At 38.0% G+C, this 119,263-nt stretch overlaps 2 protein-coding genes across 11 annotated transcripts; both read left to right on the top strand.

Annotated features, from left to right (window-relative positions):
* Positions 1-3,520: 3,520 nt before the first annotated feature.
* CFAP300 (cilia and flagella associated protein 300) lies at positions 3,521-25,166 on the top strand. Of its 3 annotated transcripts, none has more exons than XM_064409446.1 (7): positions 3,521-3,544; positions 4,875-4,956; positions 6,577-6,649; positions 11,927-12,093; positions 14,293-14,465; positions 19,763-19,829; positions 24,779-25,166. In XM_064409446.1, the coding sequence occupies exons 2-7, from the start codon at positions 4,879-4,881 to the stop codon at positions 24,908-24,910; spliced, it is 690 nt and encodes a 229-aa protein (XP_064265516.1). In that variant the 5' UTR covers positions 3,521-3,544; positions 4,875-4,878; the 3' UTR covers positions 24,911-25,166. The 3 variants fall into 3 exon arrangements, with proteins under 3 accessions (XP_064265516.1, XP_064265515.1, XP_064265517.1); XM_064409445.1 differs by lacking the exon at positions 3,521-3,544 and adding an exon at positions 4,260-4,415; XM_064409447.1 differs by lacking the exons at positions 3,521-3,544; positions 4,875-4,956; positions 6,577-6,649 and adding an exon at positions 4,407-4,533.
* Positions 25,167-25,582: 416 nt separating this feature from the next.
* On the top strand, positions 25,583-113,583 carry YAP1 (Yes1 associated transcriptional regulator). 8 transcript variants are annotated; one of them, XM_064409429.1, is made up of 9 exons: positions 25,587-26,199; positions 29,112-29,359; positions 75,207-75,322; positions 83,065-83,178; positions 95,361-95,554; positions 97,078-97,125; positions 104,197-104,327; positions 108,195-108,307; positions 108,779-113,583. In XM_064409429.1, exons 1-9 carry the CDS (start codon positions 25,876-25,878, stop codon positions 109,015-109,017), a joined length of 1,527 nt encoding a protein of 508 aa, XP_064265499.1. In that variant the 5' UTR covers positions 25,587-25,875; the 3' UTR covers positions 109,018-113,583. The 8 variants fall into 8 exon arrangements, with proteins under 8 accessions (XP_064265503.1, XP_064265505.1, XP_064265504.1 ...); XM_064409430.1 differs by having other exon boundaries at positions 25,589-26,199; positions 95,361-95,542; XM_064409433.1 differs by lacking the exon at positions 83,065-83,178 and having other exon boundaries at positions 25,583-26,199.
* Positions 113,584-119,263: the final 5,680 nt, after the last annotated feature.

The following is a 119,263-nucleotide window of genomic DNA, read 5'->3' as shown; positions in this document are numbered from 1 at the left end:
AGACACAACTACCCAGACACCTTTAAGCTTTTGTATGCAAACTGTGCAGGAAAACTCTGTACACAAGTATATGTTTGGCTTGTGGGCCTTGAAGAAATGGGGTATACTGCTGAGCTTTCAAAGCATAAGGTGAATTTGAAACTGGGCATCTCAGTTGTTGTGTATATGATCAACTCATGTATTGCTTGAATAGAGGATTAGCAGCTCTGAAACCCTTTCTTTCTTCTGCTTGTTTTAAAAGCAGCAGCAGCCCATATCTGATTCAGAGAAAGTGTTTAGACACCAACCTTCAAAGAAGGCAGTGAATCTCCAAGGGAGTATAAAAATTGCAATTGAGAGATGAGACTTAAGTGTGTGAATCCTCTTCCTTTCCCTCTTGGAGAGGGAGGACTAGTTTCACACACTGTGTTGAGTTTCCTGGGCCTCGCTGTAAATCTAACTGTGCATCTTCAGCATCTCATGTCTCTTTCTTGAGGACCAAAGAAAATCAGACCTTGCAATGCTTGTTGCTTTGACACCTAAACTCACATTACTATATTCTATTATTATACCTATTACTGTAGGAATTAAACCTCGCATATTTTCTTTACTACTTATTTCTAAATACATTTTAAGATACAAATTGTAAAATATCCATATTTTAGATATATCCATTACATGTTAAATATATACATTACTTTTTTTTTAAATTAAGCCCCATAATAGTCTGTAGTGCATGTAGACAGCAATGTACCACACACCCTTGGGAAGCAAGGGTTATTAATGGAGCAGCAACTCACATATATGAAGCTGATTAAACTAAGACAGACCATATGGACAAATCTGCCATAAATATAACAACCTTTTAACCACACACTGAGTGTCAGGCAGCTGCAAGAGTAAAATCAGCCAAGGGTGACCGAGAAGTTGGTAGGGCAGTGCCCTCCCTGACACAGCCCCATCCCACAGCACCCTAACCAGCAAAGCAGGTCTGGTGACAGTGACCATGTTCAACCATGACTCCAGATCATCAGACCAGTCTAAAGGGATGAGACAGGTTGAATCTGAGGTGAGGCCCAGGACTGGTGGGTTTATGGCCAGGCACACGCATGCTGTCCATGCAGCTCCAACAAGAAGCTGGGGCAACAGCTGGGGCTGAAATGCAGCTCCCAAGCCAAGAGGATTAGGGTGCCATTGAGATGCCTTATACTTCTGTTCCACCCAGCTGTATGATCCAAGGTCACAGCAGAGTTACCCTTGAGTGCAGCAGGCCTACCACTAGGAAAAGGTGGCTGCTGGGTCTCTGTAGGGTCCTGAAACTGATCCAGAAATACACTTGCTAGGACAGCGGCAGGTTAACTCAGGATGTAACAACAGCCCTAGTAGTTGAGGCACTTCAGATATAAAAGCTTTGAGCTTGGACTTCCTCAGGCTGAAAGACAGTAAAATCCTGATCTTCCCCTTCCTGGGTGATGCCTCCAGTTGGCTGTCTTTTAAAAGAAAAAAGCAGAGCAAGCAGAGGTGCTAATTCCTGCCCTCACTGAGGATCCAGACTCTGACTCTGGAGAAGACAATGACTCCTGCCTTGCAGTCTTGAATTACTGAGGAGTAATCCTTGAGGTGGTGGTGGAGAAAGGGAGAAATTCAGATATACCACAGACTTCTATTCATTGTTTTAGATATATTTTTATTTGGCTTCTAATTTGCCTCTGTGTCTCACAGACCTGTACCTGTAATCTTTTATCAGTGCAGGTGCCTAGAATTGGACATTGATACCCCACCAATCTTCTGCAGGAGCTGAACTTCACTGTAATGTACAGTATCTAATATGTCAGGTGTTTCTAGTCCTCATTACAGACTGGATGCAGGATGTGAACTTTAATTCACTCTCCATCAGACTTATCCCACAGTATTTTAACACTGGAAAGACTAATTTATTTCACAGATTAATATATAGACTGATAATTACCCCTTTCCTCCTCCATTTGGCTAATTCACTTGGCTTAACTATCCCTCAGCAATGCTGAAGACTTCTGCAGGAGGGAGGGAGGTGCTGCCATTCAGGTTCTTCACTACCACCCCAACTGGAACAGGCTGCTCCTCTGTCACCAGCTGACCTTTGCCTTAAAGACTGATGCACTTTGCAGAGGTACAACAGGGCTGGTCCTCTGTAATTTGATTTTTGTTTGCCATGGAAAGGCTGGTTTGTTTGCTTTGCACTTAAGGCCTGCGGTTTATTCAGCAGTGTAAAACTCTTCACGATCACACATAAGAAAATAAGTGAAAAACAAACAGTGCTGAAAATTCGTCTGCTTAAAAGGGAGTGACTACTATTGCTTAACAGTACATACTAACCAGACTTCATGTTACAGCACAAAGATACATTTTCCACCCTCCAAATGTCTTCTGTGAGATGATAAAATCCTCAACATTTTCAAAAAACAATTTCAATGTCTGGCTTAAAAGAGTACTGTGCCTGACTTTCTTCAACAGCCATGAACACGGCTGTTGTTCATGACATCAGAGGATACTGAGGTCAGTGTTTAAACTGGAAGTCCCAATTTAACTTTTATTATTGTGTACTGCTTAAACTGGAACTACTGAATCATAATCTATGATAGGTAAATGGCACAACATTAAAGAAATTAATTCCATAGTTTAGAGTTTCCTGTCCTGATCCCTCTGGGCCAGTCATGAAGTCCTTGCTCATTTCCTTACTCCTGATTCATCGGAGTGTTTAAACACTCTAGATTTGTGTGGGGTTTTCAGCATATGCTAGTTGATTCAACACTTTAATCAGATAAAACCCTCACTAAAGTCAGTAGGATTTTTTTTTTCCATAAAGACCTAAAGTTTCAGTCTTTTGTTTGTTTGGTTTTTAAATCCTGCATTTGAGTCCACACAACTTGAAATTAAGAATTTATGCGTTTGGTAGTTGTTGCTACACATCACTCCCTGCCCAAACCAGTTCTTTCACTTTGGCTATTTAATCACCGGCTAATAATATTAGTGGCAAGAGGAATTTAACAGAGGGGTAGTGCTGGAGTAGGTGGAGACTTGTTGAGAAGGTTATAATAATTTGTATCACATGCTATCACTTTACATTGTATTTAAACACGGAGAAGAAAGGCACACTTTTTCTGATCCCCTCTTGAGCTACCATTAAAAAAATCTTTAACTATTTAAACATCTTGAAGTATACTATAGCTTTATTTTCCCTCATTGCTTAGGTGTGAGCAAAATTTATTGAGGAAAAATACCATGGAAGTGTGTTGCAAAATGCTTGGAGAAAACAGAATGAATAAAATATAGGGGAATGTCTCCTTAAATCTCACATACATTGCTGCTATGCAGCAACTTGGTCTGCTGAACTGCAGCCCACTGCACAGTTAGAGAATCTAGTGAGTATGCAGTGAGCAATTAATGCTACTGAAACTGAGTTAACACAGGGCTTCTTAACAGGCTTATGATATCAATTTCTTCTGAATTCCTTTGGTACAGGCCTGTTTGATGAATGTTGCAAAAGTTAAATCTTTGGAAGCCTTTTAGAGGCCGACGAGACCAGGTGATATGTGGTGGCAGTCTTGACTTCTAATCAAAGATGTGGGCCAGCTTTTTTATTTTTTAATTTTTTTTTTTTTTTCAACAAAAGCACTGCCAAACTTCTTACACATGGGAATGCTGCTTAGCCTGAGCAATAGATTAATGGGAAAATCATAGTTTTGGAAATTTGTGGCTAAGCAAGCACAGGCTTTGGAGGGGGTAGGCTGCCAAAGGATATGGCATGAGATGTGCAGCAGCCTTAAATTCTCACTGCTTTCCCTGCAAACGACAGGAAATCCCCCAACCTGTGCAAGGTGTCCCTTGCTTTACTAGACTTGAGGAAATAATTTCCTGAAGTAACAATGGTCTTTCCTTTAATTTCGACTGGGGAAGAGTTTGAAAGCACGGCTTTGCTATTCCCAAATGGCTTTGCATCCTGGGAAGCAAGCAGCAGCCCTGATTCGCTCGAAGCTCATAATTCATAACTTTGGCCTTTTCCTAGTTAGTTTTAGTGTTTCGGCACTGGGGTGGCCTCGGCGAAGGCAGCAATGGCAGCCCCTGCCTCGGCCTGCTGGGCAAGCCTGAGTTTTCCCGGCGCAGAGACAGGAAGAGGGGGAGAGGGGAGAAGGCTGGTGTTGAATTAAGGGATTTTGTAGGGAAACAACGAAGAGAAAGGGGACAGCCGAGTCCGCGGCCCTCACGGGCGGCGGAACGCTGGGGAGCGGGCCCGGGCTCCGCGCCGGAGCGGCGCCGTCTCCACGGCAACCGCCGGGCCGCGGGAAGATGTCCGCCGAGGGCGGGCGGGACGCGGCGCGGGTCGTGTTCCGAGCGCTGCCGCAGAAACCCTTCTCCTGCCTGCAGGACAGGGACATCGCGGACCGACTCCTCAAATGGTGGGGGGAACGCCCGCTGCGGGCTGCCTCTGTCTCGGGGCGGCGGGGGAACAGGCGGGCCGTGCTGAGGGCTGGAGCCATTGCCGCGCCCACAGGACGCCCGCTCCGGTGGCGGCGGGTCCGCGTCTCTCTCTTTTTTTTTTTTTTTTTTTAATTTTTATTTTTATTTTTATTTTTTTATTTTATTTATTCCCCCCAACCACTTAATTTGAAGTCCCCTTGATATTTTCCAGGCAGGCAAACTGCTCCTTCTGAGGTGTGAGGCGTGTGTCCTGGCCTCCCACAGTGAGCCCAGATCTATTTCAGCTTCCCAGCGGGGCTCCAGCGCAGCTCCAGCCCTCCAGCGAAGGCTTGGAGCCGCTTATAACTGAGAATGGGGGTGAATTACCCAAGTATAATTGGTCAGAATAGGGCTTTATGTATGTCTTCAGAATATTTAATCTCATTTTTCCATTTCAGGTCCATGCAAGGCAGGATCACAGCACAAGCGTTCAGTTTTGACCAGCAGTTTAAGCCTTATCAAAAGGATGAGTTTCTTATGGTAGTTCTAAATCCTTAGTATTTTAAGTTGATTTTTTTGCCTCCCCGCACCCCCCCCACCATGAAATTATATTCAGCATTAGCAGTGTTGAATGCTATTGGCCTGCTCACTGTCTCCTTGGGAGGAGGTGATTTAGGTGTGGTGCTCAAGTCTCTGACTTTGTGGGTTAACTGTATTGTCCAGTAAAAATATTTTAGTCTGTACTAATGTTACTCTGCTTTAAGAGGAACAATTTAGCCTTTCAGGATTCCCAAGAATGGAAATCTGAACTGGATGCTGATCTTGGCCGCAAGGTTTCGTGTTGGGAAGTCCACTTAGTGTGAGACTTCAAACAGTGTACACGCTCACAGCTATCAGTAAATTTCTCACAGTAAATTCACAGTGCAATTAGATGTGCATGTGCACCACATATCTGGAAATATAACTTTTGAAATTTATTAGACGCTGTTGCTTTATACCAGCATTTTGAACTCCCAGCTTTTTGAGACTCAAATCTCTTGCTGATTTTGTGTCCTCCATTTCTGCTGTCTGCAAAGTCAAATCTTTGTCTGTTTGCAGACAGAAAAAAACCCAAACCTGTGGTTTTAAGAGCTATGTGATTTTTACATCTTTGTTTTAAAAACAACTCTGATATTTTATATGTCTACTTTATATTGTTATCCTAGATAAAGAATTTAGCCTCCTTTTATCTTAAAGAAATTACACAGAGATGCACCAATATTTATTTCATCTGCCAGATAAACATTTCAAATTATTGAAGTTTACAGAATACCCATTTACCCTCTCAATGCTTGTCTCTTTTGAATTAAAAATGTAAAGATATCGCTGTGAAGTTATGAAATCTGAAGAGCTGTGAAGTAATTGGGGAAAAAAGGACCATTACATGTAATATCTCATCTCTCTGTATCCCAGAAGGGTGATAAAGAAATTTAGTGATACAGAAATTGAAAGATCCATCATTTCATTTTCTTAGCAGTTTCTTCAGTGATTGTTCACTCTGTACATCTGGGTTTTCTTAGTTGGCTTATCTATCATAGAAACTTGTCAGCTATCAAAATTACTATGGATGTCTCCTTCTTTTAATTGATACATCAATAAGATTGAATTCTTCAAATCTTACTGTGGAATATATCCTCCGTCCCTTCAATAACTTATGAATCTCCTCTGTATCTGTTTAGTAATTCTTGTGTCTCTACACTTCTCCAAGCTTCAAATTTATTTTAAAATACTAAATTTTAAAATCATACTTGGCATTTCATTTTTACCTTCAATGGCATTGTATGCAGAGACAGAGCTTTCATCCTCTTTTTTTTTGTACCTCCATGAATTTCGTACATTTTTGTGTGTTCTTGGACTAAAACTGTTTTATTATAAAAAATTAATACTACATATATAAATATGCACCTGAAGAGATCTTCTGTGTATAAAAGACACTGGCTACACTGAGTTACAAACTGATGGATTTGGTGATGTGATATTTACTACACAAACTAGGAGATTATGCAGAATCTACTTATTAATTGGAGCCTTACAATTTTGATTGTAAGTATCTAAGGCACTATAATTGATGATTTTCTGTTTCATTTCATTAACTTGTATTCTCTTATTTGAATATTATAGGCATTTTTTAATGATCAAAGTGTGAACTCCAGTTTAAAGTTGCTGTCAGATTCAGGACAATGGACCACATTGGGTAAATTTAGAATAAATTAATCTTAAATAAAAAAGTCTGTGTTTTAACTATTTTGCTCTAATTTACCATAATGACAGTTCATATATGTGTGCTTCCAGCTAGGTGAAATATCTTAATATTACTTTTTTAGTAAAGTAATAGGAAGAGATTCTACTTCTAGAATAAAATAACTAAATTGTCACCTTTTATGCCCTTTTGAACCCTGCATTGTTCCATAATCAAGCACCTGAAGCTGTTCATAAATGGTTTGTAGCATCCAGCTGACCAGATCACATATCCAGACATAAACAACTGCATTATTTGTGGGATTACAGTAGTACCATATGCAGATAACATTTGGAGAAGGGCATTGTTCTGTAGAGGTAATGCCCAGACTTGGGGCAGGTCTGAGGTGATTGCTCTGTTCCAATTAAAGGTGAGAGCAGAGGATTGGTAGAGCGCACCCCGAGCTCGTGTAAATCTGCTGCCTGTACAGCCGTGGTGATGGGGGCACAGCAGAGCCCCATGGGACAGGTTGCTCTGCTTGCAGCCATGTTGTGATGGTCACTTCAACTTTGTTGCCATATCAGAAACTTCTGAACACACTCCATTAGGTCTGGAGGTGCAGATGAGGCACTGAAGCAGGAAGGCCAAAAGGAAACAGCGAATTTATGGCTCCACTTTGAAATTGCGTTTTTCATTGCATAAATGGCACACATAAATTCATGGCTATTGCATGTGATAATGTAATGGTGTTTTATGCATAATGTGATCTCTGATATTGCCAAAGTGATTTTCCATAATAGGGATGTCTTAAAACAGGGTAGTGGGAAGCCCTCGTTTCTTTTGGTTTGTCTGCAAATATTACTGTGTGCAAATGGAGCTTTGGGAATTTTCTAACTTTTCCATTTCAGCTCTCTGGAATTGGCATAAGTTTTTCCCACTATATACAATGACACTAGACATTGCCACTTTTTTGTCAGCAAAAATCCATTTTCCAAACACTTCACCCAACTGTTAAAACAATTGAAATATATATAAAATGCAAAAAATCTGTCAAGTATCCCTTCAGGTACCTCTTTCTCTGACAAGCAGAAAGAAAATAGATGTATTTTAAGCCAGTAGTAAACCTTTTCTTGCTTTAGACAGGATTTGTTTTAGGCTATCTGTCTAGTCTACAACTTGACAGTCCCTGTAGTGGAGGTCAGCAGGTTACATACCTTGTGTTAAGAGTGGAGGGTCTCTTGCCAAGTAGTAACCCAGTTTAACTCTTGGTTCTGCTCAATCTTCCTCCGCACAGAAGTGAAGCATTTTGTCCCAAGGACTGGAAGGGTTTCCTTTCTAAATCCTGAACAGCTGGTATGCCCTATTTGCTCTTAAAATTTCATCTTCCCATTCTTTGCCTATTTTTGGTGAGGAATGTTGGCACATTTTTCTATACTTAGTCTTCATGTGCATTTTTTGAAAATATAGTAAGAATTAGCTGTGAGTGGGAGGAGGTAAAAATCATCTTCTAGTATTTTCTTCTTCAGGCATGTTGATACATTAATCCACATACACCATTTGCTTATCACTGTGGAGTAACTTTAAAAGAATGTTCCTGTTGTTAAAAAATACTGGAAACATGCTTATTTTGCCTTTTAGAAAATCTGAAGAAAATACATAGTCTATGTTGATTCAAATACCGCATTTATTCTGTTGCAAACAAAAATGTTAGTTTTGTTGGGTTTTTTTTTAATGTGGAAGATGGTTTGAATGCATAAGATAGGTGGGCTTTAGATAGAGCCATAGAAAACTCCCTTCCCCTGTCTTCCATGAGCTTGGGCAGAAAGTATTTATGGACCCACAGAAAGATGTCAGCATTATAAGGAAATTAATAAAACATTACAGTAGTGTTTGTTTTCATAATAATTGTTTTCTTTTTTAAGGCTGTGGTCCCCAGTCACCTTTTTACTTCTGTTTTTTTGTCCTGGTAGAATTCCGCAATAATACATTGTTTCAAGGACTTTAGCTTCAACATTGCTTGAAATAAAACATTTTAGGTAAATGATACACATGGATATTCTCTAGTCTGCTTCCTCTGATCAGAAAGATGCTTAATTAATGACCTAATCTCACACCAAACTTTTTGCCTGTAGGGCAATATCCCTAATAGGGATATTTTTTCACTTTTTTCTGGCTGCATGGCAGAGTATCTGTTATTTCTGATGTGCTTTAAGCCACCTATCCATCTGTTACTCTAATATTTCAAAAATAGAAGCAGTAAAAGCAGCAAATTTATTTGATGCATACCCATTTATGTATTGAGTCTTGTGTTTTTTAAATAGCTGCAATGAGAACTAAATAGTCATTTTTCCCTGGATACATTGCTGGCCTTGCACCTGTCAGCAGTCTTAGGGAGGCAGGACTGTATCTGCTTAAGCTCAATTAACACTTGAAAATTTATCTTCAAAGGGTTAAATTTACCATCTATCTGTGTAAATAAAAAATTATGATTTGCCTAAAAAAGGATTCTTGGGTTCCTATATATGCTTAAATCTTCAACAATTTCTGCCTTTAGAATGGGGTTTTAAAATCTGAAAGGTAATCTTAAATCAGCAATTTTTAAGCTACTGTTACAGGTTATAATTTGCAAAGAATTTTAGATGTCATGTGAACCCATAAATCATCAATCTGCACCTTTTACTTTTTAAATATCCTGATTTTTTAATGCTGAGCACTGAACTTTCATTACATATAAACTGTTTTGTAAATAGTAAGTACAAGATATTTTTCTGACATAAAAAACTTAGATTTTGGAGGAATTCTAAACATACCTAATCCAGGGTTTATCCACCCCACACTAGATATGCAATGTGTTAATTTAAAAGTATGCTGGCAGCACATTATAGATATTCCAGAGTTGGCTTTTATAATAAGGTTAAACTGTTTCAGGATTTCTCAGCTCTTTGTTTTCCACTTGTAGAGTTGTCAAGGCACTTCTTTTTTCGCTGCTTACTTTTATAGTGTTATTAAAACCTATCATTCTTGTCCAGGAAATTTTGAATTTCAAATCTCACTTCACAAATAGAGAGTAGAACCTTCCAATGTATTTAAACTTTTCCATGTGTAATTTGGTTTTCTGAAGTACTGAATAAATTACAAAGCTCTTGATTTTTTTCATTATTAAAGTTTTCATAAAACCTTTTTTCAGAGCAGAAGTCTCCTTCCCTTCCACCAATAAAATCCCTATAATTGAAAGCCTATAAATAGCTCAATTTCCTATACTTTTAGCTCAGTAACTGGATCTTTCACTTTTCTCAAGTCATTTAGCATCTGATGTTTGTTAGTTGACTCAGGTTTTAATGTTACTTTTAAAATAATTTATGTGATAAAAACTGATTTGTCGTGTAATAAATCCCTTATAAAATAAAAATTAAATCCCTGTGAAAGGGAGCTGGAGAATTAGAAGTTAGAAAAAACTGGAAGTGAGGGGGTGGGAGGAAGTACAAATAAATAAATATAAATCAATTTGGGTTTTTTTCATAGGCTGTAAGGCTGTAGTTCATGATTTTTCTGACTTGTTCTTGATTATGTAATATGATTATTTTTATAGTCACTGTGTGTACAGGTAGGAGAATGCACTAAACCTTTTATTTTTTAATAAAATGTCTCCTTTTTCATAACCATTGTCAATTTCATAACCAAGCAGTTAAATGCTGTGCTTTTGTCTTTAACAGATTTTCTTGACATCACAATGGTCCAATAAAATAAGTTTTAAATTTTCTGTCAGTATTTTACCTTAAGTAGGCATATTTTCAAGCTATCAATTTATAATTTCTCTTTATTTTTTTCCTGGTATTGATAGGTTGGGTGGTACAGTTTACCCAGGTTTAGGTATTAAAATGCCAGCCCTACTTAACCTGTGAGTAAGTAGTCTCTAGGTAATAGTATATGGCAGAAATCCCAAGGTTTTCTGCAGGTGTGGGCAAGAGAAAATTTAGTTTATGCTGTGCTTACAAATAGTAGGATTGGAGTGAAAATAGTAGGATTGGAGTGAAATGATAGGTGCTCTTGGAAGCATCATGGTTCATGCATCCCTTTTTGGCATGTTTCTGGTCCTGAAATACTGTCATGTAAAGGGAAATTTGTACATTTCCTGAAGAGTACTGCTTAGTGATCCTTTAGGTCAGTTTGGCAGGACAGCACTGAATTTTATCTTTAATTGTATGGTAAAAAGCCTTTAGATGCTGTGATGTTGCTGGCCAGTCTCCCATCAAGGGAACCTACAGAGGGGAAGAGATAAGAATAAACTCATGGACAGCAGGAATGTTGTGAATATTGTCTCTGCTGAGACACACTGCCCTTGGGCTGAATGCTCACTCGTGCTCTCCTCCCCTCTCCTGTTCAGGACTTTGAAGGTTGTTCAGGCAGACCTGGAGATGGGTAGAGAACATGTTCTAACATTTGGGCTGAACATTTGGACTGCAGAGAGAGACACAACTGGGCTGAGTCCAAAGCTTCTTAAACATGGGGCCTAATGCTATTTGAGATGCCATAAGTTATCCAACACCAAGCAGACAGATTTGTAGATGTAACACTGTATATAGAGAAGACATGTGCCCTTATGGACTGATACCTCTTTAAGGAAAATACTGTAAGGCAGGCATCTCAAATGGCACTAGATGTCTGTGAGCAACAGGATCCAGCCTTGGATGATCTGCAAGCAGAGGGAAAAAAATTATAGAAAAATATATTCTGCATTTAATGATTACAGAGGTAATACTCCAGATTCATGCAGGAAGTGCTGATGGTACCTTTTTTATCTTCTGAAATAGCTGGTTAATAAAGCTTACAGTGGCTATGAAAGAACTTTTTTAAAAGTTCAATATAATGCTTAACAAATCAAAAATTCTTTCAGGCCGTGTTCATTTTGGTTTTTACTTTGTGGGGTGCTGTTAGCAGCTGTTGACTTCTGTACTTCATCATGCCAAATTTGGCAAATGTCCTGAGATGCTTTAAGGCTTAAGCTGTGGAATAGGATTTTCTAAGGGTGTGATCTAATGTGGTGCTGGGTTCACACGGTGTTCCATCTATCCCTAGTTTCGGTTGATGGTATTTACCAACAGGGGGAGCAGACACATGAGCCTTAATGGAAAGTAGTATTCAAATTAATTTAATGTTTTCTTTACACTTGTTTCCTTCTTAGATTTCTTTGGCTTTTTTTTTTTGAGGGACTCTGTGGTTGAGTCATACTTACGTGATGTGTGTTTTTTTTAAAAAACATGAGACATGCAACCAGCTTCCTGTATCTTCCAGGTTCCAAAGTGACAAAAATTGAAGCTACAGTGGTACCCTGTACACAGATTTCCATGTCATTTTTTGATCGGCTGTACTCTGAAGGAATTGTTAGAGAAACTGGAACTATTGTGAAATGTTATGATGACTATTATGATGATATTCTTATCTCTGATGAATTAAGGAAGGTCAGTATAGTAATGAATAATTTATTATAATTTTTCCTACTCTATTAGGTGCTATAAGGACACATTTTTCAGGTTGGCTTTTTTCTGGCAGTGGTAAAAACAGGCATCAGTAGCCGTGGTTTACAAACAACTGAGGCACTACAGTGCCTGAATATGTAAAAGCAATTACTTGTTTCCAGGTGAGCCCTCTTTTATTTTTAGGTGGGATAAAAAGGTAAAGCTTTCTTCTCCCCACCTATGTCTCAGGCAGTCAGTGCTGGGGGATGCGTGGGGAAATGCACTTGTGTGCTTAGGAGGGGGAAACAAAAGGTCCAAAGAGAAAGTGCTGTGATACTCAGAGCTGTAGGTTCACCCAGCCTTCCAGGCAGTGGATGAAATTGAATGTATTTGGTAGCTACATCCTGAAATGTTCCTGGACAGGAATGCTGATCATAGCATATCTGAAGGCATTTAAAGAAAACCATCTTAATATATTTTCTCTAAAGCAAGAGGAACTATGGAAGAGGAAATTGTTTTTCAGTGTAATACTGGAAAATTACTAAATACAACTCCTGAACAGGCCTGCAATGTAAAACTGTTTGTTAATACTCTAGTGGAAGTGTCAGACAGCAGATTATCTGAAAAAGAATCTCTAACAGTGGCACCCTTTTAATCAATGTATGTCTTTACTGTGTTTCTTTTGACTTCATAAGCTAAAACCATTTTTTAAACTTATGTTTGTGTAGCATTAGCAAAGCATAGTGTGGGAGAACTGGATTTTGCTCTTCCTTGTATATATAATCAACATAAGTACTAAATAATTATAGAGTTGCACTCATTTGCACTTGGCAAATCCTTTGAAGGCTATGTATTTGAACCAGTGACACTGGTTACAGGATGTGGCCTGAAATACTGGTCTGTCTTGTGAAGTTCTGGGAAAAGGTGAGAACTCAAGCTCATGTTTGAATTTCAGATGTAGTTTGTAGCCTAGCAGTTCAAAATACTATGTATTTATTTATAAGTCAGGTACATGTGAAATGTTTTCTGAAAATTAAATATATTGTCTGTAGGAAGGTTAGAGGCAACATTTAAATTTAGAGATTGTTGGGGTTTCAGTGTCTTCCCATTTTCCTTCCCATGGAAGTGATGTGTGTGTCAGCATTTGCAAGTTGAGGGTTTAACATTGGTTTGAAACAAAGGGGATTCCTACTCCTAAGACCTAAGAGAGCAGAAAGAATAAGTCAAAATCCAGGAATGACATCAACATTTCAAATTAATCAGTCAGGGCTCTAGGACAGAAGACTGTAGGGGGCACCAAACTGTCTTGCAGCCCTTGTCTGCAAGACTCCACTTTTCTTTCCTACCTGCCATGTTTTCTCTTCTTTCAGCCAAGGAGGTTGGGATATGCATGAGGTGGCCACCCAGAACAGTTGTTACCCTGAGCCCTTTTTACTCAGGTTGTTATAAAGAGGGCCAGAGAGCAGTGGGCTCATGTCTAACTTTCACCAGTTTGCCTGGGCTGGCATCTGCAGCTTGGCTGACATGACTCAAATGTCTTATGGCCATTGTGAGTTACAATTCCTGTCCACATTTACATGAACCAGTGTTGACACTAATCTAGCAAGTCCTCTGTGTTCACATATCTCAGCAAAAGGCAGGTGACACGCATGGAGGCAGCTGGGTGCATGTCTGGCTAATCCAGGCTACAGATCAGGGCTCACTGGAGTCTGCAATAAAGAATGATGGGAGTTTGAGTGATATCCTCTTAGAGATCGTACAATTCCTTTACAAATGTGAAATTACTCTGTCGATTTAAAAATTAAAAAAGCAAATGTTACCAAAAACAGTTACCCCATTGATTAACAGCAATTGACATATCGAATATAAGTAAATTATTTTCAGATTGCTTGTTTCACTAGCATGACGGATGAAATTACAATGAAATAACCAATGAAATAACGAGACTTGAAAAATATTCCTTTATGTCTTTTGGGCATAAATCTGACCGTGATTCTGCTTTATATTATATGTAAGAATTTTGAACCTAATTGCATCATTGGAAGAAGGATTTAGAAATACGTATTTCCATCCCTCATCCATATATTTTACATGGACATAATTTCTGTGTACCATACAGCATGCTAGCTGCATTATTTATAAACTGAATCTTAAATAAATTTTTATCAATTTAACTTCCATGTTTTTTCCTTGGTCCACAAGGTCTTGCTTCTGGAGGATTCGGACCATTACGACTTATTCACTCAATTGGATCGTGAGGAATTTCTGTTCTGTCTTTTTAAGCATTTTTGCATTGGAGGAACTCTTTGCCAATTTGAAGATGTAGTTGACCCATACTTAGAAACTACAAAAGCTTTTTATAAAGACTTGGTGAGGTATGTGTTACTCACTTTTTTTACAAATGTGTACATGTACTATCCATAGAGATTTTGTGTTGATTTGTGTAAATTTATTGTACATTACTGATTCAAAAATGGGGCTGTTATTAAATCCACCTGCAAGCTTATTTGTGTCCAACTATCAAAATACCATGGAACAATGGCAGTAGTTCAGTGGCAAAATATATGCAATTTTAATTGCATCAGTCCTACATCAGAACATTTTTTATATTACAGTTATGGATTGATATATTATAATTCATTCCCAATTTAAAGATACTTTTTTCCATAATCATCTGCTGAAAACATGGAATAGTACTGGAAATAGACTGTGTTCCCACTGTCGTTGATAAAATATCAACAATTAAGTCTTGCCTGCATGATCTTGAGCTACTTTCAATTGGACTGCTTTTAATTTAGTATTTAAAATTTGAAATAATTAAGTTGAAACTTTCAGTTCCATATATTTTTTATCCCTGCTGGTTTTTTTTTAATACGGTTGGATTTTGGTCTTCCTAGTTCTGCAAATACACTTCTCACAGTGTAAAGCTAAGGTTGGTAGAATCCTGCTGTTATAACACGGTGAACTAACACACATTTATTTTACCAGGTTTGGTATATGGAATTGTTTGGAACTTTATGTGAGGGGTTTTTTCCCACTGATATTAGAGGTAATTGATCAGAGGTTTAGAATCAGACTAAAAACACAACTTTCACCCTGGTTTCATGTATCCATATGCTGACTTCTCTGATTGACAAAATTTCTGATGTTCTGGATGCTGGGAAATGGAATGCAGTTATTGGTTATACAGACTCATTCTTAGTTAAGCTAGTGGGAATATAAAGATTGTAAAAGATATTATTAAAATTTTTGTTGGTATGAGTAGTTTTGGTATTTTCATCTGATACATAGATGGGAATCAAGTGGGTTCTTCAGAAACACAGCATCTGACATAAAAGGATCCATCAATGTTTAACTCTACCCTCCCTTTTCTTTTATATTGTTCATTCTGCACTTGAATCAAGCTGCTTGTTCCTTCAGTCCTGGGCCATAGGTGACTCTGCATTGACTGCAGCTGTTTCTGCTCTTCTGTTGTTGAATTAATCTAGGACAAAGTGCAAATCCTATCAGTTCTTTCACTTTACTGCTCCCCTTTGCTGTTGAGTTGTTTTATCTTAAACATGTTCAAGTTCTGTTCTAAGCCACTCATTTTCTTTACCTTCCTATCTCCTTAAACCTCTTTCCATTCTTTTTCCTTTTCATGTTGTAAAATTTGGTAGGGATGTGAAATAGTTCTTATTACTTAAAACAGAAAAAAACCCCTCTGCCAATATCCTCCCCCAATTTCATCCTGTTTTCAAAGTTTACCTTTTCTGTATCCTCAACCTGTTCCCTATTAGCCCTTTGTATTTTCCTCTTGTGTGCTGCTTCTTTCCTTTATAAAATATTTAGGAGAAAATATTTCAAGTGTGTATTCCTGTGCTGTTTGGGGATTTTGTTGGGTTTTTTTGCCAGTTGGCAGATTGCTTTCTATCCTCCGAAGTTTTCAAGTGATGTAACTGATCTTCAGAATTTGTCTACCATGTGTCTCTCTGTTGCCTGTAAATGTCTGCTGGTTTCTCACTGCCAGAGGAGCTGGTGTTAGCACTGGTTACCAGTTGAAAACAAAACTTACCATTTCACTGAATCTTTTATCTTTTTCCTTTGGTATTGAGTTCTTTGTCAGTCCCATGAGAAAAGCTTTTGATCTTGACATTTCAGACCTTTCCTCCCCCTTCCGAATCACGGTTGTCTTTTTCTTGGTCTCATTTCCCCCTGCTTCCAGTTGATCCAAAATGATGCTTCTGTTTTATTTCCAATGTGTTAAGAAAGAAAAAGACAGTGACAGGCTCTGAATAAGGACACTAATGACAGTCTTGACTTAATTTCTAATTTATGGGCACTGTGTTGCTTCATTCTTGCACAAATTACACCAGAAAATAAAGCAATTAAAATTACTTTCTTATAGCCTCTTATTTTCAGTAACAGTTTACTGATTATAGTAGTAATCTCTTAATTCTGTTTACCAAAAAGTTCACCCTCAAATACCTATTGAATACCAAGTTTTGTTGAAATTCTTTTTTTAGACTGCTATCCTGTGTGTTTTCATTGTATCTTGGATTACATTTGCATTGGACACTTTCTACCCTTTGTAAAGTTATATCAAAAGCTTTTCATGGTATTAAAAATTCTGTAAACTGTACTGTCATTAAGGTTTAATTTTTATGTTTGAGTATCAGAAGGCTTGGTAGAAAAACAAATGTATACTTCAATAATTATTAGCTGCTGTCTGATGATATGCATTGAAAAATTAGCTCCCACAGATGAATTCAGTCTAATAACAGTGAGGTTATGGATGTATAAACTGCTGATGTTTAGTCCTTTTACAGTATTCCTTGTGGGCAAGAGCCTCGCCATGAAGAGTTCCACGGAAGTGTCTTTACTGCTGGGAGCAGCAGACCCGTTAATGAGCTTTTCCCTACTTACCTTTATTACAGCTTTTCTTTTTCTGGCCATACCTGAGTTCTAACTCCAAGGCACTAGCATTCAAAATAGTGTCAAAAGTTTTGAGGTTTCATTTTATTAAAGCATTTCTATGTGCATTGCTTTATTATGACAGAATGAAATAATTTTTTTTAATTAACAACTCTCGATATTTTACAAGCTAGGGACTCCCAAATACAGCTACTAAATAGCAGACATTTTTTTCCTGTGCAAAAAGAGTGATATATTCTTACTAAAAGTGTAATGCACAACTTGTAGTCTGTTACTAACCCATCGGTAATTAGTCTGTGATGAGTTGAATCCATCCAAAATTCTAGTGTTTAGTGTTGTATCCTGCATAACCTAAATAATTTCAAATCCCTATCCCTTGTTGTAGTATTTTGATTTAAAGGATACATTTACATAACAAAAACTTGCTAATTAAAATATAATCTATGAATCTCTGTTGATAAATCTTGTCCTCTGTACTTCACCCCTGATTTTTCTGGCAGTGTCTCTCCATGGTGACAGCTGCTGTAGCATCTTGTAGTGATTGTTTTCTTCTCCTTTCTTAATCTCCATCTCCATGCCCTTTTCTCCATAATGAATGAATGTATGTGAAAGCATTAAGTTGTTCTTTTATTGTTTGGAAAGCCTAGTAAAATATTGCCAGTAAGGTTAGGATATAAATAAAGCCCAAAGAGAATAGAGAGACCATGAGGATGTTTGCTTTTCATAAAAAGAGAATGGATGCACATTAAAATGATGAACTACCATATCCAATGAATAGTTTAGAAGTTAACAATTTGAAAGAACATGTGGCTATTAACATTATTTTTAAGGAAATAACTATCCTCTTCAAAAGGACAAGATAGTTTTTTTCTAAAACCTTTCAGGGGGAAAAAAGAGATAGAGCAAATGAGTTTGTCAAAGGCAACCTCTTGGTTTTCTTTCAAGTCAGCAAAGGAAGAATCTCATCTGATTTTAACAGACACAATTTTTTGCCTTAAAAAATAACCAAAGTACTGAAAATAAGCATGACTTATTCTTTGTCAACTCTTACTTTGGTATCCTAAATATATATATATATATATATATATATAACAAGAAAATTAAGAAACCAGAAATTGATAGCACAGTTTTCTGACAGAAGAATCTGAAGCCAGAGTAACTTAAATACAACTGTTGCTTTTGGGGGTGGTAATATATGGTAGAAGGCAGTAATGCCACTAATCCTCTATGTCTTGTTCTGAAAGTTGCCACTCTTTCCACAGAGATGGTTGAAGAGTTTCTGAACTGCTGCAGTTACAGCCTGGTTTGTCAGCATAAAGTGACATCTGGGTTAGTTTGGCTTAATGCACTGGTCTGTAAACTGCAGTGGTTCAGAAGCTGAGTCATGAGGTAGCTGAGCTGTCCTGCTGGGAAGGCAATCTTCTCTGGAGGAGTGGGAAGGCACACAACTGGGGTCAGTACTGATTTCAGCAGTGCTCTCTTCATCCACCGTTGAGTATGTCAACATGTCAGATGCAACAAAAAGTTCTGAGGAAGCCTCATTACTGACTGACCACAGGGAAGATCAGCCTCACAGTATAGGTTCAAACATGACTGTGTCATTACTTTACAGATGAAATCAGTTAATTGGAGAGTCAATTTCTTTTATTGGCTGCAGAGATTGAATCAGCAAAGGTGCTGTTGGTTGATTTGGGGTTCCTTTGTTCTTACCAAAAGAAGCTTTGCCCCAAAGCACTAGTAAGAGGGGGCTGCTGTCACAGCTTGGACCTGGTGTGGTGTTCAGCTGGGCTGTGTTTCACACATCCTCTTGTAACTTGTCTATACTGGGACCTTTCTTTGGAAAGATCTGGGACCTTTCTTTGGAGTGGAACCTATTTGTGACAAGGCAGGTTTTGAGATACGCATTTCTTGGAAGCGTGTAAGTATGGATGTTTTAAGCTTCAGCTGTTCCACAGTGAGTTACTGTAAGTGGGAATCTGCAAAATTAGATAAATGAATAGCAGCTGCATGATCTAGTTTCTGAATAAATGTAAGCATCACTTAAAGCAGACTTGAGGAAAAGTGATATATTAAAATACTTTAAATAGGTTGAGATGCTTGGATTCTTTGCAATAATATTCAGTGTTATTAGCAAATATGATCAAAGAAATGGCAATCTTTACAACAAACAGTCTAGAAATATAAAAGCTCAGAACTAATCTCATCCCAAGTTGCATAGCTGACTACATATTCAAAATTCCAAAGGAGAAAAAGTAAACCTAAACTATAATTATATACTAATTAAAAATTAGCTAAATAATGTATTTCTTCACCAGTACTGCTGCTGGTTTTTGTAGTCTGTATTAAGATGCATTTCACTTTGCAGGTTTCTTTATCAAAGAATATATGAAAAGATTTCTATGAAATGTTTATCTGGATAATTTTTCCTATCTATCAAAATGAAAACTCTATATTTGGGATAATCTAGGTCTGGGTAATATTGCTGTGATTTAGTAGCTGAAAACAGTGAAACCAAGTGAGATTACTAGCTATATTCAATATATTTTAGTAAAATGTCATAATAACCATGTTACCTAACAATGGCCACATAACTTTTCATGCTCAATATGACATAAGTTGAATTTTAGCTATAAATTTGACCTTCATAAAATTTGAGCAAGGATCCAGTGCATATGTTTAAAATGTATTTCATAAATTAAAGTCTAATTATCAGTACTTATGATATATAACAAGTATGTATTTTATCCTTGTATTTCAGTGTTCAAAAGAACCCTGAAACAAAAGAGATACATATTATTTCTACAGTCTTCAGAGTGTCTGCATATGTAAGTATTGATAATTTTTATATGGGATTTTACAGTAATATACATAACATAAAAATAATGAATTTACTTTCACACAAAGAAAATATAATATTCCACTGTAATGGGTTATTTTTCCATAGTTGTCACTTTTTTATTTGTGAACTCTTTCTCTGATCTCATCCTGTTTACTAACTCTTCATTAGTAACCACCAGCTAAAGTTTTATTTGGTAGCTCACTAAAAATAGGTTTACTGAATTACAGTGGAAGTCATAATAGTCATCCAGAAACTAGTGAATGAAAAAAAAAAAAAAAAGGAAAGTTTGGATAATAATAAAACTTGAGTTAACAGTAAGGATCAAGGATGCACTCTAGACTTCCTATAGTTGTGTTTCTTGAAATGATGCTAGAGCTTTGTGAATAGCTTGTATTGTGTCTGTTTCTGTAAAGACTGCAAGGAAGTTTAGTACACAAAAAGTCTGGGGTGGTGAGATGACTGCTAACCTCTTTTCCCCTCCCTTGTCAAGTCTCATTCCTATCTGTTTTCCTTGCAAAATCATACATTTGCCATCAAGATAAGTTTGAGAACTGGCATGTTTACTAGATTCAGCATATCTGTCATTTAAGTTGTTACAGTAGGATGAACTACTTCAAATTCTTGAGTAACCAGAATATGTGATAATTAAATGTCAGATAATGTACCAACTTTCAACAGCAGTAGCTGATGTCATTTCAGACTTCACAAACTTCCCTGTAGGTTGCCAATAGCCCAGTTGTTCATTTGTTGGTCATCATCTTTTAAGTACTATGTATGATTCATAAAAGGCTTTTGAAAATAAACACTTTATGGGTGTACCAAAATTTATCTTTCTGCTGGGTTTCAAACTGTAATAAAAATAAAAAGGCAAAACCCTGGTAACTGGATGTTCTCTTGTTATTACTGTTCCTTTCACACCTCTAAATCAAACGCATTGATGGGAACTTCGCAGATTTCTATGTTTAGGCAGATGGACAATAAAGAGCTCCCCTAACTGTGTTGGCCATACATTAAATATCATCAGTACTACAAAGAAAAAAACAATAAACAAAACCCCAATCAAACTTTAGCAGGTTTTGTAAACAAAATAGATGAACAAAAGAAGATCCAGTGTTAATGCAGAGCTGGCTATTCTCCTTGTAGCCTTGGAGGAAAATTGGGCATTACTGCACTTTCTGAAAATTTGTAGGGTGGAGAAGAATTCTGAAATTACAGTTTCTATTAACATGCTGAAGAATTTTCTCTCAGAAAACATTAAGGCTTAAACAGTGTGTCTAGACCGTTTGATGATTATGTGGATCAAAACTACTCCACATGGTACTTACAGGAATGACATTTGCTGGAGCACTAATGTCTTATGTTTGTGATTAAAAGTTTCTTTCAAGGAGATAACTACATTTCTGCAGTGGATTTAGTTTCTGAGTTCATTTGATAAATAACTGTAGAGTGTTATTATAATCCTTATGTTGAGCTGACAGTTTTTAAGCCAAATTTTCTTGGTTTGTATCTGGAAGAAGAGGACATATCCTCCTAGCCTGATGTAAATAGATAAATAATTTTTACAATAAATAAATTTTAAAAGCTGATATTGTAAAAGTGACTTGTACAGCTGAGCACAATTTTAAAACAGTATCTAAAAAAGCACACTATTAGAAATGTAAATATTTCAAAGTTCTAAGTTATAGCTCACACAATCACAGAATATGCTGAGTTAGACTAGACCCACGAGATTGCTCAAGTCCAACTCCTGACCCTGCACAACACCATCCCCAGGAGTCACACCATGTGCCTGAGTGTGTTTTCCAAACACTTCTTGACCTCTGTCAGGGCTGGTGCTTTGAACACTTCCCTGGGGAGCCTGTTCCAGTGCCCAACAACCCTCTGGGTGAAGAGCCTTTTCCTACTGTCTAACCTAAACCTCCCCTGACTCAGCTTCATGCTGTTGCCTCAGATCCTCTCACTGGTCACCTCAGAGCAGAGATCAGTGCCTGCCCCTCCTCTTCTCCTCACAAGGAAGCTGCAGAATGCAGTGAGGTCTCCCCTCAGTCTCTCCAGGCTGAACAGACCAAGTGACCTCAGCCATTCTTCATATGATTTCCCCCCAAGGCCCTTCATCATCATCATTGCCCTCCTCTGGACACTCTCCCACAGTTTAATGTCTTTTTAATATGGTGGCACCCAGCACTGCCCCAGCACTGGAGGTGAGGCTGCCCCAGAGCAGAGCAGAGCAGAGCAGAGCAGAGCAGAGCAGGACAATCCCCTCCCTTGCCCAGCTGGCCATGCTGTGCCTGATGCCCCCAGGACAGGGTTGGCACTCCCGGCTGCCAGGGCACTGCTGGCTCATGTTCCACGTGTCACAGACCAGGACCTCCAGGTCCCTTTGTGTGGCACTGCTCTCCAGCATCTCATTCCCCAGTCTGTCTGTACATCCAGGGCTGCCCCATCCCAGGTGCAGAATCCAGCACTTTCTCTTGTTGAACTCCGTATGGTGATTGTCCAGCCCTGTAATTTGTTGAGGTTTCTCTTACAAATGTCTATAGAGCTCTTGAGCGTCAAAACCTGATAGACCTGGGCATCACAAGAGAAATAATTTTGGATCTTGTGACAAAGTACTCTGTTGAACTCTACCCTTAAGAACTTTGGAGCTTTGCATATAATGAAGATACTTTTACAGCTTAAGTATTGGAGTGCTCACTGATATTTCAGAACTTTCTTTACCTGAACCCAAACTGTGGCAGTGTTAGAAATCCAAATAATGTAAAGTTTATTCAATAAGTATTTTTTTAAATTGTCAATTACATTTTGCAGTTTTGAGAATGTTCAGCAATATTTTTATGCTATGCATATGTATTCTTAAATCATCAGCTGTGTTGCTACAAAGAAAAAAATAAAATTATCCTATTCTAACATCAGTAAATCAATCATTACACCCCCTGCATGTGTGAACCAAAGTCCACACTGCAGATGGAATTGGCATGATTCTTAACTTGTGTGCATGCATGAATGTAAATATCAGAGCCTTTATGCTCAAGCATTTTAGGGGTTTTATGACCTCTTTTGCTAATTAAAATTAAGAACCTTTTCATTTAATTAGGTTATATTGATTATTTTCCTGATAGCGAGTTTGGTATATTGCTTGAAATGCCTCATTGCCATAACTTACATTGTTTTTGTTCTTGAGCTGTTGAACAAATTTTTAGTGGGCTCACACTGCCTCTAAACAGTCAAAACCTCAACTGCCATCCATCAATTCCACACAGACTGCAGGAGTGGGATCCTTGGTAGCAATGGGAAAAGAGTTTAACTAGCAATCAGATCTTGATGTTGATGTTGTCGCACTTTTTTTTCTTCGGTTACATGCATGAGTTTAAGTTAATTTTGGATCAAATTCCAAAGTCCTTTTGATGCTGAGCACTATAAAATCTTAAAATTTGCTCTCTTTACTGCAGTTGAGAATCCAGAGTTTGTTACACATGTATCCTTAGAAAACACCTGAAGAAAGCTAGGTATCCTACAATTGGAGATACAGAGCTTGTATGCTGTGCTGCTTAAAAATAGAATGCTATTTCTAGCTTGTGGCATTTGACTACCATTGGAAAATTCTGGGAATAAACATTATCAAATCTCTACCTGTCTAAAACAGTGCTTTTATGAGGTGCTTAGTTTAATTTAAGATTTAGGGGTTTGAATAATCCCTCAAAGGTAGACATCAGAACATCTAATAATGAATTCATTCCCTTTGAAACAGCAGGAGAAAATGGGGTGCCAGTAAAAGCTAAAGGATAAAATTAACAAATGGTCCTTGGTGCAGAAATGGGGACCCGGCTCTTTTCCTTCTCAGCTGACTGACTTAACCACTGAGAAAGGTTACAGTTTTCATGTTTCCTTGGTCCAAAAAAACACAGATTATTTTATGCAAAGGAAGACAGCTTCAACAGAAGAATGCGAGAGATATGAAATCTGGAATAGTCTGTAGTCTGTGAGTTTAAAATTTTCCTGGAGAAAATTAAGGATATATGCAATGTAGCAATTTCTCTAAAAATTGTAACAGAACCCACATCACTTCAATTGTTGTACAAAGGTGTTGGGGAGCAGGAGGAAACTGTTACAAGTTTTAAAAGAAAGGAAGTGCTAGCTACATATTTACTGGTCTTTCACATGTTCAGTTACCACACTGACTAAATAAAAAAACCCAACACTTTAAAAATCCCTCCATCTATTTTCTGGATCCCTTCTGGATTTGAAGTATGTCCAGCTGTGCTGCTCTGTCAACACCGAAGCTTTTATTGACATGTGCAGACATAGGATGTTAATGTGAAGAGCCCAGTTCCCCTGCTGATAGTCAGCTGAATGTATTTTTTTCAGAACCAGGATTTTGCAGCGAGGTGTCTAGAATCCCTTCAAACCTTTTCTGAGAACTGGCACATAAAATGTTTCCAATAATAGTCCAGAGTTGTTAATGTGATCTATAATAAGCGTTTTGTTTAAATGCAAATATTGGAACCTGAACAGATGCATTAACAAATGTTAAGTGAAATAAAAAAAGTACTGATGGAACAGCTTTATGTATTAATATAGAGTAAGTAATTATTTTTCTCTTTCAAATGAAACATGATGGGCTGTTATATATTTAATCATTTGTATTTTAGGCTCTAATTGTGTAAACACATGATTACATGTTTAATTTTACATTTTTATTAATATTACATTTACCTCAAGGTTATTTGATACATCTGGCCAGAATTACTGAGCATTTTATATTGTTAGGATCCTGATGGGGACATATACCATTTAAATAACTGCGGTGTATTTGTTCTATTTTGCTGTGCAATGAACAGTTACAACTGGAACAAAATTATTAACTTGGGATTTTATTAATTCTCTTGCAGATATCCCTATTATCCCTAACTCTTCTGGTTTTTTTCTTCCTCTCAGGATGCTAATGGCCTGTGTTACCCTTCAAGCAAAAGCCACCAACAGACTTTTGCCTACTTGATTGTGGATCCTTGCAAGCGGCATGTGAATGTCCTGTATCACTGTTTTGGTGGAAGCCTATTTACAAACTAGTTATAAACCTGTCTGATCCCCAGTTTTATAATGGAGGTTGCCTTCTTTCTGTTGGGTTCAGGTAGACATTGTATAGTTTTCTGACGAGGAAATCTCTGCTCCTTGATGACGTGCTCGGAAGTGCTTCCCCTTCGCTCAGATGTTACTATGTGGTTAGTGACAAAAGTTTTCCGGTATTTATAGTTCTTGAAGCTGTTTTCTTGGCCGTTTCCTCCCTTCCCTCACCCGTTTTATCTAATAAAAAGTATTTCTCTAAGGGTCTCGTCATTTGTACGAGGCAGCTTTACAGACCCGCGACGCGGGGGAGGCTCTGCAGTCGGTGAAAGCTCTGCGGAACCGGGAGAAAGCGCGGGCGGGGGCGGGCGGGAGGGGTCCTGGGCCGATTCCCCCCCCCGGGCCAGGGGCAGGGAAGCGCGGCCGCCCCTCCCCACCCCTCGCGGAGCGGCCTCCTGGAAACTGGGATAGAAGTTAGGGAGGAAAAAAGTTCTGGTTGGCGGCAGCGGGCGGGCGGGCGCGGAGCGAGGGGCGGCCGGGCCGGGCCGGGGGGGCCGCGCTGCGCCCCGGGCGGGAGGCGGTGCGGGCGGGCGGGCGCGCGCAGGAGCGCTGCGAGCACGGGCTCCCTCGGTCGGATACGGTGCGGGCGGGCTCAGGAGGGGCGGAGCCGGCGGCGGAGAGTGATTCGGGCGGGCGTAACTGCGAACTTTTGTTTGGTGTGTTGTGTGAGTTAGTTTCCGCCGCCGGGACAGAGGCGCCGGCCGGGCTGGGCCGGGCTCGGAGAAACGCCGCACGGCCAGAGTTGTTTTGCCAGTTGCCGCGGGCGGGTCGGCTTCCCGACCGAAGGGTGAGAAGCACCGGCGACAGCAGGACGAGCCCGCGGCCCGGGGAGCGGGGCATGCGGGACTGGGAATCCGGGCTCTGAGCCGCCGAGCCCCGCCAGGGAAGCGCCGGGGGGTCCCGACGGAGCCATGGATCCCGGGCAGCCTCAAACGCAGCAGCCGCCGCAGGCAGCGCAGCCCCCGGCCTCGCAGCAGCAGCAGCCGCCGCCGCAGCCCCCTGGCCCGGTGTCGGGGGCCCCGGCCGGCGCGGCGCAGCCCCCGGGTGCGGGGCCCCCTCCGGCGGGGCACCAGATCGTCCATGTGCGGGGCGACTCGGAGACCGACTTGGAGGCGCTGTTCAACGCGGTGATGAACCCCAAGGGCGCCAACGTGCCACACACGCTGCCCATGCGACTGCGGAAACTGCCCGACTCCTTCTTCAAGCCGCCCGAGCCCAAGGCCCACTCCCGCCAGGTGAGGGGGAGGGAAGGAAGGGGCCCGCGCCGCGGGCGGGCGGGGGGCGGCCCGGCCGGGCCGTGTTCCCCCTCCCCGCCGCCGAGCTCCTCCCGGGGGAGGCGTGTGGGGGAGGGGGCCGGGGCGGGAATCCACGGGGCCCAGCGGGCGGGGGGCGCCCGGCCGGGGCTGTCGGGGCGCTCTCTGCCGCCCCCACACCCCTTTATTTGTTCTTCCCCTGGGGCAGGGCCGCCTCCCGCGCCCCGAGACGCCGACGGGGCCGGGACCGCGGCGGGAGGGCGGGCGAGCGCTGGCCCCGTCCCGGTCTCCAGCGGGGCCTCGAACTCCACATCCGCTCCTTGGCTCTCTCGGCCTCACCGGGAGGGCGACAGTGGGGGTGAGCCCCTAAAACCTGGGTGAAAGCGCTTCGCTCGGAATGTCGCTTTGCGGTCCAATTCCCTGCCCTCTGTAGAAGGGGTCGACGAAGTGGTGCCAAACCTACACCCCCTCGCCCCGTCAGACAGTAAATATGGATGTGACTTTTCCACCATTTCAGCACGGCGCTGGGTTGAGTAGGATTAACCCCCCCACATCCACACGCACGCACATCCGAAGTTAATTCCCGAGCCAGACGCCAGGTCCGACGGCGTCCAGGCTCCGCCGGGCGCAGCGCCGCATCCAGGGCAGCGCCTGGGAGCGGGGCTCGGAGCCGTGGGGCCGCGGCCGTGCCGGCCCGGGGGAGGCGGCGATGCGGGGCAGGGCGGCGCAGGGAGCGGGGGAGGGATGCGGGCAGGGCTGGGAAGGGGGCGGGACGGGGCCGGGGGGGAAGGGGCGATGCGGGGGCAGGGCCGAGGAGGAACGGGGTGGGGTGTGCGGGGCAGGGTCGTGGCTCGGCCTCCAGGAGCGTTCGGTGTTTAAGCAGAGGGACTTTTTTACCAAGACCCAAGTGCTGGTGTGAATACGAGCGAAAGCTAATTCTGTTAACCAACGTTTTGGATGGAGACTGTGCATGTCTAGTCAAGTGTTATTAAGTAATGAACTTAGTTGCTAAGCTATAAAATAAGTTTTATTATTGGCTATTGTCACTTTATCTATGTAGCCAGTAAGGGTGAAACTCGCTGTGTACTGGTGCCTGGTACCCGTGTTGTTAAGGGTCTGTCAACATTTCCATTATTAAACTTCTGTTTTGAACGATTTATAACTTGACTTCAGAAGTTCATTCCAGGCTGAACCTTGGCACATACTCTCCCAGCCTAGGAGTTAATTCATTTTCCAAATACTCAAAAAAGCAGTCTGGCCTTCATATAGCAAGACTGAAAAGAAAATTGGAAGGAGTGGAGCTGATCTGCTTCTGTCGTTTTGCTAACTTCTGAGTTGCAGACCTTTAATAACATAATAGCAAGGAATAAGGGGTTTATGTATAGTGTTCTCCCAGCTTGTGTGTATCTCATCGCGGTTCCATTGTGTACAAATCTGAATGGGTAGACATTAGTCTAACACTTGGTGCTGTGTCTTGTTAAACACAGTATCTGCAGTTAAATAGCTATCGTGTTTGAAATGCACTAAAAGTTTGTGATGATCATACAACTTTTGGTTGTACTTTTAGGCTTAGCCTTTATATTCCTTGTGTATGTTAATCTTTGTCTGTAAAGCATATTTAGTTGGATCACTGTTCCTTGTACCACTCAGTGGTTTCTAAAACATAAACTTGAAATCCAGCTAAGGCAAGAGAGAATCAATCATTTACTTCATTGTGGACTGTTTTCATTTTTCCTTTCTGTTCAGTTGTGCCATATAAACATTCTGCTTAAAGAAAAGGTCTCTCTTTTTTATAGTTCTGTGATTCTCATGAATTTAAATATTGCAAATCCACTTGATTTACTACTTGCTTCTTTTGTCTGGATGTAAGTGCAAACTGATTTGTTTCCGGTTGAACACATAGAACTTCATGTGTGCTTGCATACAGATGGAGTGAAGCAGAACTGTAAGAGTGTGTAAGTGGGGCCTCCTACGGTGTAATACCTTGTGTAGAGAGGTGTGACAGGGACACATACATGCACCTCATTGTAGGTGTCAGTGTTGTTCTGGTCTGTCTATAAAACCAGTTAATTGGTAAATATATTTTTTAAAGCCAATTTTACTTTAACCAGGTTTTCAGAGCTGCCTTTTCTGTTCCGTGTTGGACGTGTATTTAGTACTGGCAAGGACTTTCTGTGTACTTATGAGTGGTGACTCCAGTGAATGGGTTTGTGAGTCATTTCTGATTGACTGGTTCAGCCGTTTGCTGAAGCTTTGCTTTGGATAAAACATGGACAGACTCTTTATACCCTTAAAAATTTGAGTTATTAGGAAATGTTATGTTCAGTCTTCTTGTTTAGATTATTTTAATTGTTGAATTCATGAGTCTTCCTCCATTGGAGCTCACTGCTGCCACTTGGCATTTCACTATTGCTTTTCTCTTTGTGTGATCTTTTTAATCCCTACGGGCTGGGGGGTGGCAGGGGGATGGTGTGTGTGTCTACTTGGATCCCCACACCCCCTCTTGAAAAGGAGAGTGGGAAGTTAACTCCTCCAGCAGAAAGTGGGTGTGATGGTAGGGAGTGGGTGCAGTCCAGTTACAAACCACTCAATGCACGGGATGAGATCTGCTGACTGCAGGCAAGTTTGTTCTTAACCTTGTGCTGAGGAGTAAGAAGTTTAGTTTTCAAAATAAAACTAAGGGCATACAGTTAATATTTCTTGACTTGCACAGGGGCTTTTAACCAAACTACATGGAGGCTTGCTTGAACAGTAACAACTGGAAAATAAGCAGAACTTTAACAACTGAGCTATGAATTTCTCCTGAAACGTTCATTTAAAGTGAAATGTCTTCTGACAGCTGCATTTCTACTGAAATATAGGAATCTTAATGAAAATAATTTCACTCCTGGCAGGCCAGCACTGATGCCGGGACAGCAGGAGCCCTGACCCCACAGCATGTCCGAGCTCATTCCTCTCCAGCATCACTGCAGCTGGGAGCTGTTTCTCCAGGGACACTTACACCCTCTGGAGTAGTGACTGGACCTGGAGCTCCATCTTCTCAACACCTCCGCCAGTCTTCTTTTGAGATCCCTGATGATGTACCTTTGCCACCAGGCTGGGAGATGGCTAAGACACCATCTGGACAGAGATACTTTCTTAAGTAAGTAAAATTTCTTTTCAAATAGCTGTATCTCTGGCTTTTTTTTTTCTTTTGGGGATATATATGTTTTTCCCATCTTAGAATTTCAGTAAATTTCATTGTGTTTAAAATATGTATTTTTAAAAACACGCTTGTGATTTTAAGTAGAAGATTCTACCACTTCTGTATTTCTCACATATCAACTCTGCTGTTTCTGAAAACTGTGTGGTACTCTGAATATTTGTCCTATCTTAATCTTAGCTAACGAATGTTATCCATTATATTGTGTACAAAAAAAAACATCAGTGAAATTAGCATAGTCATTCTTGAACCATAAGACTTCTGGATTTGCTGATTATTGTCAGAGTTGTCATGGCGGTCAGGATACATTTTACCTTATTTTAATAATACAGATGTAAAAATACAGAGTTAACTTTAGAAAGTATTGTAGTGATAATAGGTCAGGACTTCTTATGCTTTGATTAAAAACAATTGTTTAAATATACAACCAAAATATTTTTTGCCTACTCTCTCTTCCCGAGGCAATTAACATGTGTGTTTGATTACAGTATTTGTGTTTGTAAATTAACTCATCTACATTCCTGGCAATGAAAAGGAAATTTCAGAATTTCTAACATTGTTTCATGTTCCTAGAGCTGTAACTTTTCCACGCAGTGAAATTAGTATCACCTTTTCTATAACTGAAGAAAGTTAGGCATGCCATCCATTTGACACCCAATCCATCAGGAAGCACTGTGCAGTTTTCTAAAAGAGCAGGGACTTGTTCTTCTTTCTGAAAATGTGCCCACCAAGACCATAACTTGCCCTCAAATACTTTGACTATAATTTTAACTTTATTTAGCAGCAAGTCTCTAAATTACCCATTATATGTCATTTGCAGGGTGGGGAGAGGTAACACAGTGTTACTTATGGAAAACTTGTTTCACCCAAGAAAAACTATTTATTACTACCTTTCTCACTCAAATATTATGGTTAATACCTGCATCGGATTGAAGTAGTTGAGCTTGTAGCTTCAAAAACAATAACAAATTTACATTGTCTGCAATGAAAACTGAACTTGCAGAACTTCTTAAAAATGTTTCTTGCTTCTGTAGCTCTGGTATTTCCATACGGAAAAATTAGCCTTTTTCAACTGAAAAGAGGTTGCAGTAGTTGTCTGAAATTATTTGAGCCTGAAGGTTCCCTTTTGAGAACAATCATTCTCTACTAGAAATGTGAAAATAAGCATTAGCTGTAGATCTTGAAGATGTGATATTTTCTTTGGTGAAGTTTAACAGATCAGTGTGTTCTAGAATATGAGCTCTCCAGCAGGCACAAGTAGAAGGTTTTTTTGAACTGTGTAATTTATGCCGTTTGAGAACTGTAGCTCATTGAACCTTGAGGAAAGAACAGAATGAGTTTTGAAATGAAAAGCAAACTTTTGTTTTGACTTGTTAGTGAGAGCTCTTAAAGAGCCCCTTATGAAGCATGAAAAATAGATATTTGATTTTAAAGTTTTACTGCCACAAGTGTTTGTTCTTGATAGCACTGTCAATTTTACAGAAGATGAAAGAGTTTAAGAGACGAAAAATGTCTTCCTGCTCTTCGAATGAATTTTTTTAATTGTGCTCATTCAGGTGAAATCAGAGTGAAAGATTTATTCTTGGAAAGCTTTTTTCTGCAGTTTGATTATTACCACAAAAATCCTTCCCTTTTCTTTTGCAAGTTTTTTTGTCCTTTCTTGGTGTCCTGGTATCCATTTCAAAGGGTCAGGTTTCAGCAAGAACAATAAAGAGCCTGAGACTGGAAAGTACACACAAGTCTGGCAAACTCATCTGCATGAGCAAGATCGTTTGTTCTCTAGCAGACATCCAAAGTAAATGATTGAAAGAGCTGCTAGCTGTGAAGGATATGTCTTGAAGGGGAAAGGAGTGGAAACAAACCAGGTTGTTAGGAAAAAAAATAAAGGCTCTGCTTTTTAAACCTCTCCCTGCTGGGTCACATGCTGACCTTGGGAGATTTTAAACAGTGTAATGGGCTGTTTCCTTATGGCTTTCCTTGGGTGATGCTCTGGTATGGGAGAGTCTAATGAGGACAGCTCTGTTCACACTTGAAGAGCATTTGTTCAAAAAAGGTTGCTTAATACTATATACAGGTGAGATCCACCAACTTCATTAGAGTTTAAGATTTGTAAAAAGCATTTAAAATACTAGCACAATGTTTGCTCTGTATGTGTAGGAAGCCCAAAGAAATTTAAGACTAGTTTTGAGTAGCAAGTTTGTATACTAAAGGTTTTTTTCAGTGGTGAGTGATAAGTTCTAGCTCACACCTACAAGTCTGCTAAAGCTCACATCTTGCCCGGTTATACCTTAAACATTTGCTTGAAGTCTGAGTACTAAGATTTCTGATTCTAAATCACCTTTAATGTGGTTCCTTCTACCATATGCAGATTTTTACTGTCTCTTCAAGTATTCAGCTTTTTTTCTTCATTGGCTGCATCGCTCCTTGTTTCCACTTGCTCTGTTCTGTAGCTACTCCATGAGCAGTCTGGTAATCAGACTCTAGAAAGATCTTTGCAGAATAGGTAACAATATTAGATTCTTTCCAGATGTCAGTAAGCCTTATGGTTATAGTTATCACAATATGCTACAGTGCAAAGAGAATAATACAAAATTGAGTACCATACTTAATACTCTCTGGAATTACAGTTGCTTCCACTAATCAATGGGTCAAGCACTGCAAACACAGTAATTTGTGCAAAGAAATAAAAATAGGGAGAGAAAATACTTAATCATCTGTGTGTGTATTTATAGAGAGAGATGCAGAGTTGTTTAGCCAGATATTTTATATGCACACCCCCTATAGCCATACACATTAAAAGAAGGTGAGAGCAGTACTATAGGGTTTGAACCAGAACTACTCTTGTAAATTAGTCTATCATCTGGATAAATAGACCCCCTTATGTATGAATGCCCAACATATGATTTGCCAGAATTCCACTTATTAGCATTCATCTCACTGTTATGAGTAGTAATGCTGAGTTTCATTTTCCCTTAGCGATGATTTTGAGCAGTGGGTTAAGGCCTGCTTACTGTACAGCTGGTAAAACTACTTTTTATTGATACTGCTCCTTCAGTGGAACTCATGAGTTAAGACTTGCTGGTTAGTAAGTGGTCACATCTGAGTCATCTCTCTCTGGTGTAGCCCATTCTTAAACATACAGTAAAAAAGCCGAGCTTGGTTTGTGTGGTGATGTCAATTGCATTGCTTTTTAACCGCTTCCTGTTAGCCAGCTGCTGCTTGACATTTCGGTGAACTGTGCAGAAAGATAGGGAATCACTCTCGAGGCAAAAGATAATGTGCAATGGGAGTAGCAGACAACAGCTTGCAGAAAGAATAAACAAATTTTGCTCAGTTTTAGAATTACTCTTATATAATTCTAAATTAGAGTTATGCTTTTAATTCTTACAGAGCTTTTGTAATACTGCTTCTCTTGTTGTAGTGTGAGGAAAAGTTAACTGATTGTCAAACAAGTCTTGTAATTATTTTTCCTACAGGAAGTAGTTCTTACAAGCAGTTTATCAACAACTTCCTATTTTTTCTGTCAAGTGTTGAATGACTTCCTGAAGGAGGCCAAGGTGGTTTTCATTAGTATTTGTGGGTGTGTTTGAGGTGTTTATCCATCTGGGAGAAAAAAAGATTGCTGTTCCATATTTCTCATGTGCTCCGTACGGAGGTATGGTTTTGGGTGTTACAAAACCAACTAGTGTTAAGGCAACAGGGAAGTTTGTTGCTATGATTTTTCGTTTTGGATTTTTTTAATTTCCTTATGTCACACGTGAAAAATATCCAGTGATGATGTTAAATTTCTCTTGCATCCCATTTTTACCCCTGAGTGGTACTACTCACTACGCCAATATCCTCTGCTCTTCTCAGTCTCCCCACCCCACCAAAGTAGTCTTAGTTTTCAAGGATAAAAGATGTTAACTGGAAAAGCCACAGCCACATATTTTATTGAATACCTTAATTTAGTCAAGTGTGTATTCGGAGTCATCAATATCACTTCTTATGTTTATAGTTCTATAGTTCAAGCAAGCTGGTCAGTAAAATCGCAGTATTGTTGAAAGCCAAAACTGTGGCCACTGCTTTTGATGGGCGTCTCCACCTCTGAAGATCTTTGGTTGCTAAATTGTATTTGTAATATGTCAAGTTAGTTACATTTTTACATTAATGATTTGACTGTTTAAGAAAATACTCAAAAGATCAAAGATCTCCCTAGAAAAAGTCATGAAAAAATGGTACTGTGGACACTGTCAGTTTCAGAACATAGCTGAAGGAAAAACATTAGTTAAAACACTTTCAAAGGAAAGCTTGCTGTGGTATGTTTTTGACAATCTAAGGGAAGACAGTCACAGTACTACTAAGTGTGTATTTTTCCTTCTGCCTCTTACTTTGAAGAGTCCTAAGAAATGACAATAACACACATTTTTTTGAATTCACAGTTCTACTGAACGTTTCAGTATCTTTGAAAGGGCCAAGGAAGAATAAGGGCAAATATGCCCCATTTGTGCCCCACTGAGACTGGGCATCAGTGAAAGCAGTGGCACAATTTCCTTGTGTTTGGTGAAATAACATTATCCATGCATTCAGTACCCTGCTGTACTGAGGTGATTTTATAAGACTATTCCAAAAAGCAGTTGAGATATGATTTCAGGTAAACCAAGAACATATCTCATGGTTTTCACAAATGTTTTTTTTTTTTTTTTTTTTTAATTTATAAGCATATTGACATTTATTATCTTCAGAAGAAGCTAGAACTGGGAAAAATACAGCATATGTGGCACATAGTTGGAAGTTAATAATTAAATTCTCTCTGAGGATTTTTTTTAATTGGTTGTTGATCTGAACATTTCTTCTTCCCATGGGTTTTTGTCTTTCACATATCTCATAAAAATATTCTTTGTGCATTGTAGTATCTGATTTTGGGTCTATATGCTTTAGGTATCTCGTACTGCTTTGTAGCACTGCTTTCCTATCTCCTGGATCAAATTTGAGAACAGTTTTATCTTACTGGTGATCTGAAAATTTTTTATTGTGTTGAAAGCTGTAACTGTGACTAAGTCTTAACCAGTCTTTTATAATTAAAATACTGAAGTATCTCTGATTAATAATAATAATAAGAGTATTTAAATACAGGTTTAATCATAATTTCATGTTTAAAAAAAGATGCTTCTGCAATTCTACTTATTAAATATTTAATCTGGTTATATTTGAGTTGGAGTTCTAGCATTAAGCTCTATGGGTGTAACTGCACTGCTGTGGAACTACTTCTGTTTTCTGAGGTCTTCTAAATACAAACAAGAACTTGATACAAATCAAGATGATTGTCTTCTGGATTTTCATCCTTTTGCTTTTTGTTTTCTCTATGTGGAAGATGGCAAAGAATTACAGTAGTGGAGTTTTTAGTAGTCATCTGTATTGTAGCACAGGATAGTCTTAACCCCTTAGTCACATGATGGAAATTCCTGCTTGATAGAAAGCAGTAAAATAATACAAGCATATTAATTGGAGAATTCCCATGAACATGAGCCTGAGCACTACTACATCACATTTTTGCAAGAAGCTTCTAATAGGTAAATGATGTTGAACTCATCAGTGACATGTTTGGGTAAAATCATACCAACTTTTACAAGATTCATCTCTTAGTCTCTTATCTTTCTTCTTCTGGAAACGAAAAAATAACAGTAGCTTTAAAATTCAAAATGTAAAGCCACCATTTATACTTTGCTCAGTTTCTCCCTGCAATTGTGGCACAACAGCTGCAAGTTTTTAAAAGCTGACACAGCAAGCAAATTGGATTTTTCACTCTGTCTGGTTTTAGACTAAACCCTCAGAGAAAGTAACTTATTAGCAATGGGAGTGCTGAAATATTTAACATCAGGACCTAAGTTAAGTCATATGTAAAAGTAAAGCAGAGTTCCTGTTGCTTTCAAAGACACATTTTCCCATATGGGATGTAAGCACTGGACACAAGCACTTAGTGGGGTGATGCCCATGAGAGCAAGAGGTGTTGCTCAGGGCTGAGGTACAAGATTAATTATTAAAACTAGTCTCAGTTACAGGCAATATTGATTAAGACTAGACATCTTTCTTCTGCAACCAGCTAAAGAAAAGATAAACAAAAATGAGGTAGACAGCAAGAGATCTGTCATCCAAAACCAGGGATGTTCGTCTTCTTTTTATATGTGGCCAGAGCACTGCATGTGTTTATCTTCATAGCTGGGAACAAGTTCAGATGATGTAATTAGATTTAGTTTAACCTTTTAAAACTGATAGCTGCTCAGTTCTCATATTAATTTTGTCCTTGTGTTTTTATACATTCCAACATACTTCCATTTATTGTTTGTACACTTCTCATATACCTGTGCAGTAAAAGTCAATAATGGTGGGTGGAACTTGCTGTCTTTTGCTATTTGAGTGAATATTCCTTTTTTTAAGGTATTTTTTTGTCTTTTCTTTTTTTTTTCTCTCCCTGTGGCAACAACCTGTGAGTGATTATGTAAATGCTGTTATTTACCTGACTCAGTTTCTCATGTAAATTATAAAGAAAATTTCACTTGGTTGAATGCAGGAAATTTACAGGAGATTTCTGTGAGTAGCAGTCCTCTGGTAGGTGCCCCTAAGATACAGCTAAAGTACTATGTAGTTGGCCCAAGAGAATGACAGAATTGTGTCTGTGGGAAATTTAACAGCATGGGGGTTAGCATGATGGGAGACAAATTCTTGGAGGAATGTTGTATTGGAATGTTAACAGATAGATGCCAGGTACTGGCAGGACACTGTCCCCCAAACAGTTTGCTGAACCTGATTTTGATGTCAGGCTCTGCTGGGAAATTTACCAGGTGAAATGTAATTTTTGTTAAGCTTTTGAATAGGAATTTACAGCATGGGGAAAATTTGTTTTTAATAAGAAAACGGTACCTCTTAGCTGTTTTTTGCTAAATAAAAGTGGAGTTTCATTTGGAGAACAAAAGTTTTTGTAAGGCGTGACTAAGCTGTGTCGCTGTTTCATGGCCTCCTGAAGTGCTTCTTGGAGTCTGTTTTCTGGGATTCACTCTGTTGCTGTTTTATTTGGCTTTTAGCTAAGTTACTTCAGACTGTGTTTCAGGCAAGTATTCTAAATTGCTGGTTAAGTCAAAGTAATAATACAAAGCTGCCTTGTAAAGTAAGACTTTTACCAGTATGCTGCCTGTCGGTCATGCCAGTTGCTAAGGAGACAAAGCTGTCTTGAAAACAGTCTTGGACTTTGCTTTAATTTTGCTAACGAGGCTTTGCTGCGTCACAGTGAAAGACCAGATCTCTTTTGTTGAGTCTCTGACATGCTGTTTGGTAACTTAGATCAGTGTTAGGGGTTCAGTGTAGTTACTGATTATTACACCAAGGTTGTGAAGCCAGTTTTTTTCTGCTGAATTGTTTTATAGGAAAGTCAAGTGAAGGTCATTAACTATTGCTAGTTTATCTCCAGTGAGTTCTGATTTGTTGAGAACTTTGTTGTCTGCACTACACAGATTTGTTTTAAACAGTGTTACAACTTCAAGGATGCTTTTCCCTTTTTGATTCCCTTGTTGCAAGTAAACTTTTTTGCCTTTACTGGATATGTTATCAAGTTAGACATCTATGGTTGAATAAAGCATCTGAAAGGAAAGAAGAAGCATAGGTTTATAGGCAAAATGGAATTCTTTGATTAAAGGAAATAAATGCAACTCACAGGTATATTTTCTTCTTGAATCTTACTTCTCAGTTATTTTTTCTACTTTGTTGTACTTATTTGAAAAGCTTGTTGGCAAGTCCTCTGAAATTACTTTGATTGCAACATTTCTTGTAGTCTCTTTAGGACAGTGAAAAATAGAGTAAAAGAGAAATTTCTTCCTGTGTTGCTGTTGGTGTAGTTGATATGGTTAATAGACCTAAATGTCAATGAACAAATAATTCAGTAGTGATTTTTATTTACAAAATTTTTGTCACTCCCAGAGCAGCCAGCTTTACTTGAGTCAAGGATATGAAATATGCATACTTAAAAAGGTGTAATCTGATGTATAAAAGGCTGTGACAAAGTTGCTTTGAAGTGTGTTCTATGCCATCTTTAGAGACTGTTTTTATAAGAAAAACATGTTTGCAGAAAAAAGTAATACTGTGCTGTAACTGGATTTTAGATGTCATTGACTTCAGTGATGGTCTTTGGGTCATGATGAATTGTACTCATTTAACTGAAATATTTTAAACACTGTGCTATTAACTGTTGCACTGAAAACATTCTGTGGTTACAGGAGTTTGTACACAAGTACCTGACTAAGCTAAAATTACCTGTGTTCTAGTTCATGTGTATAGATATTTCATGTGGATAGATTTTTGAGAGCTTTTTGTTATGCTGCTGTCAACAGAATTATGTTATCATCAGTGTGGACCTGTGTTTCATTTTTATACCTTCGGCCTCTAAACACATGCACACTTAATTTCTGACCAGGTATATCACTTACTTCTGGCCAGTGAGTATAAGTAAGTGAAGTAAGCATTCTCTTTCATAACTGGTATTTCAGGTTTTCACTTTCTATGAGATTTTGATTCTAAAACAAAGCAGACCTAAGATTTTGGAACCAAATAATTAGTATGTAACAGAAGGCAGAAACTTTCAGATTTGTAGTGTTAGAACTGTTAATCATTATGATTGTGTTGGTTTGGCTTTGTCTTTTTATTTTTCCTGTAATGAATAGTAATAGGAAAAAGATCTCTATTAGATATTTAACAATATCCTGGTAATTTAGACATTGGTTAGGCATAAGGAAGAGAAAATGTGAAACAGACCTTAGCATAAACAGTTAGTTAAGAATTAACATTTTAGCATCCTTGTTAACAAGGTCAAAGGAAGTCTTAATTACATGCTTTTAAAAATTGTTTGCAATTCAAAGTCGTCCCCATTTTTTATTACTCTGTCAGACAGGTCCTGACATGATCAGCTTTGTGTTATGCAGATTTGTTGAGGAAGTTGGACAGTTCATTGTTTTCTTAATGAATTAAATTTCAGTTTTATGTGGTAATATATCCAGGAAAAAAAAATCAGTCAATCAGCTTCATCATTATCGTACCCATTTTCCAACTTTCAGATTTAATGTTGCATTGGAGTAGGGAGCAGGGAAGCAGAAGGGGGATGCTTTTGTTTTCTTCTGGTGCAACTATTTGGCTTTTGCTGACAGCTACACTTTGAATCCTGTTTATGCTGTGATGGTGAGTAACTCAGAGATTGTGAATGAAATTTAACTGATTCCTTTACTCTGAAGTCTTGTTGGAGTATAAGTGTAAGCTCCTGTCTGTGGCAAACTTGACAGTTTTAAAATTGCCTCAAATGCTTGCTCTCTGAAACCTAAGGGGGACAATTTTAAATGGTTTCCAAGCTGAGGTAACATCTAACTTACCAAATAGTTGAGGGAGTGGCAATAAAGTGAAAATCACTGGTTTTTGTCATGGATAAAATTTATCTAAAGCAGTTTATGGGAAGAAGTCTTTTATTCACAAGAAATAGTTGAGCTCTTGTTTTGTGCATGCATGTTTGTATGGAATTTATTTGAAATACAGGAGATCCTGGTATTCATGCTTTTTACTTTGTCAGGATTTTTGCATAATTTTCCTATAACTTTGTAAAATTCTTTATGTGAAAGGTATAAGCAGACCTACTGTTTTGCTGGTACATGGTGCTTTTACTTCTTAACTAGCTTGTATGACTTCTTGCTGATTTCTCGTGATAAATATATTTGATCATTGTAGCCCTTACCTGCAGCTGGCACATGAACTTATGAGACCTTAGAATACTTTACTGAAGTATATAAAAGCTGAGTGCAACCATTCAGTTATGTGCCCACTGTTGATTAAAATTTTGCAGACTCAACTACCATAAGCAGGTGTTTATGCACGTACTGTCTCTCTTCATCTAGTCAAACTGCAAGATACACTTTAGATAAAAGGTGTTCTTCTCTTGTATAGGATGCAGTTCAGTTCTTGACTTCCAGCTAAAAATCTTGTCTGTTCTGCAAGCTGCAGAAGAATAAAGAAGATGCAAATTCTTGTAAGCAAACACCAAAAAATTGTATGAAATGAATATATACAGAATGCAGTGCAGTAGCAACTGGTGCTGTCACACTGTGCTTTATACCACAGTCCTTTCATTTGCACTTCATTAGGACTAGTAGGTTTTTCATTTAGGTTAGTATAAATCTTGCATACCATTTGAGGCAATATTTCTGCTGAAGAAGAAAACATTTATTTGTGAAAGCTATTAGGCTGTTTAGCTCATGTTGATGCCCAGCATTTCAGGTTAGTGCTGGTGGATCCTACAGCAAGGCTGAACTGCAGAATCAGATGATAGTGTTGTGTTGTTGATAGTGTTGTGTCATAGAGGTACCTTTCTGAGTAACACATCTAAAGTATACTTAAAATTATCAGGTGAAAGAAAAAAATCAGGTGAAAGAAAAAAATCAGGGGATGATACATCATAGAAGTGGAGACAAAAAACAGCAATACTGGCATTAGGGATGCAATAGAAGTAGCTATGCTGTTCTCTCTTAAGTCTCCTCTTGCTGTTTTTGAGGTGTTTGAGATGTTCAAGATGTTCAAGATGTTCAGTTTTAAAACCTAGCAACTGCTGGGCCCTGCCAACATTGCTTTTGTAAGAGAGCTTTTTAACAGCATCTTGAAACTTCCCCCATTTATACAAACAGAGTCCAGGTGCCCATCCAGGTAACTGTCTTGTTGCTAGTAGTGGTCAGGAGCAAATTTCCTGCAAAGACTAAGCAGGACAAGAATATCTCTGCTCTTCAAGCAGATATTCTTCTCTGAGAACTCTAATGGCTTTTAACTGTCCTCCAAGACTTGTGTTATCTGTGTCTGAAGCCCCTTGTAGCACTGGCTGCATGCTTTGGCAAGGAGTCTGTCTCACTGGTTGTCTGTCCACTGTATGAAGAAACCTTCCATCTCTACTAAGCTTGGCCCCCACCAGTTACATGCAGTGGTGCCCAGTTCTTACCTTTAATGTGACAATGTACTGTTGGTACATATTTGTTCTATTCAAGATGGAATGTCTTTTTCCCTAGAAACTACTTCCTTTGAAATTTGAAGACTTGCTGGATCTTCCTGGAATAGAAGCTTTTTTCCAGTTAACTCTGCCACCCATTTTTTTTCATATCCTAAACTTGTGCATTTTCCAATTTTTGTTATTTTTCAAGTGAAGGGTTAGGAATGTTTTGCAGCATTCACCATTCTGAACCTTCCATCTAGAAAATACTCAATTTATTCTTACTGCCACTTGTCCTTTTACTCTATATACCTGTTTTTTCTTTCCAGTTCTTTGCAGTTAGCACTTGACCAAAAGTAAATTTGTATTATCAGGGAACTATGGTGCTGCTGCTGCTTTCTCTTGGATAGATTGCAGTGCATTAGGCCCCTGTGGAAGTTAGTGAGAGTCCCACAGCTGGTGCAAGAGCTGCTGATTCCTCCTTCCTAGTGCTGTGTGTTTGCTTTATAGTGTCTTACTGGTAAATGTTTCTATCAGGACCTATCCACATCCTGTAGCTGCCTTTTGTTTATTTTAATAAAAAACAACAATACTTGCTGTTCCTAATTAAATTGTGTAGTCACTGGCTTCTGAAGCTTAATGCTTACTGTGATTGCTGTGCCTGCAGAAGGGGAGCCTTCTGTATAAACACTGGGATGCAAATACTTCTGTTGTTGCATTCACCTCGAAAAAGAAAGGTCATCTGCACTTGCATCTGGCTGGTATTTGGGAGCTGCTTCCACCAAATGGAAGTATTCTGTTTTGATAAAATGATGTGTATGTGCTTTAAAATACCCAAGCAAGATCAATTTTGAGAACAAAATATTTTGTGGATGATAGGACACACATACTAAATGATCTACTAGATTTACTGATCCTACTCAATGTATGTAGGTCTTGAATTGAATGGAAATGTGATTAAAGAAGTGAGCAGTGGCAGTGTATTTGGAAGATGGCTTATGTTTCTACATGTACTCAGTTTCAGTGATGCTGAACAATGTCAGTCTCAACAATGCTTTGAAACTGTCATTTGATATTCTACTAAATTTTGCTACAAAACTGCTTCTGCCTATACCATGCTTTACTTCCTAGTATCTGAATACCAGATGCTTATACCATATTTTGCTGTGTCATGCAGTATGTCTACGTAGCACAACAGTTCAGTAACCAAAAGAGAAGTATTTGGCTCTTCAGGAGTTGCGATTTTTTTAAAGATTGTCAACCATCTGTAACTGATTTTGTGATTCAAGTATGTTTGAATATGTTGTTTCAAATGTAGCAATTAGTAAATAGATAATAAGGGACAGTTGTCAGAGTCTGAGAAACACCTGAGTAATTAGCTCAGGGGAAGCTTTCTTCTCACAGCAGTAAAGGTTGATTGGTTCTGCATAGACAGCTCAGCATTGTTTGGCTCTTAAGTTGACTGGAAGTACAAAGAATCATGAATCAACAAGTGATCTAGACATGGTTTGGGTTTTTTTCTCTGTTTTCCCCCTCAAGTTCATAACCGTTGCCATTAGTGTCATTAGTATTATCTATCCAACCTAGTACTTAAAAGCACACAAATGTAGCTAAACCTTAATCAGGTCAGAAGTGACCTGTTGAGCCAAGTCTGGAAAACATCCATAGTTGGAGATACCACATCCTCCCTTCCTCCTATTAAAATGATCTTTCATAATATGATTTCTCTGCAGAACAGAAAAATCTCTAATGTAGCTCCTGATAGACACAGTGATTCTGTAAAGGGGCTGAAGTTTCTCCACTAGCCAAAAAAAAAAGTTTATTCTTTGGGTGGAATTTTCTTGTGATTTAGAAAAAGAAAAGCAATTAAGGAAGTTGCTATATTGGGTTTGCATAGCAGGATTTTGATAGCAGGGGGTCTATAGGGATGATTTCTTTGTGAAGTTACTAGAAGCTTCCTCCATGTCTCACAGAACCAATGCCATCTAGCTCTAAGAAGCTGGCCAAGGCCATCAGTGACAGAGGTAGTTTCTGGAATAATGTATTTAAGAAGAAGGGAAAAAACCTCCTGCAGAGCAGCAATAGCTGAAGAGAGGAGTGGGAGTATGTGAGAGGAACAGCCCTGTAGACCTTAAGGAAAGTGCAGAAGGAGGTGCTCCAGCCTCTGGAGGTGAGATTCCCCTGCAGCTCCTGCTGCGGCCCATGGTGAGGCAGCTGTGCCCCTGCAGTCCCTGGAGGTCCATGGGGATGCAGATTCACCTGCATCCCCTGTCGAACCTCATGCCAGACCAGGTGGATGCCTGAAGGGGACCCCATGGGAAGCCCACACTGTAACAGGCTTCTGGCAGGACCTGTGGCACCATGGAGAAATAAGCCCATACTGGAGCAACTTTGCTGGCAGGACTTGTGAGCCCATGGGGCATTCACACTGTAGCATCCTGTTCCTGAAGGGAGCCCCATGCTGTGAGGAGGACCCACACAGTAGCAGTCAGCAGCCTATGGGTCGATCTCATGTTGGAGCTGTTAGTGAAGGGCTGCATCCCATGGGGGAGACCCCACACTAGAGCAGGGGCCCTTCCCCTGAGTAGACAGTGTGTGATGAACTGACAGCAGACCCCATTCCCTGCCTGCTGCTCTGTTGTCGGGGAGAAAGTAGAGAAATCAGAAGTAAAGTTTAGCTCAGGGAGAAGGAAGTGTGGAGTAAAGGCAATTTTTAAATTTTGTTTTTATTTCTCATTATCCCACTCTGATTTGACTAGCAATAAATTAAACTTGTTTCCCTGCATCACGTGTTTTGCCTGTGACTGTAATTGGTGAGTGATCTCTCTCTGTCCTTACCTCAAACCACGAGCCTTTTGTTATATTTTCTCTCCAGCTGGGAGAGGAGAGATAGCGCAGCTTTGGTAGGCACTTGGTGGCCCACCAGGATCAGCCTACTACATTTTTACAGTCTGTTTCATATACTTAAGTTAGTCCTGTGTTGTGACATTTCATGACCTTCTTACATTGAGTAAGTTCTCCAAATGACTGTGCTGTACTCTACAGTCTGGTGTGTATTCAGTAATTCATCCAGGGATCTGCCTTACTGGAATACCTGGTTAACATATATCAGTTTTCTTGGTTGTTGCTTACAGTTGTGATCGTATTTATGCAATTTCTTTTAAATTTCAGGAAGCTCTGACAGGTTACGGGATGTGTAATACAGTAATTACATTTCAGTCAGTATGTGACATGGTTTCTTAAATGTATATGGTGAGTGCTAAGTCATAATAGCAGGGAATCCTATTCAAAATAGAAGAAATTGCTCCTTGTCTATGAAATCATCCTCTATATTTGTACTCTTGGTGTACTGTAATTATGGGTTTCTGAGCAAGCCAGAGCTGAGAAGAGGAAACTAGATAGAACAGAGAGAAGCTTATTTCCTTTGGGAAAGCATGTCTTATAATGTAGTTTGATTTTGGAAAGGAGTCTTACAGTGCTGACTTCTCATCTGATTCCAGAGTGTGGCTGTAATGTGAGCTCATCACACTGCTACATAGGGATGGTCTCTTGTCAGCAACTGACTCCCCAATTCTTGGTGCTACAGTCAGTCTTAGTTTTTCTCTTTCGGTTGTTGAACTTGTCATGGCAGATGGGATGTGAGTAAGTGAAGTCATGGGAAGACAGCAGAGCCTAATGAGGTTAAAGATGTTAGAAGAGGTGGAGTTTGAAGAGTGAAAGCAAGCTTTGTTTACAGATTTTGTTTGAGGCAGCCCCTCTGGGTTTTGTAGCTGAAATTGTGCATAGGTATTGTGTAGTTATGTTATAAGCCATGTATCAGCTTTTTCTGTGATTATATTTTTTCAGCTAGACTCATTCTCTGATCCAGGTCATGGTGTGACTGCTCAGAGGAGGAAGTGAGGTAGATGCTTCCTAAGAGTTAATTAAGCAAATCGGTGATGGCACTAAAGAGAGATGCTTGTGGCATCATTTCCATCTGACATCAGAATTTAGTTGTACTTTTCTGTCAAAACAAGCCTCTGTTCCATAAAGTATTTTGTTTGCACTTGGGATGTACTGAATGGGATTGGGGGTTTAGAGGAACTTCTTGTTTGTATGGTGGGTTATGGATTTTGGTTTGGGGTTTTTTGGGAGGGAGTGTGCATTATTTTTTTGTTGTATAGTTTCCTTATTTTTTACATTTACTGTCAGTACTACTCTCCGCAATTCAAAATCGCATACTTACCATTTTCTGTGGACAAATTAGTGAATTCTGTATTGCCTTGTTCTGGGCAGCTTTAGTGGGTATTTGATCCATTTGTTTTGTCTGCAGTAAATATATTTTAGGTTCAACTGCACTGTTTTTACTCTCTTACCCTGTGATGCAATCAAACAATATTTTCATGAACTTCATAGTGACTGAACATAAACCTGCATGTACTGGAGAATCAATAAATTTTTTTTAAGGCTTTTTTGAAATGTTACTTCTTGACTAAAACTTCTAAGCAGTGTTATTTTGATACTCTTCTTTCTAATAAGTTCACTGTGGGTACTAAACACAGTCACTGAAAGACTAATTGAGTAATAAGATATAATGTTTATTCTGTTCTGTCTTGAATCCACATTCTATTATGAACCTCCAGAAAAGGGGCCCTTTAGGTCTTTCTTTTAATCTTTATGCACCTCATATCAGCTATGGTGATGCTCAAGAAATATAACAATCCTTAATCTAAAATCCAGAGAGTTGATTGAATGCAGTCCTCAAGAAGTGAGTTTTAAAAGTGTACAAAATTTCACCTTTTAAATTGTATTTTGAGATATTTGGTTCAAAAAACCCCAATCCTCCTTGTGTAGGCTTCTGTAGGTATGTGATCGTAATCTTCTGTTTGCGGAATTTGCGTTCTTGTGCTGTTTATAGAACCACAGGTCTCACTGAATGGAGTAGCCTGAAACATGGTGGAAGATGGTCTACTTTGGTGCCTAACTGAAAATGTTAGTCTTCTGGTCCAAATATGTGGTACATCAGTGGGGGACAGAGGAAATAGTACAGATAAATTTGTAAAATTCTTTGGTTTAGATGGGGCTTTTAGGAGTCGTTCTTGGTGGCTTTGGTTTCTTTTTAGTAAATAAGCTCATGCATTAATATTTAGTTTATTAGGAACTTTGCAAGCAGCAAAAATTATGGGGAAAAGGAGTTTTTAGTGAGTCATATGGAGAAGAAAAATTAAAAAGCAGTCATGTTTGTTTGGCTTGTAAACTTCAGGTTTTATTGCAGTAATCTGCGTAGAGTTACCACCTTTCTTCACTGAAACTGGACTAGGGTGGCACAACGGTTCTTCCAATCTCATCAATACACGTGTTAGTTATTTACGACTGGCATCTAAAAGGACAATTCAGGAAAAAAAGCATACTTTGATGCTTGATAAGTATTATACTTTATTGTGATCCAGTATGTGTTCTGTAGCTAATTCATTGAGATCTGAGCTTGCTTTTATTTTATCAATATGCATAAACTTGGCTTTGCTGCAGTTACAGATTTGATGTGTGAACTAAATTCAGCTGAAATCAGCAAGGGCTGTGTGGTGGTTTTGTGGTTGGATTTTTTTTTTCTTTTTCTTGTTTTGGTTTGTGGTTTTGAGGCTTTTGGTTTGGGTTTGTTTTTTTTTTTTTCCTTTAGTTAAAAAACTTGAACATGGAATTGAGCTGTTAGCTCACATGATATGTGCTATCAAAGACGATGTGCTAATAGAGCTGAAATAAAATTTATTGCCTTTGTATAGAATCTTCTGTTTCTATGTAATTTATCACAGTCCAAAACTTCTAGCTTAACTGGAAGAACTGAAATAGTGTGGGTTTTTTGGAGGAGTGCTGGGAGGAAGACAACTTGGTTTTTGTCACTGCATATAAGTGTTGATTTTTGAGCCTACAAGTGCTCAACTGAGTTTCAGATTGTTCAAACCATTAACAAGATCCAAAATCTGCACAAAATTAATAATGTTACTGTAGTTAACTTTCATTGAGGGAAGAGAATATAAATTTTAGTTTTCTAACTGTAAACTTTGTGCAACACTTTATTAGAAAGTTACTGTAAAATGAAACATATTGAGCTGAATTAATGACTGATCTACAAGTGACTTTTAATCCTGGAATCCTTGAAGTTGGAAAGGAGGAGGTCATGGAGCCCAACTGCTAACCTGACACCACTGTGTTCACCATCCCAAAGTGATATGTGTCCATGTCTTTTTAAATACCTCCAGGGATAGTGATATGTGTCCATGTCTTTTTAAATACCTCCAGGGATGGTGACTCCACCACTTCCCTGAAAGTGATTCAGCCCATTCTAATGTTTGACAGCCCTTTCAGTGAAGGGCTGATACCAAATAAACCTCCCTGGCACAACTTGTGGCCATTTCATCTTGTCCTGTCCCTTGTTATCTGAGAGAAGAGACTGACTCCACCAGGCAATTGTGAGCTGCCTTTTCTCCTGGCTAAACACCCCCAGCTCCCTCAGCCACTCCTCATAGGATTTCTGTTCAAGACCCTTCCCCAGCTCCGTTGCCCTTCCCTGGACATGCTCCAGCCCCTCCATGTCTTTCCTGCAGTGAGGGGCCCAGAGCTGAGCACAGCATTGGAGCTGTGGCCTCAGCAGTGCTGGGTACAGGGGGACGGTCACTGCCCTGCTTCTGCTGCCACACCAGTGCTGACCCAGGCCAGGATGTCATTTGCTTTATTGGCCGCCTGGGCACACCCTGGATCATGTTCAGCTGCTGTTGATGAACATCCCCAGGTTCTTTTTTAGTGAGCAGTTTTCCAGCCACTGTCCCCAGCCTGTAGCACTGCCTGGGGTTGCAGTGACCCAGGTGTAGGACCCAGCACTTGGTCTTGCTGAACCTCATACAGTTGGCCTTGACCAACTTTTACCATCGATCCAGCCTTTCCAGATTGCCCTGCAGAACCACCAGCAGATCAACACTCCCACCCAACTTGGTGTCTTCTCTGAACTTGCTGAATGGACTCTTGATCTTCTAATCCACATCATCAGATGAGACATTAAACAGGGCTGGCCCAAATACTGAGCCCTTGGGCTGACCCCACTTGTGACTGTGTGCCAGCTGGACATGACTCCATTTACAACTTCTCTCTGGACTCAGACATCCTGGCAGTCATTATCCAGTGAATGATGTATCCCTGCAAGCCACAAGCACCCAGCTTCTCCAGGAGAATGCTGTGGGAAATGGTGCCAAAGACTTTACTAAAATCCACGTAGACAAAATCCACAGCCTTTCTGTCATCACTGAGGGTCACCTGGTTACCTCACATAAAAAGATCTCGTTGGTCAAGCAGGACCTGCTTTTCACAAACCTGTGCTGGCTGGGCCTGATCCCCTGGTTGTCCTGTGTGTGCTGAATGTTGGCACTCAAGGTGATCTGTTCCATGGCCTTCCCAGCACTGAGGTTAGTCTGACAGGCCTGTACTCTCACAGCTCCTCTGTCTCTTCTTGTAGATGGGAATTGCATTTGCTGACCTTTAGTCAGCTAGGACCTTACTAGTTCCCACGGCTGCTGGTAAATAACAGAAAGTGGCATTTCCACCACCTCCCTCAGGACTCTTGGTTGAATCCCATTTGATCCCACAGAGATGTGTCTGTGTAGTGTAGCAGCTCGCTGATTATTTCTTATTGGATTATGGAGTTTCATTCTGCTCCCCATCCCAGTCTTCTGGCTTAGGGGGCTGGGTACTCTGAGAGCAACTAGTCTTACCATTAAGAGGAGCTGAGGCAATGAAGGCATTAAGTACCTCAGCCTTTTCATCATCCTTTGGCACTATGCTTCTCCCTGTTTCTGGTAAAGCATGGAGATTCTCCTTAGCTCTCTTTTGTTGCTAATGCAAACAAGAGAAACATTTTTTTATTGCCTTTAGCAGCAGTGATCAATTTAAGTTCTAGTTGTGCTTTGGTCATATTTTTCTCCTTGACATCCATGACATCTTTGTAGTCCTCATGAGTTGCCTGCTCCTTCTCCCAAAGATTACAAACTCTTATTTTTATCATTACTTCTGGCCAGGTCTGTCTGTTCAGCTAGGCCAGTCTTCCTCAACAGCTTGTCATTTTACCACATGGGGATGGCCTGTTCCCATACCTTTCATACTTCCTTCCTGAAGAATGTCCAGCCTTCCTGCATTCCTTTGTCCTTTAGGATGGCCTCCCAACTGACTTTCTCCATCAGGCTCCTAAACAAGCCAAAATCTGCCTTCTGTAGGTCCATGGTGGCAGTACTGCTGATGCCCATTTTTATTTTTGAGAACTGAAAACTCTCATTTTGTGAGTGCTGTGACCAAGATGGCCTCTGACCATCCACCAGTCCTCCTTTGCTTACAAACAGCTGGTCCCAGTTGGCTCCCTCACCAGCTCTGTACGGGAAGTCTCTTTTGCAGGCTCCAGGAGTAGCCTGGACTGTTTCCTCTCTGCTGTGTTGTACTTCCAGCAGACATCTGGTAAGTCAAAGTCTCCCATGAGAATAAGGGCTAGAGATGGTGAGGCTTCTCCCAGCTGCTTACAGAATATTTCATCTGCCTCTTCATCCTGGTAGATGATAACAGACTCCCTCCAGAGTATCTGACTTCTTGGCATAAAACTGTACTCAATAATAATTTTATCAAAGTGTGCTAAAAATAGAATGGAGGGGGAAAAAGGTGGGTTTTTTTACAAAGGACGAGTGGTTTAGATCTAAAGTGAGGTATTGATAAATACTGTGAGTTGTACTAGATCTAAGTGGGAATTTAACTCTATAACTATTGTACTTAGCAGCTCAACTGACTGCTCCTAGTCCAGGTAAAATCAGAACAAGTATTTTCTGTTCTCGAAAGCTTTTTGTTGTAAGTACACCTGTGCAAGCAAAAGTCGTGAATGTTCTGAAGGTTTGTGTCAGTAGAATAAATCACAGAATGCAAGCTTTATTAAGAAGGGTAAATGCATAAATTTGTTCATAATGTGTATCCACACCATACTCTTCTTTCTTGGCTGGTGTTTTTGTTGCTGAACATGCTGGGTTTTTTGGGGTTTTTTTTTGTTGTTGCTTAACATGTTGCAAGTTCTTGAAAGCACGCTTACCAGCAAAATTGAAATATTGGGCAGGGTTCAAATTCATACAGCAGGTAATGTGGAGGAGGGTTTAGAAGGAGACTGAAATACAAAGAAACTTAAAAATAATACAGTTTTGGCATTTATTTGTTTCTTTTTCATGTTAAAGAAGAGTTGTTCCACACGAGCAATAAAAGTGGTAATGATTTAGCTCACTTTTAAGTAATAATGACAGTTTGAAATTATAAGTGCATGCTTATACAGTACAATCTGTTATGCTTTTTAGTGACAAAATTAGCATGCTACTCCTATAGTAAAGTTAGGCTTGATATGGATGCCTAAGAGGAGGGATGAGTTGGGTTTTTGCTGCAGTTTTTTTTTTTCCCAGAAAATACATGTGGCTGTTTTGTTTGCTATAGGCTAAACAAGGTGATAAAGAGTACTGAGTGTCAGACCAACAGGAATTGATATAGGGAAAGAAGAAAACAAGAGACCTGTAGGTACATGTTGGAACCCTGGATGCTGAGAATTTTAACTTTCTGTGCTGAAAGGCACAGACCCACAAGAGAGCACTGCATTTCACCTGAGGCTGTGGAGAAGGCTTCCAAAATTGATTAATAGCACTGGGATTACAGGTGTGTAGTTGAAGTGTGTAATATCACAGAGTGGAAAACCTAGAGTTTGGGGGTTTAGAATATAGAATTAAATATGAAGCAAGATGGAGGTTTTAGGGCAGAGGCAGGCTGTTCATCTTCCTTCTTCTTCATGGGTTTGGGTGATGTTTTGTAATTGGACAGAAAAGTCCTCATTGCGGGCTTCAAGGAATCAGTTATTGGGTTAAAAGGGAAAATAATCTGGGTGTCAGTTCTTAATTGGATAGTTTAGTCTCAAAAGATCTTGTAACAAGGGATTGTTAGCCATTTTGTGCCTTTCTAATGAGAGGCTGCAGAACTCGTGGTTGTGAGGCTGTTTCACTGATAAGAAACAATAAACACCTGAGTCCAAACATGAACTACTGTCTCAAGTGCCTTCAGTCCTGACCTCGAGAAACTGATAGGTACAGGGCTGCACTAAAGGAGTTTGTCATGGTTTATTCTTGGAAGAACTGATACTAACAAAGAATTCAAGCCTGTGCCATTGTCTTCAGATATTTTACTAAACATTTATAAGTGTAAGTAAACAGTACTATTTTATAAATCTAAAATTCAATCCTTTTCTAAAATCTCTTGTTCCTTATGTAAATAGTTACTGCAGTTGCAGTTCATCTCAAACATCAGAATAAAAAATTATCATGTTCCTTGCTACGCATGCCTCCTTTTTGGTTTGTGACTTGTTCTTCCAGTTGACCAGCTTGGTTTAACTGCTGTGCTGTGTAAAACTAAAGTAAACTTTGAATGCTTTAATTAACTGTCATCCTATATGAGGATACAGCAAATAGTTTCAGTGTTATATTTCATTACAGAAAGATATATTCAACTCATCTGTGAACCTTTTATTCTCCCATATGTATATAATCAGATACATAGATCAAAATGCCTGCAATTTGATTTTAAGCAGAAGTCAGACTTGTAACAAAAAAGCATGTTGTAAGAAATAAGTGCTGTTAAAATTCTCAGTGCTCAATAGAACTTCAATAGCTGACATATGCTTGGAACAAAAAAGCACAACACTGTTAAATATTTTGTGTAAATTCAGTCAAGGACTTCGTATAGCCTGAAATTTCTCTCAAAGTAGAAATTATCAATGGTGCCTGAGATCTAAAGGTGTAGTTCTGATTCTGGAAATTTTCGTATTTGAAGTGATTTCATGTGGTTTTTAGTAGTCTTTACATAGTAACTATACAGCTTAGCCAGTGTGACAAAATCAGTGAGTTACGCACTTCTTTTAGACTTTGGTTATAAGCTGTTTTTTGTTTCTAGTAGCACTAGATATGCCATTGATGGTAATGTCATCCAGTAACTACAAGAGAGAGACAGTAAAAATTATTTACTTTTCTTTCCTTTTGTAATATTTCTCTGTTTCATAGTACAAGCCTTTTGATTGTAGGATTATTTGAAGCCAATCTACAGATTTCTAGAGGTTGAATACTGCCTTCTTTAGTGAACGATTTGGTATTAATAGTACTGATCACCAGAGGTCAAGTATTTCAACTCTTATTCAGTCTGCTTCTGTTTGGTGAGTCCATTTTAATTCCAAGATTATGTTTTGCTTTATTACGAGAAACTTTGGGAATAGAGTAATATAGTAAGGCTTCCTCTGAAAGAAAAGGGGAAGGGTCAAAAGGATAATTTCTTAGATCGATGCTTATAGAGGCAACTGCTGTTGCCTGCTGTTCAGAGGCAACCAGTGGGTCTCTATTGATTGGGGTAATTCAGCGATTTATAAAGAAAGCCTATATTTATTATTGGTTTGGATTTGACCTCTGATTAAGTCTGTCAGTAGTTATTTTCTGGGCAAATATGTCAGCAGTGTAAAAGAAATTGGCAGTTAAGATTGCAAAAGCTCAGTGTTGTGGTATGTTTGAGTCTAAAAATAATGACATAATCACAGTTCTATATTTTGTGTGAGTGATTTTATGTCTGTTAAATCGAGTTCCTACTAAATAGTTTTTCATTTTTTGTTACCTTGAAAGCCTTGGAACTGTTTTACTGGTTGCTTTTGTGAATCACAATCACAAAACTTGTTGGATTTGCTAGTTCATCAGATTTTAGGCTAAACACACAAATCCAACCTGGCTAAAAACTTCAAGTGATGCCCTTCTAGATAGGTGCACTTTCCAGCTACAGCCAGGGAATTTGGAATCACTAGAGGCATCTGTCACCTAGTTTGACCTTCTTGATAAAGTCCAAAGGATGATGTAATCCATCTGTTTTACCATTGACAATATGTACATTTATTGTTAACAAATAGTGGTCTACTTAATTGTTGGCTTCCAGCGAAGTCTTGCAAAGACCATGCAGGAGAAACTGTTTGTGCCTGAAATGGGGACAGGATTCTGAAAAGAATTTTGCTTTTGAGAGATCAGACAGAATATTGGATTAGTTTTATTAGTGAAATAAAAAGTAATGAGAAATAATTGGAAATAATGTTTGTAATTTTGTTTGCAATTGTAACATTAATTCTTTCCTCTGTTGAAGGTATAAACATACTGTTGCTTTTAAACATACTATCTCCTCAAACTTTGGAGACCTGAGCCTGCTAAAATACAGAGACTAATAAAAGAAAGAAAAGGTGCAAAGTTTGAATGTTTCAGTGGAAGTGAGATTTAGTATTTTAATTTCTTTTCTTGAAAATGGTCAGAAAACATGTGACAGATAAAAATGAGTCCCTGCAGTGTGTTTATTGCCTTAACAAGTCAATATAATCTATCAAAACACCTTGCAAAGCCAATTTTAATTGACGTATAGAAATTAGTTTGAAACTTCCCACCTTCTTGTGGAGTTAGACAGTCATGTTTTGTTAATTAGTAGCATTTAAATCAAAAACAAGTTAGTTAGTTACTTCACAGCTGTTTGTGGTAGAAAGAGACAGTAAGTGGATTAAATTGAGGCTTAGATTTCCTGACAGAGATTTCATGATATTTCCCACCCATTACTGTACTTATCTCAAGCTTCAGATAAATGCTTGTCTGTAGTTCCACGGCTTCAGCAATGGCCCCGTTCACTGAAACTCTGGTTTGGAACTTCCTTTAGCATAACTTTACAAGTTTGAGAGGTGGGTTGTACAGTGGATTTGAAGAAGAAAATTTGCACTTGTATTGTTTTACCCAGCTTTCGTGATCAGTAAATGGAATTGAAGATCAGCATCTTATGACACTTTGACAATGGTTGCAAGTCTTTTTAAAATGTACACAAAAAGCACATATCAACTACTTGAAAAGAAGAAAGACGTGTGCTGCTTCCTGAAAGTGCAACTGGCACTTATGTTTGTAAGGAAATTTGGTTCTCTTGTGATTGTGCCAGTCTGATAGGCATATAATGTTTCTTTCTTCCTGAGGGAAACAGAAGAAAACAATTGTATGAAGACATGTTTTAACAGTGTCTTGCTCAGCATGGCAGGGGTTAGCCATGTTTTGAAGCCTTCTGGGAAGCAAGGGCCTGGGCATTATCTGTGAGGCCAAATGATGAGAAATTTTGAGTAAATGGTGTGGGGAAATACATGCTACATACTGAAATTATTATAAAAGTTATTACTGCCTGAGGGAACACTTCACAACAAAAGCATTAATTAAAAGCAGTATTATCCTGGCAAGACGTAGAGAACAAGATCTGTTCTTTTAACAGAAGCATAATTGCAGTCTTGTCAAAATATCATTAGAGCCTGTGGCGATTGAAATAGCGTCTTTCCAACATGGTTTGACTTTTTGGAGTCCATTTTTTATGCTTTAAGTAATTTAGCACTTTTCTATCTACATATTTTTCTTTTAATTTTATAGTCAGCTTGAATAATGGTGTTTTTCTGAAGATCAGAAAAAAGTGAAACAAGTGAGGCTAGATGCCCTTCAGCCTAAAAACCCCTTCAGATTAAAGGGAATCATACATTGTTTTTGCAAAGCTGTTTTATCCTTCTGCAGTATAAACCTGATGGCTTCTTGTTAAGGCAAAATTAGGAGATGCATTATAGAGGAAAGCTGTGATGGTTGTTAATTTAAGCCTCCAATGTTTTAGAAGGCTGTTTTCAGCTTGAGTCAATGAAACATGAGACATGGGAGACTATCTAAACCAGGTTTTTTCAGCAGTGCTCAGCATGTCATTCCTGCTGTCATGTTATTCGAGAAGCATTGCATATATGTAAATATATCCCTTTGGAGGCTGTGTTTTCACTGAAGCATTATTGTTTGAAGAGAATGATTGTTTTGGTTGTTGAGTGCTTTCCTGTTGAGATACTAGCAAGAAAAAGAGGGGAGTTCAAATACAAATCTTCATTATATAACTATAAAAATTTCAAAGGTAAACTCATTAAACAGCAAGTCTGTACAGAAAAATAGAAGTACATGTGTACACTGATGTCTTTTAATGTTTATCTTGACTTTTAGTCTCTGCAATTTGGTAACTGTTAGGTGTGTGTTTATAGGCATCTAGAGCAGCTGATCACGATTGACTTAAAGAACTCAAGTGCTCTTGTCAGAGTTGCTTGTGATGTTAAGACTTCACTTCTGTTAATCAGTTACATCTGGCCATAGTTTGAGAAGGCATAGTTTTGTTATTTTTCGACTTTACTTGTTATTTTTTCCTAAAGCTACTCAAGAAATTTTAAGATTTAGTAGTGTTGTTCTCTAAGTTGTTTCTTTTCATCAATTTCAGGGTGGGGTTGAGTCAGAAGGAGTATTTTAAAATCAAAATAGCTTGATGGAACCTAAGATATCAAAATTCAGCTTTCTGAAGCTGGTTATAAAAGTGATTGGACCAATTTGCTGTTTCAAATAAATAGTAATTGAATCACTTCAATTCCTAAAATTCAGCAATTATTTTTCTAGTTGGTATGCAAATGTTTAAAAATTTGAGTTCCTTTGCATGGCTGAATTACTTTGTGAAACTTGTTTACTGTGCAAAACTAAGGTAGTCTGCAATCCAGTCTGTCTGCAGCATTCCGTAATTTTTGTTTAAATTAGTTTTTAATTGTGAACTTGTCAGACTTTAAACGAATTAGAAGTTCCCAAAACCTTACTCTTGGGAAGTAACTTGAAACAAATACTTTATAAGGTGGCTTAGTCAAAATCTAGTGTGACGTGAGAGCTGCTGCTCCATGCTTACATGAACACTCTCCCAGGCTTTTCTTTCTTAGTCCCTTCCATCTTGGATGTCTGAAATAGGAACTTTAAAAATCCACTGGCTCCTATGTTCTTTAAAGTACTTGGACTTTCTGATGACTTAGTTTGCATATGGATATGTGAATTTTAGTGGTAGTCACTGTCATACTGTGTGTGTCTGTATGTGCATGTGTATTTTGAAGTTTTCTGATTTCAGAACTGCTGAAAAAAATTTAAAATGTATAAAAACTGTCATGGTTTGGAAACTGTAGCCTGTAGGAAGAGATTAGTCTTAACAATGCAGCATTGTCTATTGAGTCAATTAAGCGTGTAGGTTTAGCTAGCTTGGGAACAAGTTCCAGCATGTGACATTGTAAATAGCACTCTCTCATAACAAATGTAAGCTTAGTAAGTGGGCCATAATTTCCCCTGCCGCTTTATCTGGGTTTTTTAGACAACTTAGTCTTTCTGATGACTATCTTGGGATGCTAATACTACGTGCCTGGGGAGTGTTGGATCAATGTAAGGCTGATTTTCTCCTGGTGTTGTATGGCTCAGAAAACCTAAGAATATTGCTGAACCTGTGCCTCTTCTCAATAGCTTGAATACACCACCTGATTGTTTGATGTAGCAAAAAGTAATAGCATTTAGAAGAAATAAGTATTTCTGTAAATTATCATTGCTGTTTTCTTAATAGAGCATCATCCTTCAAGCTAAAGTCATCATCCTCTGAAGTAATAGTTTTCAAGAGGTGATCAGTCACTACCTGGTCACCTTCTAGATATGAACTGATGTTAAAATCATGGCAAACTAAAGAGTTTCTTGTCTGCAGCAAACAGCAAATGGGGGAACCTTGTCTTTGTAGTGGATTGTGCCTTTTACATCAGGCCTGGTTTCATTGCTGCGTATAATTTTGTTTTGTCTTCTGGATTTGGACTCAGCTTTGTACTAGAACAATCTTTTTTCCTTCTTTCACCCCCTCTCCCAATCCTTTTGTACTTGGTGGAGAATTAATTCAGACTGAATCTCCTTCAGCATGAACCTCAGATCAGATTTCTCTTTGCATTTATGAAAACAGACAACAGAAATTCCAGTAGCTTTCAGTGTAGACTTGTAATTTCAGGTAATATTTGTAGTGTGCCTAAATGGATCCTGCAGTTGGAAAGGTGAAGCTATGTAAGCTCTTACAAAACAGTATTTTGTGCTGTTAAATGCTGCCAGCTTTGCCTTGTCTCCTCCCTACAATTCTTGAAGTCTCAATAACTTTTGTTAGAATGTAACAAATGTGATATTTGTTTAAAATATCTGTTAAAAATAAAAGTCTGTTACAATCAAAGCATGTATGATTTTAGCCTTGAGTTAAAGCATAGCTGTCATCAGCATTTCAAATAGTTCAACTTAACATTTAAAATAGCAAGTTTCGAAATTGGGTACATTTCAGAAGGATGACATTCATCTTTCAAACAGTATAAGCTGGTGGTCTCCAACATGGGATGTGTGTAACCCAAGTGCTGTAAAAGACACCGAAAATATATTTTGGACCACTGATAAATAAAAATTAAGAAGTAAAATAGTGCTTAGTTCATCTTTAGCACATCCTTTTCTTCTTCCTGTATTTGTATATGTTTCATAATGTACATCATGTATATTACATGTGTATTATTTGTAAATGTACATAGATTGTGGGTGCTTACTCAAAATTGCTTTACTGATAAGGTTTGTGGAAAGAAGTTTGGAGACATTGGGCTAAGCTACCTTGTAACAAACATTTTGGCATGTATGTTTTTGTTGTGTTCTTTGTCCTGCTCCCCATTCCTATTGGAAAACCTCTGCATTCTCTTAAAAATTTGTATTTAAAATATCAGTAACAAAAGTTAGTAGATTTTGTAGATTAGGTTTACCTCTGTGGGTATATGTCTGGTATGAACAATGAAATTATAGTAAAGATTGCTTTGGTTCAGTTGCTTTGGTATAAAAATCTTTGAAGTTGCAATAGCAACATAGTGTTAGGTTTACTGGTGTTTATAGGCTAAATTAAAAAATAAGGCCTGTCAAATTTTAAGCTAAAAACCTAACTTTGGAGGTCATGTGTCATATTGATGCATTGAGACATCTATATTACTCAAGTGGAAAACATAAAACTGAATTATTTTCATGTTCATCCCCATTTTTGTCTGTATTCTTTTCCTTTTATGTTATATGTCAATTTATGGAGGTTTTTTTGTTAATTTGGAAATTATAAACTTATTGACCTCTTGGTTACATTGTAAGTTATAAAATGAAACTGAGGTGAAATTAAACATTTCAGCTTTTTGCCAACATGAAGTTCTTTTCAATTCAAATTTTAAGATAGGTGTTCAGGCTGATTTTAGTAATTCTTCTGTAACTTGCTCAAAAAAGGCAATAGGTCTGAACATATTTCTTCCATACAGTTCCAAGACTGATGTAGGACTCTTGATCCTACAACCACTCCAAAGATTCCTATATTGGTTGAGTCTGTATCTGGGAATTACTCAGCATTTTAATAAAGTATGTTTTTGAAGGGGGTTGCTTTCCAAAACAGTCTTGGATGTCCTTCCTGTATTACATACAGCAGAAAGAGGCTGGTTACAGTACATCTATTCCTTGGCCCAGTTGTGTCATTATTAAAGCATTACAGCAATCTGAACCTTTAACATAAAAACTTACAAAACTGTAGTGCTAAACTTTAGCCTTTTCCCATGTTACAGATTTGAGTGCTATCCCTATCTTATGTAGAGGGTTTTTTGTTCATTTATTAGTGTCTACTGTCTACCAAAGCTTTTCCTTTCCTCGTAACTGTGGGGACTGTAAGAGCACAGGAGCTACAGTAAGCTGATGTTGCTCCACATTTTTAAGATAATAAATTTAATTCCTTAGATAGGAATGGGTTAATATAATCATTAAGTAGATACTTGTCAAAAAATGTGATTACATCAGCAGAGCCCCCTAGTGTCATTTGGGTGGGGGGTGGTATAAGAAGGGGTTTTTGCCTTGTATTGCCTGAATAACAGAAGCAGGAGAAATGCCTTAATGTTATCACAATATATACCATGATAGGCTTCTTGTCTGCATAGCAACATCAGCCAGAAGGATAAGAATTTCTGTTCTGTACTGAGGGGGTCAGAGATGTGCCTGGTAGCAAAATAGCATGTGTTATTGACTCTTGACCCAATTCTTTCTCCTCTGGGGTTTTATTGGCATGGCAAGTTCAAAAGTTAAATGATGTGTTGGTGTTGCAAATGTCTCAGGTGATCTGGTGTCTGTGCTTTCTGCTGGCCAGCACAGTGTGTACCCAGCATTTGTACAAGAGTGGAGGAAGGCTTGGGTTTGGTAGGTGTTAGGTGTGCTGACCTTCGTGGACCACCTCTAAAAAGGCTTGAGAAGTTTGATAAAGCTTTTTGTGTGTATGCCTCATTATACCTGCTAACAAAAAAATGGCAAGTGTTGGTGGTAAAAGCTCTCTTGCAAATGGGGAGAAAAGGAATTTGGTATTGTGTTTTTGTACCTTAAAAAAGTTTCTCCAGTAAATATTAATGATGATCAGATGCAGCTCTTTCCTACATATACTTTTTGCTTTTTATGACAATATGGCTATTGTATGGATTTGTCCTTATATCTACATCTAAACTTGCTGAAGTAGTTGTGGAGACCCCATCAGGTGTCTCTACTTTTGTTACATCTTTATACAGGTGAACAAATCCAAGTAACTGGGTCAAAATCCCACTTCCACTTCTATGTTTTTATATGAACTATAATATTCCATTTCTAGTTATTGATTTTATTGTTTTCAGCTTATGATTCTGGCATTCTCAGTATTTTGTTGTTGTGTCCCCATAGAGAGGGTTTGCTTTCCTTAAGTTTTGTGAACAGAGGCTACTGGTTTAAGAAGAGGAAGCCTGTTGATTGCACCTAGGAAGATACTTAAGAGTACTTAAACAGCTTGAAATACGTAGTTAGTGGGGCTATACATCTTGACTATTCTAGAAGTACTTTTGACTCCTGGTAACATAATGAAGTCAGAACAGCTGCAGAGGTAGGTTCAGCATCAGACACACTGGCTGAATTCTAATTGGCTTCATCTGTCCAAACATATGGATGATGGCACTGGAGACAGAACTTCACACCTATAGTTTATATAGAGAGGAAAGAGCCTGGCTTGACTTTCAGGGTGGTAAGAAAGCTTTTTGAGCAATGCCGAGAATCAAAGTTTTATTTGTAAAGTGGTATGAAATTGTATCCCCAAAATACGAAGCCTCAGAAGGTTCATTCTTCAAGATACAAAATTTATACTACTTTCCTCTATTTGGACCAATACTGAATCAATTTTCTAGGAGTAGATGCTTTGAAGTGGCTTAGAGCTTTCAGTGTATACACTGTAGGTTAAATTTTTTATGTATAAGAAAAACCTGAATAATTGTGGCTACCTGTGGATTGGTAGGTTTGAATTTACAAAAAATGGGAAGTGAATTTAATCAGCTGTCTACAACAGTGATTGTTTTGTATCTCAAAATGTCTTCATTCCTTAACTTTAGGACCTAAAAGTAAAAAAGTGTTTTGGGTGTGATACTGCTCTGGAGCTGGAAAGTGCTACAAATCTGAATCCTGATTAGTTGGCTTCATTTTAGTCTTCATTAAGGTGTTGTGACATGTAGATTCCACTTGTTTAAGTCCAGAGACAGGGCAAGTAAATATCTTAAACTTTTTCCAGACCAAGGCAGACTAATATCTATGTATTTGTATGCCAAAAAAAAGCAAACTTTTTGGATTTTCCTTTCAAAATAGAGGCTTGCAGGCTGAAATTTTTGAGTTTTCCAGAAAGAAATTTAACATTTTAGAATGCTAGGTTTCCAGGCTGCTCAAACAAGTAGAACTTGTGAGTGTTTTAGAATGTGTCTCCATAGAAATTCTTTCCTCCCCCACCAAGTTCTTTCATATTTAGTTTCCATAACCAGTGTGCTATTGTGAAGAAGGGGAAATGCAGGTTAACTGCAGGGAAGCCAGCCAATCACTCCAGCATCAGAGCAGACTCCAGGGCTTGTGGAGCTAACCTTTGTGACCTTCACAAGGGGCCTCTCTGAGGAGAGCCATTTTTCCTGCCTTGTAATGGTAAAGAAAAAACTTGGCAACTCCTTTGATCAGCAAAGCAAAAACAAGGAGAGCAAGGAGCAAATGGGCAGCTTTGTGTGAAAAACTGCTAAGTCAGTACTGGCATTCTCTGTGCTGAGAACACTGTTACCACCTTACATAGCGTATGTGCACATTCTGTAGGGTACTGGGATATTTGTTGCGTATTTAGAAAAACCTTCAGTTCAAAACTAAGGGAAAATCTTGGTTTTTACCCGTTATGGTGAAGTAAAAGCATTTCATCTAACAATTTGCAATGTGAGTGTGATCTTGGAGGTCAAGATTTTGAAAAGAGGATTGCACAGTGCTAAAAAATAATTCTAGCCTTGGGAAGTGATAATTTCTTGTATGCAGCTGGCATATATTTTTACTGTAAAACTTACAGCTTTGCAGCTTTTGATGATTTTTTCCTTCCATTTCTCAGTTGATGCTTACAGTGAATTTCAGATACATGCTTAAAGAAAAAAGTGTAGTTTTGCTTTGCAAGTATGTTTTGGCTTGTACAGATTGAAAATTGAACCTGTTTTTAACATTGGGAGAATTTTAAATCAGCTTTTAATGTTTCTTCTCTATTATGTTCTTCACTGTTCTTCTGCTGCTGATACACAAATGCCTGTGTGTCCTTCTGTTACTCTTGCTATTCTGGTAAGTTGTGTTGCTCATCTGTGGTAGTTTTCTGCTCAACAAATTGGGTTCATTCTTCCACCTGCGCTGAAGTGCTCTGTGTTTTTCCTCTGCCTGAGAGTAGGAGAGGGTTCATAATGTTTTTATTCAGTACTTCCTGCTGAAGTCTGGTGAAAGTCTGCCTCCCAGTTTAATCTCCCAGACCAGTATATTTCTGTCCAGTGGATTCAGCAGTTCATTCATTCTCATCAAGAATTCTTCCTCTGGTTTGTAAATTTGCATATTTTGGCTACTTCAGCGTCCATCCATGCAGCTTGGCTCCTTGGGAGAAGTTGATACTACAAGATTGCCAGATCCCTCTGCAAGACGTTTCTTCTTTTATGCTTACAGTATTCACTTTCTTTTGATGTTTCATACTTTCCTCTGCCACTCCCTGATTAATCACCTCCAGTACTGTGCTGAAGTGTTCACAGTGATGTTGGTTTTTTACATGACAGTAAATAAATAAATAAATAAATAGAAGTTACAGAATCAGGTAAACCATGTTTTAACATCTGTTGTTTTGAAGTGTGGTCCCCTTCAATTTCATGAAAGTGCAGAAATTACTTGAGTGTTGTTATCTCACAAAATAGCTACTGGTGTTCAGTAATTAAACAGTTTATTAGATCCTTGCACAGTTCTGGATAGGATGCAAATTAATTTTTAATGGATGTGATTTATTTTAGTGCAAACTGCTCTTCAGCAGCTTTCACCTGCGGGACATTTTTACTCTAACATATTCAGTGATTTTCAGATAAGGCGTTAGATAACATCTCATTAAGATATTCAGGAAGTTGATTCATTTGAAATCCCTCATCACAGATGATATTCGAAGTATATGGTAGCAGCATGAGTTTATCAGCAAATTTAATTTGTCTTGTGTGTACTGACACTGATATGGTCTCACTACAGTCACTGTATTTAAGGCACAAATCGCCCACTGATTGCATGGACAGAATCAGCAAAGAGCAGTTTTGGCTGCTCTGTGAGCAGGATGAGGGTGCCCCAGGCCCTGCTCCTCCTGCATGTGGGAGCAGTGTTGGCAGCAGCAGCTTCCAGCCAGCTCGGGGCATGCTCTAGCACAGAAGGTGGGATTTGGCTGCCTGGGTGATGCTTGCTGTCCAAGCAGCTGTTCCCTGTAGGGAGTTACCAGGTAGACTGCAAGATTCCAGGACTACTGCAAGCTACTTTAGTTAAGATTGCAATCCTGACAAGCTCAGCATATGTGAGTAGTCAAGTCAGAGGTGAGGAGAAATGTAGCACAAAGAAATGGGACTCTGAAATACAGCCAGTCAACTCCCGGGCTTGGTTGACTTTCTTTCATATGTCTTCTGCAGCATATTCTTTACTCTTGGTATACTCTTAAATTTTGTTGTTCTTGATATACATAAGTAGATTTCTTGTAAATAAGCAGTTACGTTGTCAGACATGTCACAGTCCTTTTCTGGTCTCATTTGAACGTAAATATTTTGTAACAATTTTCTGAAGGAATAGATTTCTGAAAATGTATTTAAAGGATAACAAGGTATCAGAGAAGAGTGACCAGAATGTTTAATGTCCCAGTTTATACAACTAGAATCACAGTATCTACAAATAGATTTTTTCTTTTTAATGTACAGTTTACTTTTAAAAGGTTTTGAGATAAAGTTTAAAATTATGACCTGTGTGGTGATAATGAAGTGATTGCAAAATAAATTTTAAGATAACACTAAACAGTGAATGTTTGCTACTGAACTCTGAGTGATATATTCTGGAAGGAAGTTGCTGTGTAAGTACCTGGAGCTATGAAGTGTTAAACCACAACTTAGAAAGCATTAGCCAAGTAAATGTTTACTTTTTGGTTTATTCAAGCATCTTAGTTCAAAACTAAGAAACCTGGAGCTGAAGAGCAGAGTGGTTTGTTTCCTTCTTCCATAATTCTGAATGTAAAAATGATGTGGAGGAAAAAAAAAATATCTGTTAAGGTAAGCTTTCGTTGCATGGTGACTAGAAGCAATCAATTCACACTGATAAATACAGTTCAGACATTTTATAGGAATATCAAAGATTACTGGAATGGGGCAGAACAAAAGGATTATATTAGCTTGGTGTTCAATTTTAGCAAGCTAAGTGTGGGTGTCTAAGAAATATTATGAATTTTAAAATATATTGGGAGTTTCAATTTCCTCTTGATATATCCTTCATCTTTTGCCTTCAGGTACTGTTTACATCCTGTGATCTGAAGATTGCAGTTTAGAGTACTGATTTTAAAGGGCAAGAGTGGATGTATTCTGCAGTTTGCAGTGACAGTGAATCACTGAGTGTTGTAACTGTTCATGTGCAGTTTAGGCGCCTTGCCTCAGCAGGTGTGTATCAGGTAACCTTTATACAGGCTTGCTTCCTGAGAGCTTGGCATAAAACTGGCATCAGTATGGCTCCATTAACTATGTTCTCTAATCTACTGCTTAAATTTCAGAAAAGCTGTGTCTTATTACTCATGTGTTGAAATTACTGATATGTGATATGCATATTGGCTCTTCTGACATCAGGAGCATTATATTTTCCAAACATGGGTTGTGAAACAAATATATTTTGTCTTTGGAATTTTATATGCTAACTACTGAATGAGCTAAACCCAAGCAAATAGACAAAACCTAGACAACCTCCAGAGCTTGCAGTTAGAATTTTGTTTGAATTGGAAGTTTCAGAAAAATTTTGGCTGCCTAGTTGATGGACAAAAGTGGTCCTGTAGGATGGTGATAAAATACTTGGCTATAGGAAGTCTATTTTATAGAAGAGATTAAAGGAACTCAGTATGTCCAAGAGTTCAAAGTGGCAATATTCATGGGGAAAAAAGCTGCTTCACCCTCCAGGGGATTTCTAAAATAGTTTGTGAATTTGCAGGCAAAAATCCCAAAAAGCTGGGAGCCAATAATGGCAGCTTTTGGAACTGAAAGGGAGTGGAGGAAAGGGATGGGTCATAGGGAAGTGCTGACTAATGGTGAGCAAACACTGTAGGGGAGTTCTTGTATTGAGAACTGATCTCACTTCCTGAAGAAAAATAAACTATATTACCCAAGCATGAAGTTTGGGCTGGGGAAGTCTCTAAACTCGACTGTTAGAAAGTGGGGAGGGATGATGCTAGAAAGAAAGCTTGATTATGATGATGTTAGCCATTAAAAAACCCACACAGTTGTCTTCTGAGACACGAGTTAGTAGTAATCAGTAGTGTGTGACCTGTAGTCTGATCTCCTGTGTGAGTAGGATGTATTCATATCTTTAGAGAGGCCTGTTACTAGTAAGCATGATTTTAAATACTAGACATATGAGTCTAGTGAGTACATGTTTTTTAAAAACGTATGACAATAATTAAATACAGTGTTTATCCCCCTCTCTCATGGCAGCAGCACAGTCCCTTCACCAACCCACTCCCCCAATGACAAATGCTGATTCTCATAACTAGTAGATGAAGACTGCAGAGATTATAAATTTAGATTATAAATTTATAATTTAGACTCAGTTAAGGTGATAACTTTTAAGTTATATAGGATTTATTTGGAACTTCAACACTTACAAATCTGCTGAAATTCAGTGAAATTAGGAGATATGTGGGTTTTGCTTTGTGATCTGTTTTGCATCTAAGGGTTGAACAATTTCTAAATAAGTACTTCACTATGTTTATTGATCAAGCATGGTAATTGCTAATTTTGGCAAAGACTAAACTGTTAATACTTTAAGAACTGTTAGTAATATAAGTGATATGCTTTTAAGTAAAATCATGTGCTTGGCATATTTTGTCATCCATATTTTTAATTCCCTCTGCACCAAAAGATAATTAGAAAGTAAATTAAATAACTACAGATCAAGTGTATAAATGCTGAGGTATTGGTATTTATTATGATGATTTAATGAAATAATTTAATACTTTAATTGTTACTAGAAAGCTAGGGTTTGTTTTGCTGAAGATAATTTTACAGTCAAACATTTAGTTTCTGTTCGATCCTGGACTTTGCTATTACTCTGTTACTTGCACTAGGAAGGAGGTTGAACTGGATGACCTCCAGTAATCCCTTCAATCTTTCAGTTTCTGTGAATACCCAAATTCTTAATAATAAACCAAAAAGTAAATTAATATTTCCAGTTGATAACTTCTGAAACATGCAGTGAAATCTGAGTTTAAAATTAGTTTTACTTTCCACTGCTTATTTTACAATGGGCCTTTGAATACTGTTTAAATCGATGCTCCTCAAACTCTTTGTGACTGGTGAAGAGAAATATAGAATCTGTAACTTTAAAAGCCTCAGGTGAAAAACATTTTAAGGTCACTTTTAAAGGTAAATGTAATAGCTATTACATTTAAGTCTACTGTACATTTGAGTGATAATTAAAATTATACACGAAGTAGTTTAGTTTCTTCTCAGGTTTTTGCTCTGTATTTTCTTTGCCACACTAGGTTAAATTTGTAAATTAAAAGAACTTTTCAAAGCATAGCCTTCAGACAATATGGTGTATCTGGGGTCAAGAAATCTGTTGCCTCTGGTGGATTGCAACTTGTGAAATCTGTCTTCAGGGGGTTGAAGGGTGGGGGAGGAAAAAGAATAATCTGCTGGCAAAAAATAGTATACGAGATTGCCTAGGGTTGACTGAGCAGTATCTTGCAAGTACTGACTCAGGCAGCGACTTGCTGTTGGAAGATTCTCTTCTTTGTTTTACTTAGCATTCTGCAGAGTCTTTAGGGACAGGAATAATTGCCTTCTACCTCAGCAGCACATGGTGGTTGTCTGAATTGTAAAAATAAAAAGCTGTCCCTGAAACAGAGTCAGAAGAAGGAAATGGATAACTTGGGTATTTTATGAAATAAAGTGCAGGCCTCGAATGAGGGAAAAGATAGTCCATAAGACTATTTGTATGACTAAAACTGAGAACATCTGAACAGATTATAAAATTAAGACCTGAAGTGTGAGCTCTGAAACATAAATTAAAAAGAGATGTTAATATTAGTGATTTTAATGGCAAGGAAAACTGGTTCATTTTGTAGCAGAAAGCTGTGCCTTCATTTTCAGTAGGTCCTACCTGATAGTTCCCTGAGTCAGCCCATTCTGTCAAGGCCATCTGGGAGTGATCATTGTCTGAACACTCAGGCAACCAGTTTGAACTGCCCTCTGAGACTTCCTACTTAGAGCAATAAGGAAACAACCTAAAGAATCTTTTTATCTTAATATTTTGTTTTCCTTAGTGGTGGTTAGCCTCAGGGTTAATCGACAGGATTGCGAGGAACAGCCCCCTTTAGATACTAAGACAGCTGGCTATAGCAGCTTTTATTGCAGCATGCTTAGGCAAGCCTCTCTGACTTGAAAACCTTCAGGCAACAAAAGTAGGGTGTTTTGAGAGGGGCGTAAAATTGCCTGGCTCCTCTCCATGCAAAGAAGCACTTGATTTCCCCTCTTGCTTTCTTTGTCTGCTTTTAAGAGAGAGAAATGAGATAGAATCTCAGAGATAAAAGGACACTAAAGTTATAAAGTATTCCGTGGCCCATCACTTCTGAAAATCATCTGCCTTCCCTTAATAAATGTGAAAGCTAGTGTTTGTGTAATTTTGTCTTGAGTGTTAAAGAAGGCATCTTGAGGAGGTCTTCTGCATTTGCTAAGCAAGAGTGTAGGAGGGTATCTGTAAAGTCAAACAAATGTAGTAATTTCACTTGAAATAGCAGCAGAGACAGTTCTTCCTTTAAATTTGCCCTCCTTGGTGATATATCTTTATCTCTTTCATTGAAAATTAAGGAGAGAAAAAAAGATGAATTCTTCATATGCTGAATGACTTAGCCATGGAAAGCAAATTTCTTAACCTTGGGGGTAGGGTAAAAAGAAAGGGAGGTTTCCATTAAAAGTAGCCCCTTTTTTTTCTGCTGGGAAACTGAGAGGGGAAGTTTAAATAAATCTGGTGACACAGAATGTGATCACAGCATTTAGTCCTTTATACTTTGGAAAATAAGTGAACTGGTAAAAAGACTGCAAAACAAGGACTTTTCTTTGTAGTCTCTATAATCTTACAGTTTTCAAAAGTAGTGGGAAAAGCTCTGGAAATGAAAATGTCCTTGTACTCCTTACTTGCTCCTGAAACTCAGAAAATTATTTTATTTGGGAAATCCACAGTAGAATCCAAGAATAATACTTTTGGGAATCAATTTAAAAACTTGTAAGCATTGTGATACCAGCCCTGCTTTTCTGTATGAGGTCCTTAAGTGCAGGACAGGAAAAGGGGCGGGAGGAAAAAGAATAATAAACACAAAAATAAGCATGTTATTTCTTTCATTTTGGCTTTGACAAAAGGTAGCTGTTTCAAGAGCACATTATAATACAAGTGTTGCTACCTTGGCAAACCTTTGGACATCATATCATGCATTCATCTCTTTCTGTTTATCATGCATGTGTGGTCAGGCTGCCTACTGCCCTCAAATCCATTTTAGCATTACACACTCTGAAATGCGGACCTTTCTGTGAATGCTTTCTTAAGAAGTGCGGTGCAGTTCTGTAGCTTCAAAACCGTGTGGTGTTTATAATCAGAACAGGAAGCTTAGATTTTAAGTCCTTGGTGGATGTATTCTGCACTGTCTGGAGGCAGGCCAGTGCTAATGAAGACTGCCTTTGAACACCTTAATACTAAATACTGTGTTTTGTGTATCTGTAAAAGCTTTTTATTTTTTGTGTCAGTGTCCACAGCTTTGTGGGCCATGCTTTCTGGAATTTCTGGTACTTCTTAGCATCTTGCAATATTCAACCACTTTAGGAATAAATTCCAGAGATTTGTTGAAGAACTTGTCTGACTAGTAATGCTGTGTGCAAAATCTGTTTCTTGACAAATTAGACTTTTGTCAGATGCATTTAAGTTTCCCTTATTGCATTGTTCTAGTTCAGATTCAAACCATTAATTTGCTGGAAGAATTTCTGCTGCCTAGGACTGTAATTTCATAGGAAAGCATGTGGTTTTATTTCATACATAGGTTAAGGAACTTGAGTTCTGACAGGCTCTCTTCCCACCTGGTCAACAAGATGCTTGTGCCCACCATTCTCTTACTTTTTGCTTCTGTTCTGTTTCAAAATTAACAAAATCACCGCTGTGGCACCACAGTATTGCACACTGAGCACTAGCGTGTCAATTTTTAGTTATGCTTTTGCAAGCTCAGGATTACACACTGAGCACTTGCATGTCAATTTTAAGGTATGCTTTTGCAAGCTGAATGAAGGTTAGAACTGTCTATTGTCATTTTACCAGTGTGCTGTCTGGCACTGTATGCCTGTGCTGCAGTTTGGTGACAACATGATCGTGGTGTAGACGGAGTAGTCCAACATAAGCTTTGTTTAGTTAATGCATTAAGGCTGCCAAGCAGAAGGAAGAATAAGGAAAACTCAAAAATACAGCTATTTTATGTATTGCAGGAATATTCAGAAAATTATATCAACGTTTCTATTGGTTTCAGGCAATCAGACCATGCCTGGAGACATTAGCATCCTTAAGAGATAAACTGTTACAAATTTTAGGAGCTTTTTGGGAAACAGTGAGATTAGGAAGTTCTGAATTTTACTGCCATGTACTTTTATAGAAGTTAGACTGTAACAGTCCTGAAACCTAAGGAAATATTTTGCAAATAAATGGACAGCACAAGTGGAGAAACAGTGTTTTCCCCAGCAATGGATGGAATATAATCTCTCAGCAGATGAGATTTTCATTGTTCTGTAACCAGCCTTTTCTTTTGCTGGATGTTGTTGGAATTATTTTTCTTTACAAAGCCAGTTGGAAAGTCCTTAAAGAGTTTACAGTCAGTTTAAGGGTGTATCCTTGTCTAAGAATGGTGCAAATTCAGAGAAATGTTTATGGAGGACTGAAATAAGGGTAAAGGTAATTGCAAACTGAGCTGTCTCATCTCCCCTTCAGGCTTTTCTCTGTACTGTTGCTGCTTGGAATTGAAATCAACTCAAATAATGTATTTAAAGTATAAATCTATAATTTTGTTACAAAATTACTGCAAAGTCAGCTACGCCAATTAAAAGTGGCCCATATATCTGAAGAGTTAGATTCATGTTTTAATCCTTTCCAATTCTCGAAATCCCCTGAATAGGATAGAAAAGGGTGCATGCACAAAGAATGTCACGCCTTCTATCCTCAGGCAAAGCTGAATCCACTCCATTGTGTGTAAATATCCTAAGATCATCAGCAGCCATAACCCAGAAGTCTCTGCATGCTACACTCCAGTTTGTGAGAGTGGTAATTAGACCAGTTCATGTCAAGGCTCCTTAAACTCAAAAGCCTCCTTTTCATCCCATTTCTAAATGCAGCTATGGAAAATTTACCTGTGGGAATCCTCCTAGCTCATCAGCCCTGCCAAGCTGATCTATACCTTCCAGCTATTGCCACTTTCTTAGGAATTAGTGGATACTGCCACTTTGACAGCTGCCCTATGGTCAGACCACCACATTGGTATTCTGCTGTAGAGCTCTGGCCATTGTAGAAGTAGTTATTTTGATTTCTTCCCTACCTGCTAAAATGATAGTTAAGTGGGTATCTTGGAGGTACCCTACACTGTCTGTGCACAGGACAAGTTTGTGTAAGATTGGTAAAGAGGTTAGTTGATTTTTTTTGACAATTTGTAATAGTTTCAAAAGCAGAAATACATTTCTCCTTGAATCACCAGGAAAGCTAACTTTCAGTATATACATCAAAACCTGATGTGCTGAAATGTACTGGTGAGAGCTCTAAAATAATTCTGGCATTTATGGGGAGACACTTTCTCTTTACTAGTCCTTAAAGTTAATAGATAAATATAAATAAAAAGAGAAAACCTTTCAGAACATGATGCATTATGTGGATTAAAGAAGCTAGCTGGTTAGGAAGACAAAGGAAAAATGAAAGAGTAGAATCTATATCTCATTCATTTAATGTAAAAAGAATCATAGGTGACATGCTTGTCAGTGGAGCAGTGACATTTGGAATTTAGTGAAAAGTTTAAATTTCACACCAAAAATAGAACATAATTAGGTTTAGTTTCATTTGTGCACTTGCTTATGTTACACAAAGACTTTCCTAGCTATCCCCAGAACAAAAAGTACTCAATGCCACGTCAACACCCTTGGGAGGTCTGTCACGATGTGGTCAGTGGTATGTGTTCCTGATTTGCTTTTCATAAAATGTGATTTCCAGTGAATTCTTAACAGTCCCAAAAATCTGAAAACCAAAATCCAAGGTTAGTCATCTCAAGTTCACTTGAGACTGAAAATAATTTTCTCACAGACATAAAATAAAGTCTTGTCTAGATTGTTAAAACACAAGCACTACATTATGGAGAGATGTTTGCATAGTTTTTTACAGTGATGCTTTTATACTTAGGAAAAACTTGTCCTTCTGTGTGTTTGAGACTAAATTTTTGAAATGTCCTTTTAGGAAGAGCCATGTCCAAATGTACTGAGAAGCGTCAGTTTATTTATTTTTATCTATTCTTTTATGTGTAGATCAGACCTTTTATTTTTTTTCTTTTTTCTTTTTTTTTTTTTCTTTTTTTTGTTGCAGAAATTTCATACAGTATAACGTCTGGTACTGAGGATTAGAATATCTGTTCATTCTTATTTGCTTTTCTTACTAACATTACATTTCTATTGCACACTTCAGTAAAATAGTCTTGCAGTTCTGACCTGCTTATGTTAATAATGGCTATCCTAAGATCTGTTTTTGTGAAAGGGAAGTTCTAATTGCAAATGATGTAGCATATATAAGGTGACTCTATGCTAATAAAGGCAGAAAGAGTGAGAAAGACATATGATTTTGTAATGACTGGGACTTCTGTTAGACAAATGAAGTTCTCAGCATACCCTGGAAAGTGCACCTGCCAATGGGGACACTATAGTTACAATACATACTATAGAATGTCAAAACAAAACCTCTTAGACCTTAATAAGCCTTTCTTGAAGAATTTAAGTAATTCTTGGAGTGTCTTTTTTGTGTTAGTTTGTTTCTGGCATGGCTTCTAACAAAATGATACATGTCTTTAGTGCAGCAACTGGAGAATGAATGGGAAGGTATATTACACTTTGTGCAAGGGCTTTGTTTTTAAAATTGTGTTATTTTATTAGTCTGCTAGGATCCAAAGGGTTCTTAAAATAAAAAGTAAATTTCCTTTTCTTTTTTAGGTCTCTAGTCTCCTGCTTTTTTTCTAATGTATTAAAAAAAAAACCACAAACAAAAACTCAAAACAAAATCTTCAACACCCTTCCCCCTCAATCCCCCCCCCAAAAAAAAAAAAAACAAAAAACCAAACCCAACAACAACAACCCAAAAAAACCACCACCACAACAAACCCAAACCTTGAACTCTAAAATTAGGTTAGAATTTGAATCTGACACATCTTCAGGCATGTGATGATAGTGTTTAATGCCAGTGAAGATTTCTTTCAATTAAATTCTGATTCTTAGTAACTGCATAAATTCTATTTGTGTACATAAAACGAGAACATTTTTCTTTTCTTTGAAGTTGTTCTTGTCAATAATTTGTATTTGGCTGTAGAACTTGAAGATGGGTAAGGAGATGCAACTTGTGCTCTTCGTAATGCACACCACTTTAAAAGTCCTTTTGGTGGAGGATGGTGAGTGATGTGTCTTGGAACAGTCACTCTTCTTGATACTAGAATTCACATAAGTTTGCTAACAAATGCTTAGCATGTGGTGGGTGTTTCAGTTTTGTTTTTCTAAGGCCTGTTACCACAGACCTACCTTTATGGTACAATCTGATTTCCTTAGTTTATACTATGTTTGTCCAGTTTACTAAAGTTTTACTTCTCTGTTACATAAATGAACAATAAAAAATAGTGCCAGAAAGATATATGTTAGATTTGAGAATCCATTATGTGAAAAAAAATGTCATACATTGCTTGATTATCCTAGAGATGTTGATTCAGTTGCAGGAATATTTACTCTGTTCTGTTCACACAGTACAGGGCTATGTTTCTCATTCCTGAGTAGGTAGAATTTTATGTTTTAATTTGATAATACAAGCTACATATAGTGGGTGATTTATAGGTGACATTGATTTCATATCATTTGCTAATATTTTTTAATATTTTATTTGTGTTGACACTAGTTGCTTATTGAGATATGGTGAAGCTCATGTAAAATAGATCTTTAAGGATTGGAGCAGTTGTCATGTAATTCAGCTACTATGAGAAAAAAATCTACTTAATGCAGGGAAAGATAATACAGTCTTGATGTCAGTTCTTGTTATGTCCATTGAGACGTTTTCTGTGCTGCTATTCAAAACAGAGGGAAAGCTCTTTACCTATGGAGAATGTCCTGTTTCAATACTTAAGTTGATAATTAGAAATGCATGGTGTTTATAGTAAGTTATCCTGCTCCACGTGCTGCGAATAGGAAGAAAATTAATTCCTGTATTCCTCCATGTAGTACTAGGATTTATTTAAACATTTCATCCATATAAGTGAGGGCTTGCCTACTTTGTATTCCATCAGCTGAACATTATTTGGAATTCAATGGGAAAGAACTGATCTGTTGTGAAGTGTTTTGGGTGCTTTCTTAGTATATAGTATTCAAACACTGAGGATATGGAGCAGGCAAGATATGAGGACTGTGATTTGATGGAGGTTGAGGAGAAAAGTTTTGAGGGAAGGTGTAGAGGAAATGGATGTGTAGGTCATGAAGCACTGAGTAGGAGAGAAAAAAATTTTGCCTTATTGAACCAGTCATATGGTCAGTATAATATTAATATAATCAGCTTGCTTACTTAGAAGCTTTTTCTCCATGGCTCTTGGCTCTAAGACTGCTGATTGTAGTTCAGCTGGTCACGTAAGGAACATGCTGACTTTTCTCAAGTGATACTGAGCTAGGGAAAAGCTGGAAGCTGCTACTGCGTAAAATAGCTATCCTTGTTAACAACTCCATATGAACATTGTACATTGCGTGGTGTGCTTAAGCTGTCTTGAGGAATTGATAGTGCTGTCCTTGTGCTCAAAACTGGAGGTACATCTAAAACTGCTTCTTCCATAGACCATTCATCTGTCCCATGTTCAGATATGTTTTGAAAAATTGATGAATGTTTCAGTGCGTTCCTACAGTTAATTGTAGAAATGGTTCTGTAATGCAGGCAGAAAACATTTTTCCTTCTATTTCTTACTCTGCACTCAAATAGCATATAAAAACAAAGGCTATAAATTATGTACCTTGCATTTTTTTAGTTCATAGTGTTACATGGGTTTTCATAAGAGTTAAATGGAAATAGGTGAATGCGTTATTATGGGTACAGTCATGTTTTCCCAGTTTCCACTATTGCCAGAACTGAGCTGAGCAAATATAACAAATCAGAAATGTAAGGGAGGAGTGGCACATGCTGGTACAGTAATTTAAACACACGGTCTGTGAAGCATTACAGTGCAGTGTTTTTACATCTGTATTATCTTTACCTGTTTTCATTGCTTTGCAAAACTGACCAGCAGAAAAGTGAAAAATTGTTCTCCAGTATGAAGGTTTATATATAGGGCAGTCTTTACTATGTTGCACCATGTTTTATAAATAAATAGGCTTTAAAAAGAAATAAAGAAGTCTTGCTGTATGTGGCATGTTTTTCAGTGAAGCTGAATATTTGAAAACCTGTGCAACCAAAGATGCAGTGTGCTTAATAGTATCTTGTTGAGGTTTAACACCAGCTATCAAACATAATTTATTGGTGTGATGATCAGAGGGAGGTCAGGTTCATCCAAAACATAGCCCAGTACTAGCCATGGTGAAGAAAATAACCTAAATAACCTTTACCCCAGACAAAACGAGCACATACTGCATTAAATGAGTATGTGCTGGTTTTTACAGTGTGTCTGTACCTCTTTGGTCTGAAATTGCTTATGTGCATGTTAAGAGAGTGTTAATATACGTATCTTAAAACTTTTTTAAAAGCTAGTTTGTGGTATGTATACCTTGTAACAAAATTAGAATGTGATAGGTATTTTGACATAGGTAATTATTTTGGTGACTACTGCTTTATTTTATGTTCTTCTGAATTCGTTACTTGTTGTGATTTTGCTGAAGAATATGAAAATGGGCGTTCCATGTAATCCAGAAAAGCATAATTTTAAGGATAATTTATTTAAAGAAAGAATGGTACCAAGTTAATAGTGCGTTGCATTCTAATTTATAACAATACTATGTGAATATGATTTTTAATTTATACCAGTTTTGAATAATTGGATAACAGATTTTGTTGTCAGTGTTCATGTGCATTTGGAGTTGTAGCTTCTTCCCCATGTACTTCTCAGAGCAGAGTTGCTTAATGGCATGAAGATATTGTTGATACTTGTTATGAATAGACTGCATCTGTTGCTCATTAGCAAAACATGCTAATCACATACTCCAAAAGTAAAATAATGATTCATTACACTTTTGTATTCCCGTTGAATTGAATACTTCCATGAATGACAGTCGTGAATGTACTTGCCATTTTTTTCAAAACAGAGAAATCTAAGCTTCCACAGTTTTGCAGAGGGCTGGGTGGATTACTTGACAGTCCCACTGTCCTCATCTTTTTGCTTGAAGTTGAAAGGCAGCTGCACATTCCTTTCACATTACTGCTTTAGTGTGACTGGTTACTTCAGCTACCACAGAGAGCTTGTTCAGGTGTCAGTGGGGAGGAGAGTAGTCTCTCCGGTAATCTGAAGATGTGGTCTATGCACAGAAAGTTTGGGAACACTAATGATTGCATACTAGCCAGTTCATTACTGCTCCCTAGGCCCTGAATATGAACTCATCATGCCGAGGTACTGGACTGTGTTTGACATTCCAGACATAACTGGCTTGGTTTGAAAATCTGTGAAGACACATTTAAAAATGGCAAATAAGTGATCAAAGGGAGAAGGAAGCAAATGCTTTGTTCCAGGATACAACATCTAGTTATGGTACAACAGTTTAGATTATGGTATTCATGATGAACCTTATCTAACCATTGCTCTAGCTCTGGTTACTGCAGCTGTTGGTTGGGAAACTAGTGGTGGCCAGGGCAAGGGTTTGAGAATCTGACATACAGTGATGCTTGGAGAAAATCCAAACAGTTCTTGTTTGGTTTTGAATGTGGCTGTTGTTGGCAAGCTTATTAACCTTTTGCTGTTGAACTTCCTGTGCTAGCGTTGTGAATGCATGACTGTCCTAACTCTTGCTTTGTTTTGTCCTAGTCACATTGATCAAACAACAACATGGCAAGATCCTAGGAAGGCCATGCTTTCCCAGATGAATGTTACAGCTCCCACCAGTCCTTCTGTGCAGCAGAACATCATGAACTCAGCATCAGGTAAGCAAAATTTGTATTTATGAAAAAGATCATACAAGTAAACCACAAGCTATTCTAATCAGGGGGTAGGGAGTCCAGATTTAATAAATGTTCTTCTAGTTATCCTGGTTTGAAACTTTAAATTTGTTGATGCCTGATTCATCAAGCAAGAGGCTGATAGTTGAAATAACAGAATTTGTATAATACTTACACTGTCAATAAAAAGAACACTGTAGTTCTTTGATTTATGTTTTTATTTTTTCAAATGATTGGTTCAAAGTTATAAGGAACCAGAATTTTTGTCTATTTTCTTCTGACCACAAAATACTGTTAAATTGATGAAGACCAGAATTTCCATTCAATTAATATCAATTTTCATTAAAGCTTTTGTGCTTCACAGTGTTCTTCTGCCTCCATTTGCTCACTGACTAGACATGTTATACTACTATTTATTTACATTTCCTACATTTAATATGAACATATAATTTTTCCTGTCCTCCCTAAAAGGATCAAGCAAATACCTTGAAAATCTTGTTTAGAAGCAGAGATGTTTTTGTTTTCCTCTTGTGTTTCTGTTACTTGTGAAATGCAGTATCATGATTATTATTGGTCTAGGTGGAGGAAGTCTGTTGTCTTTTCCTGGAATATGGAATTGTTTTTCAGCTGGCGGCGGGGGCCACTCTCACTAGACAACAGTTAGTTCTTGGTCTTGCTATAGAATCTGCTGTGTGTTTTCAGAGCTCTCTCATCTCTGATTATGCAGAGAGCAAGCAGATAGAGTTGGTGCCATGCTTGTTTGAGTGCTTGGTCTTGCCCTTGCTTTGTCACCTCCTGTCTGTCACTGAGGTTCATGTTATATTTATTTTCTCACAGTCTGACTGTATTTTGTGTGTGTCTGCTGTTCCTGTACTTCCCAAGGGTTATTCTCTGGTGCTGCTTTTTGTGGTCTGTTTAGACAGCTTTGTTTCATGCTGCAATTCATGTGCTGCAGACAATACCAAAAGATTAACAGGCGTGACCAAACTGTGCTGTTCATGACTGAGTATTAGAGGGGAAGTTAATCAAACTTTTTGCTGGCTAGGCCAGGAGGCTGGATTATCCTGAAACAAATGAGTCCTGTTCAAGTTCAGGAAGTCGTGATTCACAGCAATTAAGGTCTCAGGCCCTGATGTGAAAATAAAACAGTGTGATTATTTTCTGTGTAAATTTATCCCAGGAAACCTGCAGCAATAGAGGTGGCATGTTTTTGTAGGGACACTTCTAAAGGAGGGAGAATAGGAGAAAGGAAACAATTCCCTTGGTCTGTCCTGCCTTTTGGCTTATTTGTGCTAAAACTAGATGCTTGCTGTTTCAATATTGACATAAATTCTGTATTTTAAGATAACTCCTCAAACCTGCCGTTGTACCAAGAATTGACAGGAAAAAATACTGATAGTAAAGTAGGAATCACTTTATGTACTTAGAAATGAAGGGTCCTTAGCAAAAAAAATGTACTTTTAAGTTGAAACACGGTGGTAACAAACCAGAAAAGAAGCTAGCAATCCGGACACATGGATTATTTTTAAAAGAAAATTGACATGTAATTGCCTGATGTAGTTGTGTGAGAGAGTGATGCTGCATGGATATTGTTGTTTGTGCTGTAAAGAACAGTTGAAATGTGCAAGGGGGTTGTCTTGTGATTTGAGAAAGCACTTGGATACAAGTTCATTGAACATTTATTTTTAATTTCACAGATGATACTGTGTTGAATATCAGTTAAAAATCCTGAGAAGCATTTTTCACCCAAGTGCTCTGAGACTGATAAAGTGCATGAAGGACTCAGAACTCCTGTGTATACTGAATTACATCACATGTTCTGTGGAGTTAGGTTTTTTTAAGCTTAAGTCAATTGAGGTAGTATGACTTGGAGCTGACTGTCTGGATGCACTGGCTTACCCTTATTTGCTATTAACAAAAGTCTGTTTTGAATTAAATAATACCGAACCTGCATTTATTGGGTGTGATTCTGATACTTGATCTGGCAAATGTTTATGTACTAACTTTAAATTATGATTGTATATTTGTTTTTACTAAAGTCTCTTATACTTAGTTTTGTTACTTTTTATTACTGAGTTCATGGTAGCTTATGCTTCCTTGGTAGCCTCTTGAATAATCTTTGAGAGAAATGGAAAAGTCAAGTAACTATGTACCACTTCAGCACAGTGGAACTTACAGTCATGATGTTGGCACTCAGATTTAAGACTACTTAATGTTCTAATTTGGGCATTCATCCTCGAGAAATCAAGCTGAGACCTTAAAGACAGAAGTTTCCTGTTATGAAATATCGCTGGCAGTGAAACATACCCTAGTGCATGAGAGCCTTTCATGAAAGATATTGGGAAAAAACGAGTGTAAGTATTGTGACAGCTGGAAATCACTGACTTGCAAAAAAGTGTCTGAAATGCCACAAAGGAGAATATTTTCCTTTCTGTATAGACTTTGTATGGTGCTCATTAATTTTAGCCCTTGAAGTTACTGTCTAGGTTCTACTGTACTGCCTTAGGAGCCTGTAAGTCAAGTTACTGTGCTGAAACATAGGAGAGATTTCTGGGAGCTGACATGACAACCTTTAGAAGCTTTAACCATTTAGCCAGAATTAAAGTTCATGACATTAGCAAGAATTACGAACAGTAAAACAAACTGAAGCTGCAGAGAGAATTGTGAAAGCTGATGTGTACGTATTGGAGATCAACCCGTTGTCTTTTTGGATAAATAGGGAAAGATGAACTCAAGAAAGATGTGATGAGGGCAAGTCAAAAGATTGTTAAAATACAAAAATGGGAAAGATGTAGTTTAGCATGAGATTGAAATCTTTAGGTTATCTGTCTTAAGAAATTCCATCTCTTGAGGCACTTAGGTATCTCGCTGCAAATTACATTTCTTCAAGGAAGTTAATGAACAGTTGAACCAATTTTATCTGTTCCAGGCGTGACTTTTGTGAACTAGTTATTCTGTGAGTGTTAGTTAGCTACATCCTTTGTAGGAAGTCATCAGTGTATGAAAAGTGAGGGGGTTTTTGTCTGTCTTTCTTAACTTAGTTGCTACAAGTAATCAGCTGAAATAGTTTGGGCTGTATAACAGTGCTCTGTTAGATGGCATTTGTTAGTGAATCTGTGCAATCTGTGAAATAGGATTGCATCTTCACTTCAGTAGTGGAAAGGAAACAAGCCTGTTATTTGCAAATATGCCACATGTATATAAAAAGTCATTATGACTTCTCATTTTTTACATTATGTTTCTAATAATTTTTCCCTAAAGGAAAACAGAGAGAACAGAAAAAAAGAACTTAGTTTCTTCTGCCTTGATTTAAAACAAACAAACAAAAAGGTAGCAATAATAGTATGCTGTTCTTCTTAGGAACATCTCCTATACATTTCCTACCGAGGTAAAGTTATACATTTGAAAATAAACAATGGCTGTTTTGTGTACAATTACAGTTGATACAACAGAGATGGGATAATTATATTTATGTATTTCTGTTCTTCAGATGCTTTTGCTTTCTGAATCATGCTTGAATAATGCTTGACAGCACTGCATACTTTAGCCTCTTCCTCTTGCGCATAGACCTTAGATAATTAGCTTTGGGGCAGATTATGTGTCTTTGTCCTCTTTTGTCTTCATTCTTATGTGACAGTTTTGAATTGAGTTTCCCAGTGAAAGTTTGTAGATCTAGTACAATTCCATTGTCTCTCAAGGTAAGGCTGTAGTGCCATGTTAGATGTTGGTAAGAAAATGGACACTTGAATTCGTAACTCTCAGGGGACAGGTGGGTAGGAAGGAATAGAAACCTGTTGATAAAATATGGCTTTGTTTACATTAGTTTTAAAAATAGGTAGAGTCTTGCAAGATTCTCTTCTTATCCCAGTATAGGGTGAATCTCTACTACATTTTTGCTTATGTTACTCTTCCAGTGGCTTTCTATCTGCCAGCAGCAAGCTCTGCTTTGCATTCCAGATTCCATGGCATATGAGAAAGTTAAAAAAAAAAAAACCTCACAAAAAGTGGAGACATGTACCAAAGAGACATGCACACAAGCTTTTAAAATTACATGTTATTTATATGAAGTTACACCATTATATAAATATTTAGTTACAGAGGTATGGCTTACCAGTAGTTCTGGAAAGCTGGCTTACATTTGGAAATTAGAATTTAATTTTTTGGTAACTTTGTCCTCAAAAGTACCACAGTGCAAGCTGAGTTCCCTGCCTAGAAGGGTTGTGTCTCCCTGTGCAAATTATTTCATAGAATTCTAAACTTACAGTTGTGATAGTGTTCAGTTGTCGTAGGAGGCACCCAACAGAACGAGTAATGGGGACCAGTCACAGGGATACTGTTTATGCTAAATATTTACAAAAGTTGGAGGGGAGACTGGAGAAATACTTGAGAGATACTTTGGCACTTAGTAAGCAGACAGAAACTGGCCCAAGGAATAACTTGTGATAAAATTACAGAATATCCTGATTTGGATGGGACCTACAAGGATCATTGAGTCCAACTCCTGGCCCTTGCAGGACATCCCCAAGAGTCACACCATTGAGACCATTGTCCAAACACTTCTTGAGCTCTGTCAGGACTGGGGCTATGTCAACGCCGCTGAGGAGCCTGTTCCACTGCCCAACATACTTGGAGGCCAAGTGACTATTCATAGCTTCTCTACCTCTATATGTATTCAGTGCTTTATTTAAAAGTTTATAGAGTGTGATAGTCACTAAATGGGCTATTTTCATCAGCCAACAAGGTCTGTCCATCACCCCAGGCTAGATGCCTGGACTAAATTGAATTTTGGTTAGACCCAGTATTGCTGTTTCTATACAATATGAGCTACAGTAACTGTGGAAATTTTAGTGAGAAGGTCTGAGTAGCAGCAATATAGGACTCAGCTTTTGTGACCTAGGTTATCTAACACTGAAAATTCTGTTCCTATTCAGACTTTTGGGAGGAAATGGGCCTCTAATTGCAAAGGAATTTTCCTAGATGCTCTGGGTGAATGTGTCTCCTATTCTTCAGCATGGGTTTAGTTCTTTCCTCTGGTAGTTGCCTCAAATACAGACTTTGTCAAGTGACCCTTTATAAAATCAGCCCTGTCTTGTAGTTTCACAATTACTCACAAAACCAGACAAGAATTACAGAAGACAATAATTTCAATTTTTGAACTGCCTTTTCAGTATGTAATGATGATAACAGAAACATGAGAGCAGTTTATTGTCCAAGGAAGCAAGCTACATTATTAATGCCAAAAGTTTCCAGAGATAAAAGCTCTGCTTCTGCAGTTAGCAGAAGCACTTAGCAAGGAAGGCTTGCTGCTGTGACAGCCAGGTGAGCAGATGAACCTTTTTGTCCTGTTCCACAGCTGTGCATTTTATTGAGAAAGAGAACCTTGCCCAGGTTTGTCTCTAGTAGTAAGCTAGTACTCATCAGATCACTGAATCTCTTTAAGTAGCATTATTCCACCAGGTGGATGGACTGATCAGCTCCTGGCAGCCTTCTTCAAAGGCATTTTGTTCTTACTTGCTACAAAGGAACATGCTGGACCAGTACGGATTTCAGTGTTCAGCAGGACTGACACCCCAAGGCTGGTTTTGTTTTTCTTAAAGCCAAAGAGGGTTTTTCTGGCTTTGAATTTCACAAAGAATTTCTTGTTGAGTTTTTCCAAGGCATGTATGGCTTAGCAGGACTGAGGAGAGTTGTAGTGAGAAGGTCTGCCTGCATGGCTAGCATGTTGGCTCAGCAGTAAAGGAGTCAGTTTGGTTCTTCATTGACTTCTACATTTGGATGATGGGGGACATGTCTCTGTGCTCCTGGTTTTTTGTAAAAAAACATCTCACTGGTTAGCTGGCTGGTCTTTGGGTATGGTAAAAAAGTACTGCGTTCTTTGCACTGGAGCTTTAATTTCTCCATCAAAGTCCTTTTGTACAAGTGAGTATCTTAGGGTTTAAGCATCATTTGTGCAGTATTGTCACTCTTTTTTGCCTGTTCTGTTCGGCTTCTGATAAAACTGAGGTATGCGTTACTTGTAGGCAACATTTAGAGTATTACAGGTGGGAAGAAAATGCCTGGTGTTCACTGTTTTTCCTCAGTTGAGATTCATCTGTAGCACCAATGATGGAATAGTGAAGTTAATAGAGAAGGGCTTTGTTTTCTGAGCCAAAATGAAAGTTTAAATTAGAAATGTAGTTTGCTAGGGATCTTCAAATACCACGGTAAGAAATTCTTGTCCTGATTATGCCTTGGGATATTACTGGAATGCAATTCAATTATTTTTTACTAATTTTGACATTTCTTCAAGAACATCTTTTGAGATTAAGCAAACTAATCTATCCTCCCCACCTCTTCTCCCAGCTTTAGACTGAATTCTTCAGCAAGAGCATGACTTCAAGACAAAGTTACAGTCAAGAGCTAATGTAGTTTGAAGATGGATGTTGTAGACATTTATCAGATGGGCACATATTTTTGGGTGTACCTGAATCTCATGTGTGAAATAATGATATTTGTGTATACTTAGTGTGTCTTACATTATACAGAATAATCTGTTAGTCTAACACCCAGATGGCTTCTGCTGTTTTATCATTTTATTTCACTGAGGAAGAGTAGAAGAACTTGAAATACAATGGCTTGCTGCTACAGCAGGTTTTGTTCTAATTTCTTTTACATTCTTAACGTGTAGTGAATCTTTTGTTGTATAATTTGAGGATTGTACTTAAATCTAAAATACAGGGAAGGTCTTCCTGTATCTAATTTAGACCTTTTTAAAAGTCCGTGTCAATGTGAGCATAAAAATTCAAAACCATATATTTGTAAAGCACCTTCCAGATAAGATGAGATAAATATCATCTTTTGAAATGGTTTTCAGTCTACGCAAATGTGTGGGTGAATGTACGTGACCATATAGAGATGGGAAGAAGGGGTTTAAGAGCTGAAAAGGAATGAAAGGTAGTTTCTTGAAAGCTGCTGATGGGAACATATGGGAACCATTCCTCAGGCTATGTTCAGACATCAATTGTGGACTCCACACCATCATTATATACCTCCCTTTGACCATATTCTAGAAGTAGTTTTTCCTCTGTGTGCCTTTCTGCTTGTAGAGGTGTTGCACTGCTGTTCATAGTCCTGTGTCTTTGTGACTGCTCATGGTGTTTCCTTGCCTTTGCTCTGTCATTGCTTGTTTGCCTGCCTTGTTCTTCAGGTTTGCATTTTTGTCTGCTTAAGCCTTGAATGCTTTCACTGAAAGTTAGAGTATGAGGGAAAGAGGAAATGAGTTTTGTCACTTCAGTTTTTAATTGTTTGTGAAAGACAGGAATATTTCAGGCTCTCCTCAGTGTTAGCTTGTTGCTGCTGCTGTGTCTTAATCACTAGATGAACTTTTCTGTGAGAGGTAGAATTATTCTCTGCTTCTTTTTCCTGGTGCACATGCTGGTTTCATTCTGGCAGGCTTGACTTATTGCTGGTTTTATACTAGAATGCTATAGCAAAATGATGTGTCAAAGGATATGAAAGGATACAAACAAGTTTGAAAATTAAAGTCCAATCCTAAATAAAAATTATAGAAGTGTTTCCTGTTCCTTGGTTTCTCACCCAGCACTTCTTTGCCCTTAATCCCAGAAAAGAGCTTGAAACTCTTCTGTTTCATGTATTGTTATATATGTAGAATGTTAAAATATTTTTTAGATCAATTTCAGCAGGAGCAAACAAGAGCCCGCCATCAACTCCTTCCTTCTATATTGCAGGCCCACTCCCCGATGGATGGGAACAAGCTATGACCCAGGATGGAGAAATTTACTACATAAACCATAAGAACAAGACCACATCTTGGCTAGACCCAAGGCTTGACCCACGCTTTGGTAAAAGTTCATCTCAATTCAGAATTCTTGATTTGCTTCAGTTCACTCAGCTTTAATTTTGCAGGCATATTTTGAAAACTTTTTATAGTACAACTAAAATATATTTTGAGTTGTAGAGGCCTTATTTAAATAACTTTTTTTTTTTTATAAAAACTATTAGTTTGTATCCTTCAGGATCTTATATTACCTAAGTTTCTAATGCTACGGGTTGGTGTTTTGCCACATGATCCATACAGTTCCCCAAAGTAGTGACATTCAGAAATTACTTATTGAGACAGTTTCAGTCAAGCTCACTCGTCCCTTTAAATTAACAAAACTTTACCACAGAAGACTATTTTAATTCCTAAACAAATATTTATTTTCCTTTGTGCTATCTTAAGAGGGCATTGTCAGATAATAGTTCATGTTGTTTAAATACACTTGAAACATATACCAGCTTATAATTCCAGCTTGTCACAGTGATTATCATGACAAAATTTTCTATATTAAACAATATGATGAGAAATTATTAGTTTTGTTGCTCCTACTTTAATAACCTTTTTGTTGGATAAAGACTATGTCATATTGGAAATAGAAATAGTAACTTAATGATCACAAAGTCTAGATGGAGAAATTAAACAAAGCAGAACTTTTATGCAATTGTTTTCAATTATATTTTTCATCTATGTGAAGAGCAGAACTGCAAACTTTTCAATAAAAATTGGCACTGGTAACTATGAATAGAAATCACATATACTGTGAAGACTCTCAAATACTTTCATAGATTATCCAAGTGATGTATTTTGTATGGTGTTAAAATTCTGGTTTCTGGTTAAAGCCATGACCTGTGGGTGTCAGCCTTATTAGCTTGTCCTTGATTTGTTTTCCCAATAACTTACTATTTTCAGCTCCTTTGGATTTTGGTTATTTTTCCAGAGCCATGGAAAAACAGTAGGAGTGAAAAAAAAAAAAAAAAAGAGATCATTGTGGTTTTCAGGCTTTACTTTTGGACTCAGTGCAGCTAAATGAAAACAGTGTGCAGATCACTGAGTAGGTCAGGCTGAGGGGATGCAAAACCTTTGAAGCTTTACAGGGGTTGACCTAACAACAACTGTGGGCCCCTTCTGGGAGAGGCATTAACTCCATGAATGCCATATAAATACAGAGCTACAAAATTCAACAGTCACTTTTCTGTTTTGTTTTCTGAAATGTCTGCTAGAAATTCTGCATTTTGGTTTGTAGGCTTGAGTGCCTACTTACAAGATCCATTTACTCTTATGGAGAACACGAGATTGTCACACTTTGTTTATAAACTGCTCACCAGTTTGTAGACAGGTTGAACCACTATGCAACTTGAGCCCAAAGGTGGGGTGTCAGCTTTGGCAAATGTCCATGCTGGCTTTAACACCAGCCAGAGCTACAGACTTGTTTGCACGTTGCAAGAGGAGTGTGTGGCTAATTTGCAACTTCACAATTATTTAGTATGTGAGTAAGGCTGAAAAGGAGGCAGTCATTTTGAAAATCACTGTTGCCTTTTGCAATTTCATTTACTCAGGTAATCTTGCAGGGTAGCTGTTTTTCTTTACATGCATTACTTTATCATTTCCAAAGATGAACTGGAATTAAAAAGGGATGTGGAAAATGTCTTAATAGACAGAGGTTGTGAGTGAGATGAATCTTGCTTCTCACAACTATGTTGTATTCCTGTAAATAGAGTGGTCCAGCTGAAGGGGCAAAAGCTGCTTGTCTTGTGCACACTGAAACTCTATCAAATGTTAAGGCTGTGCAGTTAAACTGAAAGAAGTTAGAAATGTCCAAAAGACTGATTAAGGGTTTCTTGCTGCATAGCTTCCCTTTTTGGGCCCACTGTGTATGTGTATCCCAGACAGGCTTGAGTACATGCCAAGGCTCTTTATTTTGTGGTCGGACTTTTAATCTGTTCCAGACCTTTTCAGTCAAAGAGCTCAAGTGTAACTGAAAGGGGCAGGAAAGGAAAAAAAAGCATGTGGGCTCTTCTGATCTAGAGTGATGGCAAATAGAGACAAGCTGCTAGCTGCTGTTGAGCTTGAAGGCGTTTTCCTTGAAAACCTGAGTTGTACACATTGTATTGTGGTTTATGTTTTTATCATTTGAGCCAAGAAAATACAAAATTCTATTCCTGTTGCTTTCTTACTTGTGACCTCCTTAAGTCATTCCAGACAAGAAGAAAAAAAAAAATCTTTGACAGAGTTAAATTACTGAGCCTTGCATTTATTTACTATGTGGAGATCCTCGACAAATATGTGCTGTGACCCTAAATAGCATGTGAATGACTCAGAAGTTTACCTTTCTGTGCTTAATATAGGTTGAAACTTCTGTTGGCATTTTCCCCTGAGGATGACCATACCCTTTTTTATCACTGTGCTTTAATATAAAGTCTTGGTTTTCAATATTTGTGACTACTAATACTTCCAGAAGCAGGATAAATTTATCTTTGTCTTGTTGAAGCTTTTGGTTATTACAGTGGTTGAAAATGAAGGAGAAATTAATGTCTCTCTCTGCCATTTTCACTAATCTTAAGAACCATTGAAGAAAACAAAGCTGTTGAATGGTATGTGCAAACATACTCCTCTGTTCCAGTATTCAGACGCAGAAGGTATGAAGAGTTTTTGCCCTAATTGCTTCTGAATTCCCAGCTTCCAGGGAGACAGCCTTTATGTCTCTCTATGTTCCTCATCAGATGGAAGCTTTGCATTCATCTTAATTTTCTCTAGTAGGTGTGGATATAGCTCTTTTTTAAATAGTGCTTGGAATTTTCTATTATTGGGGCTAGAAAAAGAGTTGGAAAAATTATTTTAGGTGAACTGACTTGGTGTGGAGCATTTTGGTATAGCATTCATGCTTTTAAACAGAAAATAAAGGAATGTAATTAGTATATATTCTTTCTTGGAGCAGGCTTTTAGAAATAATGCATCAGAAAAGAGCCTCTGTCAGAATAGCTGTGGGTTAGGCTGGGTCTAAAACCTGAGTGCTCCAAGTTGAAGATAAGAACTTCATTCCAAGACTCAAGTCTAACATCTTTGAAATGGGTTCGAGGTCTTCAGCTACACCACTTAAGTGTCAGTGAAGTCCTGTGGCTCAGACTTTCATCCACCAAGTCTACAAATATGACTTTAAAACAGTTTTGTGTTAGGGCAATTCACAAACTTTAGGAAAGAACTAAGTATGAAAGGAGGGTCTCCTTATGCCAGGCACAGGCAGTCATAAAGATGACATGGGATCAAAGGAGTAGGGATGGGAGGGGGTTGGTCCTTAGGCCTGTGTCAGCAGGATTCTTGTCTAGTGGAGCATCTGGTAAAAACATGTTGTCCTACCTTCTCAGTGCCTTTGCAGGCCTCATAGTGAGAGGACTCAAATTGCCTTGGTTTTTTTGTTTTATTTAGGAGAGGGTGTTTTCCCTTGATGGGATTGTACTGTCAGGTTGAACTTGTCTTTTGGACCATTTTGTCTTTTTTGCTATTGTTCATTGGTCATTCTTCACAGATCCTACTGGATTTTTGAGCCTTTCAGATAACATAATGCAGTTTTTTGGTACTCAAACATCTGGATAGGAAGCAGGTCAGCTATGCATTTTGAGTGGCTGGAGTTGGTGAAGTAGAAGAACATCTGCTTTTCCTATAAAATCAGATTTCCTAGAACCAGTTGAGGTTTAAAATTGTTCAGCTTTTTTGCTGTAAGTTTCCAAGAATTGGCTTTTTGTATCAAATAGCATTAAAGGGATTTTAACTCTTATTTAAGTTTGCCAATGATAGGACTTGGTTTTGAAATGCAACCTTAAATAATTTGCCCTTTAAGGGTGCTTAACATATTAAATTCAAATATGAAGTTGAAGTAGGAAAATACTGGAAAGTGGGAGTTGATTTCCATGTCTCTGCTGGTTTCAGTTTGGTGTGGGGACCTTACTACTCCAGTAGTCAGACAAGTGTCTGTAGGGTTTGGAGTAAAACGAGGTATTGTTTGAGTTTCCTTGGGTTTTAAAGGCTTGTAGCTTAAGGTCATACCAATGTTGCACACTACCAGTTTCTTTCCTTCTGGTCTTCCAATTCTTGGAGGTGCAATAATGGGGTATGAAGCAAAATTTGTGACCTCAGGTTGAAATCACTGCCATGACTTTATCATTCCCACTTAGAGATAATGTTAATGTTCTTTGAAGTTCTGCATGAACTTTGGATGAGGGGGAAGCTAAAGCAAGACAGTGTTTAATATCATTATGAAAAGTGCCATAGGGGCTCTGTGTACAGTAGCTGCTTGACTGCATAATTAGAAAAGGAAATAAAACTGATGATGACAGTATGATTACAGAGAATGTATCAGGTTTTTCTGCTTCCTTTTTTTGGTAGTATAAAAACATTGTGCCTTTGAAAAAGTGAAAAGAGCTTGTTCAGAAACACTGTAGTGAAATGTACATTTCATTGAAACATATATTTCTCATTTCTGTTTAAAGAAAAAGCAAGCAAACACACAACAAGGTTGACATTCAGTTAAAGCTTAAGCTTCGGAGCATCTGCTAATTTTAAAGTATCAGAAATTAAAAGGAGATATTCCATAGCATTGCGTTCTTATTCCTTACATATCTAGCACTTTGTTTAATATCTATTCCTCCAGATTAGTTTGTAGGAGCCTATCAAGATGCAAATTCTTGAACAAGATAGAACTGGAGCTCTAGATTGGAAAACTGGGGTGTTTGGCCTTTGTCTAGTCAAAAAAAAAAAAAAAAAGCCCAGACTTTGTGTCTGATCATAGGAGAATTTAAGATTTCGTAAGTTCTAGGTCTGCCTTCAGTTCTTTGCAGAAAAAGCAGAGCATGAGCCACAAGTGGCTTTGGTCTGCAAATGCAATGGCATATCTTATTTACATATTCTGTAAAACAAGGGAGGATTTGACTCATCTAAAAAGTCTAGTGGTATTAGATTTTTCACTTACCTGTGTCAGTTTTTCCAGAAGAACAGTTTCAGGAGATCACTTAGGGTGGGGTAAAGACTTTTGTGTTTTGGTATGTGTGTCAGAGATGTTTACAGCATCAGTTTTCAGTGAAATAGTGACTTCTGTCAAAGCCTGCTGCAAATCTGCAGAGGCAGATGAAATTTCACTGGTAAGCATTCCTTTGTAAAAGACAGGTGCTGCCTTATGGTAATGACAGTAAATAATTATTTTTTTGTGTATGATTATATCAGAAAGTGAAATCTGGGTTTGTTTGAAAGCAGGATGTATTTATACCTATTAACTGAAGTTCACTGAAGAAATCACTAAATCTGTCCACAGGAATTGTGTCAGGGTGCAGTTACCTACTTTTAGGTAGAATATTTCTAGACTATGAAAGAAAGAGAAACCCACACTTTTTTTAAGAATTTATCAGGACAGTAGGTTTATGTAAGTTTATACCTGTTTTGGGGTTTGTTCTGTTTTCAGAGTAATTTAATCCTGTTCAGGAAAGGAGATTTATTGCTAATGATGACTGGGTGCCAGTAAAAATAATGCATGCTTGCAGCCTTGTGCTAAGCAGCTGTGATAGTGAAAGGAAACTGCACTCCTAACAGGGACACTTTTTCCACCACATCCTTCTAATACAGCAGTTTGCACTTTCCTGTTAATGAGCATACTGTGTGAAAAGTTGAAGGTGGATCATTGTGAACATGATTCATTATCTGTAATCTAAAAATATATACACAGTAATTATATAGTCTATATCTAATCATATATGATCTTAAATTCAAAGACATCAGGTTTTTGCCTTTGAATTAAATCATGTTGAAACATGATGGTAGTTTCTTATATATAGAAGTGTTTCGTGACAGTATACTGTTGATTTTTTTTGCAGTAGTTTTTACTGGGTTTTGTAATTTCTGTTTAATCATTTCTCAAGGGCTTATGACAGATTTTTAAAAAAGATGAAGATGTGCAGATGCATATATTCAGGGTTTGTTCCACTAAATAAATTAAAGGAAACCTGCATTTTAAAAAGTTATCTCATTATTTTATAATAGACTGTAAAGAAGCTTGTCTTTTGGTTAGTTAACCCAGGAAGTATTATGTGGTGATTAAACAGTGAAACTGTTCACAGCTAATAGCCTTATGTAGACTCTTCACTGATTAAACTTTGGTCTAACATGTGGACTAGCTTTCATTACATATATTTTGCCAGGGAGTCAATGCACAGACATACAAGGCCTTGGTTAGCTCAGATTCCTGCACTTGCTGTAGTCTTCAGTGTTTCATACATAAAATAGAAATGTAAACAACGTTAGTTCAGGTTTCTTCTCATAATCTGTCCAGTGCATTGTGTCTTATATAGTTCTGTAGTGCTAATACTTACAGTATCGCTTGCATTCTGTAAGTCAAGTAATTTAAAACTTGTTTAGCTTTCCAAAATTAAAACTGATTTTTTTTTAAAAAAAGTGTTATGTAGAGAGTTAAAAGAAAGTTTTATTAAGAGCCCATTGTTTAAAGAGTTTTGTTTTATATGTGTGCACTGAAGTTCCTAAAAGCTACTTACTTAACTTACTTTAGTGCTGAATATAATTGATATTTGCTTTTCTGGCTAGGCAGAATATTTTAGTTCTTCTGAAACTGGAATACATTGAGTGAAAGTGGTTTATAAATACTGCTGTTTACTGCTGTGGGGGGAAAAGAACTGACAACTTTTTACACCAGTTTAGTTACCAGTGATTCAAGAGTCTGTCTGTACATGCTGTAGAGTCTTAATGGTGCTGAAGTCAGTCCAGCTATTGCATATCTACATTTGACAATACAGAAAGACTTCAAAAAATGGCAGATTTATCAAAGAAAAAGGAACTTAATTCATATTGTTTTAACCAGCAGGTGCGGTAGTGGTACTCAAACAAAACGAAAAATACTAATTTGATTTGAATGAAACTAGTTGATAAATGCAGAGTAACCAATCTGTAGTTTGGACATGATTCTGTAATATTATTTTCATTGGATATATCTTGCTTTAACCAAAAGTTCAGCTCAGGAGTCTGTGAATATTTGTTTGCCTAAGACACTAAGATTTGTACACTTAAAGCAGCAAAAGGAGCCCTGAGAACAGCCTATTTGTGGTTTCCCCCCATCTTAAGATCCAGAATTGTCAGATTAATCAGAGACTGTAATCAATGGAATATTTTATTGTGCTAATTTTTAGGTTGTTTCATAACAGCAGAATTATGAAACTGTGAGTGGGATTTCCTTAGAGTAATGTATCAATACATTATAAAGAATACAATCCAGAAACATAACTTGCATCCTGATTAAACAACAAATTGTTGTACCAAGCCTTTCTTTAAAAGCCTCTTGGAACATGTTTTTTATTACTTCCAAGACTCTTTCAAATCCTACTGGTATTTTTTTTTCACCACTCTTTTGAATGTAATCAAAGAGGATTTTTGCCTTTGTTGAAGTGTTGCAAACTAGCACCAGGTAAAAACCTGACTATAGCCAAAAATAATGCACAATAGCTGTCTAGTTTCAAAATGGAGCTGAAGGGGATAAGTTCTTTAGCTCCCCCAATGAAAACTTTGATTCTTATTAGTAAGGACAGTCAGCTATAGTATGCTCGCATCCTGAGCTTTTTTGTTATTCTTTGTTCAACTAAATAGTGTCTTCAAATTGGCAGATTAAAATTAGGTTTAGCTTTGAAGGGTGCGATTATAAATAGAAAAGAAACAACATCAAACATTCAGCTGTGTCTCCTAATCATTAAGGGTGAAATCTCTGCATGTAATTCTTCATAGGAGAGAGGTGCTGTGTTACTGCAAGCTGTCACTGCCTTGGGACTTGGGATTTTCAACTGACAGAGGACCTTGGGAGAGAAATTAGCTTTTTATGCTTGAATTGTTAAAAATGTGTTGGCCTTTTCTCTCTAGCACCGATGCCTGGTAATTGCTTCTCTCTCTTGGTCTTGTTTTTTGGGTTTTGGTTGTTTGGTTTTTTTCATGTACATCGATAGCAGTCTAAACCTTTTTCAGGAATTGTCAGGTATTGTCTGGTGTAGTACAGAAGAGGCATTTCTGCTGTTGACAGTAGAACATTTAATGTGTAGCATTTAAAGACCAGTAATTTTCTCAAAAATGTATTGCAGCAATTGCAGTTGGCTGTATTCTGCAGATTGTGAAACCATACTTTAGGACAAGATCTTTTTTATTGTCTTAAGTTGCCCATGTTTTTTAACTTGTCTGCCCCTCCTCCTCCCTCAAATCCCCCTCTTCTAGAAACAAAGACTTGTTTGTTCCTGCTCTGCCTGTGAGGTCTTTGCATCCTCCGCTGTGTGGGTGCAGAGCCCCTTATTTAAATGCTTTCCATAGCCATGGAAGGTAAGGAACAGGATGCATTAGAAACTGGCAAGTCCTAGCTAACAGATAAAATGAAGCTCTTCACCTTTGAATTCGAAGTACTTGAAAAGAGCTGTGCATGTCAGGATCATTACAAATACATGAGGTGTAGAAAAAGTAAAATGTGCTGAGATCACATTAATAACCATATTCTTTAGAGTGCAGATTTTTGCAGTCATGTCCTGGTAAGTAATGGGGAATTGGGAATGTAAAAAGAAAGAACTTACCAACTAAACAGGCAAGCAAAAGTACCTCAACCCCAAATTAACAACAAAAAGCTTTTAAAACCCTCTGTTTTTTCCTGTCACTTGAAACAAGAGGTGTTTCCCCCCCACTTTTCATTAAATACTGTGTTGGAAACTATAGATAATTACATTCTTCTTTGAGTTTCCCTTGAAGATAGCACATTTGTGCAATCACCAAGGTGTATGAAAATCATTGATACTGTTGTTGTGGTTTTTTCACTGGTTCTTCACTTGGATATGTTAAGTCAGTAAAATCCACTTAGCAGCATCTTCTTCTAATATCCTAACTTTTAGTTTAATTTCATGGTTAAAAAGAGTACGCTCATATAAAAACATTCCACAATCTGTTCTGATGACTGCTTAAAATCTTATCAATTTGAAATATTTTGCACTTTCATTCCTGAAATAATAAAATGTTCAGAAACATCCTTTCAGTGATGTGATGATAATGATGATGATAATAATTTAGAAACTGGATTTTTATATTCAGCTTCCATATAGTTACCAAATCATATCATTAAGTGATCCCCTAATATTTATTGATGAATTTTAGGTGTACACCAAAGTCTCAATATGTTATGATATTCCTACTTTAGATGTGCTCTTTCTTAGAAATACTACTTTCAAAATGGACATTAGAAGACATTTTGGGGATCTAGGATGAGGGAATAAAATGAAAAACATCAGAGAAACATTATTTCTTTCTTAAAGTTAAAATTGCATAGGCAGTAGATGAGAAGAATGGAGCAAACAGTGGTCAGAGAGAACAGGAATAATACAAGCAGCTGTCAGAAAGATACACATATATAAAATAAAAAGAGCAGAATGTGGCATGAGCAGGAAATACAAAGCTGCCTGTTTGAGGAAGAGATACTTGTATGGTGCATGCAGGAAAAACAAATTCATAACGTGTTGAAGGAATGTTGGTGATACTGCACTGAAGTGTTTAACTAAGGTTAGACATTGTTAAATTTTTATGAGGTTATCTGTAACATGACTTGGCTGTGAACTGCATTGAGGTAGGACTCTGAAACCGTGATTATATAACTGGGGACTAGACTATAAAGAGAACCTTTTTAACCAAAAGATATTGACATTTTTCAGCTTTAGGTACTTAAATTCTACAAGCTTGTTTACTTTTAACTTAGATGTGTTTGCTCATTTCAGGTGATTGTAATTTTTGAATTTTTCTGCCTTTTGATTTTGCACTGTAATTGACCTTCTCACTTGTTTATTAGCAGGGTTTGGATCCTAGAACTTCTGAGGAGTAGCACAGACTTTGGATAGGGTTGCAGAATTAACTAACAGCAGGAGAAAGCTGTTTTCCATTGTCCCCTACTAACTTCATTTCTGCTTATAAGGTGAAAGAGAGTAAGATAAATAGAGCAAAAGGCATGGTCCTGGTTCCAGATTTGAAAAGAGAGAAAGAAGATCTATTCCCCACTCCAGCCGTGTCTTGTCTAGCTTATCTAAAACTGCTAAATGCTTTTTGCATTGCTTTCTCTAGCTTCAACTTTACTTCAGCTTTGATAAATGAAGGTTGATTAATTTCTGTCAGGCTTCCAGCAGATATTGCCCAGTGGAACTCCTGGTGCTTGTAGTTAAATGTTCATTGCCCACATCCTTACAGGACAGCTATTGATGGTGTTAGGTCTTGTGCTTAACAGTTTCTAGATAGTGTCTTGGGCCAGTCTTCCTGTCACTGGCCCAGAGAGACCACAGCTTGTGTGGCAAAGATGTTTAATTGGCTCACTCTGGTCGCCTTCTGTCCCGAAGCTCAGTTCTGATGGTGAAGTGGTGCTGCATGTCTTGTAACATCAACTGCTTGATTTTAGGCTTTGATCCACAGGAATATCATTTTCCCACTGGTGGTTTTTTCATCATGCTGCATCAGGATGAGACTTGTAGGTTGGAACTGAACTGCAGCCCTAGTTGTTTCTACTTGGTTCTGGGATCCAGTTTCTATTCCTACTTCACAGGTTCACTTACCTCTAAGGAAGTTTTATCATATTGGCAATGATGTGTGTGAAGCTCTTTAACTAGTAACTGCATGAAATACTGTTTCAAATTACTGTAAGCTATGTTACAGCATTTTATGTTGGCTGGACTCATGAAAATATGACCCTTCTTCCCATTAGACTGTTGAGTCTGTGCTGGACCACTGGATTAGTTGAAACGGTAGACTGCAGAGTTGGATCTCTAACTGTTTTAGTATTATGTGGTAAATATATGTTGGCTTTCTTGGAACAGAACAGCACTACTGTACTTTAAATTGACCACTCAAAGGACATGGGAGACTGAAGGGCTTTTTAGTGAAAAGATGATACAGATTTTTTTGAGAGAATTCTCCTTTCTTATGGTAGTTAGAAATGTTAGTATTCTAGGAACCCTCTGTATGACAAAAACATTAATTCAAACTAATTCTACAGATGGTTTTTTTCCCCACTTAATCCTGTCATCCAAAAAGAACCTCTCTCTTTTTGTTTTTTCCTTAGTTTCTGTAAACCATAATCCTCATTCCCAGAAAAAAAAAAAAAATCCCTGCCATTCTCCCATCACTGCTTCAGCAAATGCATTCTGCAGAATCCTGTGAGTGTGAACAGATTCAGTCTGTTACAGAGATCACGATGGAGATGGGGAGCTAATTCCAAGTTGGAAGCCCCTGAAAATAGTGCCCTTGAAATACAGTCAGCCTTTCCCATCATCTCTTTCACTCTGGAAACTCTAGTGCCTCTGTTGACTTTAACTGTATTGGTGTAATGTGAGGGAGAAATCACGCCTCATGCATCAAGTAGATGCATCCCAGTTATGTATTATTTTATAAAATAAAATTGTCTTAGGTCTTATTTTTATAGGGGAAGGGAAGATGGGTTCTCATTGTGCATTATGCTTTCAAGGTTACATTTTTAGCCTCCACTCCCCAGGAAAAATGCAATGCATAATTCTGAGGGATAAAAGAAAATGAAGCACTAGCAAAATGTTTTCTGTGTTGATGTCCATATTTATGGCTGTATAATTTATCTGCCATTTCTGTACCAACTCTATTTTTGCCTATCAAGGTAGCTCTAAATGAAGTCTCTAACACTATAATAGTGACAAGGATGTGAATGCTGGTTGCATGACCTTGCACCACAACAGGTAGCCTTTAATTGTTTTCAATAAAAGTGAAATGATCCATTTTGTCATTCTGTGTGTTCTCAAGTTAAATGAACCTAAGATTCCACATTAATAAAACAAGTTATTTACTATTTGTGTCTGCAGTGAGAATAGTTTATTAGAAAGAAGAGAGATTTTTCTCATTCTACTTAAAATATTTTACTACCACTTTGAATTTTTCACCAGTTAGCACATTGAACTGTTTTTAGAAGCTTTTAGAATAAGTACGTGGTCTTAACCATGAGACTGTTGCGTTAATTTTGCACACATCAATTGCTCATGCATGAGCATACATTTCACACTCTGAATATTAATGTATGTTTTGTATTGTCATGCCTTGTAATTTTGTATATTTTTTAATGTATACCTTTCGTGAATACCTTGCATGTATTTGTTTGAATTTATTTTTTAAGTCTTTATTGTTTTGGTTCCTTAGCCATGAATCAGCGAATCAGCCAAAGTGCTCCAGTCAAACAGCCACCTCCTCTGGCTCCTCAGAGTCCCCAGGGTGGTGTGATGGGAGGGAGTAGCTCCAATCAGCAGCAACAGATGAGACTCCAGCAACTACAGATGGAGAAAGAAAGGCTGAGACTGAAGCATCAAGAACTGCTTCGGCAGGTGAGGCCACAGGTTAGACACCTACTTCCACTATTCCTTTTGTATGTTATGTTTTGATTTTTCTAAGTTGTTTCAGTGAGTCTTAAAGGCCAGTGACTATACAAAAAGCTTTGAGATCTAAAAAGGTCTGAATTCATTCTCTTACTGATATCAGCTCAGTGGTGAAAGTATTTAATTTTTTAGACTGAAGAATTTTGCTTTCCTCCGTCATTCCTCCCTGTAAAAAATCTCTTAAAGAGCTGGCTTCACAAACTATAAAGATGACAGCGTGGACTGTTGATGTGATTGGATATTCTTCCTATATTCATTGAGTTCCAAGTCATGCAAAAAGTTATTTCCCACAACTACTTTAGTTCTCCCTTTTAAGTGGAGGAAAGTCTTCAGTTTTAGAACCTGTTGCAGTCTGAAGGATTTTGAGGTATTTTCAAAGTTTATATAAGATACATTGAGGAGATGCCTTGTTGAAAAGTCTTACCTGTTCCATAGTGGAGTGAGCATGAAACAACTGAATAACTTGTGCTGCATTTTGAACCTGTGGTTTTCTTATGCTAAATAATTTCAGACTTCATAATAAGGCTGCAAAATATGCCTTTCAGTGTTTTCTACTGTATGGATATGGCTGTATTATCCACTATATGGATATGGCTGTAGCAAATATTAAAGTGTAGAGCTGGACTTCGCAATCTCTGGATTGGAATTCGGGCTTGATCTCCTTTTGACTCTAAGCCTTCTGCTTCAATTGTTCAGTCTGAGTGTTTTAATAGTTACTACTATCTGTGCTAGATATTTGAGGTATTTCTTTGGGTTTTTGACACTGGCAGAAAAAGCACTAATCTATTCCTTGAGGAAAACCTTTTAAAATCTTTCCCTTTTCACTTTGGGTGATGGGCCTTGTATCAGAAGAGGATAACATCTTAATGTCTTCAAAGACAGCTTTTCTCTTTCTTCATCGCCTGCAGTGTTCTGTCCTGGAATCTGACTTCCATTATCCCCTTTGTAGTCAAGGACTGTTTTGTAGGAATCTTCAGCATCTCTTGGTGTAAGATGGGTCATCTTTACAGCCATTACTTTTTATAGTACTCTAGGTAAGAATACATTGCAAAGGTGGCATCAGGACTTTCTCTCCGCTTAAGCACCTGGGCTTCTGCTGTTCCTGCTTTGCAATTAATCCACAAACAGACATTTTACCCTGTGCTAGCATGCTTCTAGGTAGGCCTTCTAATTGTCTTCCTGCCTCAGTTGTCCTTGAGAACCTGACTAACTTTTGAGCAGGTGACAACCAGTTCTCTTCATATTTTTCTCCTTAGTCGTTAAGCTTATCTGTCAAAGTTAAGCTTATCTGTCAAATACGCATCCTTGGTAATCTGTGAGTTTTGTTTCACTGTGTCATGATTTTCACAGTTCTTAACTCCCTTATCCTGTCTCATCTGGCCTGTCTCGGGGGCTTGATACTACAAGATGGTGTTTATAAGATAGCCTGCATAGGTAAACCGTGCAGCTAAAGTAATTTTTATCCATCTTATTTTTACTCTTAGGCATTGCGGAATATCAATCCCAGCACAGCAAATTCTCCAAAACATCAGGTAGGCTCTTAACTGATGTTTCAGCATAATTAGAAAAATTAAAGCATTAAATTAGGCTAGCAGGGAACTTTTTGCTACATGAAAACATTCTAAAAAAGAAAACAAAAAACCAAACAAAAAAACGACCTCTGCCATGCACATTTTTGAATCACTTTTCTGGTCACAGCCCTAACATTGTTTTTAGGAGTGCTGCATTACCACAACTTCATATCAATATTTAAGAGCAAACGAGGAATTCATTGCACTTTTTTTTTACATTGAAAACAACCTTCTTATATAGCATTCTTGAGGATACTGCTGTTCCAGTCCTGATGTCATCAAGGTGTTTATTTGAAGCAAACTATCTAAGGTAGTAGTTGGTGACTTCTAAGTACTGTTCATATGAATGTTATCAGTTTGTTAAAGAAGGTATGATCTTAGAGAAGGATATCTGTTATCAGTTAATGAAAAGTCACTTGAAATAGTTATGATTTTTAAGCATGCATAGTATAACAGTATAAGAATTACTTAATAGATTAGCCTAGCAAAATAATTACTATGCAGATATAATTTTTCCATTTCGATGTTTAACTGCTTCTTGCACACATACATTTTTTGTATAGGAAACAACAGTTATGAAAAGCTCAGACCAAAATAAAATTGTTCAAAATGTGAAGCATAATAAACAGCTTAATGAGGTCTTCTTTCAGTTGCTAAAGAAGTTGAACGTAGAATGAATCTCTAGAAGGGTGGATTTTTTGATATATTCAGAGAACTTCATGTTTGCTATTGTTAACAGTGTTTTAGTCTACTGGTTCTTAACACAATATTTATATTAGCTTGTACTGTACTTTGTTTTTAAGAAAAACCTCTGTATACACTAGGCAAGAAAAACAGAATGAAAGAAAGTGTCCTCTGTTTGGAAGCCATGAGTACTGATGTACTGTTGCATTCTGAAGAGTACCACAAACCTTGTATGTTACTAGTTCTGAGATATGGGAACCTCAGACCTTAGTGCTGACACTCTGGAAAAAATACTTTCTTGTTTGGCAATACCAGAGCAGCTCTTAAACAGAAGCATTTTAATTGAGATGTAGTAATTTGATTCATTAACAAAGCATTAACCACATGATGATCTTATCAATATTAGATCCTATTCTGGAGGAGAAAAATAAGTCCTCAACAATAATGGGTATACAAGGGAATAAACAAAGGAGAACTACTCCACAGTAGTGGAGTAAAACACCTTATCTTCTGACATAATTAGGTCATTCATAGGGGATGTTTTTCTTACAGAATGCCAAAAGTGTATTCTGTGTTTTCTTCTATGCCTGAAGCCCTGTCATTGTTCATTCTTACACTAACTTCTTCCTGTTGCCATCTCAAAAAAAAAAACTACAGGAAATGGAGAAGTTTGTTATCAGTTTCATACTGAACTCTGTAAGATGAGGTTTTTGGAACTTCTTGAAATTAAGGCTTTAAATCCTAAAAAACAGCGAAAACTCAGGCTATACTGATAATTCATTAAATGTATATGTAGTGGTCACTCTGCTCTGTTTGGAGTGGAAACTGATGAAAGGATTCATACAAAAATCAGGATTCCATTTATATTTTAACTTGCTTCCTACCATACCTCCTGCCTAGCATCAGTTTTATTAGTCTGCACTTGCTAATGAGTCAAGGTGTGTGTGTGTGTGTGATTTGTTGGATAGAAGAATGGGCAGTGATGTCACCTTTAAAGTTCTATAATACTAGACTATTTGTGTCACACCATCTAAATGTACTTTTTGTGTTTTCATATCACCTCAGTAATGTAATGAATACCCACAGGTGGAAAAAAGTGCTTAGAGAACTGCTTCTGGGTTCTGGTTCTCTAAATGCTTCTTGAGGCCTTGTACTGTAGAGGTAAAGGAAGTCTGTTTTCTCTGCTGATGCTGCTATTGAAGTCCCAATCTGTATATCTGATCAGATCACAGCTGACCTAGTTAATCTGGAAAATGTATAGAAAGAATTAAAAATTCTTTGTTCAACCTTTTTCTTTCAGGCAGGTCTTTTGTTCTTTTTGAATAAAATTAATGAAGTTTGGAAGAATTACCTGCTTCCCTGATGATAAAACAGTGCTTGGTGGTAGGGTAATTGCTTCTCTTGCTAGATTTTAGATATTCTTTTAAGGAATAATAAAAATTAAATCTTCATATGTTCAGTGCTCTTAATTCTGGAATGGCTAAGTCTGTTTTAGAGAGGGACTGCCAAGGTCTTTCGTTTGTAAAGAAATTATGTAACACTGGCATTCTTGAAGCTTGCATCTAATGAAATGTCTTGTATAGATGGATTAAAAACTTCTGAGAAATGTTCCTTAACTTCTGACTGGATCTCTGAACTTTTCATGTCACACAGTCACTAGGTTAGAAGGAACTGGTGGAGGTCATTTAGCCCAACATCCTGATCCTTCTTGACATTTTTCCCCATGTAGCCTGGATACAGTACCATGGTTGTATTGCTATCTGTAGTCAGTTTTTTTTTGGTACTGAGTAACCATAGTGTTCCTGCCAGGTTTTGGTCTCTCTGCCATGCTACTGCAGTATCCTGTGGTGACACTAACAATCCAAGTGTTACATATGAAAGCCTTATCACCTTCTGGAAAGAGCAAATAATTGCTCAGCTTCATTTTTATAGAAAACACTGTAAGAGACTGTTCTTGTTTGAATGAGGGTGTATTTTACTGACATTCTAAAAATGTCAAAGGTACCTGTAGCAAAAATTACAACTTTCAGACTTACTGTCTATCAGCAAGAATTGTTGATACATCCAGGAAATTTAAAAATACCAAGCATCTGTTCAGTTACTTGTGCTTATCATCGTCAGTTATTTGTGAAACCTTAAAAATGTCTGTCTTAGTAAAGAGATTGCATGACTTAACTCTTATTTCATCCCCACTAGCTCTCTTTCCATTTTCCTGCGGTTAGCATCTGATTGTCAGCAATTTCTAATATAGAGCAGATGTCAATCAAGTTTTGTATATGTCACAAAATTGAACAGATGTTAAGTAACAGATTTCTTCCCTTACAGTGTGCTGTGGAAAGAAATAGAGGCAAATAATGTCGAGGTACTGATGGCATTATTCTTGGATGTTGTGCAGACTATTTTCTTGTGCTGAGAATGGAAGATTTCTTATTTATTTGCTGCTAATATTAGAGTATTTGCTAGTAAGATCAGCATACTACAAATTGATAAGTTCCTCTGTATATGCTTGCTCATTTTGTATCTGCTGCTTGTTTCTAGCTTGTTTCTAAGCTTTACAGATCAAAATAATTGTATTGCTTGCTCATGTGTGTAGATCTTTATGGATAAATACCTTGTTTAAAAGTCTGTCTAGTAAATCAGAACTGCATTCACTGGCTGTGCTGGTTGTGACTGAAGCAGTGAATGATCCATTTCCTGCTTAGTTCTCACAAATGGCCCAACTCATCATTGCTGAGTTCATTTGTCTTCCATCAGTCCCTGTTTCTTTTGTATATATGCTATAACTTTCTGGCCCTCACAAAAATGCAAGCACTTAATCTGAAGAAGCAACTGGTGCTGTAAGACTGCCCATAAGTGTTGTGGTCTTCTCTTTCCCCTAAAACTTCCTTCCCATCCCAGGAAAGCCTGTGGATCATTTGAAAGTCAGGTGATGGTTGGGGGCAGAAATATTACAATTGGCACTTCTAAAGTAAATTTGCAAAATCAATTATCAGGATATATCAAGTAAAATTGAGTAGCATATCATAGGTTTAATACAATAAGAATATAAGTGAGTTGTACAAGTAATCTGCCTTTCCTCAAAGGCCAGTGAAGATAAAAATGCTCTTAAAAGGGTAATTTTATAAAGTTAATTTGAACATGGTGTGAATGACCTATAACTTAATGTAAAACTTAATCTGTCTGGAATTTTGAAAAAAAAATTGCATGAGGTCAGCCAGATAAATTGCACAGTGCTGACCTTATTTTTTAAATTATTTAAGGAAATTACAGATAATTTTGGTCTCTGTGTAATAACTAAAATTCAGCTTTTGTGCTGGCAATAGGAATACTAAGCTTTTCTTTTCCCAGAGCTACTTAAAACAATGAGTATGACATACATTAAAAATAGGATTAGATCAATTCATAAAAATCTAAGCCAGGATTTTGTCATAGTTTTATTTTTGCCTCCAGACTTTAAAGACTTCTAATAAAGCACATATTTTGAAGAATGAATTAAAAGCTTTGAGTTCACATTGCTCTGTTTTGGAGCTGGAAGAGACTTGGACACTTATTTTTTTGAGTATAGAAAGCCTACAACTTTTTTTTATTGCAAAACAGGTTTATAAGGAAGTAGAAATGCAGACTGTTCTTCAAGCAACACAACTTCCGCTTCCATTTTTTATACCATTTAGGAAAAATAGTCTTAACATACTCTTTAGGCCTTTAGGAAACTCTGCTTATCTTACAAAATGATTAAAAATTGCCCTGTATTTGTTTCTCAATAGCTTGTCTTTTTTGGTAATTCCTTTCCCTTTCAGACTCCCAGAATGACACAAATTTATTACTTACATGAGTAATAACATTCTTTTGAGGGGAAAGTGCTTCTGACTCCTGTAAAAGTAGCAGTAATGCTACTTATAAATAGTTAAAAATAGTTGCAGTTTTCCATTTTTTAGCGATGTTGTTAAAGATAAAAGTAGTACTAATTTTAAAAATACTAGTTTCACTACGTAGTACATGCCAAAGAATAGGCAAAATTCAGTTCTCTCTCCTGGTTTAATACATCCCTATAATGGGCCTTTAAAGAAATTAGATTTTTTTGTTTTAGCTGGCTAGTGTTTTGAGCTACATTTATTTTTACCATACTATTTAAGTTCATGTATTGATGAAACTTCAACCTCTCCCACACTGAGGATTTAGAAAAATACAAAGGTAACTTCCCTGTTTTTCTGAATTTTTTATTCCTTTGTATTGACTTTTTTTCTTACAGAAGCAGAAGAAAAATTGTGGGTTTTTGTTTTTTCCTTTCCTGGTGTCAGTAGCTCGTGAAAAGGGGTTGTCTAGATTTCTTATCTTCCTCACAACTACTGAATCATGAGGCAGTTCCAATTGGAAAGGCCACACAAAGAATATAAAATGTCACTCTAGTTCATATACAGAATTGACTCCATGTAGATTTTGCTTTGTTACCGCTCTTTGTGGCACTGGTGTGTGGTTAAGCTGCTTCTGCAATCTGCTGGCACTTTTGGCTCCTCCTCTTCATCCAAATCAGGGACTGCAGCCCAAGGAAATAAAGATGTAAAGTACAGATCAAGCCAGGAGGGAAGGGGAAAAGGACACAGCACATGAGTGAGCACTTCTTGAGCTATCTCTGGGATAGCTGGTCTAAGACGTTCTGCCTTCAGATCAGTGTTTGGGAAATTCCAGGAAAGAACGCTTCTTTCTTTCTTTTTCACAAATGGATGAGTCTACCTGTATATCAGGTAATTGGTGGCTGATACAAGGTTGCAAACTTAGCTGTGATGTAAGATGTCATTATGTAGGTTTTACATTTGGTTTTATTACATAAGCAAATGAAAGTCATGGATAAGCCTTTAGAAATTGTTAAAATATGTTTAATGTCTTGTGATCTGAAAATGGGGATGGGCTATTATTACTGTTTGTTAGAACAGTAATAAGTGGTGATGAGCAGAGGGCTGGGTTTACTTGAAACAGTAATTGGGTGTGATGAACACAAAAAACAGTGGTATGCTTGTACACTTTCTGGAGAGATCTAATCAGCTGTAGTGAGAAAATTTTCTAGTGCAAGACCTAAAATTTAAAAGGAATATGTAGAATAGTAATCCACAGGAATAGGAGTGAAGCATATGCAGATTAGAAAAGAAAACCTGTCAGTAGGGAAGCTTGAATACACAGTCTGCTGGAAATAAAATAAAATAACCTTAGATTTCTTCACTTGGAAAAAGAATTGGGGCAAGTTAGTTTTATATAATAAAAGACTACAGTATAGTAGTCCTTAAGCTTATTATTGAAAATGGATGAAGACCTCTCATTTTACAAGTGAGAAATATTAAGTATTGTCGAGACTGACAGGATTGGTTTTTCCTGAGATTATCTTCCCAGGCACAGCCCAGTAGTCACATACTACCAGTAATGGTGACAGGATAGTCAATAGATTTATCAGTCTCTACAATAACAAAGCTCAGTCTTGGTGGGACATTGATGATATTTGAATAGAGTTGCTTGAAGAAAATTATTGTATTTTCACATGTGCAACTCATGGATTACTTGTTTCAAAAGGGGAGAAGGGTCACTGGAAATTACATCAAATGTTGCTTATTTCCATCCGCCCTTAATATAATGCATTTTATGTTAACACTCTCATTAATTAGTAATTACAAGCTTAATGGATGGTTTGATTCAAGGTGGTGAACATTCAGATGTGTAAAAATCTATATGTAATTTAGGTTTGTAACTTCAGAAGTGCAGTGTCTTGGCCTTACTAAGAAATTACTCAGAATCTGAGGAGCTTTGAAATTTACTTAGGGAACTAATCACTGATTTGATCAGTTAGAAATTTCAAATGCCTGCCTCAAACAGGAAGCATGAATGGAAACTTTTAGGGAAAGATTTGAAAGTTTGTTGACTGAAACAAGAAAGGTACAAAGGAAGCCAGGAACTAAATCAGAACTTAAAAGAAATGGGGATAAAATGCTATTTAGCAGAGCTAAACAGGTTATATTAGGGGTCAGATAGTATTAACAATTCTTGTTTTGGTTTAAGTATAGACTTAGCACAAAGATACTGAAGTGAACTAGAAAATATTTGGGTAAGCACAGAGATATTTATATCCATAAACACATTTACAGTGCAGTCTCTGTAATGGTGGTCGTGGCTGCTGGAACTTGCATTTTCATTGAAGCTAGTACAGATTCTTGCTTTGTCCTTAGAAACTTGAGTTTAATTTCATTTAACTCTTGTAACTGGAAGCAGTAAAAACATCAATTATGTATAATGTCATGTGTTTATGTATCCAAAAAGTGCTCAAATGCCTGACATGATCTCTTTCTCCCTCTCCTGCTGTTCTAGGAATTGGCTCTCCGTAGCCAGCTTCCAACAATGGAACAAGACGGTGGATCTCAAAACCCCGTGTCATCTCCTGGAATGTCTCAGGAACTGAGAACAATGACTACAAATAGTTCTGATCCCTTTCTTAACAGGTTTGTAGGAATAGCTACTAGAGGAAAGAAATTTGATTTAAAATTCTGTTTGGTACATGTAATAGTTTATTTTGAACATCTGTCTGTGCCAAGAGCCACAGCTGTAAATGAATCTTTCCTTAAATGGCAAGTCTAGTAAAAGCTGAAGATTAAAAGCTGTCTCCTGTGGGAGGAAGTAGTCTGTTCAGACTTGTAGGAAGGTTTTTATTCAAAGTCATAACATGTTTGCCTCTGCATAATCTGTTGACTAACAGTCATTTCAAATTACTGACTGAATTTGTGAATAGCTCACTGTGAGATCAAATGAACTGTGAGGCACATTTAGGATTACAGCTTGAGGTTCATTTTAAGGTTTCTCCATTCACCCCTCCCTTACACTTCAGGTATTTAGCAGTATTTTTACTCTGCTAATGTTAGGTCTACAAATATTGGCATGTTTCATTTTAAATGCTGTATTATTTTGAAGTGGGTATTTTCATTCAAGACTTAGAATCTTAAAATATAGACTAGTCTTTCATAAAACTTTTTCCTAAATCCCTCTGACTTGAAGTGTTTATTTTGTTGGAAATACTGTTCAAATTTCAGCTTGCAAATGCTTCCTACCAAACATTACAACTTTAGAGACACTGCTGCAGCTTGAGATAAGCGACATCTGTATTTTGGGTAATCCCTTTGGGAAGATTTATCCCCTACACAGACAATTATGATTAGAAAACTTGATGTTTTTTTGGAGGGAGTATTCTACATGGAATTCATCCTGTACGGTGTTCTTGTGTGAGCCTCAACTGTGCTGGCTTTGTCCTATGAAATAAAAGAGACAAGATAATTTAAACCTGGCTTGCTCTCATATGGGAAACCTCTGTAGATAGGTGATGGTATCACTGTGGTATAGTAACATTCTGGCTGGAACTGCTGGAAGGCTGTTGCCATCATACATCATACAGGTCCTCACATGCTCAAAACCTGTCTTCTGACCTGAAGAAAATGCATCTTTAGGTTTCAAATCACCACGGCAGTGAACTAATGTGGTTTATACATTGTGAATCTACACACATAAAATATAAAGTGATGGATCTTTGCCATTAACTAGAAACAGAGAAAAAAGCTAGAAAGGGCAAATTTACATTCTGTAATTTTATGGCAGTTTGATATTTACTGCAAAGTGCAAAAAGATACTGCTTGCCTGGTTGCATATATGTTTGGGTTTGGTTTTTTTTTAATGTAGCCCTTACCCCATACAAAATATTGAAAATCTGTATTTGACTTGAGTTCAGATTATCTTCATTTGCATTTTGGCCTGAAAATGTGTCTCCTTCTAGGCTGGTGTATGTGTGGCACCACACTTAATTCTGCCATATGGGTATGGGAGAGGGATTTTTAAGAAAGGACATCTGTGAATATGCATTGCTGTCTCAGAAAGCAGTCCAATAGTTTTGACTTAACGGTCTTGTTGATACTCCTTATGTTAAAGTTGAGACCTCGAGAAATGCTCTTTTCAATCTTTATAGGGTGTATATAAAGTTCCTGGTGAGACAGTACTGAATTAGGCCACAGAGTTATATATTCAGAGTTTAGGTTCCTGCCAATATAATAGCAGCATTAAAAAATCTCAGAAAATTACTACATTGGAGCAATTTGAGACAATGCTCAGTAGTGGTTTAAAATGCATAATCAAATCTGCCTCCTGTCTTCAGTACTTACTGTCATTATGGTATATTTGATTTTTTTAAATGGGATATTCATTAGTGCAGACTTCATTAGACTATTTCACCTTTTGATTTGCCACACTTGTTTATATATTTTTTGTCGGTTAGATTTATATTGGTAGTGATGGTAGTTCTCTGTTTAACTCCTAAATTGGTATTTCTTCTTTTGTATACACATATTTTAACAATGATTACTTGAAGAAGAATCCACTCTATTTTGGGTAATGCTGTTTAGTTGCATGTAGTAATTTTGGGTGGTGTGACTGCTAAATGAACAAATCCTTGTTGAAGAAAGAGGAAATGTGTATTAAGGGGTGATTTGAAGAGAAGTGCTGTACATTCCATGTGTGAGAGCAACAGCCAAAAAGCCCTCTCCACTGGAGTGATTAAGTTCAGCATAGTCTAAGTTCTGGTTTTAGTATTTTGTCCCATAAACTAACCCAGATTTTTATTCACAGAAGTTCTAAATTGTTTAAATTTAATTACTAAGATTCTATCAAATGTGTGGTGATTCTCTTCTTAAATCAGTCTAAAAAAGAGAAATATTTATGATTTATCTACAAGGAAATGTTAGGTTCCTTTCTTGTGTGGCAAAGGTGTCCTCATGTAATCAAATATATATATTTGTATACATGGCTGAAGGCATTCTGCTGGCATCTGATGTTGAATAGCTGTTCATAATTGTTTTGGTTCTTCATACTTGACAAAAAGGCAAATACTATATACTTCACAAGTACATATTGAGAAGGATTAGTATGTCTTCAAATGATAATTTGAACAGTAAATCATGTTCATATTCATTGAGGATGCCAGATGGAAAATCAGTAAGGATTGTCAGTGATTCTTAGAATACATAACCTGAAGAAATGCAGATTTTGAAAATATTTTCTGAAGACTGAATACTAGAGGATGCAGGGGGGAGGGAGGTAGTGGTGGCCTTCAACAACTGCTCATGCAGGCCACAGCTCCAACACAGGCTTCCCATGGGGTCACAGCCTCCTTGAGGCACCCCCTGCTCTGTCATGGATCCTCCAGAGGCCCAGGTGGGTCTGTGCTCCCCCTGGCATCTCCACGGGCTGCAGGGGCACAGCTGCCTCACTGTGGTCTGTGCACCACAGGCTGCAGGGGAATTTCTGCTCTGGTGCCTGGAGCACCTCCTGCCCCTCCTGCTGCACTGACCTTGGGGTCTGCAAGCTGTTCCTCTCACATATTCTCATTCCTCTCTCCCATCTGCTGTTCAGCATTTTTCCCCTCTTAAATATGTTATGACAAAGGTGCCACCATTGTCACTGATGGGCTCAGCTTTGAGCACTTTGGAGACAGCTGGAAGCAGCTGGCTGACATGGGGTCAGCTCCTCCTGCTATGTCACACAGTGATCCCTGCAGACCCCTGCTACCAAAACCATGCTATATACAGTGCCCTACTTCCCCTCCCCACATTTTCCACTGTGGCTCTCTTGGTCTTGCTTGCTGCACTGACAGGAGATGGCAGTAAGAAAGTGAAGGCATGTGAGGCCCCATGCCATCAGTTTGGTTAACTGTTCTGTCAGCAAGATCATTCTGAGCAGGGTTTGTTTATAGGATGGCTTCTGTACCAGGGTTTGATTTATATTTGGGTGCTCTCTTGCCTTGACATGTGTGACTGAACAAGTAGTGGGAAGCAATTGAAGAATTGCTAAAGGAGTTCCAACTATTTATAACAGCAGTGACCTAAAAATACACTTCAGTGGCTGATTAAACATGGGAACATTAGTTAGAAGTATTTTTTATCCATATGGAAGCATAAAAGGGTGGACCATAATTATTATTTTTATAATCATTATGGATTATCTGATATGCATTGAAAGGTTTTAGCTGTGGGTAGGTGTGAAAAGATTAAAATTATGCACAACACATAAAACACAAGTAGGCTATTTCTTAAAGCTGCTTAGGTATGTTCTCATCAAGTTAAATTGAATCTAAATAATATGGTTTTAATTTGAAAAGGTCTGCATAAAATAAAACACAGGTGTCTCATGCAAACAAATGTGTCAGGTTTAGAATAAGGGATTTCTCATGGTAGCAATGTTTTCAAAGCCCGTAAATTAGTTCAAAACAAGCATCTATTTTATTTTTTTCAGTGTTCTACCCTCATTTTTTTCCTCTTTATCTTCTGTTACAGTGGAACATATCACTCCAGAGATGAAAGCACAGATAGTGGACTTAGCATGAGCAGTTACAGTGTACCCAGAACCCCAGATGACTTCCTGAACAGTGTTGATGAGATGGATACAGGTCTGGTTTGTGTACATTTTTAATGCATGTTTTCCAAATACACTTGTATCTATTTGCAATGAAAACAAGCAATTCTGAAAAGCTCTGACACTTCCTGCATTATTTTCTACCTTTTCCTATTTCCCCAGTTTCTCTGATAGAAACATTTGATTTATGAAAAAATTACATTTGTTAATTCTACTCCAAAACTATATTTGACTCAGTATTGTCTTTTTCCTTCAAATGTAAAAATTAAATTATGCTAAATGACATCAAAGATCTGTAAGATTTGGGTCAGTAGGTGAAAGTTGGAAACAAAGGCATGTTCTTTGTACATCTGCCTGCAGCCAAGTTATCTTTGGGGTTTGTGATGGATTTCTATGAGTCACACTGTTGTATGATGCAAGAGGTACATGATTAACCAGTTGTCCTGATAAATTGTATGTTTGGTACTTACAGTATACTTAATATCCATCTTTGTGTTATAACTAGGTGACAGTATCAGCCAAAGTAACATACCATCCCATCAGAACCGTTTCCCAGACTACCTTGAAGCCATTCCAGGGACAAATGTGGACCTTGGGACACTGGAAGGAGATGGAATGAATATAGAAGGAGAAGAACTGATGCCAAGTCTGCAAGAGGCTTTGAGCTCTGACATCCTTAATGACATGGAATCTGTCTTGGCAGCCACCAAGCTAGATAAAGAGAGTTTTCTTACTTGGTTATAGGGGCCTCAGGGAGACTGAATTCTAAATCTGTGAAGGATCTAAGGAGATTAGGACATCTGTATCTGAAGTTCAGAACAAGCCAGTGTGGTGCACTTTGGCTTGTGTTCAGAAAAAGTAAATGAACAAATACTCAACAAGTTTGTTTGGGTTTGCTCTTCCTTGTCCATCGCTGCTGTTATATATTGCTGACTTTTTTTCACAGTTGACTCTGAAGAACAGACATCTTCTTGATCTTTTTCTATTGCTGTTGCAACTACTGTTGGAGGGGGGTGGGGAGGGATGATGAGCCTATTTTGGATGACGAATGCCATTCCTTTTGTCCTAGTGTGCGCTTGCGTATCATTTTATCTAAGTACTCAGATTTGAGAGTTAATTTCTGCATGTCACTGCTTGTAGTTTGCTCAGCTAGTTGTCTCCTGCTGCCTGTGGCAAGTGGTAAAACATGACATACTGGGGTGACAAGCCAAAAATGATGTATCTGGTCAAAAGAAGTCAATACTGATTTGGAGATATGACGTAAAGGAGGGCTGAAGACTGTTTGGCATTAAGTGTTCCTACTAGTAGCTCTTGCATTAGCCACAAAGTGCTCTTGTTTGTATTTTATGTTATAGTAAATCATGAGTCATTTTACATAGAAACATATATGAACTTTGATTGTTGCCACATACTCTAGCCTAATTTCCATTTTTCAAAATTACTTTGATTATTTTTGTTAGTTGGTTTAACTGTAGCTGTAGGATGGGAAGTAATTATAGGTGTTCTGGGGTTTTTTTTTAATAGTGAAATCTAAGGGTTTTTTCTGATTTCACACAGTCTTATTTAAATCTAAATTGTCTGCTTTTTTTATACTTAAACCATGCCTATTGTAGCCTGATAAGCTAGTGAGTACATAAACCAGTATGTTTTGCCTGTAACTTTTTTATTTTTTAAAGGCTAGCTTTGAATGTAATCATTAGATTTCATGACCAGTGGCTTATTTTTCATGTGTATTTGCGAGACTTTGAATTAGAATCTGATTACAGCAATGTAAAAGAGTCCTTTGTCATGTATACAAATTTTAAATGCATCTTAAAGTAGCAGAACCATTTTAAAATTACATCTAATCTCTCTTCTGGTTTTCAGTTTTGATCTCTTAAGTGAGAACAGATTTTAAAATCCTTAATGGGAAAAAAAAAATTTATTAAAAGTTTCTCTTAAGTCAACACACATAAAAATTCTTAACTATTAGTATCACTGTATGTTGCAATGAAAAGGCTAGAACACCAAAAAACTTCTCAATAAAAACTTCTAAGTGTAATAGTTACCAAGTTCTGTTTGGTGAAAAATAAGCCCTGGACACTATATGTAGAAGAATGTAAAGATATGTGTTAGATGGTGACATGAGCAGGTAATGAAGTGTATATTAGTAGTAGAGCTTAGCATGGGGTAGAGGTGATAAGAATCATTTTTATTTTAACAGGAGAAGATGTATCACTAAGTTGTCTGCAGGAGTTGACACAAGTTTCCAAAGAGTATTTTTAAATGAACAAAATGAGCGTGAATCAAACTTTCAATATAAGCTATGAATTTTTGTGGGGCTTTTGGGGTTTTTTTCTAATGAAAAATAGTGTCACCAGTTAACACCTCTATAATTAAGGGCCTGTCACCATTTTCAACAGTGAGCCTTTATTTTCAAGGGTGTATAACATGACTGTAAAGATACTGTAAGCATGAAACTTAGTTTTGAAAAAAACCTCTCAGTTAGCTGGGACTTCTCCTGAGGAGAGATTTTTTTGGGGTTTACTGTTTTGCATTTTTTTCAAGACATTGATTATTTTTTAAGCTAGGAACAAATCAGCAAAACAACAAACCCCCCCCATCATATTACTGTTACCATTTGGATTTCTTTTATGCTTCAGAAATAATTCTGGTTTAGGATGATGTAAAGAATGAAAACTCTTTTAACCAAATCCTGTTTTAAAAACTGAAGCAGCAGAGGCAGAGATTTGAAATTTGCCACTATAAATGTACATTTACTGCTTTACATAAATATTTTAGTGTTTGAAAAACACAAAATTTTATGGTTTGTTATGGGATACAGGCAAATTTTAAAATAATAATTTTTAAAACACATTCACAATGATATATATTCTGCTACACCAATAATTCAGCGATTAATAGGCCACTTATATTGTGCAATGACACAGTAGCTCCTAAAGCAGTGTTATTGTGTCCAGGATAGGGATTTTAGTAGCATTTTTGTAATTTCATTATTAATTCCTCTTTCTCCCTCCCTTCAGGAAAAGAAAAAGACACTAAGTTTTCCTAACTTGAACAATCTCACATAAAACCACAACAGCAAGGAAATTCAGAGTAGATTCTATTTCAGTTGTCTTCCACAGTTGTATCCAGATATCATAGCAACATAGAGAATCACAGAATAAACTGAGTTGGAAGGGACCCATCAGGATCATCAATTCCAACTCCTGGCTCTGCACAGGAAACCCCAAGCTTCACACCATGTGCCTGAGAGCATTGTCCAGACACTTGAGCTCTGTCAGGCTGATGCTGTGAGCACTTCCCAGGGGAGCCTCTTCCAGTGCCCAAACACCCTCTGGGTGAAGAAACTTTTCCTGATATCCAGCCTAAACCTCCCATGACTCAGCTTCAGGCCATTCCCTTGGGTCCTGTCACTGGTCTTAAAAGTGAAGAGATCTTACCTGTCCCTCCTCTTCCTCTCATGAGGAAGCTGTAGACTGCAATGAGATCTCCCCTTGTCTCCTCCAAGGTGAACAGACCAAGTGACCTCAGCCATGAGGAGTGGCTTACCCTCAAGGCCCTTCCCCACCTTCATTGCCCTCCTTTGGACACTCTCCAGTGGTTGAATATCCTTCTCATATGGTGGCACCCAGAACTGCCCAGCACTGGAGGTGAGGCTGCCCCAGAGCAGAGCAGGACAATCCCCTCCCTTGCCCAGCTGGCCATGCTGTGCCTGATGCCCCCAGGACAGGGCTGGCCCTTCTGGCTGCCAGGGCACTGCTGGCTCGTGTTCAGCTTGCCACAGACCAGGACTCCCAGATCCCTCTCTGCAGCACTGCTCTGCAGCATCTCATTCCCCAGTCCATGCACACAACCAGATATGATGCACTGAGTGCAAGCTCCTGACAATGCTGTACCACGCTACAACAGAAATGAGTACAGAACAAATTCTCTTTCCTTGCTTTTGTGTGTTTGTCACAGCTTTAATATTTGAATGTTTTATTCTCATTGTAGAAACACTAAATGGCTTATACTGTATTTGGGTAGCATATCTTAGGGTAGATACTGACAAACTGGGAATCCTTGAACAGCTCTAACATTAATTATGTTTTGTGATACTTATTTTAATTAAGACATTTCCGTTCTCTCTCTTACTAGGAAACATACCATAGAGATGCTGTACTGTTGGCAATCAATATTAATTTGGATTTTTTTTTTAATTCTGCAAATGCATTGTTTGATGAAGTGGTTAAAATTGTTTGAAATGCAGAAGTGTTTTGGGTAGTATTTTATACTGATGTATATATTGAAACAGAAATCATTGTAATAATTGTAATAGCTGTTAGTTTTAAATACACTATATGCAGACAGATGGGGCTGTACAGAGCTGTACTGTTAACACCCGGGTAGGGCTACTGCTTGGGAACAGGTTGCAGTGTCAGTGAACCATATGGATCAAATATTGTACCATTCAGTGTTGGCGTTCACCAATGCAAAAGGAGAAGAGACAATTTCAACAAGATTAACACTACATGGTAAATTAGTACTACAGTGACCTTTTCACTTACAAGCATGTTTTTTATACAAATTAGCAGGTGTGCTTGTATAAAGTAATTTGTGTTCTGTATCATGGAAAAAGTACTCTCCACATTTAGAATCACAGAATCATGTTGTATGTTAGAGAATTATGTCCAAAATTATATATATTACTTAACAATGTTATTTTTAGATATGAGCATGACTGTAAGCTAGGTACTTAAGTACATTCTGTTACATTATTTTTCTTTATGTAATACTTTTTCAGTTGTTTTATTTGGTATAAATATATACTTTGTGCTTAAACATCTTTGTTCATTTTTAACATTCAATAGTATGTAAAGATATGATTTCCTTCAGTAAGATAGATGCATTGAATTGTTGGAATGCCTATTGTAGTGCGTCTGTTCTTGTCCCCCTTGTCATTGCTTTTGTAGTTGTAAACTCCAGTTCTGCAAATACGGTGTGCAAGCTCACCTGAGAGGCAAATGAGTTCCACTGGCTTCAGTAAAGGCTTAACATTAAAGTGTACATGTCTGTGTGCTTGCAGGAATGAAGAGACAGTGACTCTGGTGAGCATCATGCAGCTTGTGTAAAACAATACTTTAATTGCAAATGGCACTATAGTGAGACCTGGTAACAGAACATCTGGGTATCTATTAGAAGAAAGCATCCACTTTTGCAGATAATGCTTGCCATGTTCGGATGGCAGATACATTTTTGGCTAACTCTTAAGTTTATGCATTAATTTGTGGCAGACTATCAATAAAGACACACTATTTTCATTTCCAAGTTCTGACTTATGAATTGTGAAATATGTAATGACATACCTTGAAAGTGCCTGGAGATTTTAGTTTAAAATGTCTTGACAGGTTTCATTAATTTTGACCTTCTGTCTGAATGATGGGGTTTTTTTTAATGTAGTGCAATTTGGAAAGGCCAAAGTCATACACTGTTTGCATTTTAGCAGTTCCAGAGTTGTTACTGTTCACTACCAAATGCCCCAACCCTGTGGAATTCAGCAAATTTGTGTGTTTTCTTGGTTAAGGGTACAGCCCTTGATGGATTTATCAGTTTGTCTTGTACTTCTGAGTTCATAGCTAGCTTTAGTCACCCGGACCCTTTAAATTTAAATGTAACATCACACCTTCCACCTGGGAGTAGGCGGCCAGTGCCAGGGAATGATAAGGTACCGGTTTTGTTTGCTGATATCGCTCTCATTTATAAGGTGGTGACATATTGCAGTAGTTGAAGTATGAGTGACCTTCTGAGGCAGCCCTAAATAGACTGTATTACTGCAAAACAGGATATTTGGTCCAGGTATTACAGGCTCCCTTTGCAATTCTCTTTGAAATATTTTCAAATAATTTCAATAATTTCAAAAAGTATTCATTTCAGTAAGCCAGAAATAATATACTTCCAAGGAAGCAAGTGCCAGTTATCAGCCAAAGAAAGCATTTTTCATATTGGATCATCAACAGAATAATTATTTGAGATCAGGCTATGATCTGTATAGCACCTCCTGTTTTGGAGGTTCATTCAGAGATAAACTAGGGCCACTGGTTTTATTTATAGTATCAGTATCTGGAGTTTATATGTTCCTCCTGAAGAGTAAAGTGTGCTTCTTGACCTTTGTTGTCACCACTTCTTAATGCTAACGGGTTATCTGCACCCTCTAAACTTAGGTGTCATCAATATAGGAAGATGTCAGTACAGGATGAGAGATCTTGGTTGACATGAAAGGGTGAATCCAACTCTTAACTGGAGAACCAAGTTGTCTTTAGAACAGAGGGTAGAGCTTTTTACCAACTACCATGTCCAGTACTGAATGCCTTTTAAATAAAACAGCCAATGTGTTCCTCTCTAGGCACCAAGGGAGCATGTTGAGTGAGAAACATATAAATACTGGCACATCTGACAAAGCTGCCTAACAGATTTTGTGGAAAACTCATGGTTTTTACTTTTCTGGACATACTCCTCTGTCTGTAATGCAGAGGCTGTAATAGTGAATGCTGTAGATCTAGGCTGTCACACACTGGTTTTATTTTCTCTATGTGGGAATGCAGTTGGTCACTCTGATGATAGAATTTTCTATATTAAATAGGCTTGGCTTAGAATATGGGAGGCAAAGTAGTTGTATGGAATTTTCCTGTCTATTAGCAAGTGTGACTGTGTGGGAGGAGGTTGTTTTGTTTTGGTTTGTTTTTTAAGGGGAAGGGTCAGGAGCAGCCCTGCAACAACAATGCCCTGCAACAGCAAACTAGAGCTCCATATAAATGCTACATTCAATCTCACCTGAAATGCTCTTTCTCCTCCCCTCATATATGTCCATTCTGAGCTGCTCTAGTGTGTTTTAAATTATTTGTTGTATTTACCATCTGTGAGTTTTGCTTTCCTAACACCTAATGACTGGACTGTAATACTAAGTGCTGTTTGTCCCCAGAGGAGAGCAGAGTTTCTCCATTCTGAAATCCAGCTGCCATCATGTTTCAAGTCTGTAATATAACACAGAATTACAGTCTGACTCCAAACTTGATGCTGCCCAACTTCTGGTACAGGGTGGTTATGGGCAAGCATGATTTTTTTGAACTGTGGTGGATTCCTGTTCTTGTTTGAGACTGGAGAAGTTTGGCTGTGTCATTGCTTTGATTTCTGCAGCCAGCTGTCCTAGCAGGAGCAGGGACAACAGTCCTCCTGTTGGAGAACTTCTACCCAGCACTTAACCTGGTGTTAGCCATGATGGGTTTTTTGAAGCTGAGAGAGTAATTCAGTCTTTCTCTCATAGTTTCATTGCAATACAATTGTCTCAGCTCTCCTGACTGACAAGGGGCCATTTTTAGGCTTTGCCCATTGATGTAACCCTTTCATACTCATCATCTGCTGTTGAAGTGTGACCCAGAGGCCTCTGAGAGGTTCAGCTGCAATCCTGGACTGTCAAAGTTTACAGTCAAAACAAGGTAACTGGTTGTATTTGTGTATGACAAAATCCCAAACCCACAGTGCTAAGAAATGGTGTGACTTAGGTGGTGATACCTCACAGCAAATGGCAATAGCTGGGAGGTACCATCTGGTTCAGCCAGTGAGGTTCAGCCTGAAAGTGGTTATCAATGGCTGCATAGTCCAAGAAATCGCTGGCAAAAGCAAAGCCTGTGGGGCAGCCTGGCTCTTGCCATGCAGGTTAGGTTCAAACTGGTTGGGGAGATCGTCAGTGCTACAGAAGGTGGCAACTGCTGGGCTGATTAAAGCCCCCCATCAATGCAGCCTGTACCTGCTACCCCCTTCATCCCTGCCTGCAGGTGCTCTAAAGCACTGGGGTTTAGATTTGTGTTTGCCAGTGTGTAAAACTGCGACTTCCTTTATTTTTCAAATGTTTGTATTTCACTTAAAACATGACTTTCCTTTTAAAGGTCCTTGTTCCTGCGAACAGCCTTTCAGGATCTGGTAATCTTTCTGTATAGATTTTTTTAATTAATATGAATGTTATAAGCACCAATAAATCACTGAGAAATAGAAATTTATCTTTGCAGCTCAGTGGCAAGAAAGCTAGAAAATCTGTCACCCAAACAGTAGTATCTGCATCCAAGTTCCTCTCATCCATATACTAGCCATGGTTTGGAAAACAAGCTGGTTTTACATGAAGATCCATCACTTCCCTAAGGCTCAGGTTCCTCACAACTGCCATCTCTGCTGGGGACCCTTGCTATTGCAATATGTGGATTTAATCATCACCTTGAAAAGAAAGTAATGGAGCCTGGTGAGGTTCATGAAAATAGGAAGGAAGCAGACATGTACTGCTGCAGCATGAGGACTGCGTTTCTTAGCTCCTTTTGGAAATGTCTCACTTTGAAGACATCTGGTGGTCTTAGCACTTCACATTCGCTTGCATTTTATTTTCAGTGTCACCAACATCTAACATGACCACATTATTGAAGTGATTGCACTGGTGACATCTGAAACAGGATAAAGATATTTTTTGAAATGTAGTCAGGTATACTCTACCTGGATACACATTGCCCTGGATAAAGACAGTTCCTGCCTTGTAATGGCATATCTGACTTCCTGCTGAGCCTTTGAATAAGGCATTTTAACATTTCCCAGGAAAGCTGTGTGCATGGTTTTACTTGTGTCCTGGGAGCACTGAAATGTTAATGTTTGCAAAATGCTTTGAGGGTTAAGCATTAAGTGCTTCCTCTTAATTCATTCTCAAGCTGTGCTATTCTGGGGCTTCTACTCAGTGACATCACCACATATGAATATAATCTTTGCAATAAGGTATGCATCTGATTCTACAAGTTTAAACACACAAATGCATTACAGGAAGGTCATATATTCATGCATACCAAGTGATGGTTTTCACTGGCATGTGAACACTCAGTAGGAAGGGTGAACTAACTCCAGTTAGCCCTCCTGTGCTGCACACCAGTTAGCTCCAGTTCCCTTCTGTTTGGTAGAAAAGAGTGCAGAGTTAGCACTGACACATTAATGTGCACCAGTTCTTCCTTCCCTGAAAACTTCTGTGCCTAAGTTTTTAATAATTAAGGTTTTAGTTATTTTTTAGATTGAGCTTTCTTGTTGAGCTGCTTCTGGGAAGCCAGAGTGACCCTTTAGGTGTGGAAGTACATTAAATGATCATGGATGTGAGGAGGGAAGTCTTGCATCATTATACGTATATACAGGCACAGAGTATTGTTGCATGCATTTGTGTGTGTGTCTATATATAGATATTCTATATATAAGCACTAATTTCCTGCCTAAACACAACTCAGTTTCTCACGCGCATTATATTTGTTCTAGGCTTCACAAGGAAAAAAAAAGGTAAAAGTGTCATCCCAGTTACAAAGTCTGCATGGTTGTTGCTTATTTTTAAATATTTAGGGTTTTAGATGTGACATAGAATAATTTCAATCAGAAAACCAGAATGAATAATGAGAGAATATGAACACGTGTTACTCCATTGTGCTGCCTCTCAAGAACCAGTCTGGAGTAGTCAGCTTTTGGGGATTTGAAGGTACCTTGCACACAACCCCAAACCAAAGAGCTGGGGTAAGAGTAGTAGGGTTGCCAATCTCTGCTCCCTGTGAGAGAGCATGTTTTGCTTTTAAGCTGGGACAGAAGGGAGGTTGGCTGCAGGTCAGATTTGTCTGCACTGATGTCTACCTTCACGTTTAATGCATAATCCATGCTTTGCACCTTAGTGTGTGTGCATTCTGTCACTGCACAGTCACAAAGAGAGGTGTGTGTATGGCTATTGAGACACAAACTGGTACCTTATAGAGCAAAGAGTTTCCTCATAGCAAGAATTAACCCCTGTTGGGTGCCTAGTAAAATGGAGTGCCATGCGCTGATACACAGCACATACTGTGCTACTTACTCGAGCTGTTCTCTTTAAATAGAGATTAAGATTTTATTATTACTTCCCTATCCCTTAGATCCCATGGCAGTTGCTGGGGTTTGTTTTGCTTTTAAAGATTTAAGATGCCTCCATGGGTGGGCCTAGACTGTTTTAAAATGTATTAACATGAATTTACTCTGCAATTGAGTGTAGCTACTTCTGTTCTCTGACTTTTTTGCTAGGTATGTCTTTGTTAGAGCAGCAGCACTGGAATATAAAATGCCTAGTAGTTGTCCAGGAATTTGAAGCGGACTCAGGATGCTTTTGAAGCCAGAAGTCTGGTAAGTATGGGATTAGGAAAGGCAGGTCTTGCTTGATCAACCTGATCTCCTTTTATGACCAGATGACCTGACCTGTCTGTGGATGAGGGAAAGGCTGTGGATATTGTGTGCCTGGACTTCAGTAAAGCCTTTGAACCATTTCCCACAGCATTCTCCTGGAGAAGCTGGCTGCTCATGGCTCAGACAGGTGCACTGCTTGTTGGGTGCTGAAGAAGTGGCTGGATGACCAAGCCCAGAGGGGGCTGGTGACTGGAGTTACATCCAGCTGGGGGCCAGTCACAAGTGGGATTCCCCTGGGCTCAGTACTGGGGTCAGACCGGTTTAATATCTTTATCAATGACCTGGATGAGGTATGGAGAGCCCCCTCAGCACCCAGGGAAGCAATGGAGGCACCATCCATGGAGCTGTACCAGAAATGGCTGGACATGGCACTCAGTGCCATGTCTAGCTGACAAAGGGGTGCTCACTCAAAGGCTGGACTTTGAGGTCTTTTCCAGCCATAAGGATTCTATGATTATGTGACCCTAGATCTTGAATCAGCCCTTTGGACTCCATGCTGTGCTTGTACTGGACCTAGCCTGCTATTGAAACAGGAGATTTTTATATCCCATAATAGTCAAACAGTACTCTGACTGCTTCTAGAACTGACTCCAGTGGCTAGTATCTTAGGATTTTCTTTTGTTTTTTCTTTTTTTTTTTTTTCTCATTGTGTCATCTGTAGAAATGGATTATATCCTTTCTATGTTATCCAAATACTCCAATCTCAGATGAGATGTTTACATTTTGTGCATTTATATGA

This window comes from Passer domesticus, chromosome 2 (genome assembly GCF_036417665.1).
Source record: "Passer domesticus isolate bPasDom1 chromosome 2, bPasDom1.hap1, whole genome shotgun sequence".
Classification (NCBI taxonomy): Eukaryota; Metazoa; Chordata; class Aves; order Passeriformes; family Passeridae; genus Passer; species Passer domesticus.
The sequence above is the reverse complement of the archived record's forward strand: the minus strand, read 5'-3'. Positions and strand labels throughout refer to the sequence as shown.

Coding starts and splice junctions, on each gene's coding strand:
- CFAP300 (XM_064409445.1), top strand. CDS start 4,306: ATGTCCGCCGAGGGCGGGCGGGACGCGGCGCGGGTCGTGTTCCGAGCG. Junction 6,650..11,926: donor AGGACAATGGACCACATTGG/GTAAATTTAGAA, acceptor TGTATCTTCCAG/GTTCCAAAGTGACAAAAATT. Junction 19,830..24,778: donor TCTTCAGAGTGTCTGCATAT/GTAAGTATTGAT, acceptor TCTTCCTCTCAG/GATGCTAATGGCCTGTGTTA.
- YAP1 (XM_064409429.1), top strand. CDS start 25,876: ATGGATCCCGGGCAGCCTCAAACGCAGCAGCCGCCGCAGGCAGCGCAG. Junction 83,179..95,360: donor AAGGCTTGACCCACGCTTTG/GTAAAAGTTCAT, acceptor TTGGTTCCTTAG/CCATGAATCAGCGAATCAGC. Junction 97,126..104,196: donor CAAATTCTCCAAAACATCAG/GTAGGCTCTTAA, acceptor CTGCTGTTCTAG/GAATTGGCTCTCCGTAGCCA.